Below are 130373 nucleotides of genomic sequence, written 5' to 3'. Positions count from 1 at the left end.
CCTGGGGGTATCAAATGATTCCTGCAGAGCCTGGAAAGAGCAGCACAGGAAAAGCAGCGTGGACCTCCCTGCCACGAAAATGCTGCCCTCAGCTCCTGGGGGCTCCCAGGGCACAGCAGGACCAGGTGGAGGCCTTCACTGCCCCTTCTCCTTTAGCATCCACATCCAGGCAGCTGCTGAGCTCTCTCCAAGGTCCCTCCTGCTCCCTGGAATCAGCACTCAGAGCTTCCCTCCTGCTCCAGCAGTGCCAGCGAGCTCCCACACGAGGACCAGCACACTCTCCACGCCCTCAGGCAAGACCCCATCCCCTGGGACAGCCGGGCTGGCCAGGACTGCCCTGCCCTCCCTCCCTGCCTGCGAAAAGGTGTGGAAGGAGGGGATGGAGCAGGGAGGAAACGAGAGCAAACCCTTGCGCCCCAGACTTCAAAGTCCTCGTCAGCAGGAGCCTTCGGAACAGTTTAAGTACAAAATGAATTGTTTTAATATTTAATCAGCCTATAATAGGCCCGGGGATCCCAGCGGAGATGGTTTGCAGCTGAAAGGATGTCCAGAGCGAGTATCCCCCCTCCAGAAGGGACAGCGGTGCTGCAGGAGCCCTGGGACATGGGGAGGGACAGTGACAGGGCCAGCTGCCCTGGATGTCACACAGCACCTGGGACCAGCTGCCACCCACTCACCTGCGAGTGCTGAGGGCTTGGAGAGCCACAGCCCTCAATCCTCACCCTGCAGCGGGATGATTTCATTCTCTGGCGAGCTCAGAATAAATTCCAGCCAGCTCCCCCTGCTCCGTAATGCCCATCCCGAAGGGTTAGCGCCCCTCAGCCCCTGCTCTCCCCCTTCCCAGTGGGGCTGTGGGGGCACCCAGCCACGGAAAGGGCACAGTCCCAAACGCTGGCACTACCCAGGCTGGGGAGAAGCCCTCGGCCCTTGGGAATTGGGGTTCTTGGATGTGCAGGGATACAAACCAGAAGTGGCTCAGCTCAGCCGTTCCCCTCCAGCATCGCTGCTCGGCTCCACAGGCCGGGAGCTGGAGCTGGGATCCCAGAGCCTCTTCCCCACAATCCTGGGGCACATCCCAGCCCCAGCCCCATTCCCACCTCGGACATGGGGTGATGATTTTAAACTAAAAGAGGGTCGGATTATATCAAATATGAGGAAGAAGTATTTTTACAATGAAGGTGGGGAGGCCCAGGCACGGAGGTTTCCCAGAGCAGCTGTGGCTGCCCCTGGATCCCTGGAAGTTTCCAAGGCCAGGCTGGATGGGGCTGGGAGCAGCCTGGGGTAGTGGAAGGTGTCTCTGCCCATGGAATGAGATGATCTTGAATGTCATTCCCAACCCAACGCATTCCATGATTCCCTGACGCCGGGCTCCTGCCCAGCGCACGCAGGTGGATGTTGGGAGGAGGGAAGGAGCCTGCCCTGGGATCAGCTTTGGTGCCTTTGTCCTTGGCACAGGGGCAGGTTATCTCCCTAGGCTGGCAACGGGGATCCCTGTGGGACTGCAGACACCGCGGGCAGGGGAATCAGGGAGCGGCCGAGGGCAGCAGCAGCTCCAGAGGCACCGGAGACGCCCCTGTGTGACCCCACAGCGCGCATGGCTCCAGTGGGGATTCCCCCCAGAAGGACACAGCGCGCCCAAACTGCAGCAGAACAAACCAACCCCAGCCTTTCCCAGCCTTCACCAGGGGGACACCCCAAAAAAGCCCTTTCCCAGGGTGGGGTGTCCCCCCCGTGCTGCTTTTGGGGGGAAATCCCCGGAGTTACCCCCCTGTGGGGCAGCCGGGCTCAGCACAGCCAGTCCGGAGGATGTTCTGAGAAGGATCCTGGGGAAAAATAAATCAGCTTAAGCCCATTATCCATCAGGGCTGTGCTTCCATTAGAGAGCCCTCTGCCCAGAAGCTGCCGGAGCCTCCAGGCTCTCGGGTTACTGCAGCTGAGCTCCCGGGACCCCGCTGGATGCAATAAATAACCCGGTGGGTGCTGCGGCGTGGGACTGCGACCATTAAACGTACCCAGTTATTTTTACAGGGACTCTTGGAGGAAGGAGGAGGGGGAAGAAAAGGAAAGGCCTGAGCTGTCCTCTCAGCAGAGGAGTGGAGCGAGGGCTTCATCACCTTCCTACCAGCACCATCTTCTGGCCAACGCCAGCCCCGGGCCACGGCTGCGCCCGTGGAATCCCGGAATGTTTTATTGGGAAAGAACTTTAGGATCATCGAGTCCAACGGGTCCCGCAGCACTGCCGAAGCCACCCCTGCCCCGTGTTCCCAAGAGCCACATCCACAGAGCTTTTAACTCCCTCCAGGGCACACCTGGCTTTATCCACGGCAGGGGCAGGGCTGCGATTGACTCTTCCCGTTGGAGCCCCTGCTCTGGCTCTGGGACACGACCTGCAGCATTCCTGTCTCTGCAGCCCTGCTCATGCCTGCTCCTGCTTTGGAGAGTGCAAGGAAAGGTCTTTGCACTCCAACAGAAACGAAGGAAGGGGTGTGATCCATCCCCCCTGAGGCTGCAGGGCACCGGGAATGAGCTGCAGTGGGATTGGATGTCCCACCTTGTGAGGAAAGGAAGGAATTCCTCCCTGGGAGGGTGGGCAGGCCCTGGCACAGGGTGCCCAGAGCAGCTGGGGCTGCCCCTGGATCCCTGGCAGTGCCCAAGGCCAGGCTGGACATTGGGGCTTGGAGCAGGCTGGGACAGTGGAATAGGATGAGCTTTAAGGTCCCTTCCAATCCAAACCATGGTGAAAATCCCCAATGCCTAAAGAAAGGGAAAGCCCGGACACAAATGATGTACAAAGCCCGGTGCTGTGTGCTGGTTTGGCCCGTGTGGGAGGGGCCCTACCCCCACCACCCCAGAGGGCTCTTAGACCATCCTGCAGCCTCGCTGGCCCCTCCAGTCCGGTGCCACCACCGCCAGCAGTTGGCCCGGGGAGTGGCTTTCTCCTTGTGCAGGAGCAGCAATCCCAACATTTCCAAGGAGGGAGAGAGGAGGAAGGCACGAGGAGCTGGAGCTGCTGGCCCACCCTCCCCACGGAGCCCGTGGGGCCCTGGCCAGCACACACAGAGCCACGGGGAGCTGCGGCCAGGCCGTGCCGATGGCCCCGTGTCGCTGCTGATGGCCCCGTGTCCCTGCCGATGGCCCCGTGTCCCTGCTGAAGGACAGCAGGATGCGAGCGGCCGGCGCCTGGGGCACGAGTTAAACGTCCTGGAGAGTGAATTCCGCACGGCCCTTCCCTCCACGCAGTTCAGTGACACATCAAAGCCCAGATAAGCCTTGCAGACTGTTGCCCTCTCCGGGGGGCTCGGGGTGATTGATCTCCCTCCAGCTCTGGCCTCTGCATTTCTGGCCCATCACGTGGCCAGGGCCCATGGGGATGCTTCTGCTCCTGCTCCTTCTCTCTCTGCTGCCCATCCTTCGCCCCAGTTCTTCCATGGATGCCCAGCTGCTCCTAGAAGCAGACCAGGATGTTCAGCATTGCCACTGGACACTGTGGCCACGGCATCCGTGCTCCTCATCCACACTTGGCCCTCACGTGGACTTGTTCCAGGCTGTGACACCAAGAAATAAACAGCAATTCCTGTCGCAAATTCCAAACCTGCACCATCTGGTCTCGTGTTGGTGGCGCAGCTCTCCCAGGTGACAGAGCTGTCCCCTCTCAGAGGCAGGGCCAGGTCCCAGCAAGCAATGGCAGCTCCCACCAGCTCCTCTGGAAGTGTGGGTCATGGAATATGGAATGGTTTGGGTTGGAAGAGATCTTAAAGCTCATCCAGTCCCACCCACTGCTGGGGCCAGGGACACCTCCCACTGTCCCAGGCTGCTCCCAGCCCCAATGTCCAGCCTGGCCTTGGGCACTGCCAGGGATCCAGGGGCAGCCCCAGCTGCTCTGGGCACCCTGTGCCAGGGCCTGCCCTCCCTCCCAGCCAGGAATTCCTTCCAAATATCCCATCCATCCCTGCTCTCCTTCAGCTTAAGGCTGTTCTCCCTCATCACTCCATGCCCTCAGGGCAAATCCCTCTCCAGCCTTCTGGAGGCGAAATCAAGGGAAAAGTCCTTGATTTCACCTGCACCAACCTTTGAGGTAAGAGGGAAAACAGGAGCTGATCCAGCAAAGACAACAGGTAACAGTTTTTTCCCCCTTAACTGGGACAACTGACCTGGAGCAGATTCCTGTTCCATACAGGACAATCCCAAGTGATATTCCAGATGCTGACCCTGCTTGAGCAGGGAGGTTGGACCAGAGGACCCGCTGTGGTCCCTTCCAAGCTGACCCATTCCGTGATGCTGTGGCAGCTGCCCGGAGGGTGCAGGGGCAGCTCTCCAGGTCTGTCCTCCCACTGCCCCTTCCTGACCCTCCCACAGCCCTGCAGCATCCTTGCCACGAGCAGCTGGAGTCTCCCCTGTCCCACTGGAAGCCTGGTGCCAGCTCTGCTCCCATGCCATTGGGATGATGGGCAAACAGATTCCTGGCATCCAGCCCCACGGAGCCAGCACTGCCCTTCTCTGTGCCACAGGAATTATCTGGAATCCAGGCAGGATTTGAGCATGGCATTGCTGGAGATGTCTCCTTTAACCCTGGGGGCTGCTGGCAGAGGGGGTTCCTGGGCAGGGAGCTCTTTCTCAGCCTCTCTGTGCTGCAGGGCAGGAGGTTAATTAGGTAGCAGGGTAATGAGGAGTCATTAAATCTGCCTGCACCGTGCTGTCAGCATAACAAGGGCAGCCCAGGAAGGTTAAAGCCGGGATTCTCCTTTTCCCTTTGCCTTCAATTAACCTTTCCATGTTTTTGCAACACTCCGGGCCCCAGAGATGGGGTCTGGGTGTTCTGGTAATTAGCAGAACACAGAAACAAACTTTTCTTTGAAGTCACCGGCAGGAGCCTCTTGGCTTCCAGCTTAAAATAAACAGGAGGACCCAGCGTTCCCTTTAAACACCGCCACTGTCCCACCCGAGTTTGGGGGGGAATGGGGTTTATTTGGAATTGTTACTCTACTTTTGCTTTCCCCTCCTCAAGTGGGAAGTGCTGGGGGCTCATCTCAGCCCCCACCAGTGAGACCCCTTTACTGGAGTGTCACAGCTGGGACAGAGTTCCCTAAAACCGGAGGGGAATTATCCCACCACCTTCTCCTGCACCCCTGGAAATGCTGGTCAATCCAGCTGCCGCATTTGTGGGGTCTCCACGGGGCAACTCGGGGCCAGGAGATTCAGAGCTCCCACTAATCAGCAAGAGGAGTCGGGATCCTAATTTAGGTCTCTAAATAAAGATGTGCATGATGAATGTATCCCTGGGATATTCGGGGGTAGCAGGCACATCCCGGGAGGCCGGACACGAACGCTCTGAGTGATCCGAGGAGGATTCTGGTCAGCCCAGTGTGGCTGGGATGATGGCTGAGGTGGTACCAGCCTGCACAGGGTTGGGAACCAGCCCTTGGCTGCAGGATTCGCTTCCCCTCCTGCTGGATTTTGCCTGACCTGGAGCAGAGAGCACCTCCCTGCGGGATCTTGCAGCCTCCACGGACTGCAGGAGGTTCTCCCTCCGGAGCAAACTGCCCCAGGGCAGACAAACCGCACGCCCACCTCTGTCAGGCTGCACCTGCCGCGGGAAAAGCTTGGAATGCGAAGGTTTATGGAGCAGCTGGATGCAGCCTCTGGAGGCTGGGACATCTCCAGCTCAGTGGGGATAGGAAGGAGATGGAGGAATCCCTGCTGGAGGGTCTGGTAGAGCTGGGGGTGGGGAGAGGCGGTGGAGTAGGAGCCTTCCAGGATTCCCTGGTGGAGGATTTCCTACAGGTGAGGAGGAGCAGAGCTGACTGATGGGGAAGGACACAGCAGAGTCGGGAGAGCTCCAGCATCAGCATCCGAGGGTTCCTCAGGCTGGGGAGCAGCATCTGCAGCCAGGCACGAGTTTGGGTCAAGGTTAAAGACGGGCTTTGGGGATTAAACTCCAAGTTCAGGTGCAGAAGGGGCTCTGTGAGGGTGCTCTGCTTGCCAGACACCACAGGCTGGTGCCAAACCCCACAAACACCAGGCCTTTTCCTCCCTGTGCCGAAGCTCCTGGCTCAGTGAGGGAAGCGTTTGCTCCGGCAGATCTTTACCAGAGCACCAAGACATCTCCTTCCACTTCCCTGCTCTCTGCTGGTGCTCCTTCCTCCCCTCGTTTTGCCCCTCTGACAGACGGGTGGTGAGACTCTCAGGACATCCCAGCTCTCTGAACGAGGTCTTTCCTTCCAGGGCTTCCCCACGAGTGTTTTCAGGGTGTTTTCACTGGTGGAGAGACACCTCAGCATGGAGGAACCTCCCACGGCAGGTGGGTGGCATCCCGTGGTGGGGGGATGGAACTGGATGACCCTTAAGGTTCCTTCCAACCCCAACCATCCCATGATGTGTTCAGCAGGTAACAGAGGACATCAGCTCCTGCCCACGTGCTGCTTTCCCTTCCTAAATCCCAGAGGAGCTCTGTGGGTGACAAATGAGGAGTCTCCACAAGGAAATCCTTGTCCTCGTCCGTCCGTGGCAGCAGAACCACCTTGCAGAGCTGCTGTGTGCAGGAGCCCACAAAGCTCCCCAGAAACCAACATTTAATAAAATGGAATATTGGGAGCGTTTTTATGACAAAACCCTCTAAAACCTCTCCTGCTTAATTAGTGGAGCAGGGAGAGGCTTCCCAAACCCCTGTCCTTAACTCCCCATCCCGAGGGATTGGCCGTGGTGGGGTGGCAGTGTCCAGTCACATGTGGTGCTTGTGACCCAGCGGCTCTGCAGGGACGTGCAGCCCTCACAGAGGGCCCAGTGTCCCCTCACAGAGCCCCTTTGAGGCTCCTCACATGGCCCAGTCAGCCCTAACACGCGTGACTGCCTCTGTCCCCAGGCCATCCTTGATTTACAAGGCAACTCCTCTTTTCCGTGTTTTTTTCTTCCCTCTGTCAGTGTCACTGCAGCTCCACTCCAGCGGGATGCAAACCCCCCCTGAGCCCCTCTGTCCCCCCGTGTCACCTGACCCTCCCTGGGCTCTGGGAGCCAGCTCCACACTGTCCCCCAGCACACCCCCTCCAGACGGGAATCCTGGAATATCCTGAGTTGGGAGGGACCCCAAAGATCATGGATTCAACTCGTGTCCCTGCCCAGACACCCCAACAACCCCACCCTGGGCATCCCTGGCAGCGCTGTCCCAACGCTCCTGGAGCTCTGGCAGCCTTGGGGCCGTGCCCATTCCCTGGGGAGCCTGGGCAGTGCCCAGCACCCTCTGGGGGAAGAACCTTTCCTGATATCCAACCTAACCCTGCCCTGACACAGCTCCAGCCATTCCCTGGGGCCTGTCCCTGCTCACAGGGAGCAGAGATCGGAGCTGCCCCTCAGGAGGAGGTTCCAGGCCCCGATGAGGTCTGCCCTCTTCTCCAGTCGCCTCAGCCACCTCTCATTTGGCTTCCCCTCCATCCCTCACCATCTCTTAGGCCTCCTTTGGATGCTCTCCAACAGATTTATGGCGGAGGATTTGCCCCCCATTCCGGGTGGAATCCCCGTCCCCGTCAGGAGTGGGACGCACAGGGTCACTCTGGAGGCCTGGAGGTTCATGGCATTAAACCCAGGGCTGGAGCTGCTGAGGGCACGAAGGTCCCCTGGGGCTCGGAGATGGGATGGTTCCCGTGGATGGATGGGTTTTTAGCTGATGGTTCCTTTCCAAAGTCAGCTCTGCCCACGTGCTCTAAGTGCTCTTCCCACCTCTCGGGATTCCCTTGGAGCAGCCAGGGAATTAAAGATGGGACAATTCTTGTCTTCCTCAAACTTTTCTGGGGACACTGAACTCAACACCCAATGCCTGTCCCAGAGACTGTCCCAGGCTCTGGTGGGGCTGCCAACCTTCAGGGCTCTCACCATCAGTTAGGGACATCCTCTGGCACGATTCCAGTGCTCCTAAAGCATTTTCCATCCTTCATTTAATTGTCTTGGGGATGGCCCCCATGGGCAGAGCTCTAAAATTCATCTGGTTCATTCCAAGCCTCCTCCTTATCCCTGCTGGAGGTGCCACTGCAAAACTCATCAAAAAAGGCTCAGATCCTCTTTAGGCGGTGGGGACTTGCAGGGACAGGGATTCCTCAGTTTTCTTGGATGGCATCCATGATTTCCTCTTCCCGCAGGGCCCAGGCTCAGGGGTGAGTTTGAACTCAGCAGTGCCCAGTTGTGATTAAATTCTGGTTTTTCCTGGCTCGTCCCTGAGCCGGCCACTAAATTATGGAAGTGATCTGGCAAATCCCTGAGAGAAGGCAGCCTGGAGCTCCTTGCTGGGCCTTTGGGAGCCTCCTTCCCCAGGGACGACCAAAGCCCAGGCCACGGGAAGGACGGGTCCTCTCCCAGGTGCCGGGGAGGTGATCCCCACTGGTGTTTTCCTCTGCTGTCATTCCCCTTTTCCCGCTGCCAAGGAGGCATTTTCCGCTTTCCCCATTCCCAGCTATCTCTGCTGAGCAGCAAGGGGGTGCCATGGGTGAATATGGGGAATCTCAGCAGTCCTGCCCTGCCCAGAACTTTGAAGACTCTAAATTCCACACTGTTTATCCAACCCGTCTCCCTCTGTCTTTCCTCATTCCCATTTCCTGGAAAGGTCAATGGCACTTGAAGCCGTCGGTGGCTCTTGGAGGAGAGGCCATTAATCTCTCCATAATTATCTGCAATCATTTCAGGAGCAATAACCCGTTTGTCCAGGCTTTTCTCAGAAGCTTGTTAAGCAGAAGGAGGGAATGGAAGGTGGGAGACACTGGGAAATAATCCAGGGGAGTCTTCTGGGCCCTGTGGCTGTGGGAGCTCCGGCGCCGGCGCGGTCCTGCCAAAGCCACCGAGGATCTGCCCCAGCTCATCCTCCCCTCTCCACTTCCCACACTGGAAAGCTTTGGAGATCTCCCCAGATCTTTGTGGGTTTCACATGAAGTGTCTGGATCTACTCCTGTACTCACAGCGCTTGGATTCACTTCAATTCCCATTTTTTAGGAAGTTTGGCCCTGAATTCAAAATATTCACAGTTCTGGAGCTGAGCTACTTCATTTAAAGTAGATTTCCCAAAAGAAACAAAGGTAATAATCAGCATTCAGACATTAAAAACCCCAAACCCACTCCCATTTTCTATCAGTTCGTAACAACATTTTTTACAGACACAAGTGTGTATAAGCAAAGGATTAATTAAAGGTTGTAACAATTACACAGGCCAGGGGAGTTTGCTCAGCTCTAGCAAGGTCAGGTTCAAACCTCACTGATGCCTTAGGTCTTTTCGACCTTAACAATCCTGTGAGCCCATGATTTCAACCCTGTTCCCGCCAAGGCCGGGATCAACATCCTCCCACAGCGCTGGTTTCGACATCTCTGGAAGGCGGAGATGCCCTCGGTCCCTGTGACATCCTTATGGCTCCTGCACCCCCAGGGACACGGCGAGCCCAGCCTCTGATGTTTTGCCATCGGGGCCATCCGAAGGCAACGAGCGGCTCATCACAAGCCCCAGTTTATCCGACGCCGAGCAGGAGCCCCAGGCACGGCCACGGGACAGAACATGCGAGCTCTGGGCAGCAGCAGCAGCAGCTGTCCCCTGTCCCCTTTCCCCTGTCCCCCGTCCCCTGTCTCCCGTCCCCCATCCCCTGTCCCCTGTCCCCCATCCCCCATCCCCTGTCCCCTGTCCCCTGTCCCCTTTTCCCTGTCCCCCGTCCCCTGTCCCCCGTCCCCTGTCCCCTGTCTCTCTGTCCCCTTTCCCCCGTCCCCTGTCCCCTTTCCCCTGTCCCCCGTCCCCTGTCCCCTGTCCCTCTGTCCCCTTTCCCCCGTCCCCTGTCCCCTTTCCCCTGTCCCCTATCCCCTGTCCCCATTCCCCTGTCCCCCGTCCCCTGTCCCCTGTCCCCTTTCCCGTATCCCCTGCCCCTTTCCCCTGTCCCCATTCCCCTGTCCCCCGTCCCCTTTCCCCTGTCCCCCTGTCCCCCTGTCCCCCTTTTCCCCGTCCCCTGTCCCCCGTCCCCCGTCCCCCGTCCCCCATCCCCTTTCCCCTGTCCCCTGTCCCCTGTCCCCTTTCCCCTGTCCCCCGTCCCCTGTCTCCCGTCCCCCATCCCCTGTCCCCTGTCCCCCATCCCCCATCCCCTGTCCCCTGTCCCCTTTTCCCTGTCCCCCGTCCCCTGTCCCCTGTCCCTCTGTCCCCTTTCCCCCGTCCCCTGTCCCCTTTCCCCTGTCCCCTTTCCCCTGTCCCCATTCCCCTGTCCCCTGTCCCCTGTCCCCTTTCCCCTGTCCCCCTGTCCCCCGTCCCCCGTCCCCTGTCCCCTTTCCCCTGTCCCCTGTCCCCTTTCCCGTGTCCCCCGTCCCCCTGTCCCCCTTTTCCCCGTCCCCTGTCCCCTGTCCCCCGTCCCCCGTCCCCTGTCCCCTGTCCCTCCCGCTGGCCCGGAGCTCCCCGTGCCGCCCAGGCGGGGCCGTGAACGCCCCGTCCCTCTCCAAACAACTCCGGAGAACTCCAAGGAACTTGACTTCACTCGGCCCCGGCTGATAAGAAAGTTATGAGCAGAAAAACTTCAAGTGCGGGGTCAGCGCGGGCTCGTGGGAACAGCAGGGATCTGGCTCCGCTTCCCGAGGCACCCGCTCCTCCAGGGAAGGGAAAGTCCCGTGCGCCCGAACAATCCCGTTCCTGCGCTCACCCGTCCCGGCTGGAGGGAGGGGATGTAGCTGCAGACACTGAAATAATCCCCATTTCCCAGCTCCTTGCGCAGGAGAACATTCACGGCTTGGTGGGATCCAGCCTGGAGCTGCTGGAGGTTTCACAGTGGGGGATCCAGGGAGTTTACCTGGAATTCCTCTTGGCCTGACACAGGGCAGGGTGGGGATGAGGGGCAGCAAAATGGGAGGGATGGGGGTTTTCATCCCACTGCTTCCAAGTTCTCCCCAGCCACTGGGGCATTTCTCCTGACTCGTCTGAAGGGCATCTCTGAGACTTCAGACTCAATTCTCCATGAGGAAGGAAAGGAACAGAGGGCAGGGTGTGAGCTGGCACCACCTCTGGCTCTCTTCACTCCTCGTTGCTGCTCTGCTGGGTTGCTCCAGGAGTTAAAACCGGGGAATATCAGCCTGGAGGGGGGAAAGGAGAAGCTCAGAGATCAGAGCTTGATGCGAATGAAAATATTTTCAGCGGAAAAGCACCACTGGAAAGGTGCCAGAGCTGTTCTCCAGCACTCCAGCCCCCTCTAGCATAAGGGGCAGGGCGAGGGGAATGCTGGCAGCAGGATTTAAGGAATATGACCAGAAATGCAGGCACAATCTTCTATTTATTTATTTTAAGTGATGCCAGCGGAGGTGTCGGGCTGGGAGGCAGTTTTAGAGCATTCCACATCAGCATTTCCAGTGCCCCAGAACTAAATCCAAGCCTTCCCAGAGGATGCCTGAACAGAAATACACCCAGCACTTCAGTCAGAGGATACCAGGCCTCCCAAAAGCAGCAGGGTTTGCCAGCTGACAACCCTGGAAAAACATCTTCCCGAAGGATTTTTCCCTGCAGGTCCCCAGCAGTCTCTTCTCCGTAATGTTTCACCTGTTTGAATTCCCGAGGGACCATCTCCGAGTTTTCCTGTTCAGGTGCCAGAGGAGAGGCTCTGTCTGTGATGCTCCCAGGAATATTCCCTCCTCCTGCTGTCCCACAGCCCCCTCCCTGTATTTGGGATAACACAGACTCACACCTGCAGACCGGGACTCCTCCGGCTGAACTGAAATGGGGTCTGGGGCCGGGCTGGGTGTCCAGGGCCATAAAGACCAATTAGTGCCCTAATTAGTGCCATAATTAGGTCAATTATTGGGGGGGCTGGGAGGCATCTCCACCCTCTCTTGGGCACATCCTAGGGCACACAGCTGCATTCCCTCTGCCATGGGGTGAGCACCCAGATGTTGGGGGGGGTAGGGTGAACCTCCCAGTGATTCTTCCAGAGGTTGCTCTGCTCGGTGACCACACCTGTAAATCGGATTCCTCTCAATCCCCACACCCCAAACCGGAGCCCAGCTGAGCCTCTGTGGGGCAGTCCCACACTTGTCCCACACCTGCAGGTTAAACCTTGTGACTCCGGCTGGGAGCAGCAGTGATTTTCCATCACCAATCCTTGTCTGGCAAAGCTGTTCCAGTGGCTTGGACTACCAATCTATCAGCGTGTTCCCACAGCGGCAAGGCCATGAGGGATGGATTCCCTGAGCTGTGGCTCTCTCCAGACCTCAGGGATCTCTGAGCTCCCCTGGAAGCTGCTTTCCTGCTGTGACACAAATCACGGGATTTGGCATCACTTTGGGGTTTCATTCTCATCGCTGGAGCGACTCAACACCAGCCTTGCACCCCAATGTGTGTCAGGGCCGCTCTGGCTGGACAAGGTTGGGTTTTCCTGGGGGTCTCCGAGGGGTTGGAGCCATCCTTTGTCTCTGGCAGAACAGAGAGGGCCATTCATGCCCTGTCCCGTGCAGAAATGTGACTGGCCCAGAATAGGCTGCAGGACCCTGCCAGGGGTCGGGGAGGGGGGCCCGGCAGGCCCCAAATTCCTCTGTTTTGGGAGGAGAGCCAAGGAAAGGCTGCAGCCCCTCCCGGAGGGGTTAAAGGGTGGTTAAAGCCATGCCGTGGATTCTGCCCTGGGCAGAGGAGCCCTTTGAGGGGCTGCTTCCTGCTCTGCCCAGGCAAGGACTGAGCCGAGGGGACGGGGCCAGGGCACCTCCTGGGGCCCCTCAAAGCCTCCAGCCGGGAATGGACTTGTTTGCTCCCACCTGAGCCAGAGCAGGAGTCCAGCCCCAGAGTCCCAGGGATGCACCAAGGGGCAGAAATGATCCACTGAGCTCCAGAGTCAACTCTGGGACACAGATTTCAAGGTGGAGACACCTCTGAGTGTCACTGGCCATAAAGGGGGCACCAGCTGAGTGCTCCAAGCACGGCCAGGGATGGGCGGTGTCCCTCCAGCCCAGCCCACCAAACCTGGCTTTTCCTGCGTGTCCTTCCCACCAAACCTGGCTTTTCCTGAGTGTCCTTCCCACCAAACCTGGCTTTTCCTGCATGTGCTTCCCACCAAACCTGGCTTTTCCTGCGTGTCCTTCCCACCAAACCTGGCTTTTCCTGAGTGTCCTTCCCACCAAACCTGGCTTTTCCTGCGTGTCCTTCCCACCAAACCCGGCTTTTCCTGCGTGTCCTTCCCACCAAACCTGGCTTTTCCTGCATGTGCTTCCCACCAAACCCGGCTTTTCCTGCATGTGCTTCCCACCAAACCCGGCTTTTCCTGCGTGTCCTTCCCACCAAACCCGGCTTTTCCTGCGTGTCCTTCCCACCAAACCTGGCTTTTCCTGAGTATCCTTCCCGCCAAACCTGGCTTTTCCTGCATGTGCTTCCCACCAAACCCGGCTTTTCCTGCGTGTCCTTCCCACCAAACCCGGCTTTTCCTGCATGTGCTTCCCACCAAACCCGGCTTTTCCTGCATGTCCTTCCCACCAAACCTGGCTTTTCCTGCATGTGCTTCCCACCAAACCTGGCTTTTCCTGAGTATCCTTCCCGCCAAACCTGGCTTTTCCTGCATGTGCTTCCCACCAAACCCGGCTTTTCCTGCGTGTCCTTCCCACCAAACCCGGCTTTTCCTGCGTGTCCTTCCCACCAAACCTGGCTTTTCCTGCATGTGCTTCCCACCAAACCTGGCTTTGCCTGAGTATCCTTCCTACCAAACCTGGCTTTTCCTGCATGTGCTTCCCACCAAACCTGGCTTTGCCTGAGTGTCCTTCCCCACAGGCTCCTCACTCCAAAGTGAGATGGGCAAGGATGACTGAGCTGGAGAACGGAAAGCAGAATATCTGAGTCTAAAACATATCCAAAGAGAAGGAGAAATGTGATCCTCAGGACCTCATAAAAATCCTTCTGCTCCAAAGAAGCATAAAGTGACTGTTCAAATAAAATATTCAACTTTAAAATGAGAACAACAAAATCACCTCCCTCAGCACCTGGGTTGGTTCTGGTACCTTGGCTGGAGGAAGGAGCTGCTGGGGCCGTGTCTGTCCCTGGGTGATCCCAACCTGATCTACAGGGCCAAGGCTGGGAAACCACAGAGAGACGGGAGGGTGGCAGATCCCTGAGTTGCCTCCACTTTGGGATGAAGAGGGAAGAGCCTGAATGAGGTTTTGTTCTCCTCTTGGCTCTGATCAACAAGGGCAGGAGTAAATGAAGACATAATTTTCCATGGATTGCCCACAGCTTTAATTCACTGAATATTCACGGAATCATGGAAATGACTCAGAGGAGAGACACAGACCTTCTGCTTTCACACAAAGAAGGAAGAAAGCACCCAAACAACCAATACAGATGATTTCTACCCTATTTCCAAACCTTGACCTCTGAGGAAAGCCAGGCTGGTCCAGTTCTCATCAGCAACTTTGAACAAATCTTGAGATGAGAGGATCCCGTCACTCACACAGCAGACGGTGCCACCCCCTGTCCAGCTCTATTTGTTTATTATTTTCACTCCTTCCCAGAGCTATCCCGTGTTCCTCCTGCTTTTCCCTCCTCCATCCCCATCCCACCCTCAGCCATTGGTCGCAGGGGCTGTGCTGGGGGAGCCCTGGGGTGTCCTATAAAACCTCCCACTGCAGGAGGCACGGGAGGAAGGAGCATTCCCCGCAGCCCCAGCCCCCACACAAAAGCCACCTCCAGGATCCAAACCTCTGCAGATCTCCCAGGACATGCCCAGCATCCCGGAGCTGTGAGGGGGAAGGAACAGCTCCCAGGAGCACCCAAATTCCATGGTCACCAGGAAGGTAACGACTCCAGCAGAAAGCTCTGCAGTTCTGTGCATTCATCTGCAAACAAAACGATTTCTTGTGCCAGGGTGAGTTTTTTGCAGGGTTTACAGCCCCCTCTGGGGAAGGCCTTGAAGGGACCACGGTGCTTGGACAAAGTCCAGGATGTGGGCAGGGAGAGGAGAAACCCAGCACAGCTCTGGTGGAAACTCCTTCTTCTCCTGGAGCAGGCTGGGCTCAGGGCAGGGAGCAGCGGGATGTGCTGCTGTCACCTCTCGCCCTCCTCTCCTCCATCCGCAGAGATTTTGCTGCAATATTTATCCACAGAAAAGCTGTGTTTGGTGTCTGGAGAGATGAGTGTGGCAAGGTGGAGGTGCTCTGGAAGGGAGGGAGAGGAGGAGGAGGAGGAGGATGGAGGGAGAGGCTGCCGGAGGTGAGGGTGCTGCCCTGGGCTCTCCTGGGCTCCCAGGGAAGAGGGATCCCCAGCCCACACACGGCACCTTTTGGGCAGGATCAGGCTCTGTAGGGCTGTGGTGACAGTTTTCAGTCTTGTTTTCTCTCTGGGAGTCACTCCCCGAGGTCCGTGTCAGGATTCCAGCGGGCTCAGCTGCGATTTGGGCTCGGCACAGTTAAAATCCCTGCTGGGATGGGTGAGAGCAATTCTCCGACAGCAGCAGCTCGGCCGGGCAGGTGGGATGGGGATGGTCCCTCCAGGCACAAGATCACCTCCCTGAAGGATCAGCGACACAAGCAGAGCTCAGAGGACCTGGGGTTAAGCCGTGCTGGGATTGGTTTCCCATCTCAGCAAGTTCTTGATGCTCCCGTGCCTCAGTTTCCCTCAGCTGAGGAAGGGCTGTGCTTCCAACACTCCAAGATGGGAAGAGCAAGGAGTAAATGGGCAGCTGGACAGGAGAAAATTGTGTTTCTCTTTGCCTAAATTTCGGATTTAGTAAAAGATTTGATGAAGTTTAAGGCAAGATGGGGAGAAAGGCGAGATGGGGTTTTGCTTCTCCGGTGCTTCGCAGCTGCGCCGCAGAGCGGCCGGGCAGGAGTCGTGTCCTGTGATCCTCCCTCACATGAGCTCCTCTGCCAAGCCCCAGGGCTTTGATGCTTCTGCATTTGTCTTTCCCAGAGCTCTGAGGTCAGGCTGGGCAGATAAAACAGCCCAGGGCTGTGGGGGGCTCTGGGCGCCACTGACGGGGGTGCTCTGGCAGCCTCTGCCAGTGCCAGCGCTGTCCTCCAGCCACAGCTGGTCCCTGTGAGCCCCCAGGGACCTCAGGCAGGAATTCTGAGCTGGATCTGCCCTCTCCTGAGAGCTGCAACCCTGTGGGCACGGCGGGGAGGAGAGGTCAGGACAGCCCGGGGGACCCTTGTCCCTGCTGCGGCCGGGGGGACAAGGGGGCGGGGGAGTTGAGTAAGGCTGAAATCCCTGGAACGGGTCAGAGCAGGGATTTGTGTCCAGCTTTGTGATCCTTTGGGGTATTTATCCATTCTCTCCCTCCCTTTCTTCCCCCCTTCCCAGCCCAGCCCAGGCACTTCCACCGAGCCCGAGCCCCGGGGGACGCAGCGCTGTGTCCGCAGGAGCTGCGGGCGGAGCTGGGGGCTCCTGGCTGGCCTGGCCACCTCTCCCCGGGCTGGGAGCTGTGCTGGGCCCGGGTTTCCCCTTGCCATGGGCAGGGAGAACCCTGCTACAGCCCGGGGTGGATGGTCCTGGGATCAGATCCCGGGATGCAGCAGGTTTGGGATCGGATCCCGGGATGCAGCGGGTGTGGGATCGGATCCCGGGACGCAGCGGGTTTGGGATAGGATCCCGGGATGCAGCGGGTGTGGGATCGGATCCCGGGATGCAGCGGGTGTGGGATCAGATCCCTCCCAGCTCTGCCTGGAGGAGTCAGAGCAGAGCTCGAGTCCCCAGTCCCCATCAGGCTCCCTGATCCCTGCCTCACTTGCTCCTCTGGAGCATGGAAACCCCCGGGACTCTCGCAAAGGCTCCGGTTCCCAGTCCAGCAATGGCTTCTGCCTTCAGAGCTGGGAAGTTTCACAGTTTGACAAAAGCGCTCCCCACTCACTCCAGCCAGGATCCCCCGGACTTATCCCTGTCTGAGGAACAGACTGGAGCTCGCTGCCCTCTCCCACTCCTTCTCCGGGCTCATTTCCAAGCCTGGATCATCCAGAAACCTCTTCCTCAAACCCACAGCCCCCAGGCCGGTGCCACCGCCACCCTCAGCCTTCTCCAGGCTCCTCCTGCCTGGAAGCGCCGTCAGAGCCGAGCCAAGCAAACCCACCCCGGGCATATTTATTGGTGTTCCAGCCCTGGAGAGCTTTTCCTGTGCCAGCAGCCAGGGCTGGAAAGAGCCCCGGGAGATTTATACCCCTGAGCACGGAGCCGAGTGGGCACGGGGGATGTGGGGAGGAAGGGGTGCAGTTAATGGGGATGGGGATGGGGAAGGAGGGGCTGAGCTGCTGCGCATAAATCGGGGTGAGATGTCAGGTATCAATACGGCATTGCTGGAAAAAGCCCTGCAGTGTTTTCCCATCAGGGCTCCCTGCAGGACTGTGCTGAGTCTTCCCTCGGCAGGGGCAGCCCCTGGGACCGGCTCCAGTTTCCCCATGGAACGAACTGGAAAAGTCCTGCTGGTTCTGTGGACCCCGAGGTGGGACTGCAGAACTGCCCAGATGTGCCCCAAAACTGCATCCTCAACCTGCCAGGAACGAAATGACCCAAAACGAAACCCTACAACTCTCTGACAGGAGGGGACAGCTGGGGAGGTCGGGGTCTGCTCCCAGGGAACAGGGACAGGAGGAGAGGGAACGGCCTCAGGCTGGGCCAGGGGAAGCTCAGGGTGGACAGCAGCAGGAATTTCCTCATGGAAAGGGTTGTCAGGGTTTGGCAGGGGCTGCCCAAGGAGGTTTGGAGTGCCCATCCCTGGAGGTGTCCAAGGAGGTGGCACTCAGACCTCTGGGCTGGGGACAAGGTGGGCATCGGGCACAGCTTGGACTCGATGATCCTGGAAGGCTTTTCCAATGTTAATGATTCTGGGATTCTGAGATTCTAAGTGAGGAGAGGGATGGGCAGAGGAGGAGATTGGGATTGGCCACAGGAGCAGGAGGTGCAGTCACCGTCCAGCACTCTCCGAGCACAGGCAGGTGCCCTCAGGGGCAGGGCCTGTCAGAGGCACAAGGGGCCGTTTGTTCTCCTTCCAGTTTGTTCCACTGAGCTGTTTAAATTTAGCAGCACTAATTCCCCCCTCAGGGTCAGCAGCTCTGACCTGATGGGATCCGATCTGGCATCGTTTCTGTGTGCTGGGATGATGGAGCTCTCCAGCAACTCAGAAATAGAATTGAACCATAACACAGAGTACCCCAGGTTGGAAGGGACCCACAGGGATCATCCAGCCCAGCTCCTGGCCCTGCCCAGACGCCACAACAACCCCACCCTGGGCATCCCTGGCAGCGCTGTCCCAACGCTCCTGGAGCTCTGGCAGCCTCGGGGCCGTGCCCATTCCCTGGGGAGCCTGGGCAGTGCCCAGCACCCTCTGGGGGAAGAACCTTTCCTGATATCCAACCTAAACTCCCCTGGCACAGCTCCAGCCGTTCCCTGGGGCCTGTCCCTGCTCACAGGGAGCAGAGATCGGAGCTGCCCCTCAGGAGGAGGTTCCAGGCCCCAGCGAGGTCTGCCCTCAGCCTCCTCCTTTCCCGGCTGAACAACTTTTCTACTCTCTGATTTCCCATCCCTCCTTCTCTGCTAAACAATGTCTCTCCCTGCTCCCTTTCTCCCCTGGCAGATCCCTGCAAGGCCCCAGGGACATTCCACAAGCACCATGAGGACTCCTGCCCCCCGCTGCTCAGCGGGACCAATCCCAGCTCCCACCGCTCTGGCCGTTTTCCTCATCTGCCTCTTCTCAGGGACACACAGCCAGACCCCACGGGCCTTCCAGGAGAGCCCCGTGCCCCTCGAGGTGCTCAGCCAGGAGCAGGCCTACAGCCTGGTCCAGCCCGGCCTCTTCCGGGGCGTCCCGCTGTCCAACCTCTCGGAGAGCAGCCCCGGCAGCGTCCCCTCGGAGCCGCCGCTGCTGCCCGTGTGCACCAAGCCCGCGGACATCCGCCACGTCTTCAAGTACATCAACACCATCGTGTCCTGCACCATCTTCGTCGTGGGCATCATCGGCAACTCCACGCTGCTGCGCATCATCTACAAGAACAAGTGCATGAGAAACGGGCCCAACGTCCTCATCGCCAGCCTGGCGCTGGGCGACCTGCTCTACATCCTCATCGCGCTGCCCATCAACGTCTACAAGGTGGGGTCCGCGTGGCACGGCTGGGGTGGGGCTCTTGGATGAGCTGTGGCCACCCCTGGATCCCTGGAAGTGTCTGAGGCCGGGCTGGATGGGGCTGGGAGCAGCTTGGGACAGTGGAAGGTGTCCCTGTGAAACCCCTCTGGCATTCCATGATTTGCGCTGCTGCTGAGGCTGAAGGAAAGAGCTGGAAAGGTTCTGGGGTAACCCCAGGAAGGGCCCCAGGGGTCAGGGGACAGAAAGGGACAGAATTCAGGCTCATTCTTGTCCTCATGAATGAGTGGCCTGGATCTCTCCAGCCTTCAGGACATGTTGTCCCCACCTCTGCTTGTCACAGCTGAACGTGGGGCTGCAGAGCCTGGGCTCTGTCAGGAACGTGAGCGTGCTCAGGGTCTGGAAAAGGCTCAGGACACATGGCTTTGGGGCTGTCCAGGCTGGATTTTGGCTGTGTCAGAGCATGACTTTCATTCTCCCTTTGAAAACAACCCAAAGTAGCCCCGTGTGGAGTTTAGGACTCAGATCCATTCCAAACCCCCCAGGGTCTGGAGTCAGGAGCTGGTGTCTGGACCATCCTTCATCTCTGTGTCCAGTCAGGGAAACCAAAGTTTCCCAGTGCCAACAAACCACGGGAGAGTGCCCACGGCACCTTCCCAGTGGTGGGAACCTCTGAGAGCTCCCCCTGCTCTCCGTGGGCTCCCCACACATTCCCAAAGCAGCCTGGTAACCTGTGGTTCCTCCCCAGCTCCTGGCCAAGGACTGGCCCTTCGGAGTGCAGGTCTGCAAGCTGGTGCCCTTCATCCAGAAAGCCTCCGTGGGCATCACGGTGCTCAGCCTCTGTGCCCTCAGCATCGACAGGTGAGACACGACAGCCACGCCTGCCCTGCCCAGCCTGCCTTGTCCCTTTGCTGCCACCCAAGGCAGAGCCAGGAGCGCGTTGCCAGGCCAGTGCCAAGATGGGGACAGGCTGCTCTCGCGTGGAGCTGAAATCCAGCAGGAGCTCTCCGGTGACAGAGTAGAAATCCTGCTGGGAAAGGCTGAGGGAGGATAGTGGTGTGGGTGGGGTGCTGGGAAGGGTGGCAAGGCTGGCCAAGGACAGCCCCCATCCCATCCCATCCCATCCCATCCCATCCCATCCCATCCCATCCCATCCCATCCCATCCCATCCCATCCATCCAGCCCCTGCTTCCCGTTCCACTCAAGAAGGTCCAGAGGTGGAGGAGGAAGGTGTGAGGGAAAGGACCTTTGGGGATAGCGCTAATCTGTTCCTTCTCCTCCCCTCCCTGGCTGCTCTTCCCGTCCCATTCCCACCCTTGGGCAGGTACCGGGCAGTGGCGTCCTGGAGCCGGATCCAGGGCATTGGGATCCCCATGTGGAAGGCCGTGGAGGTGCTGCTGATCTGGGCAGTGGCCATCGTGCTGGCAGTGCCCGAGGCCATCGCCTTCGACATGGTGGAGCTGAGCTACTGGGAGCAGCACCTGTGGGTGTGCATGCTGGCCTCGGAGCAGAAATCCCGCTTCATGAGGGTACGTGTGCATCCCAGTCCCAACCCCAATCCCAACCCCAATCCCGCTTCATGAGGGTACGTGTGCATCCCAATCCCAATCCCAACTCCAATCCTGCTTTATGAGGGTACCTGTGCATCTCAATCCCAACCTCAATCCCAACCCCAATCCCGCTTCATGAGGGTATGTACCCTTCCCAATCCCGCTCCATGAGGGTACATGCACATCCCACCCCACAGCCATGCAGGGAACAGGGATCCCACCAGCTGGGGATCGTCCCTGCTTGGTTACAGGGATAAATCCTTCTGGAGAGGGCTCTGGCCTCAGGAGAGCAGAGTCAGGCCAAGCCCAGCATTGTGGTGACGCGGGGTGGAGTTGTGCGGAACGTGGGGCCAGAGAACAGGAAACTCTGCCATGCTCCACCACCCACCTCAGCTCATGAGGCATCTCAGGAGGCTTCAGAACCTCCCACGCTGTCTCAGCAGGCCAAAGAGCAGCACCTTTTACTGGGGTGTCAATTTTCATTGTGAGCAAGGGAGTGAAGACCTTTATCCGTCGGGATTATCCCACTGTGCCAAACCAAGGAGCTCCTCCAAGAGTGATGACGGGACAGAGGTTCCGTGGGCACAGTGGTGCTTGGGCAAAGGTTGAACTGGATGGTCTTGGAGGTCTTTTCCAGCCTTGATGATTCCATGATTGTGTAATTCTGTAATTTTATAATTCTCTATAAACCAGCCTTTACATCTTTAGGTCAGACCCGTGCACCGGCCTTGGGGGAGGACAATCCCCAGAGCTCTTAGGGCAGGAGTGTGACACTGCCACACATCCTGAGTGTCTGTACAGGCAGCACCAGCCCCAGCTCATGCCCTGGTTCCCCCTCGTGCCCTTTCCCCCTTTCCAGCTGCGCTCCCTTTCCCTGCAGTTCTACCAGGATGTGAAGGACTGGTGGCTTTTTGGCTTCTATTTCTGCCTGCCCTTGGTGTGCACAGGCATCTTCTACACCCTCATGTCCTGTGAGATGCTGAGCAAGAGGAATGGGATGAGGATCGCTCTGAACGACCACATGAAACGGGTGAGAGAACCAGGGAGGAATCCCGGGATTCCCAAGGAGGAGGGAGAGCTGCTGGAGGGGGGGTCACTCCCATCCCTGGGAAGGACGAGCTGGCAAAGCCTCGCAGCGGATCTTGGCATGTTGGTGCAGGGATTAAACCAGGGAGAAGGGCCTTCAGCTCCGTGATCTCCAGCCTTGGGAATGACCCCAAACCCTTCTGGCCACAGCCCAGCTCTGTTAAAGCTCTCCTGGTCATTATGTCTGCCCACACCAAACTGGACCGAAGGCTGGATGTGCCAAATCCCAGACAAGGGGCGCAGGGAAGAGTTCATTGTCCCCTCCCACGCTTTGGGAATGATTCCCTGAGGAACAGCAGCCGCTTGCCTCCGTAACAGTGCGAGGGGCGGAGGGAGGAGGCCCCATGTCCCAGGGAACACCGTCCCAGCCGAGCCCCCAGCAGCGATGGTGGGGAGGGGTCCGGCCCACGTGGAGCTGCTGCTGCCCTTTCCCTCTCTGCAGCCTGGACCCGATGATGCCGGGCTCCAGGAGCAACCCGGGCTGGTGGAAGATGTCCCTGCCTGTGGCGGCAGGAGACGAGCTTTGAGGTCCCTTCCAACCCAAACCATGATTCCATGATTTGGGACCTGCTCCCCAGTGCTCATCTTCCCCCTTCCCTGTCTGGCAGCGCCGGGAGGTGGCCAAGACCGTGTTCTGCCTGGTGGTGATCTTCGCGCTCTGCTGGCTGCCCCTGCACCTCAGCCGCATCCTCAAGAAGACCATCTACGACCAGATGGACCCCAACCGCTGCGAGCTGCTCAGGTAGAGGCCCCACAGCTGGCACCGGCCTGGGGGAGCCCCAGCTGGACCAGCACAGGCTCTGCTGGGCTCAGAGCAGGTGGGGGAGCCGCCTTCCAACTCCTGCTTTCAGTAATTCCTCACCCAGACGGCGTGGCCCTCCTGAAGGGCACAGAGAGGGTGGGGGGACATGAGAAGGGTTAAATTGAAGTTTGGAATGTCTCTGTGAAGCTGGAGGTTCAGGAGGTCTCCTGGGCACAGGAACACTCCCAGCAGGGCTGAGGGCTCCACACTTTGTGCCAGGAGGGAGGTGTCCATCTCCCTCCCCTCCCACCTTTCCAGCCAAAATCCAGCCCAGGCCAGGGGCTGCTGCTGTGCTGGGGTTTGGGAACATCGGGAGCACCAGGAGAAATCAGTGTTCTTGGCTTCCGCAGGGAATGCTCCTCACAAGGAAAAGTGGTTTTTCTTAGGCAAGGATGGATTTGTGCTCATCTCTGCTCTCAGTCACTGCTCCTCCACAGACGCAGGATCCCAGGCCAGGCAGCTTGGAAATTCCCTCTGTTCTCTGTGAACTTCTCACACATCTGTTCTCTCCCTTCCCACCTCAGTTTCCTCCTGGTGATGGATTATTTCGGGATCAACATGGCCTCCCTCAACTCCTGCATCAACCCCGTGGCTCTGTACTTCGTCAGCCGGAAATTCAAGAACTGCTTCCAGGTAGGAATGACCCCTCCAGAGCTCCTGGCTGTGGTCACCAGGCCCAGGGGGACAAGCTGATCTTATTCCTCATCCCAAATTTTCCCCGTTAGGTACCTCTCTTCCCAGCTCCGAGTACACGAGAGCTCAGTGCCCTGCTAGGGGGAGGCTTTTGCCAGAGCAGGATTTAGGACAAGCCAAAAACTCCCTGTCATTCTGGAACAGGAACATCCCCACAAAGCATCAGACCAGGGGCTGCTCCAAACTTTGAGCCCAAGAAGTTGGTAGATAATTTCCAGGAGTAGTGAAGCCCTGAGAAAGAAAGGGAAGGAGATGGGATGGTTTGGGATGGGATGGAGTGGGATTTGAGCCCAGCTAAGCACCACCTGTATTTTCTGTCCCCCAATGATGAGAACACACAACTACAAAAAATGCCCCAAATTTCAGTATCCTCATTTCCCATCCACACCAGCCCTACTCTGGAAAACCCGCACCCAGCAGAGCTGCAGGCCAGCAAGGCTCAGCAATTCCCAGCCTGGCACTGTGCGGGGACAGCTGCCGGCACGAATTTGGGAATATTTCCTCCTCTTTCCCCGTATCCCACACGTGTGACCTCTCCCCCCTCATGTCTCCCCAGTCGTGCCTGTGCTGCTGGTGCCAGCGGCCGGCCCTGAGCATCACCCCCACCGATGAGAAGGGATCTGTCGGGAAGTGGAAAGCCACGGGCCAGGAGCTGGGGCTGGACCGGAGCAGCTCCCGCCTGAGCAACAAGTACAGCTCTTCCTAAACCCCTGTCGCTGTGGAGGACAAGGCACAGGGCCAGGACAGCAGGACCCCTCCGATCCCACCCCAGGCTTTTCCTGGCTGGGCCTGAATCAGCTTTGCCTTCGTGTCCTACCCCACCTGGAAGGAGCTGGAGCATTTCCCCGGGCCCAGCTCCGACCCCAGCCCCTGATCCCAGCGACTGCCTCTGCAGGAGAGGGAAGGGGATTCAGATCCTCACAGGATTCTTCATTTCCAGCAGGAAAACCAAGGGACTTCTGGCCATTTGCCTCGGGGTGGAAGGTGGGGATGTGTGTGGGAAGGGAAGGAAGGCTGGTGTGGTCACTTCGAGATGGGTGTGGGGTGAGGAGGAGAGGGAGAGCGACAATTCCCAGCTGTAAAAGCCAACCAAAGCTTGGATAAATCCCTGTGAGGGACAGAGACGTGCTCGTGGTCACGGGGAGGTGGGAAAGGCAGTGGAGAAGGTCCGATCTCAGCTGGGAGAGCCACTAGATCCAACCAAAATATGAGAAAGAGCTTCCTCAGATTTATTATTGGCAATAATTCATTCCCCAGGTGATTTTCCAGCAATTTTCAAGGCCAGGTTGGACAAAGCTTGGAGCAACCTGGGATAGTGGAAGGTGTCCCTGCCACGGCAAGGGTGCCGTGAGAGGGAGTGAAGGTCCCTCCCAACCCAAACCAGTCTGTGATTCCAATCCATGTGATTCCATGTGACTGTGAATCCATGTGGTTCCATTCCAACAGTCATTCTTGCCAAAACTTTCAGAAAAACTACAGAAAAAGTTGTATTTACCAAGTTTTTGATCATTTTTTGTTGGTTTTTCCGGCTCTCTTTTCCCTCTCTTTTCCTTCTTTCCCCCTCCTACCTTGTCATGGAAAAAAATGGAGAGAGGAAAAGGGGAGAAGAGACAAGACCTGCAATTAAAACATTTTCCAGGTGTCGGGGTGGATTTTTTAGCTTAACTTGCACTGAAATGTAAATGTTTTGCAAATAAATCATAAAGACAAATGGGTTTCAAGGAAAACAGAGACTGAGGAATATCAAGACCAGCCCATTTTCCATAAATTTCCCAATCTGTGGAGCAATCTGTGTCCATGTTCTATGACCTTCCATCCCTGTGCTGAGCAGGACACAGTGTCAGCTCTGCAGCATCTAAATTAATAAACTTTATTATTAAAGAAAATACATTTTGCATCGAAGTCATAAAAAAAAACCAACCAAAAAAAAATCTTCCCTTGGACACAGGGAATTCAACACACAGAGGTTACACATCCATGGACATCCCAAAGGCTACTGCATCTCCTCCTCCTTCTGTGCCCTGAACTCCTTCATGCTCCTCTGAAACAAGAGCAAAGGACAAATGTCACCAACATGTCCCTGAGTGACTTGTGGAGCACAGAGCCACCCCCCTGCTGTGCTGGGACTCCTCTGCCCGGAGCCTGGGAAGCTCTGCCAGAGCTCCAGGTGCCTTTGGAAGTGACTGGGGGAAAGGGAGCCAGGCCACGCCATGGATCAGGCAGAGCCTGTCCCAAAAAACTCCCAGGTTCTCCTGCCAAAGGTGTCTCCAACACAAGCTCAGCCTCCCCTCTCTGGGATCAAGGGCCAGAACAGACCCAGAGCCCCTCAGGAATGGCCCAAGGGCCAGAACAGACCCGGAGCCCCTCAGGAATGGCCCAAGGGCCAGAACAGACCCAGAGCCCCCCAGGAATGTCTCACCTCAAAGGTGTTGAGCACGTGTTGGCAAACTCCCATCAGGTCGTTCAGCCCTTTCCTGAACGGCTCCACAGCAGGAAGGGTCCCTTTGGGAAAAGGCAGGAAAAGATGGATTAGGGACATGGGAGGTGGCTTCCCAAGGGCAGTACTCACCTCCCCAGGTGTGTGCCACCTCCCCAGCCCCACAGCTCGGGGTGCCAGGGCTGCTCCCAGCCAGCCCAGGTGCCTGGAGGCAGAGCTGCTGGAGCAGAATTCTGTGAGCAGCCTGTGAGGCTCAGCACAGGGGCTCAGCACTGCAGTGCCTGGCAGAGGGCAGGGGAAAGGGCTCTTCTTTATTTAATGGACTCCTGGTAGGAAGCTGGCCTGAGAACAGGGCCCCAGACATGGAGGGACAGCCCCAGCCTCACCTCTGGTCTGGATCCTGAAGTTGATCTTGCTTTCTGAGGGGTGGGTGATGCAGTAGCCACAGAACTCCACGTCAGGGCTGTGGGAGGGCAGAGAGGAGAGGGAGCGGTGAAACCCAGGCAAGCCACGGCACATCCCGGGGAAGTCAGAGGCTTGGGGCACCCCACACCTGCTGGGGCTCTGGATATTTCTAGAATGACTGAGGGGAGAGATGTGCTGAGGGGAAACTCCCTGTGTGAGGGGAAACTCCCTGTGTGACCTTATTCCCTCACACCCATCTCGCCTGAACTGAGCTGGAGCTCTGCAGGGCAAAGACACAGCTGGCACCGTGCTGGCACCACAGCAGAGCAGTGCCAGCCCTGCAGATCCAAACGTGGGATCCTGGGTGCTTGGGATTCTCCCTGTAACCCAACCTGCTGCTGCTCTGCTGGGTGGAAGAGGCTGAGTGGTCCAGGGCACTGGAGGAGTTCCCAAGGCGTTGCAGGGCCTCTCCCTCCAGCTGAGCTGGGTGCTGGAGCTTTGGCCCCCAGCAGGAAGAGCCCCTGTCCTGGCCAGCAGCTTCTTTTGTGTTGTCACAGTGATTTATCAGAGGGACCTTAAAGCCCATCTCATTCCACCCCTGCCATGGGCAGGGACACCTTCCACTGTCCCAGGCTGCTCCAAGCCCCGTCCAACCCAGCCCGGGACACTGCCAGGGATGGGGAATCCACAGCAAGTGGAGTCCATGACCCAGTTACTCCTCCAGCAGCTCAGGAAGGACTGAAAGCCCTGGGCTGAGCTTAACTGGGGCTCCTGGGCAGGGGAGGGTGTGGGTGGAGGCTCAGGAGAGGCTGGTCAGGCCCTTTAGGGGCTGCTGGTGCTCTCAAGGTCCTGACACAGCACAGAGAAAAGGAGGAGCAGCAGGTGGGTTCCATGTCTGACACAAAGGCTCGAAGGGCGTGCACAGAGGGGATTTGGGGTCGTCTGCCTCATCCCAGCGACAGCTGAGGCGTGGATCAGGAAGGAGAAGGTCAGAGCAGGGCATGGAGGTCCCTCAGAGGCCACACTCACTTCTTCATGACCATGTAGCGCAGGGAGTTGCCCAGGGTGTGATCCTCGTCGTGCAGCACAAACGTGACACAATTCCCGTCCGTCCCATCCGCCTGGATCTGTCACCAGCGGGAAGAGAAGAGCAGCTGTAACCTCCCTGGAGTCAGGGACACCTGAAGGGTGAGGGTCTGCTCCTGTGCTCAGCTTCCCAGAGTAACTGGGAAGTCTGGCTGAGCCACCTCTGGGGCTGCTGTGGGACCAAAACACCTTCAGACAAGAGGGAAAGCTCCAGAATTCCACCTAGTTTTAAACCAGCTTAGTCCTGACCTCCACCTGCTGGTGCTCCCCACAGGATGACCTCGAAACCCTGAACTCCACTAAACTGAGCTAAAAGCTTCCTTGCTGTCCTCAGCCTCATTCCCTGCAGACCACGGACACCGTGGCCACTCCATGCCAGGGAAAGCCCCGCGGTGTCCCGGGGTGGGCTGGGGGTGACACCTGAGGGGTTTAGATGCAGCAACAGAGGGAAAGCCCGGTGGGATGGAGCACCAGGGTGGGAGCACAGGGATCCGGGCTGTTTCCCACTGCCGGCATGAGGCACCAGCCCCGGGATGTGGCCAAGGGCGACCTGCAGAGCGGGGTGTCCCTTGGAGCCATCCCGACTCGGTTTGTGCTGATGCTGATGCTGATGCCACCCCACCCCGCGGGACGGTGCCCGACCGCTAAGCCAGGCTTGGGAGTGACGGAATCACGGAATCATTTAGGTTGGAAAAGCCCCCCAAGACCACCGAGTCCAACCATTCCCCAGCACTACCGGGCCACCCTAACCCCTGTCCCCAGGCGCCACATCCACGCGGCTTTTAAACCCCTCCAGGGGTGGGCACTCCGCCCCTGCCCCGGGCAGCTGTGCCAGGGCTGGACAGCCCTTTCCACGAAGGAATTTCCCCTGATACCCCCTCTCACCCTCCCGGGGCACAACGTGAGGCTGCTTCTCCCCGGGAGCAGAGCCCGGGCCCTCCGCTCCACCTCCTGTCAGGGAGCGAGCGGCGTCCCCCCGTTCCCGCTGCCGTTCCCGATCCCATCCCCAGTCCCGATCCCCCGTGCCCCCTCACGGTTTCCAGCGCGGGCCCGCCGCCGGTGCCGGCCATGGCTGCGCTCGGGCCCCGCCGCTCCGGGGCTCCCGGCGGCCCCGCGGCCGGAAACGCGTCGGGGCCGGGCCGGGCCGGGCGGGGCCGCAGCGGGGCCGGGGGGCCCGGGAGCGCCGGTGAGCGCGGGGGGCTCGGGGGGCCCCGGGGCGGCCGCGGGGCCCGGGCTGGGCGGTGGGGATGGGGGTGGGTGTGGGGGTCTGGCCGGGCACAGCTCCGGCCCCGGCCCCGGCCCCCGGAGGCGCTGCCGGCGGGAGGAGGCCGCGCTCGGCACCGGGAGCGGGGTGGGAGCGGGGACGGGCCCGGGGGACACAGCGGGGCTGCTGGGGGTTACTGGGGTGTTACTGGTGTGTTATTAGTGTGTTACTGGGATGTTACAGCCGTGTTACTGGTGTGTTATTGCCGTGTTACTGGGGTGTTATTAGTGTGTTACTGGGGTGTTACTGATGTGTTACTGGTGCGTTATTAATGTCTTACTGGGGTGTTACTGGTGTGTTATTAGTGTGTTACTGGTGTATTACTGGTGTGTTATTAGTGTGTTACTGGTGTGTTATTGCCATGTTACTGATGTGTTATTAGTGTGTTACTGGTGTGTTATTGATGTATTATTGCCATGTTACTGATGTGTTATTGCCGTGTTACTGGTGTGTTACTGGTGCGTTATTAGTGTCTTACTGGGGTGTTACTGGTTTGTTATTAGTGTGTTACTGGTGTGTTAGTGTGTTACTGGTGTGTTATTAGTGTGTTACTGGTGTGTTATTGCCGTGTTACTGGTGTGTTATTACTGTGTTACTGGTGTGTTATTGCCGTGTTACTGGTGTGTTATTACTGTGTTACTGGCCTATTACTGGGGTGTTACCGATGTATTCCCGCCGTGTTATTGAGGTGCTGCTGGTGTGCTACTGGTGTGTTACTGGTGTGCTACTGGTGTGTTACTGGCGTGTCTGGGAGTGGACGGTGTCGGGGAGGATGTAGCACTGCGTGGTTTAATTAGTTAATTCATTCATTCATCACGGGGGTGCGGGGAGGCTGTAGGGGGATGGGCTCTGCTCCCGGCGAGCAGTGACAGGATGGCAGGATGTAGCTGTGCCGGGGAGCTTTAGGTGGGATATTGGGAACATTCTGGCCTGGGAAGGGCTGTCCAGCCCTGGCACAGCTGCCCGGGGCAGGGGCGGAGTGCCCGTCCCTGGAGGGGTTTAAAAGCCGCGTGGATGTGGCACTTGGGGACAGGGGTTGGGTGGCCTCGGCAGTGCTGGGGAATGGTTGGACTCGATGGTCTTGGGGGGCTTTTCCAACCTTCACAATTCCCTGATTCCATGCTTTGGGGTGCACGTGTTCCCTCTCTAGAGAGCTGCTGACCTCATCACCGTCGTGTTCTGTGTCCTTGCCCCCCTCCAAACCCTGTAATGCTGCTTCCAGGAAGGGTGATGGGTCTGGAAGACCACGTGGATTAATTTCCTTGGTGATGCACTGGGGGAACCTGATAAACTCTGTGATCTTGAAGCTGAACTTGAGATGAGCTGGAGCACGAATGTCACAATTCTCAGGCTCAAAATGAACAGGAGAACCCCAGGGCTTCACGTTGGAATATTCTGTAATGAAATAATGATTTTTCCAGCTGCCCAGCAGAGGTTAAAGGGAAGCCTGGGCTGCTTTCTGCTGAGCTCACCCTGCTCAAACGATCTCTTTATTGCAGCAGTTTGCAACTCGCTGGGTTGCAACACCTCCCCTTGTTGGGTGCTTAAACAGCAGCGTGGTGCCCTTTGCTTTCTGTAAGGATTTCTGGAAGCACAGGCAGGGACCTCCTCAGTGGCACTGAGCTGCGAATCTTCTGGGCCGCAAGAGCCACTGGAAAACAGTAAATCATCCTTACAGGAGTTTTAAACATTGTGTTGGAGACTGAGCCTGTGTTTCTGGTGTTGCTTAAGAGGTTTTTCTGTGCCTTTTTTCTGTGCCCTAGTATTGGGAAGGAATTGTTCCCTGGGAGGGTGGGCAGGCCCTGGCACAGGGTGCCCAGAGCAGCTGGGGCTGCCCCTGGATCCCTGGCAGTGCCCAAGGTCAGGCTGGACATTGGGGCTGGGAGCAGCCTGGGACAGTGGGAGGTGTCCCTGCCCATGGCAGGGGTGGCACTGGATGGGCTTCAGGGTCCCTCTAACCCAAACCCTTCTGTGTTTCCAGGATCCTTCAGTTAAATCCCCAGAGGGACCTCAGACAGCAGCTCGTGCATCTCGCAGTGTCTTTTTGGAAGGTTTGATCTCGGCTGCTTCCAGCTGTGTAATATTGTAAGTTTAGATAGCAAACAGCTCTGCAAAGGGGTTGATTTAAGTGGGTTTCACTCCTGACTCCTGTAACTGCTGAGGAGGGACGTTCTCCAGCAGTTTAACAGCTTTGTGTTACTAACACGACTGGTACAGGGCTGCTCAGGGACAAAACCGCTCCTTGCTAATCTCTTTTACTTCCTTTAACCCGCTCTGCTCAGAGCTGGGGCTGGTGTTCCTGCAGAGCACGGGGCTCCTGTGTCCTGACTACAGCGAGGGCCAGGAATTTGGGGAGTTAGGAGTGTGAACTTGGGGAGCAGAGGGCTGTGAATGTGGGGAGTTGAGGTCTGAATTTGGGGAGACGAGGGCTGTGAATCCAGGGAGGTGAGAGCCATGAACTCCGGGAGTTGAGGACTGTGGGATCCTGCAGTGGCAGCCAGTGTCTCCTCCGTGCTGCTGCTGAAGCATCCTCTGGGGTGGGAGCTCTGTGAATATCCGGTATTGGAAGCACAGAGACTTGAGGGAATGGTCTAAAGCCCTTCCCAGTGCTCGGTGTGAGGCTGCGATTGTTCTGCTCGATTGTTCTGCTTGGGGAACCAGCCCTGAGGTTAGCTGGTCCTTGCAGGGCAGGGGGAAGCTTTGGGGAGGTGTTTTCTGGTACGGCTGCTCCTTTCTGTTGCTGCTGGGTGACTGCAGGAGCAGGCACTGGATTGCTCAAGAGGCTTAGTGGTGGTTGTGATTCCAGGCCGTGCCCTGGTGTTGCTCCACAGGCCTGGGGCAGCCCTGGGCTAGCCAAAGCCTCTGTGTCCAGTGGATCTGGAGGGCCAGGAGGGTGCAGGGAATTCCCTGGGGATAGTTAGCTTATGATATTATTTAAGACAGGAGCATTTCGACCTGAAAATGATCCAAACGGGAGATTACTCAGAGCTGAAACATGAGGGAATAAGCAATTCCTTGGAAGCTTCCTGCAGGAGCCACCACCTCCACCTGAAGAGCAGCCAAGGCAGAAACCAGACCCAGCAAGTTTATGAGGATGAAAGAAAACTAAACTGTGGATAAGTCCCACTAAATGCAGCTCACAGAAGGTCAACCCCAACAGCCAGAGCAGCTGTGGCTGCCCCTGGATCCCTGGCAGTGTCCAAGGCGGGGTTGGACAGGGCTTGGAGCAGCCTGGGACAGTGGAAGGTGTCCCTGCCATGGGGATGGTCTTGAGGGCCCTCCCAACCCAAACCATTCCATGGTTCTGTTCCCTTGGCAGTGCTGCCAGCTGGGTGTGTGGAGTCTGTCCTGTGGATAAATCCATGGCTTTCTCCTTTTCCCCTCCAATGCCAGGCTCAGACCTGTGGGAGGTTTGGAGGTGCCCTGGTTGGTGCTGGCTGAGCCTGGGTCTGTGGAGCTCAGAGTGCCCAGGTGAGCCCTGCTGGGACCTCCCTTCACGTTAATCCAGGAGAGATCCCTAATTCCCATCAGGCAGTGCCCAGGGGGATGGAAAGTCTGGCTGGGCACGGCCTGTGCTCGGATCCAGAAGCTCAACCAGTGCTCCTGCTCTGTGGCTGTCCCCAGAGGTGTCCTGGGGCATTTGGGACAGGTCTGTGATCTTTCCAGATGCTTCGAGGCACAGAACAGAGCAGGCGGTAAACAGGGCCTAAGTGCAAAGTGAAAAATGAGATTTTTGGGTTTTGCAGGGTCCAAAGTTGTCCTAAGCCCTTCCTAAGCAGAAAAGAGGCTTATGGATGTGTGGGATGAGCGGGGCAGCTGTCGCAGCTGGGCTCTGGCATGTGCTCCATGTGTTAGATCTGGCCCTGGCAGTAGATTAATGTGCTGATACTTGAGCTGATTAAGAGCGTCCCTGTCTGTGGCAGCAGGGATGTTCCTCCAGCTCTGGAGACCAATGGAGCCCCACAGTTTGGGTTTGGGTTGGAAGGGAGCTTAGAGCTCATCCAGTTCCAACCCCGACACCTCCCACTGTCCCAGGCTGCTCCAAGCCCCAATGTCCAGCCTGGCCTCGGACACTGCCAGGGATCCAGGGGCAGCCCCAGCTGTTCTGGGCACCCTGTGTGCTTCACCGCCCTCCCAGGAACAGTTTCTTCCGTATATCCGCCCTGAATTTCCTTCTTTCAGTTGGAAGCTGTTCTGCCTTGTCCTGTCACTGCAGTTCCTGATGCAGAGTCCATCTCCTGCTTCCTTGTCCGCCCCTCCAGGCACTGGAAGGGGCTCTGAGGTGTCCACCCAACCTTCTCTCGTCCTTCCCAGCTCTCTGTGCCCTGGCCAGGTGGATCCACGTGCAGCTGAGGATAAAGGATCCGTTTGCAGAGGTTCTGCCTGCTTTGAGCTGGGCGGATCATGAGCTTTTACAGCAATCCTGAGGGAACACACCCTGGGAGCGTCTGGATCATGGAAGGGAATGTTCTGGTGGGACTGAGCTCGGGGCAGTGATTTTGGGGCAGTCTGGGAGCAGTCAGAGCCCTGGGCTGTGTCACAGCTGTGTCACCAGCACTTCCTTTGTGCTCCAGAGCTGGGCACGGGCAGCTTTGCCAGGAATGAGCAAGGAAGAACTTAAAGGTCAGCTGAAGAGCAAAACAGAAGGGCACTAACAGGTAGAAATCCAGGTGGGAACAAGGCAGGGGGAGTTCTCGGTGGGATCACCGAGTGCAGGGCACGGTGGTGATAAAAACCCCTCCTTCTAGAGGGTTTGGTGTCGTCCTGAGCAGAACCTAAAAGGAGAAATGAGAGAACTTTGTGGTCGTGGAGTCCTGTCTGAGTCCTGGCCATGTCCTTGTCCCTGTGCCAGGGGTCACCCTGCAGGTTCCTGTTGCAGGGGTCACCCTGCAGGTCCCCGTGCCAGGGGCCACCCTGCAGGTCCCGGTGCCACCCTACAGGTCCTTGTGCCACCCTGCAGGTCCCTGTGCCACCCTGCAGGTCCTGGTGCCACCCTACAGGTCCCAGTGCCAGGGGCCACCCTGCAGGTCCCGGTGCCACCCTGCAGGTCCCGGTGCCACCCTGCAGGTCCCCGTGCCACCCTGCAGGTCCCGGTGCCACCCTACAGGTCCCGGTGCCACCCTGCAGGTCCCTGTGCCACCCTGCAGGTCCCGGTGCCACCCTGCAGGTCCCCATGCCCAGCTCCTGAGCTGAGCCCTGTTGTGTCCCCCAGCAGGAGAGGAGCCATGGCCATCCTGTTCGCTCTCGTGGCCAGGGGCACCACCATCCTGGCCAAGCACGCCTGGTGTGGAGGGAACTTCCTGGAGGTGACGGAGCAGATCCTGGCCAAAATCCCGTCCGAGAACAACAAACTGACCTATTCCCATGGCAAGTGAGTGAGCCTCTCCTTTGGGTCTGGGGGACACTGCTGGGGATGCACGAGGACAGCAATAACCTGAGTGTGTCTGGGGGTTTTTCTGTAGTTCTGGATTTTTTTTCCATCCAAATTCCCGTTTGGTGGAATGTGCCTTTTGTCCCCCAGAGCTTTGCAGCATCACCAGGATTTGAGTTCAGCTCCAGCAGCAGCACAAGGCAGTTGGTACAAAATCAAGTTCCCTCTTTTTATGCAATTCCAAAGTGGGCTGGAGGGTGCCCAGCTGTGGAATCTTTGGAGTTTGGCTCATGGGAGCTTTCCCTGGATTTTCTGAGGCTTGAACATGGCCTTAGGTAAAACTGTCACCCAGCTTGGGCTGCGTGTGGATCCCGGGGCCTGTGAGACAAGCTGTGCTCACAGATCACGTGGGGTCATCCTGAGCTGCCCCAAAGCCACTCTGCAGGACAGAGGGGTTTTTCCTGGGATTTTTCCAGCTCTCTGAACCCTTGGTCAGTGTTGGTAGGACAGGGATAAGCTCCTTCATCACCTGGGACTTCCTGCACGTGGGAAGCGGGTGAGTCAACAGGAACAAACTAAAAAAGCCACGGAAAAAAACAAATTTAGAGGTGCTGGAGCCCATTCCAGCTCTTTTTTTGGAATTGGCAGCATGGCTGGATCCTCTCTGGTGCCCAAGCTGTTGTGTCAGAGCTGTTCTGAGGATGCAGGAGATGGGAATGGGCTTCCCACGTCCTCCCCTGCCTCGGGAGCACAGGCAGTCCCTGTGGGAGATGTTCTGGAGGCAGTGCCTGCCCTGGAGTCAGACACACCTTGGGTGCTGCAGCTCTTCTCTGCTGCTGGGATTTCCTTTCAGTGAAAGGAAAGGACTTTGCCTTGAGTGCTGTCAGCCAACTGCAGAGCTGAGTTTGAGGAGAGCTGGAGTGCATTTTTAGAGGTAACTGGGCAGAATGTGAGGGTTGTGAAGCTCAGTGAGCACCTGGAGTTGTTCCTCCTGTCTGGAGTCTCCCAGGGATCCTCTGCCTCACCAGGGTCCCAGCCCATAGGCTGGAAAACTCCCTGGATTCCATCCAAGGTCGTTTACCCTGTTCTGAAACAGGAAAAACTTGAGTTACTTTGAACTCCTGAAATTCATTTGAGGAGTTCCTTTTCTTTTTAAGAAGAACCTCTGTGTCTTTTGTATAAATCTCCAGAGAAAAGGAGCCCTCTGGCACCAGGAATTCTTGGGGTTGCTCTCTCTCTGCTGTTGGGATCCTTCTTGGACTCTCTGAGGAGTCTCCAAGGTGGTACCAGACCAGTTTCACCTCCCTCCTTCCAGGAGACTTGTACGATTTTGGAACTTTTTTATGGGAACAGACCTTCAGGGCAGAAGCCTGTGCCAGGGTAGGTGACACAGGGTAGATCCACACCTGGACATTTACCTGGCACATGTTGGCACCTGTGCCAGCTCCGTAGGAAAACTGGGATTTTCTCTTCCCAGCCCCCAAAGGCCCCAGAGGCAGCAGTGGCTCCTGGAAAATGAGTCCTGTGGCAGCTTGCAATGACCTTTTGTTCCTTCAATTCCCTGCAGTTACCTGTTCCACTACATCTGCCAGGACAGGATCATTTACCTGTGCATCACAGATGATGTGAGTATTTGGGGCACTGCTGGGCCCGGGCAGGCTCTGGGGAGTTTGGGAATTTTGGGATCTATTGAGGGCTGATCTGAGGTGCCTTGTGTCCCACCGGAGCTGCTCTAACCTCAGTGACAGCTTTGAACTCAGCCTGGAGCTCCAGTCAGAGCCGTGGCATGGTTTGGGTTGGGAGGGACCTTAAAAATCATCCCACTCCAACCCCAGCCACGGGCAGGGACCTTCCCCTGCTGTGGATGGTGAGTTTTGGGGTGAAGTCCTTGGCGTTGCCCAGTTTCTCTCTCCGTGTGCTGGGTTGGTGGCGCAGAGGCCATTCCAGCTGCCAGTGGGATTTGCCTGGTGCTCCTGAGCTCTGGGGGTGCTGAAGGAGAAGCTCCGCTGAGAGCAGCAGTGCAGCTGGGCCAGCCAGAGCCGGTGTCACAGCCAGCCAGAGCTGGCAGCTGCAGCCCCTCCAGCCCTGTGGGACTCCTGGCATTCCCTGCTCTCCGTTCCCAGGACTTTGAGCGCTCCAGAGCCTTCACGTTCCTGAACGAGATCAAGAAGCGCTTCCAGACCACGTACGGCTCCCGCGCGCAGACCGCCCTGCCCTACGCCATGAACAGCGAGTTCTCCTCCGTGCTGGCTGCACAGCTGGTGAGCCCCCAGGCCGCTCCCTGCCAGCCCAGCTTGCCCCAGCAATCCTCCTGGCCTTGGCTGGGGGGGGTTTGAGATGAGATTAAAGCCAGGATGCCCTGGGAATGGTGGGGCCTGTCCCTGCCCTGTGCCTGTGGGGTGGGAGGCTCTCGGTACTCTGCTGTTCTCCAGGGAGGGCTTGGCTGTTTTCCTGCTGATCCCACGGGAAGGGCCAGCTTTGGGGGTGTCAGGTGCAGAAGGAGGGGGACAGCCAAGGAGTTCTGGGAGACTCCCAGCTGTCCCAGTTGTGTGGTGGGTGCAGGGTGAGGCCAGCGCTCTGAGGGAGGATTTGCACCTGCGCTGCTGCTGCCTGGAGTTTGCACTGGAATTTGGGACTGTGAAGGGGGTGTGAAGCAGGGAGGGTCATGGGAGTTCATTCCAGGAGCTGCTCCTTGGCTTCCACAGCAGAGGGAGAGCGAGGAACAGTAATGCCAGTGTGTAAGGAATGGGATTAACTTCCTGTGTGAGGGGAAGGAGCTTTTCCTCTCCAGCCTTTGATACGTGGGGACTGAAACTACCCACAGTGCTGACTCAGCACTTGATAAGATGTTCAGGGCTGGAATAAGCTGGAATTGCCTTATCAGAAAAGCCAGGCTGTCTTTGAAGCCATGGGGCTGATACTGCTCTAAAATCCCAGCCTTTCCATCCCCCCCAGCACAGCAGGAGCTGCCTGCCCGAGCTTTTCCACATTGCTGGGATCCCAGTGTCAGTTGGGTGCTGGCAGAGCCCTTCCCTCCCTGATTCCATGGGATGTGAGGGCTGACATTCCCAGGGGGACAGGAGCAGGGATGGTTCTCCAGGAGGTTCCTGTGTGAAGCTGAGGGGGAGGCAGAGATCCAGCCCCAGCTCAGGTGCAGCACTCGGATAATCCTGCAAAGGGAGGCTGTGCTTCCAGTAAAACCAGTGCCCAGCTTTGGCAGTGGCCAGTCTGAAACCTCCTGGGAATCTCCCCCTGAGGAGGAGGAGGAGGAGGAGGAGGAGCCGCTGGATTTGGTGCTGTCACCATGAGTGTGAGTGCCCAGCTGGAGGTGGCAGTGTCAGACTGGCTGCCTGTGCTGTCAGGGATGCAAACTGAGCCTTATCCAGGAGAAAATCAGGATTTCAGCAGCCCTGTGGGTGGTCATGGAGCAGTGACTTAAAATCCATGCAGGAATAGCAGAGCTCAGCTCCCTGATGCTGCCTGGGCCTTGGGTTCTGCCAGCGCTGAGGCTCCTCTAAGCTGGCATTGGCTCGTGCTGCTCTCACCCACCCCGAGCTGTGCAGTCACCAAAGGATCCCCGGGATCCCCAGGCTGGGAGGAGCAGTCTGAGAGAGATCCCTGTCCCTTGGGAAGGGAGTTGAGGGGGAGGGATGACAGGAGCAGTGCTCGGGATAACACCAGAGGGGCTGGGAGCAGCAGAGCTGTCAGTGGGTGCTCAGCTGACCCAGGAGGTGGCAGGGGAGAGCTCTGGGATGGCTCCAGGACGGGGGATGGCTCCTGGCTGCTCCATTCCTTTGGGGAGGGCAGTCAGGCCACTCACACTGGCCACCTGCAACGTCTGATGTGGCATTCCCAAACTGTTGGTTTGCTGAGGGTCCTGTCTTCCCTGGCTCCTGGTTTGCTGAGGGTCCTGTCTTCCCTGGCTCCTGGTTTGCTGAGGGTCCTGTTTTCACTGGATCCTGGTTTGTTGAGGGTCCTTTTTTCACTGGATCCTGGTTTGTTGAGGGTCCTGTTTTCACTGATGCTTGGTTTTTGAGGATCCCCGTTTCCCTGCCTCCTGGTTTTTGAGGGTCCTGTTTTCTCTGCCCGTTCTCTGTTGCAGAAATACCACTCGGAGAGCAGAGGCCCAGACCAGGTGGCAGAGACACAAGCCCAGATTGACGAACTCAAAGGGATCATGGTCCGGAACATCGGTACTGCTTCCCTTGGGAAATGCTCTCTGCAGCTTCCTTTATTTTGGGTTTGGCTGTTGACAAGTCTGACCACTCAAAATAGAGAATTAGATCTGGAATTGACCGAAATTCAGCCCTAAATGCAGCCTGTGGGATGTGAGGCTGTTCCCTAAGTCCCAGCTTATCCCGGGAAGGCTGGGAACTGCAGCCAGGAGCTCCTGGCTTGGGGTTGGGTGTTGGGAGCAGCTTTTGGCACTGGGATTTCACCTTCAGAGCTGGATCTTTGTCTCTTTTCTCCAGACCTCGTGGCACAAAGAGGAGAGAAGCTGGAGCTGCTGATTGATAAAACAGAGAATCTCGTGGATTCGGTGAGTGTGGGGAGATCCTGGAAGTTGTGTTACTGCTCCACAGGGAGCAGGGAGGTGGGGACAGCACCTGGAGACACTTACAGGGACACAGAAGCATCGAGACTTGCAGGGAATCCTTCCCCCTCCTTTGAGCTGTTTCCCAGCTGCATCCATCCCAGTTTGGAGAAGATCCAGCTCCCCCTTGCTCCTGGTGCCACAGCCAGCCAAGGGTGACACATTCCTGTCCTCATCCTGTGTGCCCACTTCCCCACTCATTATCTGCAGCGATAGGAGAGATAAAACCACGGTTACACTTCCTGGCAGCCTGGCCTGAAGGCAGCTGGGTGCACATAAACTGGAAAATGTGCATCTGTGGAGCTGTTCTGATCCCAGCAGGGAAAGTGTGGCTGATTTAAAATTTTAAAAGCTTGAGTTGTTGCATCTAAATAATCTTTAAAGACTCTGGAGCTTCTTGGAGTGTTTCTGCGGAAGTGCAGACTTAAAAAAACCCCAAATTAATGTAATTCTGCAGCACTGTTATCTGGTAAAGTGCTGTGCACTCTGGAAGCTTTTTGTCTTTCCTTTGGGAATCCCCTGCCCTGGCTCAGCATCCCCTCTGCAGCATCCTGGCCTGGTGCCCAGCTCCTGTGGCATCCAATCCTCAGGCTGGGACAGTGCCAGGAGCTCCTGTGTGGGGATCCAAACATCTCACGGCTGTCAGGAAGCCCTCCTGCTTTGGAGGGGCAGCAGAGATGCCTGGAGTTACCCAGCAGGAAGGGTCCTGCAGCCCCCAGGTGTTGAAACCTTCCCCCCTCCTCAGGTGGTGGCAGGAGTGAAAGCTCAGGGAGAGCTTTAGGGGAAGGGACTGGAATTCCTTCAGCAGCTGGGCTGAGTTCCTGGAGGAGCTGTCCCAGGGAGTGCTGGCTTTTGGAAACCACAGGGAGAGGAAGGATGGAATATCCTGCAGTGGGAGTGTCCCACAGCCCAGCAGGGAGCGACCCAGGAGACCCAGGGCTGACGTTGCCCACCTTGGGAATGGGCTCCAGGGCAGAACTGCAGCTCACAGGGATGTGGTTCCTGTGCTGCAGCCTCGTGGAGGGAGGTTTGTAGGAGAATTGGCACATCCCAGCTGGCGTGGCTGCTTGCATGGGTAGTGCCTCCTGCCCTGAGCTGTGTGGGGAACGTGTGGGAATGGCTGCACTGACCCAGCCTGGGGGGCATTTGGGGTCATTCGGTGCCCAAACCCTGTTTTGAATGAGTGGAATTGCAGGGAACAGAGAGGAGACACAGAATGGGACCAGCACGAGCTCTCCATAACAGGGTGCCCAGAGCAGCTGGGGCTGCCCCTGAATCCCAAGGCCAGGTTGGACAAGGCTTGGAACACCCTGGGACAGTGGGAGGTGGCCCTGTCCACGGCAGGGGTGGCACTGGATGGGCTTTAGGTCCCTTCCAACCCAACCCATCCTGGGATTTTCCTTGTTTTCTCTTGCAGTCAGTCACTTTCAAAACCACCAGCAGGAACCTTGCCCGAGCCATGTGTATGAAGAACCTCAAGCTCACCATCGTCATCATCATCGTGTCCATTGTAAGTGTGGAGCACAGGAGCCTGGAGCTGCTGAGCCCCTGGGAACACCGAGCCCACGCTGTTATCCTGGGATCTGGGGGGGCAGAACCAGGGCAAGGAGTGTCCTGATGGGCCTGTGTGAGGAGAGGGGGAAGGCTCTGGGAAATCAGTACTGCAGTACTGAGGGGCTGGGGGGGCTCAGCCTGGAGGAGAGGAGGCTCAGGGGGGACCTTCTCGCTCTCCAAGCACCTCGAGGAGGTCGTGGTGAGGTGGGGTTGGCCTCTTCTCGCAGGCAGCTGCAGAAATGGGCTCAGATTGCATCAGGGGGGTTCGGGTTGGATGTTAGGAAAAATTCCCTTACAGAGAGGTTAAACCCAGCTGGGGTCACTGTGGAGGTGTTCAGAAAACGAGTGGCTGTGGCACTTTGGGACATGGTGGGATTTGATCAAAGGTTGGGCTCGGTGATCCTGGAGGTCTTTTCCAACCTTTGTGACCCTCTGAGAGGAGATGGGAGCACTGAGTCCATGAGCTGCCCCTGCTCGCCCCAGCAGCAGCTGAGGTGCCCTGCTCAAGCTGGGGTGGCTTCTTAGCCCCCAGTCCTGGTGGGATCTTGTTCTGTGACTCAGAAGTGGCTTTTTTGGTGTGACAGTTCCCCTCCAGCTGTAAGGACTGTGGATGGGGCAAGGGGAGGGGGCTGGAGGGCAGCTGCAGGGTCAGGGTGGGTGGGAAGCCCTTTGTCACCTCCTGCATGGGGCCAGTTCTCAGCTGCAGCGATGTGGAGGGACAGGAGGGTGGTACTTTCCTCGAGGCTCTGACAATCCGGGGTTTCCAGGCGTGTGCTGCGGGCACTTGGTGAGTGCTGGAATCCCTAATTCCCTCCAGCATTCCCGTTCTCCCTGCCAGGTGATCCTGTACATCATCCTGTCGGCCGTGTGCGGTGGGCTGGCCTGGCCCAGCTGTGTGCAGAAGTAACTGGAGCTGGTGCTGGGCACTCGGAGATGAGGCAGAGTGAGAAGAAGGAACCTCCAGAGAAACTCCCACCTGTCACCACCTCCCACCTCCCACCCCTCCAGGACTTCAGACTTTTTGCCTTATCACCCAGACAGCCCCAGCTGGTCGCTGCTCCTGCAGCTGTGACCTCAAGAGTGGGCTGGGTTAATTACTTGAAAGGATTTTTGCGTTCCTTTTGCTGTCCCAATGCCACCCTTCCGGAGGGTTCCGTGCATGCCGGCCCCGTGTCCGTGTGGCTTCGCACCTGGATGGGGACAGGAGTGGCTGCAGCCGTCCCACCTGGGATGGAGCTGTCCCACAGAGGTGGTTCGGGGTGGGCTGAGCCAAACTAACGGGGACAGGCGGGTCTGGGGTGCCACATCTGGCCACTTGTGGCTCTCGGTGCTGCTCCACGGGGCGGTCACGGTGTCACCCTGGTACAACAAATGGGGTCTGGGCTTTGTGCACTCACAGGTGGAGGTGCTGCTGCTGGGGACGTCTCCCTGTTCCTGGAGGTGATCCTGCAGGCAGGAGGAGGCTGTGGGGTCACCTCAGTGTGTGCAATGGCTGCCTCTTCATCCTCACTTCTTCCTCATCTCCCCCCTGATGGCTGAACGGACACAGGAAAGGAGACGGTTGCACAGTTCAGGATCTGCTTTCTCACAGATGATTTCTCCTGCTCCTCTTCGGAGGGTGGACTGCAATGAATAGAATTCTGTCACTGGCTATGGTGAATTTGGGGCCAGTCTGGCTTGCTGAGGTGTCAGAGAGCTGCTGCTTGTGCTTCTCCTGGAAGGTGTGCACTGGAACTGGAGGGCATTGGTGGCTGGTGACTTTCTCCAGGGTCTGAGGGAAAAGGGCTCTGCCAGAGGATGTGGTAACGTTCTCCTCTGGAAGGATTTCAAACCAAACCCAAGGCTGGTAACCAAATGCAGGCTCAGGGGCTCTGTTTCTGTCCCAGCTGCACATCTCCATCCCCAGCCAGGCCTGGCTGAGGGAGCCGGAGCTGCTGGGGCCTGGGCAAGGGCTGGTGGCACTTCTGTGCTGGAGCTGAGGGGCTCCTTTCCCAGGGAAGAAACGGAAACACCCTTCAGGTGGGAAGGAATCTGCTTTTGGCCCAGGGAGGTCGAGGGATGGAAGGAGAGGCTTCTGGTGCCTGAGCTGGAGCACGAGGTCAGTGCTGCAGGGTCCTGGTGACACTGGCAGGGTGGGGATGTGGCTCTGCTGCTCCTCCACGTGTGACACTGACCATGGAGCTTCCCAGCAGGGCCCAGGGGAAGAGTTCTCCTGTGAACAGTGGCTCCTTTGGGTTGGGCTCCTGCTGGGCTGAAGTCTCACCAAGGGTGATGGGACCTTGATACCCACAAAGTGCCAGTGGCCACTGACACCTGCTTCTCTTTCTGTTCTGAATGTAAAGCTTGGAGAGCCCTCCCTGCAGCCCCTGCTCCTGCAGCCCCAGGTCCAGCTGTGCATGTTTTAGGGATCGTGCTGTTACCACGTTCATTTGGATGATTTCTTGTCTTACGTACCAATAATTTTTAAAGAAAATCCTTCCTTTCCTTCTCGAGGATGCACTGAGGCATTAGTGTAAAAACATGACCTTGATTTCAATAAAATTCCTGTACAGAGAGCAGAGTTCCTTAGTTCTGTGGGAAACCTACCTTGGGAATGCCCAGTGCTGATGCAGGGGTAGTTTTGGAAGCAGGCTCATGCATTGGGATGAGGGAGTTGGATTTCCTGCTGGACTTGCAGGAACTGTTGGAGTTGTTGATTGTTACCTCAGTTTGAGGAAAAGCTGCATTCTAATGGTATCAGCCAGGGCTGGGGGTGAGAGAGAATATTGGGAGCTGAAGGGAGATCACTTGGTGTGAGATCAGCTTAGAAAAATGAAAGGGTAAAGTTCAATTACAGCTCCCGAGTTTGATGGTTCTGACAGGGCTGTGCTCAGGGCTCCCTCCTGAGGTGGGACAGCCTCTCCCAAGTACCTGTCAGCATCAGGTTTGTACTGAAAGCGCTGGGAATCAGAATCCAACCTCAGCACCTTCCTGCTGCTCTGCTCAGCCTGGAACTGGATCCAGGTCTGCCATCTCCACAGCCATCCAGGCTGGGAAACAATGGAAACAACCCCACCCGCCTGAGAGGCTTTAACTGAGACATAACCTTCAACTATTCAACATTTTACCCTTTCAGGAAGTTGCTGTTGTTTACCTGCTGTTAAATGTCCACAAAAGAGCAGCAGCTCTTGACTCAGGTGACCGCAGAGAAAGGCATACCTGGAAAATCCCCTTTGGAATGCAGAGCACAGGAAGGGCAACAGGAGAACCCTCCATGCAGAAATCAAACTGATGGTGCTGGTGGTTCACCCTTCAGTGCCCTGGGAAGATCAGTGTGAGCAGGGTCCAGCTGTGGCAGCAGGGAGAAGTTCTGCATGAGGGAAGAGCCTCAACAGGGCAGGGCTGGGACCCCACTGAGCTTTACCAGGGTGGGAGAAGCCTCTCTGTAACCTCAGCTGTGTCTGACCCTGTGGAGGGGAGGGGGTTACAGCCAGGGACTGAGCAGCAGCTCCAGCTGAGGCCCCTTCTGTGCCCTGTGACTGCTGCTGGTGCCAGCCCTGCCCTGGCACTGTCCTGGGAGGGGCTGTGGTGACACAGGGACACGCCAGCACTGTGGTCCCAACTGTCTCTTCCTCTTTTCCTGGATCACAAGTGATCTCTGCAGGGCAGGAACTTCCCCTGTGCTGCTTCCTGGCTTTGGTCCTGCCCAGGCCACGTGTGGATGGCTCAGAAATGGCACACACCGAGTGCTGTGCATTTTTAATTTACTAGCACCGACCTTGTCCTTCTGATCTCTGAGGAATTAAAGGTGACTCTCACTCCTTGCTTCCTACCAGGCTTTATTGGAGCCCTGTTTACCCTTGCAGAGCTCTTTTCTGTCAGGAAAAGCCTCGTTCACAGCACAAAACTCACCGCTGGAATAAAGCAGATCTACTTCAGCACCATAACATTTTATTAAACTACACTATCAAAGTCACATTGATGGCAGGGAGAACATTGCTATCAGTGCATGTTTCCTGGACTAAGACTGTACTTGTAGCATCCAGCACTTGCTGAGGAAAAGGACACTGGAACAGAATCCTTAAGAGACAGTAGAAAACTTCTACAAAAGTCAGGGCAGTTGGGAACCAGCTGAGAGCTCCAACACTTCAAGACAAAGCTGTCAGGGAGGGTGATTTTTAAAAAGTTTACTCTTAAGAGGTGTTGAACTCGCTCAGCTGAGGTAAGAAGGTGCTGGTGCCCAGCAGTTTGTAACTGGCATCCCTGTCCCTGCCTGTTCACACCCCACACAAATATTGTGTACTGCTCCCTGTGACCTGTGCTGACACCTGGCTACAACTGCTCAAAGTGTTCTACAGTTATAAAAACCTGCTGCAGGCAGCTCTAGACCAAACAATAAAAAGTAGCAGAAATACATTCTATACAGAAGTAAAAAAAAAACCAAAACCAAACCAAACCCAGTCGAGTTCCAGACAAATATTAGAGTACATCAGGTCGGGTTTAAAAAGTCTCAATTCTAACACCTATGTCACTATTTCTACTCTCCACGAGCTCTGCCACAGCACCAGCTCAGAGCTGCTTCTGGCACAGAGGACACCCCCAGCCTGTGCAGCACCCTGGGAAGGGATGGTGGCAGACCTTCCCCAGGGCTGCAGGCAGGGTGTGGATGAAATAAGGCTTCTTCTGTCTTCCTGGGAAGACTCAGGGTTCAGCAGAGTGAGGAGCTGTCTGTCCCAGCCCCGGCTCCTGGCAGAGCAGAGGGGAGGTGCTTGGTGTGGAGAGCACAGGACGAGGGATATGTACAGCAGTCTGCAGGGACAGGGGCTCAGGGCCCTTCCCAGTGAGGTCATGCCCAGCCAGCTGGGATCTGCTCCACCGAGGTGTTTCGGGGTGTCAGTAGCACCCATCCTTCCAGGAGTCGTCCTCGGGGGCCTGGGGGGTCTGTGCTGCCTGGAGGAACCTGGGGGAGACAAAACAACACATCAGAGACAGCTCCAGGCAAAGCCCAGGCACCTGGGGGGACAAAACAACACATCAGGGACAGCTCCAGGCAAAGCCCTGTGGTGCACACAGGTTTGGGGTTTGGGTCACCAACATCTCCCTGCCCTGGGTGAAGTGCTGCTGTCACACCCTGAGCACCAGCAGCACCAGTCAGGCACTTTAGGGAAATTCAGTGACTGTTAGAGGATGCTTAAACACGAATATCTGCCAAATTAACACTGTTGTGACTTCAGCCCATGACTGAGTCCAAGAGAAATATCTTTCCATGCAAAAATAACTGAGCACATGAAAAATAATCAGGTATGTAGAGAACTGATATAAATTAAGAGATTAAAATTTCCCTTTTTCATGTCTTTAAAGTAAGTAGATACATTTCACTGTAAGGCTCCAACGGGACATTAAAGATCAACAAGCACTGGTTGCTTCTCCGTCTGATATCAGTCGTATCGTAATAATAAGTCTGAATCAATTTCATTTCTCTCCCTCCTGAAAGTCTGAATTGTAGCATAACAGCTGTAAAAAACCAGCAGCAAGAAAAACAAATTTCAGTTTTGGGACACCCCTCCCTCTGCTGTGCTTTCACCCTGCTGGATGGAGTTCTGAAGGATAAAGAGCTCCACTCACCTCCTGGACGGGGGCGTTGCCTTTCCCTTGGGCGCGGCCACCCCTCCCGCGGCCGGCCGTGCTTTCAGGGCAGAGCCTTTGGCCACAGTGACCATGGTGGTGCTTCTGGAAGTGCAACTGCTGCTGGGAGAGCCCGTGTGGAGCTGCGGCTTCCGGACCCCGGGCACAGGAGCCGTGTAGCTGCAGGGCTTCCCCACCTGCCTCCCGGACAGCAGGGAGCTGCTTCCCGAGGCCGCCTTCCCGGGCTGGCGCCCCGTGAGCGGGGACTGCCCGGCCCCCGAGGAATACCTGAGCTTGCTGGGAGTCAGACCTGCAGGGAACGCCACAGCGCTGTCAGCGCCCTGCAGGCCCTCGGAGGCTGCTTAAGGGGACGAATGGGGCGTGTGGCCGGCGTGGCACTGACCTGCTGACCGCTGCTGAGTCCTGGGAATGCGGCTGCTGGGCACCTGCAGGTCGGACTCCAGGCTGCGGCTGCTCCGCACGGCCTCGAGCGCGCGCAGGCTGCTCCGCGCCAGGTTGGGCATGCTGTGCCTCAGCTCCTCTGAAAGCAAACACAGCCTCAGCCTCCTGCTGCTGCTGTAAGGCTCTCTTGAAAAACCCGTGCACTTAACAGCAGAGCAGTCTGCACCTAGTTCTTAGCTTCCAGGAAACAGCAGTGCTTTTGAAATCACAGGATATGGAGGTTCGAAGAGACCTTCAAGATCATCCCATCAACCCAGCGCCGCCATAATCACCCCTAAGCCACATCCCCAGGCGCCACATCCAGAGACGGTGACTCCACCACCTCCCAACTCATTCCAAGGCCTGACCACTTCTGTAGGGAAACAATTGCTTCTAACAGCTAACCTGGACCTCCCCTGGTGCAACTTGAGGACATTTCCTCTTGTTCTTTCACCTGGGACATGGCAGAAGAGATCAACCCCCACGTGGCTCCAACCTCCTGTCAGGAGATGTAGAGACAAGTAAGGTCTGCTCTGAGCCTGCTCTTCTCCTGACTAAACAATTCTAGCTCCCTCAGCGTGGTGCTCCAGCCCCTTCCCTGGACACGCTCCAACCTTCAATGTCCTTTCTGTAGTGAGGAGCCCAGAACTGGACACAGCACTTGGGCTGTGCCCAGCACAGGGGACAATCCCTGCCCGAATCCTGCAGCCACACTATTCTCGATCCAGGCCCTGCCGCCCTTGGCCTTGCCCACCTGAGCCCGTGCTGGCTCATACCCAGCACCGCCAGGTCCCTTCCTGCCGAGCAGCACTGCAGGCACTCTGCCCGCAGCCTGGAGCGCTGCGGGGGGATCCGTGTGTGCCAGAACCCTTTCCCTGGCTCAGCCCGGCCCTCACCTTCGCTGTTGGCGTACTTGAGGCGCTCCTGCATGGGGCTCTGCACGGCCCTGCGCGGGGCGCGCAGCCGCGACGCCGAGGCCCGGCCGAGATCCGCGGCCGCCGAGGGGGACTGGCAGCGCGGGGAGCTCAGCGGGGACGGCGAGTAGCGGTGGGCGCTGCGGAAGGACAGCGAGCAGTCGCAGTCGTCCTCGTCCTCCAGGCTGTAGGTGTCGAACTCCTGGTCGCTGTAGGTGCCGCGGCGCAGCGAGTGCAGGGACGCGCTGGAGCTGCGCCGGGACACCGAGGCTGAGCTGGAGGCGCAGTCCTGGCGCAGGCCTGGGGACACGGGGGACACGGGCAGCACGAATTCCAACAGCACGTTCCAAATCCCAAAGCAGGGCTTTGGCAGGGATTTGTTTTGCGTTGGAAGGAGAGTCAGGTTAACACCTGTCCTCCCCGGAATCCATCAGCTGGGACAGCGTCACCTGCATCAGCACTGGTTAATTACGACGCAATTAACATTTGGGGGGCCTGCAGTGCTCCCTAATCCCACCTGAGACTGAGAACCATACACTGCCATCGAGCTCCAGCAGCTTAAGTAGCGATGGGAGTCTCATTTACAGGGTAAACCTTTTAGTTTAATTAATTCTGCACCCACCAGCATTTCAAAGGTGGAAACAAAGATTTGAAGTCTGCCTCCCACGAACACACACCTGCCTTGCACTGGCACCTGGGTCATTTACAGCTCCTCCCCAGCCTATGCCTTTATTGAAGCTTTCCTGCCTGACAAAATACAAGCAAGAAAAAAAACCCCAAACCAAATAAAACCACCCAAAAATCCCCCACCCTCCAAAACAAACAAACAAACCAAACTTACTCTCTTCCTGCAGCCGTGCCATGACCTGGACGTCGGTGAGGTCCTGCAGTTTGTACCCCATGGAGATGGAGTCGTCCGAGGTGCTCAGCTCGCTGTCCACCGAGGACTGGGAGCTCAGGGCCGAGTGCATGCTCAGGTACCCTGCGGGAGAGGAACACAAAGCCAGTCAGACTCCCACAAACCACCAGGAGCAGCAGGGATCTCTCCTGGGAATTCAGCAGTGCGGCCAGGAGCTTCAGGATAGCTGTGAGAAACATGGAAGAATTTAGAAATGACAGAGCTCAGTTTTTAACCCACAGCTTTCAGGTATTTTTCAAACAAGGAAGTTGAGGCTGACAGGCAGGAAGCAGCTTGGTCAGGGCCCGTGTAAGAAATTCAGTTTACACCTGGACTTCACACCTGTGTTTTCCATGTCAGCAGTTGCTTCTCTTCCAAGCTGGCTGAAGAAATAATGTTGGGAACCTGCTGCTGTTTCCTGCCTGGCTGGATTTGATCACAGTTTGAAAGGGCTGCTCAGTTTTGCTGGGAAATGGTTTATTTTAACATCACTGTTGAGTATTCAGGAGGTGCCCTGCCTTCAAACCTTCTCAGAACAGGGCAGGAAAACTGTGAGCTTCAGGATGCTTAAATAACACAGTGACAGAAGTGTGGCTGTAATTAAAGGTGCATCTGTCTGTGTGTTGCACAAATACACACTCAAAGTCAAGGTATTCCACAATAAAATCCCATTTCTTTCCTCCTGGTGTCAGGAAAAGACTGCAAGAGTTGAAATAAATCCATCCTGAGCAGGGCTTGCACCTGTAGGATGTGGTGTAATGAACAAGAACAGGTTTCCTGCTGTAATTAACACTGCCTTCAATACCAATTAAAAATCCAGATGGACCTTGAGATCAGCTTTTTGAAAGGCAAAACCCCCAATCCAACTTTTTTTTAGTTTGGTTGTTGCATTTCAAATTGCAGGTCTAGGTAAAAATAGCTGAGGAGGGGAAAAAACTGCTCCTTCTTCCATCAGTAGAGCGGAGCTGATGATGGTTTCCGAACAGAAACCACATCTGGGTTTTGTCAAAAGGGGTTGGTTTGGTTTTCAAGGGAAGTCACTGTTTAACATTTTCCATTTGAAGGGTAGGAGAGCTGTTTTTTCTTAGAAATAAAATAAGTTTTGAGTCAGTCAGGTTGACAGGAAACTTTAAACTCGTGTTAGCACTTGCACAAGTCACAAAAAGAGGCACCTGAGATGAAGTGAACTCTCATTTTGCTCTGAAAGGACAGAGCCTGTCCTGGCCCTGCTCTTGCACCCAGCACATTTTCAGAGTGAACCTTCCAGAAGCCACAGACACTTTGGTTTGACTCATCAGGAGGTGTTTCTGGGTGAAGAGATGCTCAGACACCTGGACTGCCCCCCAACCTCATATGAAAAACAAGAAATTGCCTTAGAGATGTTTCCCTGCAGAGCTCAGCTTGCAAAAATCCTCAGTCCTACGTGCATCCTTTTGTTTGCAAAACAGAGATAAGTGTTAATTCCTATTAATAGCAGAAAATCAGACCTCAAAAACAAACCTGCACCTGTGAAAACATCCACAGGCAACCCTTTTTCTTTTTTTAGAAGGGAAAAAAAGTTCATTTCACATCAAGTTTGAAGGCAGAGACTGTTAAACATGCTTTGTGTTTTGAAACATGCAAAGCAGGGTTTAGCAATTTCCACACAAAACAAACAAGTAAGGAAGAGTCCTTTGATAGCAGAGCCAGGAGGCAAAGCATTTATGCTGGGAAACAGCAGGAACTGCACCAAGGGTAACAAATGAAGCTCTGGGAAGGGTGTTCCTGGCTCCTGAGGCAGCAGGGAGGCTGCAGGCCAAAGCATTTTGGAGGAGCTTCATTATCAGGCTGTAACAAGAGTTGTGGCTGAGCTGCCTCAGGTAGGGAATCTTAATCTTCCTCCAAGCACAATTAAGGCTAAATGAAAACTTCTGTTATTTTGTTTTAGCTGCCCACTCAGGCAATTGCAGGGTTTGCCCTGGAGATTTTGGCAGCCCTACATTAATCAATGTTCCCAAGAGAAGCCTTCCCCAAAAACCTGAATCCAAGTAACTTGATAAAGATCACATCTACACATACAACACTATTTGCCAGCAATATATTTTTGCCCCAACAGCGGTTTTCTATTTTAAGCCACTTAAAATTAGTACAATTTATAAATATATAGAAAGTAGAGAAACCCAAACCAAGAAGTAACTACAGGACATTTAGAATGCAAGGAGATTTTCTGCCACACAAACGAAACCTGGCTGAGCAAGGGAGCAAACCAAAAGGGGAAAACACCACGAGTGGCCATGCCAACCTTTTCCTCTGCCAATTCCTAACCCTCCTTGCATTTTAAACACCCCACTGCTGCAGTGCCGTGCCATACCTGAGCTGCCACAGGTTAGTAGTGCTTTGTTAGTCGATTTGAGGTGCCCAGGAGAGTTTAGTGCATTGCTACAGGAGCCTGCCTCGGAATTCAAGTTATGTGCGCTGGGAGATGCCAGGGGGCTGCAATACAGGTTTTTCCATCTACTGGCTAGAAGGAAAAATACAAAAAAGCCACAAAGGTTAGCAAATTATTGTGGAAACAGAGAGCAAGATAAAGAACAAGATACAGAGGTATCAAACAGGATTAAATGCTGTAGCAGAGGTACTTCTGGGTGGTGCCAGTGCCATGCTGCAGGGAGCAAAGCAGTGCCCAGTCCCCCACTCGTGTCCTTCAACTGCTTTTGTCCCTTCTGAAGAATTCCAAGAGTAACTCCTGACAAACTTGGCTTTAAAAAAGCCAAAAATTTCACAGAGTTCCATCTGGGATTCCCAGAGGACTGTTTTCATCAGTATCTACCACTTCTACACCCCTTCACTTTACAGAGCTCACCGAACTTTATGTTACATGTGTGTTATTCTGAATTTTTATGATGGAATCAAGACAGTATTAAACCTCAGAAACTCTGCCATTAGATTAAAGGAAAGCAATCTAATATAAAAACCAACTCTTTGCATTAAATTCCTTCAGCTCACACACTCACATGTTCATCAAGGAACCAAAATAAGGCAGGTGGCAAAGCCATGCCTACTGGAGGTGGAACGAGCAGCTACAACACTGAGGAAATTACTCACACTGTGATCTGGAGATACTCAAGGGGCTGCTGAACTGCCCCCAGAACTCAGTTCTCCCTACTGTGAGAATATCAGCTAAGAAAATAACGAAGATTCACCAAATTAGTAAGTTTTCTTTTTTTATTTCTCCCACAAATTTTACCAGGTCAGACTAAGTACAACTAAAGCCTGATACATTTCAGAGAGAAAAGAGGCAATCAAATAGACTTCATTCAAAATTTTAAGCACAGATGGTTTATGAAAGCAAATGAAGTTTGTTCTCAAAGTATATTTGGTTATCTCCAATCAGGAATGCCAAGGTTAAACTCAAGAGAAGCCTGAGATCTCAAGCAGTGCCAAACACTGTTAGAATGAAAACTAAAACAACCCAAACCAACCCCCAGAGCAGTGACCTCAGACTCCAAACCACAGGGGCCAAACTGCTGGCTGAACTGAAAGCAGAATCCCTGCATCCCCATGGAGACAAACCCAGGCACCACAAACCCTCAGACAGCAACGTGGGGACCCAGCTGGGCTTGGATTTCCAGCAGTTCAGGGATATCCCTGAGCTTCCAAACACTGATTCTCTCAGAAGTGTCACTTGTTCAAACACAGCTGTTGGGTCTGGAGGTTCCTGAGTCCAACTGGACAGAGGAGACTGCAGCACCTCTCTGCAAGAAACCTGCAGCAAATCCTGACCAGGAGAGTTGGATGACAGGGAATCTAGAGAAGGTAAAAATTAATTACTGATTCATTTCCCGCCCCTCGGTGTCCTGGCTGTCAGGATTCCAGCCCATTTTCCACAAACCTGGAAGCCATTTGAACTGACAAAGGCAGGATATGCACCAGGTGCTCTGCAGGTGATGCAGGACAGAGGGAGGAACAGCATAAACTCATTTTTGTCCTGTGAACTGCATCTGTTCTGAGAGCTCTCCCACACCGCAAGCCAAGGTGGAAAAGCAAACCCCCGAAGCCAGGCCCCAGAACAGTGCCTGTGGTCAGAGACATCACCACAGCATGCATAGCACTCCAGGTTTTCACTTCAGGCAGGTGAAACCAGGGATTTCCCCCTCAGGATTAACACAGCCCACAGCCACCAGGAAGTGCTTCTAGGGGATGATAAACTGGAAGAAAAACCTGGTTTCCAAGTGACACCATTTCTTTAAGTTTAGTGTTTCATTGTTGTAAGCTTTGAGCAGCAGACAACTTTTTCACCCAGGCAATAGCAGCTGGTAAGATTCAGGAGGAATATCCATAAGGATATCCAGAGGAGCAAGGATCACCACTGGAACACTCAGCACCAGGAGTTCTGATCTAGAAAGCTGCAGTAACAGTTTTCCATGGTTCTCTCCCCACTCCCCAGCAGCACATTTTTTTCCTCTACATATTTCCTACATTAAAAAATGTTTAAATATTAACAAAAGTTAAAAATTCAAGAGCCTGACAACACTAAGCTGGATTTCCCTGCTTCGACTGAGGATTGAAAGGGACCCCACAGCAGTGAGGCTACAGCTGCCCTACCTTGGTCCAGCCTGTTGATGAGGGTCCTGCAGGCAGCCTCAATCTCGGGGCTGGGATTATCCAGCACCTGCCGGCACCATTTCAGAGGAGAGGCTGTTTTCTCATCCATGGATTTCCTTGGAGACACATAGAGCCTTTGGAAGGATTCAAAGGAGACAGGAAGAAATGCTCATTAATTCAAAGCATACAGCTACGGAAGCAGCATTTGCCAGAGCGTAGCCATCAGTAACCAACAGTTACCCAAATTAAAAAATTCAAGTTTAAATTGCGTATTATGGCTCGGAAAGAAAACGTACTGCCACCACAGGAAAATTCAATGGCTTCACAGAGAAAGCCACAGGCTCTGCAAAGCAAGCTGCCAGCCTGGGCTGTTGCACCACTGCTGGAAACGAAGGTGTTGGAATACTCACCTGTCTCTCCCTCCACTCCCCTCCTCCAGAACACCCCACCCTCAGAGGCAGGGAGGGTGGGAGCTGCTCCCAACTGGAGCTGCGGGGTGATCTCCTTCCAGGAGCTGCAGGTTTTGTTTAAAACCCTCTGTTCCACCTGTTCAGCACTGCAGGCACAGCTGCGTCCTCACGGGAGCTCTGAGCCACCCAAAGGTGCGTTCCCAGATTCCAGCAATAAAGCCCTTCCTTGGAGGATTTAGACATTCCCAGACAGGTAGGAAGTGTGGCTGTAGCTCATCTTCCTTGGAATGCCAGATAAGGTCTCCTCCAGCCTGAGTGGTTGGCAGATCTCTGACACCTCCATTGCTTTGCATGGACAGCCAGGATTAGCCTTATGGATAGACAGAGTTAATCATCTTAAACCCCTGGATTATTTACAAGGGATTGGGTGTAAAGCAGCATCTTCACCCTATTTCCAAAGCAGAACATTTCTCTGAAGAAAGGTCAAAGCTGGAAGAGCCTTTGCTATAAAAGCACCTCAAGTATTTTATTGACACATCCCACATCTGTACTTTTTATTCTTAAAAACAAAAAGCAGTTCCCTATTTTTTAACGTTTTTGCTGTTCAGCAACACATTCAAAACTTGTAAGGGGAAAGAAAAATCAGTCCTTTGTACATCCAAAAGTGAAACTGTTTTTAATTCTTGCACATCACCTGGAGAACACCCTGGTGCAGAGGGCAGTGAGACCTCGACCTAGACCTGGAACTTGATGGTCTTTAAGGTCGCCCCCAGCCCAAATCCTTCTGGGACTCTGTGATCTGTGGGCATCAAGTTTGCCTCTCGGGTCCCCCCTCTCCCGAGGCTCTGCTGAGCTGCTGGCACAGCCTTCAGCTGCTCCCTCTGCACCAAGAAAATGCCCAGCAGCAGCTTCAGGAGCTCTTCCATGCACACAAGTGCTGCTTTCCCACCAGCACCTTCCCCCTCCTGGTGCTGCTTCACCTCATGGACTGCTGGTGGGTGACAGAACCCTCCTGGGCACCAGCAAACCACTACAGCCACAGCTGAGCATTTATGGTGTTCCCAAGACCTCGCTGATGTATCCAGAGGATTGCATCTTCATCAGGCCACAATCCAGTATTTAGGCACAAAGTGACAATGAGGATGGAGTTAAGATTTCAAGGAATGTCTGCCTGTGCTTCAGTTGCCTCCTCCTCTCTCTCCCAACTTCTGCCACTCCTGCAGCAAGGTACACCGAGCCCTTCTGCTCCAGTTACTCCTTCACTCCCTGCCAGATCATATCCAACCCATAAAATACTGATTTCCACAACAAAACTGATGTAAATCAGCAGGAATGTCGGTCATTATCCCATTCATTCCTGAAAACCCAGGTTTAAAACATACAGAAACACACTGTGGGACTCTCAGCTGTCAGGTGTCCTGTCTGTAACAGCAACATCTGGCCAAGACAGAACACAAACAGCTGGGATATTTAAAATATCGTACAGGTCTGCCTGACCTACTGCCCTGGCTCTTGTCCTGGATCCAGGCAGGGATAGTATGGAATGCAGAAAGCAAGACTCTGCAGACATGGCAGTTTTGGGGCTATGAGAGGGAGCATCTCTGCATGCACCAGCTCTCAAAACACTGTTTATCATCCAGGGAAGGCCATTATTCCCTCTTTTTTGCCTCCTGACTTCCCAGCCCTGCCTCTGGCCAGAGCCATATTTGCAGGGAACAGACTCAGCCTCTTTAGTCACATCTCATACAGATGCTTTTCCACACCAAGCTTTACACAAATCCACATGCAAATAAAAAAACAAATCCAAAGGCTAGTTTGTTATTGACAAAATAAATGCTGAGGAATGAAAGCAAATATTCCTGGCTCTCCAAAGGCACCTTTTAGGGAAGGCCCCCCCAGCGAATCTTGCTGCGTTTCTGCATGGATAAATGAGCACTGCAAGCACTCAGATCCAATCAGGCACAGGAAGCAAAGTGCTCCCTCTCCCTGGGTCTATTTTACAGTTCAGACCACAAAAGGAGCAGTAAAACCATCACACAAAAAAGAGGCCAACAGCCTCCTTAGGGCAGGTCAGGCTGCTCCTCACATATTCCAGGTTCAGGGAGAGAATCCTGCTCTGCTCCAGAAGTTGTTCTGCCCAGCTCCTCCCATGCTCCTCACCCTGCTTCCACCCAGGACTATCCCAGCTGAGAGAGGCAACACTTGTTTGCTTGCCAGAACCATTCCCACATGGAGCAGAGCTGTGGAGTCCTCTGGACTCTGCCAGAGGACTCTGATTTTTTTCTGCTGACAAGTCCATCGGCAAGAGAAGCTCTCACAATTTCCCCAAACCCAATTAAGTGAACACAACACAATTCCTCAGAGCACTGACAGGCAACTTATAAAAAAAAAGGAATTGTGGTTTGATTGCACAGCATCAGGGCTCCCATTTTCCTCGTGCAGGAGCTTGGGAAAGGGCTCAGCATCCTGACTTCCCCAAAGGCGCTGGCACAGCATTGACTGCTGAACTAAAAGCACCACACACAAATATGTGGATGTGAATATTTTTCTGGACATGACATTAAGAGCCAGAAGTCACCTTTTCCTAGACTCAGGAAAGCCCAGTGACCAGTGTCACCCACCAGAGGCTGAGTTAACCCAGCCTCACATCCAGGGAGCTGAAACAGCCTTTCCTCGGAAAAATGGGGGTGTGAAAAGCTAAAAACTCTTGGCTTTGTTTAAAAACACACAGAATTTTTCTTTCTGGTAGTTTCAGCCTCCAAAGCTGTTTGATTTGCCAGGTTAACTGAATCCCATAAGCACTGGAAAAGCAGGACCCATCCCAGAGTCAGGCAAACCCGAACAAAGCCTGATCAAGACCAAGCCTTACCCTGCAGTTTGTTCCACCAGCTCAGCAGTTTGGGTGCTCTCTTTAAATGTCTCTGAATGTTTCCTTTTGTCAAATTGCAAATGAAAATCGGTTATTTAGATAGTTACAAGGCCTCATACAAAATGCACAAAGTAAACATTTGGGCAAATATTCCCAGTTTGATGTATTGAGGGTTTGTTGTATAAATTATTAAATAGGAATGAGATTTTCTTCAGCTTCTGAGGGGAAACCCTTAGATAAAGTATCTTTAGTTTCTGCTTACTAGTGTTTGTGTTTACTCTGTAAAACAGAGTATTTTGTGACAAACACCTCTGGTAAATACCCAGTGCCATGAGCACAATGGGAGATTTTTCTTTCATTAAGTTGTAGCCACTCACAAATAAATCTGTGACACTCTCTGCACTTTATTCTGACATAATCCAGCACACTAAAAACAGGGATTCTTCCACAGATACTGTTTTCCTTTTGGAATCAATGCCACAGAAGGATTTACAGGAATTAATGGCCACTGTTGTTGGATTTTGAAATTCCAGCTTTTAACAAACCCAAACCCAAGGAACGTAGGAAATACAGCAACTTTCTCAACTTGCACAGTGCACTGAGAAAAAGCATCCTCACAGCTGAATAACAGATCAGAGCGGCTCTAAGAGCACAAGCCTGAGAATTTTAGATCCTGCTCATGCAGAGTATTTGCAGCAGACATCTGTAAATCGTAAGAGCAGAATTCAGGCTGCAGAAGACTCTAGAACCAGTGCATTAGGGAATTAAACTGAGCGGAAAGCGAAGCCCATTTCTGAAGACACAGGCTTGGTTTATTATCCATCTTCCAAAGCACTTGGCACCAGTGTCTGCAGCAGCTCCAAAAATGGCAAACACTGCACTGATTTTCAGGGCTTTGAGTTATACACAACAGGGCAAGGAGAAGGAGACCTCAAGTAGCTGAAAGTGTTTAGAACAATTCAGGTTTATAAGATACACCTCCTTCAAGTGCTAAAAGGCAGCTGAATTCCTCTCTAAAGCATGTATTTCAAACAGGGAATACATTAATTTTCCTTTCCCTTACACATGAGACTTCAGAAAGCTGATTTTCAGATTTAGTACTCTGCTTCTGCTGGGCTAATCTCAAATCTAAACACTCCTGCTGAACAGAAATCCCAACACAGACAAGACTGGGGTAGAAAGCCACAATGAAGCAATATTATCCAGGTTCTGAAATGACAGAAACACAAAAGGAAAAAATGGGAAAAATCCTGTGGAGAACACTCCACACAAAACATTCTGCTGTTAGCCCAAGTAGAGGCCTGAGCTTTATTCCTAAGAAACTGCAAAGAGAGGAAGAAAAATGACACTGCAAAGACACTTTCTCATGTCTATTTAGGGACTAATCCTGCTGAACAAACACCAAAATCAGTCCCCCAGTCAGAGCAGCTCTAAAGCTCACATGAAGTTAATCTCCCGACCCGGCCAACAGCCCATACAACGATCAAAAGGCGCCTGGGGGAGCAGCTCCAGAGCGGTGCTGTGTGCTCCCAGCATCTGCAGCAATCCCGCAGCAGCAGGAGCAGGCTGTTCCCCACCTCTGGCACCCACACTGAGCCATTTCCCTGCCCACCCCTCATTTTACCGAAATGGGACCAACAGGAGCCGCAGCCTCAGCGCTTCCCGAGGCCTTGGACACTCACAGGCTCTGCCATCAGAAGCAGTTCCCCCTCACAGGCTGTGCTCTGCACGCAGTGTCACCACCAGGCTGCCTTTCGGATGGCTCTGCCACGGAGGGGGGAGCTGGTGACACTCCCACAGAGCTGCACTGGGGTTCTGAAGGAGCTCCTGCACCCAGAGATTGTCCCAGCAGGGCAGATGTCACCCAGCCCGTGGCCATGGCCATCTGCAGCCAGCACAAACAGGTAAGGCGCTCCTCAAATCAGTCAGGAAAGGTTTGGAGAAGTCACTCACTTGTGGTAAAAACACCTCACAAAATGACCAGTCTGAGAAAATAAGACTCTGGAAATTGCTGTTTCTAAGTCATGCAGATCTTGTCAGCAGCATCCTGTCACAAGGAGAGATCACAGGGGAAACTATGCCATGGGCTGTGAAGGGTATAAATTGATTACACAGAGACAGTCTGTAAGTTAAGTTCTCCCCCAAATTAGAGGCACGAGGTATGGTTCCTGGATTTTGTGCAGCGTCACATCCTCACTTGGTGGAACTTCTCCAGAATTTCTTTACCCATCTCTGATAGCACAAGCAGCAATGATGTCCTCCAGCATGTGGAATTAAAAGTCTCAAACACGAAAATAGAAGGTCACTGGACACAGAGCTAAGGCTGAAAAATCACACTGCCAGGAAGCTCCTACACTGTCATTCCTTAGAGCAAACCACACTCCTTCTCCCCACAGACACTAATCCAAGGGCACCCCACTTGCTGTGCTGAGCACGGATTCAGGCAGGAGACAACACCGCTGAGGTGAAGACAGCATGACCCAGTTTCAGCTGAGAGAGAAACTTTTGGGAATGAGAGCAGCAACACAGGGATTCACCTGAGTGCCAGGGATTCCCTCTCCTCCTCACCCCATGGAACAACACAAGAATGACAAACACTGGGGAACACAACCAATGCGATGCTGGCAGGTTTGTTCCCTGGATAAGAGGGAATTTGGGTAACAGCCTTCCCAAAACAGCTCAGGAGCTGCCCTGTGCTGGAGTCCAAGGTGAGCATCACTGAGCTCCTCAGTGCCAGAGCCCAGTTCCATGTGATTGGTCTCCAGGATATTTACAATTTTGAGCAGCTATTTGAGAAAGGGACCTGAGGGAGCAGCCAGAGGCCAGGCAGCCCAGGGCAGAGTTACAGCTGCTGTGAGTGGGCACTGCCTCGGGTTTCACACAGCTCGCTCACTACAAACAACTCCAAAACACAACTTCAGACCTGCTGAACCAGGGGGAGCTGCACAGAGACTTCTGCAAGTTCCAGCTGAATAAAGCCAGTAATTTCAAAATACAGCAGGAATTGAGACTCCACCTGCAGAGAACAGCAAGAAACCCTCTGCCCACTCCACCCTTCTTCCAGGGAAGAAGGATGTACAGTATTTTTAAAAAGGATTGCAAATACACAATACAGTCAGCTATTCACTTTGGATTTGTGCAATCCAGGCAGGACAAAATTCCCATCGGCAAAGCCACCTTATTAGAGCTGACCCTAAATTCAGAGAGAATTAAGGGGGTGTTGTTGGCTTTTTTGGTTTGTTTTAAGAAAACCCTCCCTCCCCTCCAAGCAGTTTCCTGGTTCTTGCTGTGGGAATGCACAAACACCTGCACGTGGGATGTGTTTATGCAGGCAGTTTGGGATATCTGGCAATAAGCACAGGCAGGCACTATTGACTGTACACAGGATTCATTCCCCACTTTCAGAACAAGCTCTAGAACAAGAAGCCACCACTAAAAACAGCTTCCTGTTTCAGCAGGTTTGTTTGACAAGAGGAAAAGGGAACAGATGGAAGAGATGCAGCACAATCAAAGATAATTTACGGTAACAGCACTTGCACAAGTGCTCTGGATCACCACCCTCTCATCCAGCTCCTCAGGGGCCTCTCTGTCATAGGTTACCCTGTTCCAACCAAATCTGGCAGGAAAACAGAGGAAACAAATCCACAAGGATCCTACAAGGTGTAGAGTGAAGGGTACCTGGGAAAGAAGGACCTTACCAGCCACCAGCTGAGGGAAAGGTTAAAGAACAGAACTCCAGGGCACAGAATCTCTCCTGATTTCACTGGGCAGCAGCCCCTGCCTGGGTAAATCTCAGCCTCCGAGACTCAACAGAATTTGAAGAATCTCCCCTGTCACAGGCTATATAAATATGAATATAAACCTGGCTGCTTCCATTAACATAGAAATAATAAAGCCAGTCTTCCATATGCAACTTGGTAAATATATTCCTTTATTTGTAAGAAATCTGCTCAAAATGCTGTTTAGGTATATTGAACAGTGATCAAGTTAGAACCAGGATTTGGGTTTTAAAAGTACACTTGCAAAGAAAAAAAAAAAATCATGTTTTAAATATAACCTCAAATTCAGGCTGGAGCTGATGCCATGACCTCATTGAGCTCCACTCCATTAACAAAAACTTTACCTTCCCTTCTAACAGCTAATGAATGTCTGGAGCTGAAGGTTTGGTTTGTGTTCAGCAGCCCTGTCCTTGCTGTCAGATTAATCTGCCTACACAAATTTGAAACCCAATTTGCAGAGCCCTGAGGCTTTTCCTCCCAAGTCTTACAAATTAACAACTCTGGCTAAAATCTCAAGTCTCAGTTATTGCAGGAGCTGGAATCAGCCTCAAACTTTACATCTCCCTTGCCCTTCCAAAGGTTGTTAATCTGTTGATTTATAAAACAAGTTTTAAACAAGGCTGGTGGTGGAGGCGAGAGTTCCAGAGAGTCGGGTCAGTTAAGGATTACATCATTGATCTGGTTCAGTTCATGTCTGAACAAAAGAGGTGCTTAACTGGAAAGAAACAGCCTTCAGGAACTGGGAATGGTTTGTCTCCTCAGGTCCTACCAAAACCCACAAATTCCAGACGGTCTGGGGATTCTTATGGACAAAATTCTAATTTAAATATGGTATTTGACAGTTGTGTGCAAGGTTTAAAAGCTCCATTATTCATTCATCTGCATGTGCTATATATAACTGAACTTAGGGGGAAAGGAAGCTCCTGTGCTTGCTGCAGCAGTGGCTGGAAGGAAAGGGGAAAAACAGGGCCTACAGGTAAACTTATTTTTTAAAACATAATGGTCTGGCACAATGGACATAAAAATAAGAACAGTCACTAACAAGAACTGCATTCTTGCTGCTAAAAATCAAAGTCCTGTACAGAAGTCAGTTTACAGCTTTAAAAGGAATTGCTCAGCTAAGCACAGAAAAGTCCCTCTCCCCCCGAGCCTGGGGATACCTACCAGCAATCCTCCTCTTCGGGGCAATTTTCCAGTTCTAACACTTTGACTTCATCCAGATCCGCGTTACTCGGAAGCCCCTCTAGCTCTGCACGCTTTTCACTGGGATTCTGTTCATGGATTCCAGCTGGGGCGTGCATCCCTGCCATGAGCAGGCTGCCCAGCAGCTCCGAGCTGTCACTTGGATCCACAGGTGAGGGACACCGGCCCTCGCCAGGGCCCTGCCCCCCGTCGGGAGACACCTCCTCGGGGGCACTGTTGCAGCTGTATTGCACCTGGGCATCGAGGGCTCTTTTGAAGCAGTTGTTCTCTCCTTCCTCCTGCCTCATTTTGCTCAGCTGGCTGTGCAGGCCCGCCATGATCTGCAGCTCCTGCTTGTCGGCGATGGCGTTGATGCTGTTGTTGATCTCCATCCCGTTGAGGCCGGGCTCGTGGTTATCCACCCCGGCACGGATGTCCCCCGGCACATTTGTCCCCAGCATGCTCCTGCTGCTCCTGCTCCTGGCGTGCTGATTGTCCAGCTCCAGCCTCCTGACCAGCTCCCGCAGCTTCCGCACCTCCGGGCCCACGTCCTCCTCCGGCTCCGTGCCGGGGCCCATGGCCGAGTGCTCGGGGGCGTCTCTGCCTAGGGCAGGCTCCAGAGCGGGATCCTGCTGGATGAGCGGGGCATTCCCGGGCACCACCATCCTCCACAGCGCCCGCTTCCACTGCAAGGCATGCAAAACACAGCAAAGATCCACAAGGATGCACAAGACTTTTAGGCAAATGGAATTAAGACACCAAAAATCCTGGCCTTTATAAGCATCAGCTAATTACATTGGAGTGGAAGGTGAGTGAATTTCATCCAAATCCAAAAGGAACAACTGAAGTTAGGATTAGACATTGCAAAGCCCACAAATTCCTCTTTTTGAACGGCAAGGATGCGCACCTGTTCTGCTATAAATGAGTGTAATAAAAGGAAGCTGATTTAATCCCCCACAATAGTTTAGTTTCCATCTGTTTACCAACAAAATACTTGAGAAAAGCACTGACTGAGCAAAGTCAGGAAACATCATTAACGAGGTGCTGACGTCAGACAACAACAGTGTCAAGAAAATGGTGAAAACATCCTTTGTTCATTACCAGGCTTATCCTGGAAAAGCAGAAAAAACTTGGAAAAATTTCTGTATCACCTTATACCAAAGTAACAACAGGAACTGCAGTTACTGCGGTACGTGAAAATAAGCTTAAACAATGTTTTTACTGGTGTATTTTCCTGTTACAACTGAAAGGAGAGGGGTGCAAACAGCAAAAAAGAAAAAATTTTAAAATATATCCCAACGTAAGATTACATATTCCACTAAGTTTTAGAAAATGAAGCCATCCCTCTGCTTTTTCCTTAGCTGAGCAAGGCAGAGCGTGCAGCTCACTGTCACTCAGGCAGCTCTGAACTGCACAAGGCACTCAGGCTTCCCAAAAAACCATAAAGTGCATTTCACACCAGTTTTACAACGTGAGCAAACACTGCTTTTCCCATCCACTTGATTTACCCGAGTTTTCAGTTTCATTGGGCATGTTCATTTCCAAACCGCCTCGTCACTGAAAACCCCTAATACTGAAAATCCCCTAATTAATGGTCCATGGAGCAGTAAAATGGATTAAAAGTCAGAAATCCTCTCTATTTTGCAGAAGGAGGGGAAATAGACTGAGGGAAGAGGGAGTGAGTCAACACAGCCAAGTGAAGGTTTAAAAATTGATGCACTTGTTACAACTGCAATCAAACCCTGACTTTTTGTGGCTGTGGATGTTCTTCCCCCTCCCTTTGCTGCCTAAAAATGTCCTCTGTTTTTAAGTGCCACTGGGCAAAGGAAACCACAAAAATTAAGTGTCACACATAGCAAGGTTACAAACAGACACCCCCACAGGTACCTCAGCATATCCCTATTATTTAGGCACTTGTCCCAGCAATAGCTGGGTATGTTTCTTTAAAAATACCGTTTTGTTGGGGTTTTTTTACCTGATTTTTTTTTATTATTTTGGTCCTCCATCTGCAAGATATAAATTTTCAGCTTCCCCTTGAGTTAGTAGGAAATACAAACAGCTCTTAAGAAGAGCTGTGAGTGAACAGAGCACGCTTTCCACTCATATTCCAAAGCCATGCCTGTAAGCAGCACTGCTGAAGGCATATTTTGCCTTGGGAAAAGGAAATGTAGTGTGGAGTTACCAAGCAATGTCATTCCCACCCATGTGCCAGCTTCAAAAAGCTCCTTGCATGGATTCCCACTCCTACAAACCCATCCGATCCTCGTCGGGTAACGGCACAGTGCGATTCTCAAAGAGATCTCGGAGTAAGGGAACAGTGTGATTTCCAGAGGTATCCCAGAGCTCAGGAACTCTCAGGATGCACCAGTGGGCAGTTCAAGGCGTTCCACTGTCCAAGCAAAACAGTGGCTCAAGGAGGGGAATTAAGGAGACGGGTCACCCAAAAATTGGTTCCTTTCCAAGGGTGAGGAGCTGGGAAAAAACCTCACGTGAGGGGGAAGAGCAGCTGAACAGCGCTCAGTCTTTCCCCACAACCACCAAGTCTGAAAACCACCCCAAAAAACCTCCAGCAAAGACATGCGGGGGAAGAGACACAAACCCGCAAAAGTTCATTTCATTGTGTAAGGGGGGAAGAAATAAAACACGTTTGGAAGAAGGCAAAAAGGCGGCAGCCGTGAGCGGGCCGGAGACAATAATTCGGAGTTTGCCGAGCAGACATCCGGGTGTCTCACGGAGGGTAACGGTCCCGCTCACCCCGCGGGCCGCGCTGCCCACGGGGCTTTGAGGGCCGGGGGGCTGCGAAGGCTCTGACGGGGGCGTGGGGGGCTCTGAGAGCTGGAGGCGCTGTGAAGGATGGGGAAAGGGACGGTAAAGAGGCTGGAGGGGCTGTGATGGGGTTGGGGGGGGGTGTCTGAGGGGCAGTGATGGCCATGGAGCTGTGAGGGGCTTGTGCGGCTGCAGGCTCTGGGGAGGCTTTGAGGGGCTGGGGGGGGATCTGGGAACCAGGGGGGAGGCTGTGGGGGGCTCTGATGGCCATGGGGCTGCGACGGCCAGGGTGAGGCTATGAGGGGGTGGTTCTGAGCGGCAGTGATGGCCATGGGGCTGTGAGAGAGCTGCGGGGGCTGTGATGGCCATGAGGGCTGTGAGAGGGCTCTCAGAGGCCGGGGGGCTGTGATGGCCGGGGGGCTGAGGGGGCTCTGAGGAGCTCCGAGAACCGGGGGGGGGGGTGCGCGGGGTGAGGCAAGGGACGGGCTGAGGGTCTGTGGGGGGCTCTGGTGGCCACGATGGGGGTGCGCGCTGTGCGGCACCGGCGGACGCGACCCCCGCGGGGGGCACGGGCGCGGCCGGTCCGCACCGAGCGCGGCAGCGCCGAGCGCGGCGGGCACCCTCCCCCCTCGGACGGTACCTGGATGGATGGATGGATGGATGGATGGACAGACGGACGGACAGGCGGATGGCGGTCGGTCGGAGGGCGGGCGCCCGCCCGGTCGGTGCCGGTGCCGCCTTTCTCCGGCGGCTCAGCCCGGCCCGCGAACGGCGGGAGGCGCCGCCCCCGCCCCTGTGTGGGGAACGGGGGATGGGGGCGCTGCGCCTGCGCGGGCCGGGCTCGGGCGGCGGCGGGCGGGGGGCGGCCCGGGGAGGGACCCGGGGGAGCCCCGCGTGAGGGGAGAAGGGGCGTGAGGGGAAAAAGGGGTGAGTGAGGGGAAGGGGGTGGTTGGGAGGGGAGAAGGGGGATGACTGAGGGGAAAAGGGGGGAGTGGTGGTGGGAAGGAGGTGAGTGAGGAGGAAAAGGGGTGAATGAGGGGAGTGGGGATCAATGCGGGGGGAAGAGGGGTGAGTGGTGGGAAAAGGTTTAAAAGGGGGAAAAGGGAGTGAGAGGGAATGGGGTAAGTGATGGCAGAAAGGAGGTAAGTGAGGGGAAAAGGGGCAAGTGAAGGGGACAGGCCAAGGTGGGGGGAAAGAGGCGAGTGAGGAGGAAAGAGGGGAGTTAGAGGGGAATGGAATGGGCAAAGGAGGAAAGAGAGAATTAGAGGGAAATGGAGCAGGTGAGGGAGGAAAGGGGGTAAGTGAGGGGGAAAGGAGTGAGTGAGAGGGTGTAAGAGGGAGGAAAGGGAAGGAGGGAGAAAGGTTAGGAAGGGAGGGGAAAGGGAGAAGGGAGAGAGGGAGAAGGGCAAATGAGAGGAAAAGGGCTGAGTAGGGAAGGGATGAGTGAGGGGAGGAAAGGGTCTCTCCCTGTGCATTGATCTGGAAAAATGCACAAAATACGGCTTATCTGGGATCTCCTAAAGCTCCGGCGAGTGTTACGTCTCTTCAGGACAGTTTTATCAGGCAACAATAAAACTAGCACCATTCTTTGACATCCTCCCCTCAGATGTGCGTGCTGGACCCAAACACCCTCTGGCACCTCCTGATAAGAAGCGTTGGATGTTTGGCAGTCACCAAGGCCACGTGCTATGAGCAGAATCTCGTTTTTGTACCAGTTGGCCTGAACAGCACATCCAGCACTCACCCTCCTCAAGGTCTGCCCTGGTTTCAGCTGGGCTAGAGTTGATTTTGTCACTCTGTTGTTCGTTTTCAGATGCTCTGGGAAGGGTTGGTCTGTGTAGAAGACAGGCTTTCCAAAAGCAGAGTTCCTTGTGCCACCATGGGAGCTGCAGTGCCAGGATGGGTTTGCCTCCACCTCTGCTCAGTCACCACCAGCACATTTCATAGCCTTTATATATACGTGTATTTATTTAATTAATTTCACATGAAATAACCTGGTCAAGATTTGTCCCCACAAGCAGCAGAATCCCAAGAGAAATAAGATCTTTCTGTGAAAGAAAATGCATGACCTCATCCATCATGTAGGAAAAAAAATCTGTCTGCAGGTGACCCTTCTCCACAAATACCAGGAAGATTCACCTCTTTGAATAATTCATTTGGGTTTTTTTCGTGGGGGGTAGGTCAGCAATTCTTCAAAGCTCAGGCCAGTACAAATTATAAAGCATAACATTTTTATAATAGCTGCAGGTTCCTTTTGGGTGATACATGTCTTTAAGGGAGAAAACCCCCTCCTGTCAGGGAGCTGTGCAGAGCCAGGAGGTCGCCGGTGAGCTGCTCTCAAACATGGCCCAGGGGGGAATCAGGACTCCCTTTTCCTCAGGTAATCACAGGAGTTTAGGACAAGCAGACTGAAATCTCTGCAGAGCGTCAGCCTGTGGCTTTGCCAAGCCCTTTGCTGAGCCCAGCCCTGCTTTGAGCACACCCTGTCTGCGTGGTGCTGCTGCTCCTCTCCCTCATTGCCTCGTCCTCCAGCTAAGCCTTTGGAGACTTCAGGGATGGGCCACGGATGGAGGAGCACAGGTGACACAGCCCCTGAGCTCAGAGGGCACGGCAGGAGCGGGTGATGCAGGGGGAGAGGGACACACAAGCTGAGGCTGTTTATGGGAGCTGTTACGGAGGTGGGACAGTTCCTGCAGGACAGCCAGAGCTGAGGGGACACCGTGCAGAACCCAGACAAATCCAGCTCCCCATGAGGCCATGGACACTTCAGGAGCTCTGCAATCAGGGAATACATCATTGCTGCAGAAGATCATCTCAAAGTGCGCTGTGGCACAGGCCCTTCTGCTTTGGCACTTGAAACCATCCCCCTTTGACCGTGCTGGAACAAGCCCTGGCTGTACCAGTCCTTCCTACTGCTGGAACTGGTCCCAGTAAGGAACTTGTGGATGTGGTTTTCACCAGTTCTTGGCTGTGAGGGTGGGCAGGCCCTGGCACAGGGTGCCCAGAGCAGCTGGGGCTGCCCCTGGATCCCTGGACGTGTCCAAGGCCAGGCTGGATGGAGCTTGGAGCAGCCTGGGACAGTGGGAGGTGTCCCTGCCCATGAACTTTAGAATACATGAATTTTTAACTCCTTCCAACCCAAAGCATTCAGGGAGTCTATGGTTCTATGATTCCTAATGCTTCCCATGAGGAAACAGTAAGTCTGGACATTGTTAAGGCACCTGACTTTCAGGTTTCACTATTCAGCATTCCCAACCTGTCAGCTCTGAGTTAAGGGCTAAAATGATACAATTCTGATTTTACTGAGTGCAGCATCTGCTGGAAGTTCAATGCTGTTGGTAAGCATTTGGGCTGTGAATAATTCACAGCAATGCAAGGTCTGGGCAAAGCCCTGGTGAGGGGGGAATTGGGATTTCAGCTGAGCAGAGCTCTTTGTCAGGAGAGGGAACGGAGATGTCCCTGCTCTGGCACAGGACACCTGCCCTCAGAGCCCGAGTTAAACACCAGGTGAAGGACACCGTTATCTCCCCAAACAGGCAGCAGCCACAAGTGCTGCTGCAGCATCCTCAGGGAAGAGGCAGGAACGGGAATTAAAGCTGACACACAATTAGAATAGAGCTTGCAAGTGCTCCTGGAATCCTGGGGAAAGCAAATGGAAATCAGGCAGAAGCTATTTCTAGGCTGAATTTGGGGGTGAAAGAAGCAGAAATAGGCTTTTGCTAAGGACTAAATTCAAACCCTCCCAAGAATCCAGATTTAGTGTTTAAGGCTCCCAGTGCCTGTGTGCCAGCTCACACAGCCTGGCTGCACAAGGGAAAGAAATACAAACAGCATCAGGAGAGACTCGTGGCAATGAGCTGGGGAAAACCTGAGGAGCTGTGCCTGACTCCCAGCTCCGGGAGCACTCGGAATCTTCATGCAGCTCAGGCCAGGCTGGGGGGCTCAGCACCTCTGGAAAAGGTTATCTTTGAGGATGAGGCCGCCTTATCGCCTTCCCATCGCGCTTGTCTGGTGCGGGTGACAGCACCGAGCAGCGGGTGCTGAACTCATTCACGGCCACGGGGCAGCGGGAGGGAAAAGAACTCGAGGGAAGCGGGAGCAGGAATTCTGCGATCTTAGCCGGGCAGGAGCTGCTGCATCCGCAGGCGTGCTGCCGGCACGGGCTGCCTCCCCAGCTCCGCAGGACCCTGCAAGCACACAAAGAGCGGCTGAGCAGGGCCGGGCCCACCTGGAATGCGGCGCTGGAGGTCGGTGGAGCCGGCAGCGTGCGGGGCTGGGCACAGCCTCACAGTCACATCGCATCACCAGGTACAGGGAGCAGCGAGGCAGGAGCTCCGTTCCCTGCTCCTGCTGCTCCTCTGTGCCGGGAGCAGCGGGGGGACACGAGGGCTCCCAGCCCCAGCACAGCAGCTCTGCTGGCTGCCATGGTGCCTCCCGCTACTCCCAGATAATCAGACAAAACCAAACCGCGTCCAACCCGCTCCTGTCGATCTGTTGGAATGTACAACCCTCCTCTTCCCAAAGGTTTTCACCTCAAAGGATCTTTAGGTAAAGGAGTAGCTGCAGCTGCCGCCGAGGAGCTGCCTCGTGTCAGGGGAATGTCACCGCCAGGGTCAGCCCAGGACACAGGGAGGAACCTTCAGCTGCCTTCCACGAGGCCTCTCCACCTCTGAGGGACATTTCTGTCATCACTCAAGCCAGCCTCTGCCTGCCAGCCCCGGGAAGCCACCACAGCCTGTTTGTCACCGAGATTGTGGCTCCAACCGACACCCCCGGGACAGCTCGAGCGAGTTTCCAGCTAATGCTGCAGCGAGGTCACTGCTTCCCACTGACCACCCCAGGAAGATTCCTGCCCGGTCACCCAGGAAACGTGAGGGTTAAATGCCCTTCACCATGAGCTCTCACCCAGCCATCCCCCTGGGAACAGCTTTGGAAAGGGGCCCTGGACACCCACCTAGAAGAGCTTCTCGTAGCACTTGTCACAGTGGACAATGTCCCGGTGGATGAATATTTTATCCAGGAGATCTCCCATTGCTTTGTGGCAAATTCCACACTGCCAAAGGGAAAACAAGGAGGTTGGACAGTGACCAAAGCCCCATGCGGTGACAACAGAAGGGAGGGGGCAGAGGAACAGTCTCTGCATCGTTTTATTAAGGGGTGAGGATGTGACCTTTGAGGCTGCACTTTCCTACAACAGACAAATGTCCCTGCAAGCCTCTTCCTCCCACACTCGCCATCCCTCCTTCTCCCACCTTCCTCACATCCCCACCGACATTCCTTGGAAACCCTGTGGGGTTTGAGGATTCAGCCACCTCCACTAGAGCACAAAGACCACAAAGCAGCAAGTCTGCCCCAAGGACGGTGGGGCAAGGACACGAGGGTGTTCTGAGGGTGCTGCCAATAATAAAGAATTCTCCTTGGTCTAATATTTATTCAAGGACCTGGAAATCTTCTGAGGACACCTGTGACTGCCTGACTGTTTTTGTCCTGGTGTGAGGCAAGGATTTGGCACAGCCCACATATATCACTCTGAAAGCCTGAGGATGGAATTTGCAGGAAGATCCCTGCAGTTCCCCGCAGCACAGCAGCACTGGGGCTTACCCTGAAGCAGTACTCGTGGCAGTGGATGTTCAGGTGCTCGATGATGATCTTGGGACAGTCCCGGATCTCCCGGCTGCAGTAACTGCACAGGGGCTCACTGGACCTGGGAAGAGCAGGGGAGGGGTTCCTCTGTGATGCTCTGGTTCCAGTCCCAGCACTGGTGCCACGGGTTTTTCCCAGCCATCAGCGCTGCTCTCCATGAGCAACCTGCTCCCACACGTGTGACTGTGCAGTGACAGAGCGGAGGGACTGTGCTGTCCCAGGGATGCAGAGACCCCAGCAGTGGGGCAGGACAGATCTCAGAACCTTACAATCATGGAATCATGGAATGGTTTGGGTTGGAAGGGACCTTAAAGGTCATCCAGTCTCACCCCCTGCCATGGGGCACCTCCCACTGTTCCAGGTTGCTCCAAGCCCCAGTGTCCAGCCTGGCCTTGGGCACTGCCAGGGATCCAGGGGCAGCCCCAGCTGCTCTGGGCACCCTGTGCCAGGGCCTGCCCACCCTCCCAGGGAACAATTCCTTCCCAATATCCCATCTAACCCTTCCCTCGGTCAGTGAGAAGCCATTCCCTGTGTCCTGTCACTCCAGGCCCTTGGAAATAATCCCTTTCTGTTTTTCTTGCGGGCTCCCTTCAGGCACTGGAAGGCCACAGTTAGGTCACCCCAAATGTTCTCAGCTCCAGGCTGAACAACCCCAATTCTCTCAGCCTTTCCTCATAGGAGAGGTGCTCCATCCCTCTGATCACCTTGGTGGCCTGCTCTGGACTCTGACTTGGAGTCAATGTCACTGTATTTGCATTTATTGTGCTGCTGTTCCACTACACACACACCAGTGCCCTCAAAAAGCAAGCCCTTAAAATCATTTCTGATTAAGAATTTGATGAACCCCCCCAAGGCAGCCCCACCCTGTCCTACCTGTGCAGGGGAGCACTGGACAGGTAACTATGGTGGCTGTAGCTGCTTCTCTCCTGGTCACTCAAATCCACAAGGCTGCCACTGTGGAAGGAAGGAGGTATCAGCACTGGACAGTGATATGTGGGAAGAGAATCTCGGATGGAATCATTAACCCAGTGATTTGGAATATCCCAGCTACCTGTTCCTCGGGGAGAAGGTCCTCAAAGTGCCTTCCCAGGACACAAAGAGGAACCTTTAAGTATCCCCAGATAGGCCTCTCCAGGTAAAACTCCCCTGGCCTCACCAGGGCCCTCGTGTTTACACCTGGCCCCTACAAACAGCAGCTTTTCACTGCTAGAACTCGGAATCCTGCACAGTTATGCAGGAAAAGGCATGGAGCACATCCCTGGCCTCACCCAGCTGAGTGTTCCCTCTCTGCCTGGGTTTCCTGGATATTTGGCTTATCTTTGGCTGCTGACAGCAGCTCTGCTGAGCTCTGGGACAGGCTGGAGATTTACAGTGTGTAATCAGCTCCCCCAGGGATGCCAGCACAGCGCTGAGGGCGGATAATGCCAGCACGGAGCATCGAACTGGTGTGAACTGGTGCCACATCACTGTGAGGATGATGTGCATGGGGCCAAATTCTGCTCTTGTCACACTGGGGCCAGTCTGGAGCAGCTTCACTTGAGCAGAGCACAAAGGACTTGAAAAGCTTGAAAAGGGTGTAATTTAACTTCTTAAGACTCACATAATGAAGTTTTTCCAGAGAGAGCCCTCACCCCCACATTTTCCTCACGCATTCCAGTCGTGCCAAACCTGCAGGGACCAAGCCACTCCAGGAGGAGCTTCCCTGTCCCCTGGGAGCAGGGGGACACGGGTCCTCCTGTCACCACCACAGCGGCAGGAGCCGGCAGGACCCCGCAGAGCAAACTGTGCCCTCCCGATAACCCCCTGGGGCAGAGGAGCTCCAGCTGCTCCATCCTGGTGGGATGTGTGAGGAGGCTCGGGCTGGGCTCTGCACGCGTGTGTGACACACGGCTGTGACACCCGGCTGTGACACCCGGCTGTGACACACGGCTGTGACACACGGCTGTGACACCCGGCTGTGACACCCGGCTGTGACACAGGGTGTCCCCAACGCTCCGTACCTGCCGTAGCGTGGGGAGGCTGCAAAGCCGCCGGTGTTCACGTACTCCTTCACAAAGAGGATTCCTCTCCTAGGAAAACAGAGAGCATTTCCATGAGAAAAGAGCGGCTTCGGCTCGGGAGAGCCGGGCAGGGACCGCGTGTGCCCCCGGACACGGAACGCGTGCGGGAGAGGCTCGGAGCGGGATGCTGTTGTTCCGAATAAATCCTGGATATCGAGCATTGTTGCTAAATAACAACTCCTCTAATTACCCCACCAAAACAAATCGAGTTAATTGGAAAGAATGGGATGGATAATGTAACCCTTTCATCCAGTTATGCGCTGGTTGGAAGGATAAGTCTGTGCCAGCTCCCGCCAGGATTAGGCGCACAATGGGCATGGAGAGAGCTCCCGGCTCCCCCGGCACCACCAAGCCCTGTGGCACAGCGCTGCTTCCAGGGGCTGTTCTGCCACTGGAATGCCTCCAGCGTTTTCAGCCAGTGAAAACTGCCGCTGGTATGGTTTGGGATGGTTTTACCTCCCTTGCATATTCCTGCCTCTCTACAAGCCCAGCTCAGAATTCCATGTCCCACCCGGGTGCAGCCCTGGGCAGGCCGAGGGGAGCCCTGTGCCCGCAGCCCTGACAGGAACTAATCAGCCTTTTTCCATGGTGCATTTCCACTGCTGCCTAAAAGCTGGGATTAATCCTCCCTTCTTACACTAAGCCCTGTCATGGCTGAGGAAAGAAACCTCTCTTTTTTTCCTTAAACTGAGCACGGGCTCTTTTTATGTCATGGAATCACAGAAACATTAACGTTGAAAAAGACTTTTAAGATCATCAAATCCAACCATCAATTAACACCACCACCATGGTCGCCACCAAAGCACATTCCCAAGTGTCACATCCACACGTTTTCTGAACACTCCCAGGGACGGTGACTCCACCACCAGCCTCAACTTCCCCTGGCCCAGCCTGAGGCCGTTCCCTCTCCTCCTGTCCCTGTTCCCTGCGAGCAGAGCCCGACCCCCCCGGCTGCCCCCTCCTGTCAGGGACTTGTGCAGAGCCACAAGGTCCCCCCTGAGCCTCCTTTGCTCCAGCCTGAGCCCCTTCCCAGCTCCCTCAGGAATTCTCCAGCCCCTTCCCAGCTCCATTCCCTTTCCTGGACACGCTCCAGCCCCTCAGGGTCTGCCTTGTCCTGAGGGGCCCAGAACTGACCCCAGGATTCCATGTGGGACCTCACCAGTGCCCAGCACAGGGGGACATTCCCTGCCCTGACCCTGCTGGCCACACTGGGTGACACCAGGCAGGTGCCAAAGCTGGAATTCCTCACCAAGCAGGATGGCCCCGTGCCAGCCCCATCCTGCAGCGAGGGGATTGTGCCCGCTTGGATCTTTACCCGGCAGTGCTGGAGTCAGGCTGGTACACAGAGCTGTGCTGGGAGCTGGAGAGCCTCTCACTGGAACTGGAGAGGAGCCTGTGGAGAGAGGGAGAAGTCTGTGAGCCATGGCAGGATCCAAACTGGCAGCCAGGGGAAGAGCGGCTGCCGCTGCTGGGAGGGCAGATGGATAGCAGAGCCCTTTGCCAGCCCTTATCATGGACCAAACCAGTCCCTTTGTCCTTCTACACCTGCCACAGGACAGGACTGCTTCCCTGGAGAAGGGATTTGGGAAAGTCTCACTTGTAGGGCCATGAGAGGGAAGACCCAACGAGATCTTCCAATGAGGATGGGGTGAGTGAGCCACAGAGGCCGAATGGGAGCAGCCACAGGGAGAAAAGCCACAGGAGGAATTGCAGGAGATGGGGATGGGGACGTTCCCAAAGCAAACGGAACTGGCCCCAGCTGATCTGAAGGAAGAATGCAACAAAACTACGGAAAACAGCTCTGTCCATCTGCTCTGCAATGAGGCTGACCTTTCCTGGAGCCAGTCCAAGGCTACCCAAGGATCTTGTGCCTCCTCTTCACCCCTACAGCCTACTCCTTGTTACAGAGCCAGCCCTGCACTGGTGGCTCCATGGAGCGTCAGACTGCACTTGGATGGGCTGGCACTGCCAGGAGGGACTGCAGGGAGCCCAGGATAGTGGCATTCCATACTGGGTACCTCCTGCCCCTTCCAGCAGCCTTGTTCTGGGAGCAGATCCGTCATTTAACCATTGATCTTCTGGGGACATTCTCTCTTTGCTGTGATCTCTGTTTTTCCTGTAGCAAAGGCCAATTCCTGGCCAGGAACCAGCTCCCCATTCTCCTGTCCCTCTCTTCTGGCCTCCCACACAGTGAAAAATCTCCAGAGGTTTTCCTGGATGTATCCCAGAGCCTGTGCTAGGCAGCTTTAGCTGGGAATGGTTGAAGAGTTGCTCTGTGCCTCTGGATCATGCATCCACTCCCTGGAAACCAACGCTCCCTCTGTCAGCTCTTGGCTCTGCCTGCTGGCTTCTCTTCCATAGATTCTGGGCAGTTTCCCTCAGAGCCCTCGTGCCTCCCCGTTTACCTGGAGCTGTTATGGTTTAAGCTGTCCATGTAGAACGGCACCCTGTGGCTTCTCTGGGACATGGATATGGTGGGATCTCTGGGAAGGGACTCGTGGCTGGGGAGAGGAAGTGGAACAGTCTCAAGCTCGGAGTCTGGGCACGTGAGGGATCCTCAGAAGGGGTGGGAATCTCGGCTGGGATCTCCCTGCTGGGCACTGACCCCTCCCACTCCATGGCCATGGAGTGCTCCCATCCAGGGAATCAGCAAACGGATCAGGACATCTGCATCCTGAGTAAATGTGGCAGCAGGGAGCTCCTTGGTTTGGCAAGTTGGGATCTCAGCCCTGGACTCACCGTGCCGCTGGGGGGCTGAAGTCCCCGTGTCCCCTGGCACTGTCGTACCAGCTGCTCCTGGGGCTGCTGCTCCCGGAATAAACGCTCCCTTTGGGATCCGGGCTGGGCCTGCTGAGGACAAACAAAGCCCTGAGCGTGTGGCAGCAGGAGTCTCCAGAGTGCCCACACTGGGCTCACAGTGCAGCAGGAGTCTCCGGAGTGCCCACACTGGGCTCACAGTGCAGCAGGAGCCTCCGGAGTGCCCACACTGGGCTCACAGTGCAGCAGGAGCCTCCGGAGTGCCCACACTGGGCTCACAGTGCAGCAGGAGCCTCCGGAGTGCCCACACTGGGCTCACAGTGCAGCAGGAGTCTCCAGAGTGCCCACACTGGGCTCACAGTGCAGCAGGAGCCTCCGGAGTGCCCACACTGGGCTCACAGTGCAGCAGAAGCCTCCGGAGTGCCCACACTGGGCTCACAGTGCAGCAGGAGCCTCCGGAGTGCCCACACTGGGCTCACAGTGCAGCAGGAGTCTCCAGAGTGCCCACACTGGGCTCACAGTGCAGCAGGAGTCTCCAGAGTGCCCACACTGGGCTCACAGTGCAGCAGGAGCCTCCGGAGTGCCCACACTGGGCTCACAGTGCAGCAGAAGCCTCCGGAGTGCCCACACTGGGCTCACAGTCAGTGCCGTGCTTCTGTCACCACCAAGCCCCAGCACAGCTGCCCAGGGCAGCAGTGGAATCCCTGGCCCTGCAAGTGTTCAGAAAACACGTGGATGTGGCACTTGAGGCTTGGTGGTGACCTTGTGACAGCACTAGATTGACAGCAGGTGATCACAGAGGCCTTTCCCAGCCGTGAGGACTCCACGATTCCATGGTGCATCCCCCCAGTGCTCTGCCCATTTTCCCTGTGCCCATTTTGTACTCCAAAGCCAGGAGAGCAGGCTCCAAACCCAACACTTGAGCAAAGCCAAACCATTCCCAAACAGATTGTCCAGAGCAGCTGTGGCTGCCCCTGGATCCCTGGCAGTGCCCAAGGCCAGGCTGGACATTGGGGCTGGGAGCAGCCTGGGACAGTGGAAGATGTCCCTGCCATGGCAGGGGTGGAACTGGATGGACTTTAAGGTCCCTTCCACCCAAACCAGTCCAGGACTCCATGATTCTAAGAAATGGCCAAGGAGGATCCCAAGGTGTAAATCCCGAGGCCTAGAGCTGCTCCTGGTGATGTAGGAATGCCTTCCCCAAAGTTAGTCATATTGTACTAGTCCAGGTGCTCCATCCTGGGACAGGCCTGGTTCTATGATTTAATCCTCTTGTCCCCTCTGGGAACAAAATCCTGCTCTCACTCCTTTTCCCAGTGATTGTACAAGCTGGAGTGGGGTTTCTAGCAGATATTTCCATGCCATGACAGCTTTCCCTGTCTCTGCATCCTAAACCCCTCATCCCCAAATCCTGACCTCCTGGTGCTGAACACCTGGCTGTCCACGTAGGCCGGAATCCTGTGGCTGGGCACGGAGCCTCCGAAGGGTTGGCGGTCCTGGAACAGGGACACGGGGGGCTGGGACTCCTGGGCACTGGGGACACTCTCCTGGGAGCTGAAGTCAGACCTGCTGAAGAATTAAAACCAGTTTGACCATAAAGCCAATGGGTGCCTTTGCTCTGAGCAGCTCACACGACGGTTCAGGGTCTGCCGAGGGTGGGTCCTGCCTCTTCCTACAGGGAACAGGGAGAACTGGGACACCCTGTTGTTAATCGAACCATAGGATCATGGAATTGTGGAATCCCAGAATGGTTTGGGTTGGGAGGGACCTTAAAGTCCATCCCATTCCACCCCTGCTGTGGGCAGGGACACCTTCCACTGTCCCAGGCTGCTCCCAGCCCCAATGTCCAGCCTGGCCTTGGGCACTGCCAGGGATCCAGGGGCAGCCCCAGCTGCTCTGGGCACCCTGTGCCAGGGCCTCACCACCCTCCCAGGGAAGGATTCCTTCCCAGTATTCCTGTGGTCAGTGGCATTGGATTGGCACATTTCCTGGGTCCAGCCCTTCAGCCAGGAGTGTTTCAAGGAGCAAAGGATGAGGGTGAGCGAGCCACTGATGGCACAAACAGGGATGTCCCCACCGTACCTGGCTGGCACCGGGGCGGGCTCGCTGTGCCTGCAGCCCCCTGGGCTCTCACGGGGACTGTCTGTGCTGGGAAGGGTTTGTTCCTCATAGTCCAGAGTGATCCTGGTGGGGAGGACAGAGCTGTCAGGAGCTCTGGCACCTCTGTCTGACCCCATCCACTGTGGGGGCAAATGCAGGGACACCGTGACTGTCACAGGATCAGTGTCAGGAGGCTTTAGGTTGGGAGGGACCTTAAAGCCCATCCCATCCCACCCCTGCCATGGCAGGGACACCTCCCACTGTCCCAGCCTGCTCCAAACCCCAATGTCCAGCCTGGCCTTGGGCACTGCCAGGGATCCAGGGGCAGCCCCAGCTGCTCTGGGCACCCTGTGCCAGGGCCTGCCCACCCTCCCAGGCAACAATTCCTTCCCAAAATCCCATCCAGCCCTGCCCTCTGGCACTGGGAAGCCATTCCCTGGGTCCTGTCCCTCCATGCCTTGTCCCCAGTCCCTCTCCAGCTCTCCTGGAGCCCCTTCAGGCCCTGCCAGGGGCTCTGAGGTGTCCCTGTGTCCTTCCCTTCTCCAGGTGAGCACCCCCAGCCCTCCCAGCGTGGCTCCAGAGCAGAGGAGCACCTCCCAGCCCTCAGAGCAGCTCTGTGGCCTCTTCTGGAGTCGCCCCAGCAGCTCTACGTCCTTCTGATGCTGAGCTGCAGCAATCCCTGGGGGAGCTCCCTGCAGTGCTGTGCTCCAGGGGGAAAGGTGGCACTGGCAGAGCCTGTATTGGTTTCTGAATTCCTTGAGCCAAGAAATGAGCATCTGGGTGCCTTTGGACAGGCTGGGAAGGAGAACTGGAGGTGTGTGAGGGAGTGTCCTGGTGCCCCAGCTCCGCACCTGGCCCCACGTGGGTCAGACTCGTTTGCCTGTGGAATGTCTGGAGCTGGGATGCTGCTTCCTCCAGGAACAGAGCTGGACCTGCCAAGACATGAGACCTTTACAGTTTGTCTCTCCTTAGAGACCCTCTGCTCCCAAGTTTAAAGTCGAGGAAGCGACTCCTGGCAGCCCAGCTGGACAGGGTTTGATGGCTCCAGCTAAGGAGGATAATTTCTCCCAGGTTTTCCTATAAAACCACGGTAAAAGATTCATCCAGGAGAAGCAGCACTAGAATCAGGCCCAAAAAGGCCTCAGGTTACACTGGAGGAGGTTTAGGTTGGATATTGGGAAAACTTTCTTCATGGAAAGGGTTGTCAAGGCCTGGCAATGTTCAGGGAATGTGTGGATGCAGTGCCTGAGGACAGGGACTAGCGCTGAACATGGTGGTGGTGCTGGCTGATGCTTGGACTTGATCCGAGAGGTCTTTTCCAACCTTAACAACTCCGTGATTCTATGAGAAGGAGAACCTGAGAGAATATTTATCAGCAGGGGGGAAGATGCCCAAGGAATGACCCCTCATCCCACAGGAGAAGGCGGGGGGGGGATTGCCCCATTCCTTACCCAGGCTCAGCAGGATCCTCCAGCCTGGGGGGCTCCGGGTGGGTGTCACGGCCAGGGAGTCCTTGGCCCCTCTCAGTGAGGCTGGCTGAGTCCAAAAACCTAAACCAGACATCCACAATCGGGAAAATCCATGCTGGGATGGGCAGACACCCATTCCCTGCAGAGGAGCAGGCCGGGAGCAGGAGCCAGTGTGGCCAGAGCCATTCCAAACCTCCCAGACCATCATCCCCAAACCTCCCAGACCACCAACCTAAAACCTCCCAGACCATCATCCCCAAACCTCCCAGACCATCATCCCCAAACCTCCCAGACCATCATCCCCAAACCTCCCAGACCATCATCCCCAAACCTCCCAGACCACCAGCCCCCAAACCTCCCAGACCATCATCCCTAAACCTCCCAGACCACCAGCCCCCAAACCTCCCAGACCACCAACCCCAAACCTCCCAGACCACCAACCCCAAACCTCCCAGACCACCAACCTAAAACCTCCCAGACCATCATCCCCAAACCTCCCAGACCACCAGCCCCCAAACCTCCCAGACCACCAGCCCCAAACCTCCCAGACCATCATCCCCAAACCTCCCAGACCACCAACCCCAAACCTCCCAGACCACCAACCCCAAACCTCCCAGACCACCAACCCCAAACCTCCCAGACCATCATCCCCAAACCTCCCAGACCACCAGTCCCAAACCTCCCAGACTCCCCAGTCCTCACCTTGTGTCATGCCAGTAGGGCTGGTGCTGGGCTGGGCCCTCGGGTTTCGTGGAGCTGCTCCTCTCCTCATAGCCCAGGACAGACCTGGCAAGCAGAGCAAGGCCCATGACATCCCTAAAAACTGGCACCTGGATCCTGGCACTGCTCTGCTCACCAGGTGCCAGCCTGCCCTGGGACTTTTCTCTAGAACATGACACAGTCCCTGTATTCCAGCTGCTTCCAGCTCCCTGCTGCTGCTCCAGCATCCCTGGATTTTCAGGGGATTAAGAGGGAGTGACTGAACCCCACTGAGAACACAAGAGGAGGAAAAATCTGGAGTGCTTGGCTGGTCTCAAAGGAGATGGAGAGGGATACAACACAAAGATCCTGGTTTATTTAAACCTCAGTTGTCTCCATCTGTGGGATAAAAGCTGGAGAAGGAGCCTCTTTCTGTGCCCGCCCATTCGGGTTTCCCTTGATCCTCAGGATTATTCCTACATCCACTAAATTCACCCTATTCTTACCTTTTAAAGGAATATTCTGTGTCCTCGATGTGCACAGGGCTTCTCTCAGTGGGAGGAAAGGGGACATCGGGCTGCAAGTGAGACCTGGCAAAAAAGGGGGAATTCAGAGCTTCCAAAGGCTTCCAGGGGATTTGTATGGAGCAGCAGCACTGCACTTTGTATCAGCCCAGGAAACACAAAGGAATTGTCTCAGAGAACTGATTTTCCTTCAGAAAAACCCATTTTCCATCTCTAACCGAGAGGAGGAGAGGCTGCTGGTGGAACTGAGGAGGTTACTGGGACCCGATTCCCACACATCTCTGTGCAGGAATTCCCTGTCCTGTCCCAGGATGGAGCACCTGGACAAAGCACAACATGAGCAACTTCGGGGAAGACATTCCTGCATCGCCAGCAGCAGCTCCAGGCCTCAGGATCCTCCTCACCTCAGCGCAGAGGGCTGAATTCATTCCATAGAATCCAGGAATCATGGAATGGTTTGGCTTGGAAGCACCTTGAAGCCCCTCCAGTCCCACCCCCTGCCATGGGCAGGGACACCTCCCACCACTCCAGGTTGCTCCAGGCCCTGTCCAACCTGGCCCCGAAATCTGCTCACCTCAAGGCCTTTGATGGGCCAGTGCATGGAAATGAATCCCAAAACAATGGACAAGGGAGGGGAGCAGCTCCAGGGAGATCCCAGTGTTTGCTGCCAACAGCAGCAATTCCCTCCCGACCCTGCACCTCTGGCAATGTCACGGGAGAAAAGGCTCTAAACTCCTGTGGGGTGGAGGCACTAAAGGCAATGCTGAAGCTGCTGGGTCTGCTCCCACAATCCCAGAGGTTGGAAAAACCCTCCGGGATCGAGTCCAAGCTGTGCCCGATGCCCACCTTGTCCCCAGCCCAGAGCTCTGAGTGCCACCTCCAGTCCTTCCTTGGACACCTCCAGGGATGGGCACTCCAAACCTCCCTGGGCAGCCCCTTCCAGGGCCTGCCACCCTTTCCATGGAGAAATTCCTCCTGAATTCCCAGGCTGCTTGTCTGGGATGAAGTTGTGTAACAGTGAACAGAAGGATGCAGTTCCCCCTTTCACCCACGCAGGATTTTCCATTTCCGGTTGTTGCCCGGTTTGAATTCTAATCCCAGCCCTGCTCTGGACAAGTTGCTTCTTCCCAGCCCAGCTGGAAGCAGAGGTGCCAGCCCCAGGCCCTGAGCAGGGTCCCACCTGCTGTCACCCTGGCAGGGAGAGGGCTCGGACTGGCGGAGCAGCTCCTCCGGAGCATCCCCAGGTCTGTCCCAGGAACCAGAGCCGGACCTGCAGGGAGAAGGGGGATGGGATGGTCCCAGCAGGAAGCTCAGCAGGTGGAGAACACCAAGAAGCGTAAACATCAACCATGAGCTTTTCCTGGCTCCAATGGAACATCTTTTCCTCCCTCCTGCTTAGCTCTGGAAATTTCCTGAAGGACTGAGCTCCAAATCCAACCAACTCGTCCTTGTGTGAGGAAAGCAGCTGGGAGATCCCAGGCCTTTTGAGCCCACCCCCCTTTTCAAGGGCTGCTCCCAGAACTCGTCTGCAGGGCAGTGCCAGGTCAGAACACCCCCCACTCTAAAATGAAGGGGAAAAAGGGAATTTCCCACTTACTCGGGTGGGTAAAACCCATTCTTGGCTTCTGTGTGCTCAGGAAAACTGGAAAAGAGAGACACAGCTTGAGGAATGCTCTGCAGTGACTTTCCCGAGCATCTCACAAAGGACAGAGCAGTTCTACAAAGCCCAGATGCAATGGGTTTTTCCGTCAGGAAACATCCATTCCCAGATTCCAGCCAGCTCCAGAGCAGCATTTCATGGACTGTGCAGTGCCCAGGTCAGGAACTCCACAGGAACTCTACCTTCCATTCGTGGAAGCCCCGGTGGCCCTGGGGGCCTGCTCATCCCATGGCAACACCTCAGGCTTTTCCTTCAGAGCTTTGTCCCTAGAATAAGGGAAATCCCAGTGAAAATGGGGCCCGTCAGCATTTGTAGGGTATCATCCCAGAAAATCTGCTGATATTTAGTTGGGTGGGGAACAAAACGGGGTTAATCTCTCTATCAGGCCAAGCAGGGCCACATTCCCGAGCCCAGTGGGCAGATCAGGGATCATGGAACCATGGACCAACATCAGCAGGAGCCACCACCTGCCAAGGGCCAGCACAGCCCCTGGAGGTGGGACACTTGCAGGGAATGGCAGTGGGAGGCAAATGGAGCAGCAAAATGAAGTGAAATGTGGGGAGTGGAGTGTTCAGGGAGCGAGGCAGGGAGGAGAATCCCAGGGGAGTGAGGGAAGAGAGGAGAGCTCTGCCAGGCTGCAGCTCTGCCAGCAGATGATGCTCTGGGAGTGCAGCCCAGCCCGGGGCACACCAGGAGCTGCTGCTCCCGAGAGAATCCAGGGTCAGGCCTCGGTGCAGCAGCACGGATCAGCCCCTGCCCGTTCCTTACCCATCCCCAGGCTGGGACACCGCTTCCAAGGAGAATTTCCCATTCGGGGCCTGTCTGTCCTCACCATTCCTGCAGGGAAAACAGTGGGAGCATGAGGGAGGGGGAGGAGGAGCCGGGAGCTGCACAGGAAGGTGTTGGAAGTGAGCTATGAGCAGGGCAGGAATGAGGGAGAATCATCGGAGGAGCCCATGGAAGGGGCTGGATTTGGATTCCCAGCACAGAATGTTCCCTCCCGGACGCTTTTGCCCCTTCCCTGGATTCCCTGCGTGGTGTTTGCTGTTCTGTGCTGCTCCGTGTCCTGGAGGATTTCGTGTCTGCAGGGAATCCCCCCAGGCAGAGCTGCTGCTGCAGGGCCTCCAGACCCACCTGATTTCAGCAGGAGTGGAGATTTCCCCCGAGGTTTCACTCGGGGATGGGGATGTTTGGCTCCTGCTGCCTGGTTTGGGGCTGTGAGAGAGGACAAAGGACAAAGCTGTCATTCCTGGTCAAACCAGCTCCAACTGCAGCTGCCCAATGTGCCCTGCATGGAATGGGACTGGAGAAGGTGGGAATGAATCATCACTCTTCTCAATCCATTCACTGACAAAGTCCTCTTATCAGAAGCAAGTTTTAAATTAAAAGCACTGATTTTGCCAGGAATTGCCACTTTCTGCAGTGAAACACCAACAGAAGCACCAGGACAAGGGCAGCAGCCAAAGTGCTGTTTGCAGTGAGAACTATTCCACCTTTTTTATACTCCAGGCATGGATTCAGTCAAAAACATCGGAAAACAACTGAAAATTATTCCCTTGCACCTGTTTGGCAAGAAAGAGTTCAGCTGGATGGGGCCTGGAGCAACCTGGGATAGTGGAAGGTGTCCCTGCCCACAGAGGGTGGCACTGGATGGGCTTTAAATCCAGGGGCAGCCACAGCTTCTCTGGGAAGTCTCCTCTGCCAACCCTCCACGTGTGGCTGTGTTTGGACAGCCAATAAATGCACTTATCCCCAAGCTGGTGAAGCCCTGGAACCAGGCATCCCACCCCAAGGAACGGATACCTGCTGCTGTCCGGTGAAATCCTGGATGAACCCGGCACAGCTGGACTCCTCCTCTGCTGTCCTTCCTCCTCTTCTATCTCAATTCTTTCCACAGCGAAAAAGAGACAAATGTCACATGGTTTCCTCTTTCCTGTAGCTTTCCAGGCAGTTTATCCCCATTTTCCCCCACCCTGTTTCCCCTGGAGCAGGAATTTCCTGCTCCTCCTGCTCCCTGTGCTCCTGCTGAGCATCCCAAGGGACTGAACACAGCCAGGCATTTTTGCTCACACAGCATCAGGTGAGTTCTTGGATTCCAGAGGGAGCCCTGGGCTCCTTTCCCCATCCCACTGACAGCCTGAGGAGGGAGATGCCTGAGGAGCATCCTCCTGGAGCAGCTGCCCGGGAAACAGGATGGCTGTGACTGAGTCTCTGCAGTTTCAGCTTGCCCATAACCCAAAGCACCATCAGGATTGTATTCCCAGCGTTTCCAACACTGTTTCTCCCAGAACAACCCCAGCGGGATCCAACCCCCAGCATCCCTTTTCGAGGAATTGTTCTTCCTCTGCCGTGAAACTCCCGGGATCTGCTGTCCCAGCCTGGCACAGGCACCCAGCCCCAGCAGTGCTTCCCGAGCTCCAGCTCCTACCTCTTGGCAAACAGGGGTGGGAATTCCTGGGTCGGGCTGCTGTGGAGGAAGGATTAAGGAGCAGTCAAAAGATTGGAGGGAAGGACTCGCCTTGGGCAGGGGCAGAGCCCGCCAGGACCCTGCCCCACGTGTGCAAGGTCCCGTCACCCCGTGGGCTGAGCTGAGACCGGGGTCTCACACCTGGGCAAATTCCCAATGAAATAACACAACAAAACTGCAGAGAGCAGCTTAAGAACTGAGGCTGAAAACTGGGCTCTGCATCGCCTCAGGGAATTAGGGACTCCCACAGTTTTTCTTTTCCGGAAATTCCATCCCTCTTAATAAGGAAGGCTTGGAGGATTTCCCCAGCTCTGCAGACACCTGCAGGTATCATGGAATGGTTTGGGTTGGAAGGACCTTAAAGATCTTCCTGCCCTACCCCCTGCCCTGGGCAGGGACACCTCCCACTGTCCCAGGCTGCTCCCAGCCCCAATGTCCAGCCTGGCCTTGGGCACTGCCAGGGATCCAGGGGCAGCCCCAGCTGCTCTGGGCACCCTGTGCCAGGGCCTGCCCACCCTCCCAGGGAACAATTCCTGCCCAATCTCCCATCCAGCCCTGCCCTCTGGCACTGGGAAGCCATTCCCTGTGTCCTGTCCCTCCATGCCTTGTCCCCAGTCCCTCTGCAGCTCTCCTGGAGCCCCTTTAGGCTCTGGAAGGGGCTCTGAGCTCTCCCTGGATCCTTCTCCAGGTGAGCACCCGCAGCTCTCCCAACCTTTCCTTGTAGGGGAGGAGCTCCAGCCCTGGGAGCATCTTTGCGGCCTATCCTCGGCTGCTGTGTTGGAGAGGTTCCCTTCCCGTGTGCCCCCTTGAGCAGCCCTTCCCTGGCTCCTGTGCCATCCCCACCCCCTGGACACTCACCCGTTGCTCTTCTTGGCCGCGGACAGGACGTAGGCGCGCTCGCGGCCGGCCGAGCGCCGCAGGACGTTGTTGGCAGCCTCCGTCCTGGAAGGGAGGGAGGGAAGGGGTCACATCCTGCTCATCCCAATACTCCCTGCTGGCTGGAGCCTTGGACAGGCTGGGGCTAACCCTGACAGAGCTCCTGTGCTCTGGGGAGCAGATTTCATGGAATGGTTGAGGTTGGAAAAGACCTTTAAGGTGATCCAGTCCAGCCATCAACCAGCACCATGGTCACCACTGAGCCATGGCCTCAAGTGCCACAGCCACAGGATGGGGACTCCACCACCGCCCTGGGCAGCTGTGCCAGGGCTGGACAATCCATTGCAGACCTGGACTGGTGCAATATTGGGTTCCATGCACAGAAAAACGGGACATGGGCTCTGTGGCTGACACACTCCATGGAGTGTCTGCACCGGCCTTGGTACCACCCACTGTCCCAAGGGAGAGGGCAAATCCCTGGAAGGGCCTGGGACACTGCCAGGGATCCAGGGGCAGCCCCAGCTGCTCCGGGCACCCTGTGCCAGGGCCTCACACCCTCCCAGGGAAGGATTCCTTCCCAATATCCCATCCAGCCCTGCCCTCTGGCACTGGGAAGCCATTCCCTGTGTCCTGTCCCTCCATGCCTTGGCCCCAGTCCCTCTCCAGCTCTTTAGTGGTTGGAGCCCATTGGACAGTGACCAAGATTTCCTTTGTACAAATCTTGTGGCTGAGGAAAAGGGTCCTCAGAAACCCCATGAGATGCAACGAGGCTGCAGCCAGAGAGAGCAGACCTGTTGCTGTCCCTGTCCTGTGCCCCATCCCTGGCAGTGCCCAAGGGTTGGACACTGGGGCTTGGAGCACCCTGAGATAGTGGGAGGTGTCTCTGCCCATGGCAGGGGTGGGGCTGGATGAGCTTTGAGGTCTCTTCCACCCAACCATTCCAGGATGATTCCCGATAGGAGAAGGACAGCCCTGCCTGGATCTGGCGTCGGGTGCCAGTCCTGGAGTGATCCCGGCTCCGAGGGCACCCACAGGGGGGGAGCTGGGCTCCTCCCTCCCGGCTGTTTGTGCATCTCCATCCTTCCCCATGGACACGGGGCAGCCCGTGGATTCCACGGCCCTTCCCAGCTGCCGGGTTAATTGGGCCGCGCTGTCAGGCTGCATCACGTCAGGATTTTAATGACGCTTTGTCGGCAGTGCGGTGGCCCGTGGGCAGAGCCAGGCTCGGAGCAGCGAGAGCTGTGATTGTCCTTGGATTGCCACCAGCCCTGCTCCATGCCCGCATCCACCAACCCCCCAGGATGGAGCAGCCTGGCTGGGGCGAGGCCCCTTGTGACTGTCCCTGCAGCAGCACGGAGCCACCTCCAGGCCTCACCTCTTCTTATGCTCATCCGGGGAAAAAGGCACATCCTCCTCATCGCCATCCACGGATTTCTGCCGGACGTTGTACGGAGCCCTGCCATGGGGAGGGAGGGAAGGGAGAGCCGGGGTCAGGGAATTGCTGCCGTGGCTGGGGCAGAGGCAGCAGGAACACAAGTGAATCCAAGGGAATGGTTCAGACCCTGGGAAACACCTGCATTTCCCAGTGGGGTACACGTGTCCCTGTAGGATTTTTTTCCTTAGTCCAGGGGTTAAGCCCAGAGACCCCAACCCCATTTCGGATCAGAGCCACAGGCTGGGACATGAAAAGCTGGGCAGGGAATGCCCACAGTGCTGTTCTGCCAAGGGATCCCCCTTTCCCCAGGCTTCAGGAATGCTCCAAACCCAGCTCTCAGGCTGCACCCTCCATTCCTGGCTGGTGATAAAATCCCCTCCCTACAAAGGCCACTATCAGTTCCAGGAGCATCTCCTGGCCCACAGAGCCCTGGGAACCACTGGAGTTTCTGGTGGAAGCTCTGGAAGCTCCAGGAGGAGCTCCAGGAGGAACCGCTCCCTTCGCACACTCACAGCTTCTTGTAGTCCTCTGTGGTCATCCTGTATCCGGAGGGGGAGCGGCTCTGTCCCTTCAGGAACGTGCTGAGGGGACACAAACCACACCTGGGAATGTGACCTTCCATCCCTCCCCTCCTCTTGCCCCAGGGGAGCTCCACAGGAAGGGGGAAAACAGGGTCACCCCAAATATCCCCACTGTGATTGCAGGGAATGCTGTCCAATTCAAGGGCAGCATTTGCCTCCTTTTTAGGATTTAGGGCTGGGATTTGGGGTCTGCTTTGCTTCCCCACGGCCACTGGGAGTCGTTGGAGCCAATATGGACACACCCTTCTGTGGGATGGAGCTGCTCCATCCCGGGATCAGCGAGGGGGAAGGGAGGAGACACCTTGGGGCATCATCCTTCTTCCCAGGGGGAAAATGGGGTTACAAAGGGTTTCACTTGAGATGCTACAGAGCCCCTACAGAATCCCAGGAGGGTTTGGGTGGGAAGGGACCTTAAAGGTCACCCCATCCCACCCCCTGCCATGGGCAGGGACACCTTCCACTATCCCAGGGTGCTCCAACCTGTCCTGGAACACTCCCAGGGATGGGGCACAACTTCTCTGGGCCCCTGCTCAGATCAGAGCCACGCTTAGATCTGACTTGTTAGAACCAAATGTAAGTGCCTTGCACAAGACAGGTTGAAAAACCCCCACAAAAATCCCACTAAACCCATCAAAATTTAGTGTTCCAGCTTTGCAAGGTTTCCCTGGGATTTTCCCTCCCAAATTAACCCCAAGCCCATGGGTGCTTTCAGAGCCAGCTGTGGAGAGGAAAACACGGAGTTTGATGCCTCGTCTTTTCCTGTGTCTGTAAAATGGACAGCAACGTCTTCCAGCATTTTGTAAGGATTTAGGGGAGCTCTGGAAGCCCATGAGCACCAGCCAAAGCAAGAGGAGGGCTGGAAATGAGGGTGTGAAATCTCCTTTCATGAAGGGGGAGGAGGAGGAGCAGCAGGAGGAGGCACACACGTACTTTTTCTGTGCTTGATTGGGAGGTGAAGAATCCGTCACGGACGAGCTCTTATCGATGGTCCTGGTGAACACCCCCCTGGGGAGGGAAGGGGCATCTTAAATTTTGGGTTGGAAAACGTTTGGAGCAAAGTTCAAACCACCGGTGAAACAGCAGGACTGGCTCTTCACCCTGAGCATCGGGATGTTCCCAGCCAGTAGAACCTGAGAGGGAATCTTTTTCCTGCTCATTGCTCCTGATCCAGTTCTCCTCCCCCTGCAGCCCAAATCTCTCCCACTCCACACCCACCTGATGAGGTATCCGGACTGGGGCTTGGAGGCAGAGGACCTGTGCCAAGAACAGACATCAGTAAGTTAAAAACCACGGGAAAAACAACAGCAGCAGCACCAGGACTGAAGGGGAATGTCCACGTGGATGTCAAATCAAAAATCCAGCTAAGCAGGCCTGGAGGGATCCCACAGCTGGATTGACCCTGGAGGGATGTTTTAAAATCAATAATCGACAGAACAAGCTCTATGAAAGGTTTTTTATAGAAAAAGTGAATTTTAGAGCGAGCCAATTAAAATTAGCCCTGCTGGCAGTGTTCTCTGGCTCCAGATTAACTCCCCAGGTTGGTGGCACGGAAGGGGGAAATCAGAGGTGATAGAGATCCCAATTATTTTATCACTGGAGAACAGCAGCTCCACTCCAACTCCTCTGAGGGAGCATTCCCAGGAAGGGAGCACAGCGTGGCTCCTCTGGAGAGCACTGTCTGACAAGCAGTGGGAAGAGCTGGCACAGGGAAAGGGAAGCAGGAAAGGACTCACAGGAGAGGGCAGAGCTCTCACACAGGGCCAGGCCCTTCCCAAGAGTTTGATATTTCAGGATATTCCTACAAACTCCTGAGTTCCTGGAGACCCCTCGTGCTCTGAGCCAAATTCAGCCCCAGCCAGGGCTCCCCCTGCCCCGAGCTTGGAGCACCGAGGGGTTGCAGCAGCACAGGAGCTGGTGCCCCATCCCAGCCTTGTGGGATCACGGGCTCATCATTCCCCTGGATTAAAGACACCCGTCCATCCCGCTGCACCCCTCAGGAGCCAATCCATGCTCCCCCCAAGGTGAGACATTGTTGTGAGCAGGGCTGAGGAGGGGACACACCGAGAGCTTGCACCGACCCCCGGAGCCAGCACAGCAGGGAAGGAGCGGGATGGGCCCCTGGAATTACCTGTCCTGCTGGGGAGCAGCGGGTTTGGGGGCCGGGGATCCCCCACCAGCCTGTCCAGACCTGAGGGAACAGGAAACACAAGGACCTGGTTAACTGAGGAACTTGCTGAACATGGCTGTGATGGGTTTGGAGAGAGAGGGAAGAGAAGATGGATTTGGGATTGGGTTTGTTTCCAAGGAAAGAGGAGCTGGAGCAGACTGTGTTCCCTGGCACAGGGCCCCGTGTGACATCCAGGAGCTGTTTGATCTCCTGCCTCTTCCACCCTGAACTCCCTCCCACCCAGGCCTGCCCTGAGTTTGTCACTCTGAGATGCTGAAGCACAATCTGGCTCCACAAAACTTTGGAGCTCTCCTGTACTTCCAACCTGTTGGTGCTGCTGAATTCCCAGCTCCAGGAGAAGACATTTGCCCAAGCCTCTTCCCACCCTGCATTTATCAGAAACAAACAGGAGCAGCAGTTCCTTTGGCAGTGGCACCACGGGGACCCCAAAACCTGTCCCAGCACATCCTGTGCAGCTGGAGACCGGAGTGCCCAGAGAACCCAGAGCTCCAGGAGCGTTTGGACAATGCCCTCGGGCACAGGGTAGGATTGCCGAGGTGTCTGTGCAGGGCCAGGGGGTGGATAAGTGATCCGGGTTCCTTCCAGCTCAGGGAGTTCTGATGAGGGAAAGGGAAGGAGAAGGGAATGTTCCTGTGGCCACACTTACTGGGGGCTGCTCTTCTCCTCGTCCGAGTCAGAGTTGTGGTGCTGGATCCAGCTCTTGTCCCCTCGCAGCGTGGTGCGAACCTTCATCTGCCGGATGATCCTGCGGCGATCCTCGTCCGTGGGCGGGATCAGCCCTCCTGGGAGAGCAGGGAGAGGGAGGGAAGGACGCACGGATCAGCGGGGCAGAAGGGATCTATCCCAGCATGGAGCTCTCTCCTCTCTCTCAGAGACCCCGACACTGGGTGGGACTTTCACCAGCTCTGATGGAGGATGGAGACGTGGCCATCCAGACCTCAGGATCAGCTTATCCCTCTGAACCACAGAGGGTCAGGCAGTGTTTTCACACCTGAGTGAAACAGCTCCCTGGTGGCCTGTCCCAGCAGGGACATTCCAGCGCATCCAACTGGGCAGAGGAAACAGAGGAAAACAGGAATTACCTTTGGTGACACCCAGGGACATCATGGTCTCAGCAGCACCTTCCCCTTCTGCGACTGCTCCAAGCCAAGAAGCCCTGGAAGAAATGGAAAAGGGGATAAACAAAATATGAGTTGTGGTATAAAACCTTGGCAGGTGTGTGGGGAGGAGAGCACAGCCACGGTGCCCAGAGGATGGGGAGACTCTGTCCTTGTACCACAGCTGGGATTGCTCCTCACCCATGAACCTGCAGCATCAAGGACAGGGAAAATCAAATCCAGCCATGCCAGAGGTGATTTTCCAGCTCGGGGAGGAAAGTGGTGCAGGAGATCTTGCAAAAGTGCCCAGAGCTACTCAGGTGGGCCAGACCTTCTGGAGTCTACAGAACTCCGAGGTTCCTGGAACATCCTTGGGATTTGTGTCAAGTGGGATGAGAAGGAGCCAGGTTAATTCAGCACCTGGGTATGTTTGTCAGAAATGGTTCTGTTCTGTTTTCACTCCTAATTTTTTCATGGAAGCTGCGGGATGAGCTTTTGTTTTGGAGGAGAAAATCAGGCATTGAACCCCAGAATGGTTTGGGTTGGATGGGACCTTAAATCTCATCCAGTTCCAAACCCTTCCACGGCAGGGACACCTTCCAGCTTTTACCACCCCCAGTCTTCCCTTGCCAAAACCCTCTCTTGGATTCTGGAATGACTCTGCCAGCCAGTAATGAAAGGCCCAACCCTATTTGGGAGAACCTAAAATTAGGTTGTTCTTTCCTGCTGGTGGGCCTGTCCCTGCAGTATTCCTGGGAAGCCACACGCCCGGGAGGAATGCTGGGTGCTGATCTCACGGCATTGCTGCTTGGCAAAGCCTTCTCCCCTGCCTTGTCTCAGCCAGGGATCTGCCCACTGCTCATCCCCTCCTCTTCCCATCCGATCCCAAACAATTCCCCAAGGCTCCCCTCCCTCTGCAAGCATTCCCAAGCATTGCACCCATCCCTGTGCAATCCGAACACACAACAGCCAGCTGGTATTCCAATATTCCTTCTGATATTTGGAATCATCTGTGATTCATGGTCCAGCTCATGTCTGTGGTACAACAAACCCCTCATCCTGCGTGCTGGATAAATGCAACTGGTGCTCAGCTTCGGATACCAGCCTCTGGGATGGAGCACTGGGATCAGGCAGCAGGAGATCTGTAGAAATGGTTCATTCCCACTGACAAAGCATCCACCATGAGCCACCCAGCACAAGAAATAAACATCCTGTCTGCACAGGAGCAAAATCCTGTCAGAGCATATCCTGAGACTGCACCCTTCCAATGGAGCTGCTGCCTGAATCCAGGTAACTAACCCCAAATCCCTGTTTCCAAAGGCATGGAGCACCAGCCAGACAACACACACAGGCTGTTCCCACCTCTGGGAAGCCCTGGGGCTCATGGGCAGCTTTGCTGAGAGCCAGAGATGCCCTGGTTTGGGGTCAAGCCCGGCTGCAGCAGGAAGGGCACGGTGCTCCCACTGAGGACACTCCGGAGCTCCTCGTCCCTGAGGAAAGCCATTCCAAGCTATTTAATGAGGAAAGCGATTCCAGGCTATTTAATGAGGAAAAGGGAGCTGGAACCTTGTTTGGATGCCAATGTTCAGGTGCTCTGGGGCAGAGCCCAGCTCGGCTCTCCCTCCGCACGCTCGGGGCTCCGTGGGGTCCCTGCCCTGTCTCGGCCTTTCCGTGCCCTGGAGTTTTAAAGCAGCTCCAACACCACAAACTTCTCTCTTGTGCCCAGCAGGGAGCGATCCCTATGGATCACAGCCCGTGGGATGAACGAGGGAGTGCCCAAGGCTACGGAGCTGCCGTGGCCCTGGAGGGGGTGAGCTGTCCCTGCCCTCTCATCCCATCCCCTGAGGAGAGCAGGCACAGCCACACCAACCCTTCCCTAATAAATTCTTCAAGTGCCTGAAATCAGCAGCCCATTCCTTAATTGGGAAGGATCCTGCTTTCCATGGAAAGCGCTTAAGGAGCTGTAATTACCCTGCAGGAGATGAAACATTTGCTGCTCCTTCAAAGCTGACGGGAGCTCCTCTTCCCTGCCAGCCACCCTCCTTTTTGATGGCTCAACTGGGACTTTTAAATGTTAATAACAAGCTTTCAGCCTGCTGCTTGTAGGGCACTCGGGGTAATGGCCCCTTTGTGCCTAATAGCACCTTGCTCTCTGTGTGTTTTGGGGATGAGCTGGATCCCACGTTGGACCCAGTTCTGAGGACTGAAGGAATGCCCAGGGAAAGGGAAGCGGAGCTGCTTTGATCCCATAAATCCAGCTTTCCTGGGAGCACCGCGAGAGCCTTCAGAGTCCTGAACTGTCCCCGCAGCCAGGCCAGCCACTGAGTCCAGCTTCCAGCACTCCTGCTCCCAGGGTTTTGCTTCCTGGCCCTGGGATGGGCTGTCCCAAGCTCCACAGCTCCACTCTCCCTTTTCCATGCTGATCCCTCATCCTGCACAGCGATGCTCTGCACCTGCAAAGGCTCTCCCAGGGGGACCCTTTTGGGACAGGAACCCCCAGGTCCCACTGCTGCAGTCCCTTGGTGGCACTGGAGGACCTTGAAGGTCCCTTCCAACCTCGATGACTCTGTGATTCCTGGACAAGGAGTAAAACTCTGGGTGCCTCACCCAAAGGTCATCCACAGATACCAACTTGTGCCCTCACCAGGGTTATTTCCCTCAGCCCAAAGCCCATGTGGGATCTGAAGGGATCTGAAGTGATCCTGTCCTGTGTGTGATGATCCAGGCCCTGCGGTGATCCCGTCCTGCCCATGGTGATCCAGGCCCCGTGGGGATCCTGTCCTGCCCACGGTGATCCAGGCCCCGTGGGGATCCTGTCCTGCCCACGGTGATCCAGGCCTCGCGGTGATCCCGTCCTGCCCACGGGGATCCCGTCCTGCCCACGGGGATCCCATTCTGCCATGATCCAAGTCCCACCCAAGGTGATCCAGCAGCAGCTCCAGGCTCTGCTCCCGCTGGCTGAGCCCGTGCCAGAGCTCTCCATGGAGCTCTCCGTGCTCCCCCTGCCCCTGGCCACCAGCACAGAACTCGTTTCCCCCAGGAGCTGGGCACTAATGGAGGACTTGGCCGGTGACCCGAAGGCCCTCGGCTGCAAACAGGACCCAGGGCAGTCATGCGGAAAAATCTCCTGGTTTGAGGATAATTGATGCCTGTTCTGACCTTCACAAGCCTCAAATTAAAATGTATTTAAAGCTTGCAAGAGGTCTGAACCTCCTTCCTTGGAGCCTCCTAAAGCCTGCTGAGAGTTTTGGCCTCCAGCCCTCCCTCCAGACCAGGTCCCCGCTCCCGTGTGGAAGGTGGGGATTTGATGTGACCCTCAGCAGCTCGAGCCCAGCTTCTGGAAACACACGGGAAGGAGAGCAGGGCGAAAGGCTTTTCCTTTTTCCTTTAGCACACATTTCCTGCCCCAGCAGCAGTTTCCCAGCTGCGGGATGGCTGATCCAGACCACAGCACTGCCTCCCGGCAGGGCACAGAGTCGAATTTCCCTGCACCAGCCAGAGCACACAATGCAAACCTTGTCCCTGCTCTGCTGCCACCTGACACCTGATCTGCTGAGAAGGGACAGCACCGAGCTGGAACGAACCCTGCCAGACCCACGCTAACCCCTGCCAGACCCACGCTAACCCCTGCCACCATCCCGCTCCAGGCAGCTCCTGCTGGAGCAGCACCTGGGCCCAGTGCTGTGACATTGTTAAGCCAGCATTCTTAAAACTGGATTTAGTTCACCTTTGAACTCTGACTTAAAACCCATCCCGTTCCTGGGAAGAGTGGGCACTCCTCTCCCGCTGCCTGCCCTTGGGGACACAAGGGGCAGTGGGAATTTCACCTCAGGTTCCACACTGGGGACTCACAGCCTGCACCTGAGGATCTCATCCCAGCTCCTGCACACAGGAGGCTCCGTGCTTGGAGGGGGAGGTTCTGAGGGAGCCTCTGGAAGTCCAGACCCACAGCCTGGATCCCTGGCACAGGGTGTCTCTGGATCCCTGGAAGTGTCCCAGGCCAGGTTGGACGGAGCTTGGAGCAGCCTGGGGCAGTGGGAGGTGTCCCTGCCCATGGCAGGGGTGGCACTGGATGGGCTTCAAGGTCCTTCCCACCCAAACCATTCCGGGATTCCATGGTTTTAGACAGTGCTCAGCTGCTCTGAAGGACAGGGCAGGATTTTTATTCCTGCCTTTCCCATTTTCCAAGCAGTGACTACTGAACGCTGATGCTGTTCCATGCACACTTGGGGATATTTAAGAAGCACCAGGAGATTTCTAAAGTCAAGCTGTGAACAGTCAGGAATTCAATAACTGAAACAGTCCAGGCAAACCTTAAATCCACCCTTCTGGACTTGTCCAACACAGCAGCTCATGGCTGCCTGGTTCACGAGCCACAGAAGCCCTCACAATCCCAGAATCCCTGAGGCTGGAAAAACCCTCCAGGATTGAGTCCAAGCTGTGCCCGATGCCCACCTTGTTCCCAGCCCAGAGCTCTGAGTGCCACCTCCAGGCCTTCCTTGGACACCTCCAGGGATGGGCACTCCAAACCTCCCTGGGCAGCCCCTTCCAGGGCCTGCCACCCTTTCCATGGAGAAATTCCTGCTGCTGTCCATCCTGAAGCTCTGTCCTGAGCCTGTGTCCCATGACCCCATTTGTGGCTGCAGCAGAGCCTGAGGGCTGTGCAGGAGCTCTGAGGAGCCTCATTCCAGCACCACATTCCCTTGGGATCTCATCTCCATGACCTGAGGGCACTGAACATCTCTTTTTCCCTGAACAGGGGGCAAAGGAGTGAAATCCTGCAGCTGGAGTGGGAAAATCCTGCCCGAACCTCACAGGGGCAACACAGACACGTTCCAGCCGTGCTCCAGACAACGCCTGGAAAGCTGCAAATGCACAATTAGAATTTCCTTTCATTCACTCCCAACCACACATCCCACAAAAAAAAAATCAAATCCAGATAAAGCTGGCACAGCCTTGTGCCATTGAAGTCAGGGAAGCGTGGCATAAACTTCACGAGAGCAGCGCACAGACCTGCCCATCCCAAGGGATCATCCTGGGGCTCTGCCGTGCTGGGAGCCGCCAGCAGGACCACCCCCAGCACAAAAACTCACTCCTGCTACTGCCAAAATCTCGAAATGAATTTTCACCATGCTGGGCGTGCAGTTTCATTGCTCTAATTACATGGAATTAATTCCTAATTGCTCAGCTAATTTCTGGGTTTGAAAGGAAGGATGTGCAAGACGTTCACCACACCCACACACCGCTGACCTTGAGCCTTGATGTCCCAAAGATGAAAGGAAAAAGGAAGGAAAAATGGGGTTTGTGTCAAAGGTGGAGCTTTGTGTTTGTGTCACTGACCCACAGAGAGAGCAGGACAAAAGCTCACTGGAGCCTCATGACATCACAGAGACACCACAAGGTCTTGCCAAGAAAACACAACTTTTTTGTAAAAGAAAACTAAAATCAGCCACTTGTGGAAATTGGGACTTCCACTTAAGTCCTGATCATTTTTTGGGACGAAATGTACTGAATCGTTGGTTGGATGGATAAAACAAACCAGGTTTATAACAAAACAAATAAAATATCCTAAATAAAACATCCTGATCCAGCTGAGGAGGGAGGACATCCCTGCTTGCCAACCTGCCCAGGTGAACCCAGCTCGTCCTCCTGCGAGGGGCCTGTCCTGGAGCAGAGGGTGGGACAGGGAAACAGGGATGACATTCCCTGGGCTCGGATGAAGCAAGGACAGGGAGGTGCTCGCTCCTCTGTGCCAGCTTTGCCACTCCTTCCCAGGGTGCTGATTTCACACTAATTCAGGGAGAAACAAAACAAGGCAGAGCAGGAGAGGGAGAAATCTCTGCCTGCACCCCCCGTGTCCCACAGAAGTCCTGGGAAGGAGGGGCTGGAGAGGCAAAAAGAGCTGGAGCTCCCCACAAACCTCTCCAGAGGTTGTCAAGGGTCACAGGCTTGAATTTTTCCTGGTCTCTGCCCACACCCAGACCTGTCCCAGGCAGGTCACTGCCGTGCCCCGTGGAAATCCAGAGGGGAAAGGATTTTAGGAGGACGTGGGGCAGTGGGCAGGGAGGGAATTTGAGATCAGACAGGTGCAGAGAAGCCCCAGAGCCAAACCTCAGCCTCACTCCCGTTCCTGTAGGAAACCCATCCCATCCCTGCAGCACCCACAGCACGCCAGATCCACCGCACTTGGATCCAAGGCACCCCCGCCAAGCTCCACTTCCCCGAGGAGGAGGAGGATTTAGGTGTCCCTCGGGGTGTCCCCCCTCAGGACAGCACAGCCCTCCTGTTCCTCGCCCTGCCGGGCAGGGGAGCGGGTGCAGCACCCCCAGCTCGGCGCTGCCCGGCCCGGCCCTACCTGCGGCGGCTCCCCGGGCGCGGCTCCCGATGCGCGGCTCTCCCGGCACGGCTGTGGCACAGCTGAGCCCTTACCTGCCGAGAGGGCTGGCTCCGGGAAGCCAAGCCTTGTTTTGAGGAGGAGACTTGGGTGTGTTTCGCCCTTCAGGGGAATCAAACAGGTTTCTCCATTCGGCGGCACGGGCTCCCCTCCCTGTAGGCTCTGCTCTGCATTCCTGGCATTCTCCAGCGGATGCCACGGTCCCCGGCCCTGTGGGCCACTGGCACAGCCCAGAGCAGCCCCCCAGCTCTCACCCCATGGAGTTTCTCCTCAGGGCAAGCACTGCCAGGGCTTGGCCGCCGGGAAGGGGCAGCAGGGCCCGCGCTGCTGCTCGGCTGCTCCGGAGGCTCGGAGCCGCTTTAGGGCCGTGGTACCCAGGGAGCATCAGGGAGCGGGGCTGTAATTAGCGCTCGACACTGATTGTCTGCTTCGAACTCATTAACGGGGCCCACAGATGCCATAATCACCCAGGAAATTGCCGGGCATTCCGCTCTTCCTCAGTTTATTTCCCTTTCTAATTGCGCCGGTCACCGCACGGCCCCCGAGGCCCGGCTGTGGTGACAGCCTGGCACAGCCAGACCCTGGGACACGCTTTTTGCCACTTCCTAAAGACTGGCAGCTGGGGATGTGTGCTTAGAGCTGTCCTGAGGAGCCAGGGCTTCAGCCTGGCACTGCCATGGGAGGGTGACAACCGGATAATCGTGGAATGGTTTGGGTTGGGAGAACCTTAAAGCCCATCCAGTGCCACCCCTGCCATGGCAGGGACACCTCCCACTGTCCCAGCCTGCTCCAAACCCCAATGTCCAGCCTGGCCTTGGGCACTGCCAGGGATCCAGGGACAACCCCAGCTGCTCTGGGCACCCTGTGCCAGGGCCTGCCCACCCTCCCAGGGAACAATTCCTTCCCAATCTCCCATCCATCCCTGCCCTCTGGCAGTGGGAAGCCATTCCCTGTGTCCTGTCCCTCCATGCCTTGTCCCCAGTCCCTCTGCAGCTCTCCTGGAGCCACTTTAGGCCCTGGAAGGGGCTCTGAGGTGTCCCTGTGTCCTTCCCTTCTCCAGGTGAACATTCCCAGCTCTCCCAGCCTGGCTCCAGAGGGGCTCCAGCCCTGGAGCAGCTCCGGGGCCTCCTCCAGCCCTGGAGGTGACAAAGCCCCAACCAAGCACCTGCCAGGACCCCCTCCCCTCCTCTGCACCCACTAGGACCCCCTTTCTCCTGCTCCATGATCCAGGCACAAGTAATGCTGACCCTACAGAAGCTGGAAAGAAAAGCTCCTGCTGTCTCCCCCCGGATCTGCTGGGCAAATATCCCATCCCATCCCACCCCAGCCCATCCCCTCCCAAGCGGGATGTGCTCGAACAGGGCCGATAACCCAGCCCTGGCTCCCAGCAGCACAGCGGGGATGACATCAGGGATTTTCAGGCATTAACGCGTTACTCCAGCCCCAGATCTCCCTCTCGATCTCCTCAGGCTCAGCAGCAGCAGCCGGGCTCAGCTGAGCTTTGCTCCGCGGCTGCCGCTGATCCCGGCTGAGATAAGCCGGGATATTCAGAGCCGCGCCCTGAGCTGCCGGCGGCTCGGGGTGTCCAGCTCAGGGAAACCGGAGTTGTTTAAAGCAGGCTGTAAGAACGCAGCCCAGACCCTTCCTGAGAGAGCATCCTCTGCTCCAGGGCTCCAGCTGACGGTGCAGCTTTATTTTCAGTAAGCCCTGAGTCATGCCAGGCTTCGCTGAAGGTTTGTCCGGGTTCTTCCCCGAAACAGCAATGACTAACAACCCGGCCTGGCCAGCCCTGCAGGTACAAGAGGTCCTCGAGCACGAGAGGGCCACCCAGGGACTCGGGGCTCTGTTTTTCCCCAGTGGGAACACACTGTTCCACGCTGAAGGTTCAAGAAAAAGGATCTGTTATGAACACCTTGATATCAAACACTGAGGGAAATGGATGAGGAGCTCCCGCAGCAACACCCCCGGGTCGGTGGTGGTTTAGGAGATGCATCCCCACAGCGTGGGCAGCAGGAAAAGGGGGGATTCTGCCCTTCTGATCAGGTGAGAGCCCACCTGCAGAGCTGCCCCAGCCCTGGGGCCCAGCACAGGGAGGGCCTGGAGAGAGGCCAGAGGAGGCTCCAGGATGAGCAGAGGGATGGAGCAGCTCTGCTGGGAGGAAAGGCTGCGAGAGCTGGGATTGTTCAGCCTAGAGAGGAGAAGCTTTGGGGTGACCTCAGTGTGGCCTTGCAGGGCCTGAAGGAGCTGGCAGCTTCTACCAGAGACTCGGGGATAAAGACTCCGGATTTCTGTTCACAGTGGGAGTAAAATACTGACCAGTTAAATACTGACAGACTCAGGGTGCTCCAGGAAAAGGCACCAGCCTCGGTCTCCCTGGCAGGAGCAGCCTCACCTGGAGCAGCACAGGTGCCCTGCACACCTTTGGGGCAAACACGAGTGTGCCAAAATCAACAAAAGAAATCTTTTCTATTCATCTGACCTGAGCAGAATCCAAGGGGGAATTTTTCCATTTTCCCACTGAATCTGTTAAAACCAAGTGGTTCTGGCTTGAACCCCCACCCTGCAGGCCTGGCCCCCTCCTGAGCCACGAGCCAAGGTTCAGGTAAAGCTGTGCCTGAGCGCAGCCCCGAGCAGGAGCGAGGTCCTGTCTGCCATCCCAACCCCACAGCTTCTCCAGGGTCACTCACACACTCCTGCAGCACGGGAGAGCAGGAAAAATGAGCCTTTTCCCCCTGCTCCAGGTAAAAACATTATTGTTATAAAATAAATTTCAGCCTGGAGTATCTGACTTTACCAGGAGATGGATTTTCATGGAATCCCCTCTCCAAGAAAAGCACACAGGCCCCTGTCTCGTGAAGCTGGCACTGACTGATCCTTGTTCTGCTGCTGTTCTGCCTCCCTTCCCTCCTCAGCGCTGCAGAGCGGAGCAGCTGGGATCAGTGAGACGTGGGAATGCCATCCCACGAGGATGCTGCAGCCACAGAAACTGCTCCCTGGCTGCAGGGGATGCCTGCCAGGGACGGGCTCACAGGACCTGGAGCACTGGGGTTAAAAAAATCATTTCAAAGAAGCAGCAGAAGTGCCCTGGGTAGCGCCTCGCTGCCACTTCCAGCACAGCTGGGTGCAAGGAACCTGCTCCACCCTGGAAATCCAAGCAGACAATTTTATGGGACGGGGATTTCACCAAATCATTCCTGTGGCGGCGGTGACTCCAGCAGAGACACCCTCAGCAGCCCCGCCTGTGTTTGAACAGCTCCTGCAACATCCTTTAACATTTTTTTAGTGTTTTCTAGCTGTGAGAAATCCACCAACCCCACTCCAGAGCACGGAGCTGCTCCGGAACATTTCCTGCTTTCCCGATACCACTTTCTCCAGCCCCTCCCTGGTGCTGAAGGGGGAGGGCAGGTGAGTAACCCGTCAGTCCGTGGGCTTTGCAGAGGTGCCACCAACCCCAAGCCCAGCTGAGTCCCAGCAGAGCTGCGGTGAGTAGCAGGGTGTAAAACCACTACACCCACCTGTTACGAGGGAATCAAACTGGTTTTTCATGAGGTGTCATTCCAGAGCTCTGCCAGAACGCCAGACCTCACCTTCCTAATAGCAGGTAGCAGCTCAGAATTGTCTATCCCAAACTATTCCCTGCTGGAATACAACGATCTCCCCGTGGCCACGGACACACCTGCACACTCCTGGAGCTCAGGAGTGCCAGCACTGACACGAAAGGTTGCTGTCAGCAGAGGCCGTGGCCGAGTGCCAGCCGGGGCAGGGACACCGCGGTGCCACCAGGAACACCCCAAACGCGCTCTGGCGCAAGCAGGGAGATGCTGGTTTATCCTCAGCAGCTCTGCAGGCTCCCTGCAGGCTCTGAGGCAAACAAGCTGCTCTTCCCCCTGCCCTGACAGGGCCCAGGTTGCACCACTCTCCCCCCCGCCCCGTGGGCCTGGCACCGGCCCGCGGCTTGCACAAGCAGCAGCGAAACTCGGGAGAGAATTCTCCCCGGGAAGCAGAGGCCGGCCCGTCCTGCCGTGGCTGGGAGGTGTGGGAATGTCCTGGTGCTCCCTGGCATCAGCACATTTGGGTAACAGCATGCACTGGGGTAGGAGCCACCCCTTCCTCAGCTTCCCAAAACGCTGGTTTGAGCCCTGCAGCGTGTCCTGGATCCCTGTGTCTGGAGACCCCACAGCAGGGTGCAGATGTTGCACTCCTCCCAAACCTCACTGACTCTCGGAATGGTTTGGGTTGGAAGGGACCTTAAAGCCCATCTTGTTCCACCCCATGGGCAGGGACACCTCCCACTACCCCAGGTTGCTCCCAGCCCTGTCCAGCCTGGTCTGGGACACCTCCTGCACGCCCAGCTCGGGCTGGACTGCAGTGCCCTCTGTGCCTTTTCTCTCCCTGGACGTGCAGGGTCATTTCTGACCTGCTTTTATCCATTCTTCCTCTTACCTATTGCTGGTAATTACACACAAGCCACCCTTTTTCCTCTCTGGAGGTGTGTCTGGACCAGAGCTTCCCCCACACTCCAAGGGCAAGACTGAAAGGAATTCCTTGGACAATTCCCTTTGCAGTCTCTGTAAGAGGGGAAATGGGGGTTTGGTTACCTTAACTCCACCTAGAAAAGCACTTTTAATCCTCTTTCGCTTCCCTCCCTCTCCTTTCTCCAGGATAAGCACCAGCAGATCTCTCTTCATCTCTCCCACTGCCAAAACCAGTCTCAGGTCAGCAAAATCAGGAGCTGCAGCAAGGAAAAGCCAGGAAAGCAGAGAGGGAGATAAGGAGTTTGATGAGAGTGCTCCAGGGAACTCTTTGAAGTCCTCGGGAGCTCCTGTGGAGTGTTACTGACAGGCTGCACCTGCATTTGATCCTGGATGTTTGGAAGGAAAGTTTGATAGTGGCAATTCTGCTTCACAGCCTCTGCTCGCTGAGACACACAGAATGCGGACTGGGGGCCACAAAAATCCCAGACTGGTTTGGGTGGAAGGGACCTTAAAGTCCATCCCATCTCACCCCTGCCATGGCAGGGACACCTCCCACTGTCCCAGGCTGCTCCCAGCCCCAATGTCCAGCCTGGCCTGGGACACTGCCAGGGATCCAGGGGCAGCCCCAGCTGCTCTGGGCACCCTGTGCCAGGGCCTGCCCACCCTCCCAGCCAGGAATTCCTTCCCAATATCCCATCTGACCCCTCCCTGTGTCCTGCCTCTCCATCCCTTGTGAATTGTCTCTCTCCATGTTTCCAGTTTGCTCCTTCAGGCCCTGCAAGGCCACACTGAGCTCACCCCAAAGCTTCTCCTCTCCAGGCTGAACAATCCCAGTTCCCTCAGCCTTTCCTCCCAGCAGAGCTGCTCCATCCCTCTGCTCATCCTGGAGCCTCCTCTGGCCTCTCTCCAGCAGCTCCAGGCCCTCCCTGTGCTGAAGAGGTGGCACAACAAAAATATCCAGGCAGGACACAACAGAAGGATCTTCTCAGCTGCCCCAAACCACCCAGGATGGGATTTCTGCTTATTAGAACTGGGAAACGAGTTGAGAGGAGGGGGCTGGAGCAGGGCTGGAAGAGGCCGTGGATCCAGCAAGGTCCCTGCTGTGCTGTGGCTGGGACGGAGGCACAGCAACACTCCCTGGTTACCTGTGCTCGGGAACCAGCAACGCTCAGAGCCACAGGAGAGCTGGCAGCTCCTGATCCCACCGGGAGAGCCGCCCCGGCCCGGGGGGACACAGCCCTTCCCTCAGTGCCAGCCCGGGAATTGGGGACTGTCCCCATCCTGGGGGGGACACAGCCCTTCCCTCAGTGCCAGCCCAGGAATTGGGGACTGTCCCCATCCCGGGGGGAACACAGCCTTTCCCTCAGTGCCAGCCCGGGAATTGGGGACTGTCCCCATCCTGGGGGGGACACAGCCCTTCCCTCAGTGCCACCTGGGGAATTGGGGACTGTCCCCATCCCGGGGGGAACACAGCCCTTCCCTCAGTGCCAGCCCGGGAATTGGGGACTGTCCCCATCCCGGGGGGAACACAGCCCTTCCCTCAGTGCCACCTGGGGAATTGGGGACTGTCCCCATCCCGGGGGGACACAGCCCTTCCCTCAGTGCCAGCCCGGGAATTGGGGACTGTCCCCATCCCGGGGGGGACACAGCCCTTCCCTCAGTGCCACCTGGGGAATTGGGGACTGTCCCCATCCCGGGGGGACACAGCCCTTCCCTCAGTGCCAGCCCAGGAATTGGGAACTGTCCCCATCCCGGGGGGAACACAGCCCTTCCCTCAGTGCCAGCCCGGGAACTGGGGACTGTCCCCATCCCGGCTGTGACACAGCCCTTCCCTCAGTGCCAACCCGGGAACTGGGGACTGTCCCCATCCCGGCTGTTACACAGCCCTTCCCTCAGTGCCAACCCGGGAATTGGGGACTGTCCCCATCCCAGCAAACCTCTGGATCCCTTCCCGTGTGAGGGAACCCCACTGCCCTGCTGTGATCCTGCTGACTGCAGCTTCCAGGACCTCCTGCTCCGGGAGCACCCACACCCCTCACCCTGCCAGGCTCCAAGGACAGGGAGAGGAGTGACCCTGCCCTGGAACTGTGTCCGAGCACAGACACGGCCCTTTTGGGGTGGATCGGAGCTGCCAGGCGGGTCCAGCTGCGAAATGCCATCTAGAGGGCAAAAGGCATTCAGCGATTTACCTCCTGCTCGGCTTCGGGTAATCCTGAACCCTCCCACTTCCACCCGACCCTATTCCCTCCCAGCAGGCCGGGGGACTGACCAGTGCCAACCAGCATGGCCCGAGCAACTGGCCAGTACTCACTTCAAGATCAAGCAAGGCCGAGGTTGGTAAAAACAGCTGTCAACCAGCAGGTAAGAATTCCCAGGAAAAAAAGCCCAACGTAAAACTTCCCAGAAAACAGAAGTTAAAATAAAGCCCATTTAATGGGACTCAAGCAGCACACTGAGCTCACAGGTGGATCCCTGGAAGTGTCCCAGGCCAGGTTAGACGGGGCTTGGAGCAGCCTGGGACAGTAGAAGGTGTCCATGGGGGTGGAATGGGATGAGCTTTAAGGTCCCTCCCAACTCAAACCATCCCGGGATTCCCTAATTCTGCGACTGAGGCACTTCCCATCCTTCTGAAATCTGGAACACCAGAAGTCCCAGGGAGCCAGGAATTTGCACGGGGGGAAACTCCAGCTCGAACCTAAACTCCTCCTTTGAAGCCAAAGCAGAACTGCAGTGCTTAGAAAGATGAGAGGGCAAAGAACATTTAACAGACAAGCCACAGGAAACAGCTCGGGGACCATCGCTTTGTACCCATTTCCTTGTGGGAAAGAGGCTTTTTCACGGACTAAATGGTCAAAGAAATCCCCATGAGCAGCACGAACAGGGCAGGGAGGAGGAGCTCGGTGCTGTAGGATCCTCCAAGCACTGCAGACCTTGTGGGAAGGGAGCTGTGGTGAGACAGTGCTGGGGCTGCTGGCAGGCAGCTCCCAAAGATCTCTGCCCCCAACAGGGAATCACTAAAATCCTGTTTGTGCTGAGAGTGGGATCTGCCCTTTCAGAGATGGGACACAAGGCTGGGAAGCCATCTCTGTGGGATTTATTTGGGTTCTTTTGGGACAGAAATAAACCCTGCATGGACAAAGGAACACGCTCCTCATGGGGTCCTTCTGCTGCCTCAGTGAGAAGCCGAATCACCCCCTAATCACAGAAGGAAAACCAAAGGAGCTGCAATGAGTTAAGAGAAGGTGGCAGAACTCCTTTTTGGCACGGGGCTCTCTTGTGGAGAGCAAAGCCAAAGCCCAGAGGGGAGCCAGCCATGGGAAGTGTTTGTTACCCAGCCCACAGCTCTGAGAAGGGGTGGCTGCTGTCACCAGAGCAACAAAACACGGGACAAGGGTGGGGAGAGGAGAGCAGGAATGCTGGTGTGCCTGCCTGGGATTGAAGAGGGCACAGCAGGGTGTTTATTCACAGCCCAGAGAGTTCAGCAGCTGTTTCCAAACAGAAGTCACATCCAAGAAACAAACTCTTAGCACAGCTCCCACATGAGGGAATGGCGAGACGGAGGAGGAGGAGAAATTTCAGGACAACTCCAAATTCCTGGGAATTGGTGCCATTTGCTCCACGTTGAGCTGTCAGTAGTGATGGGAATGAAGCAGGAGAAGCTCCAGGCAGGGCTGTCAGGCCCGGGCCCGGCGCAGGCCGGGGTAGCTCTGCACTGTCCTGGCGATGGCCTCGTCCAGGCTCACCACGGGGCTGTAGCCCATGGCCCTCTTGGCCCTCTCACAGCTGTAGTAGTGGAAGGTCCCAGCCAGGGCCACCCTCATGGGCGTGAAGGTGGCCTTGATGGTCACCAGGGGCCTGAGCAGGGCCAGCAGCAGGGACAGCAGCAGGGCCAGGTAATAGGCCAGCCAGTAGGGAATGTGGTACTTGGGAGGGTCGTAGTCCAGGCCGGTCAGGATCCGGGACATGAACGTCCAGAAAGGAATTGGTTCGTCATTGGTGATGTGAAAGGCCTGGAAGAGAGGGAGAGGAGAAGCCAGGAGTTAAAGCCATGGTGGATTTCCCAGGTCTGGCTCTGTGATGGCCCATCTCATGCTCCTGCACAGGACATGACCCCACTGTCCTGACAAACTGCTTTGCACTGCCCACCTCTGTGTGAAGAGGAGGGAATCCCTGCTTTTCCAAGCAAACCAGCTACTTCCAGCACTTCAGAGGCCAGGATTCCTCAGAAGTGTCACCCAAACTGATGCCACAGCACAGACCCAACAGGTTAAAACACCCCAGAGCGCCCAGAGCAGGACCACAAAAAGCTGGAAAAGTTCCTCCTGTTCTGAAGTGCATCCTAAAGGCTCCTGTGTTCCCATGTGTGCCTCGTGGCTCCCCCAGCTCTGCCTGGATTGCCCCTCACAAGGAGTTTCACAGCAGGAAATTAAGGATATCCATCCAGCTCAGCCCAGGTGGCCACCACAGATGGAAAACCTGGAGCTCCCCTCTCCCGCAGGACGGATGCCTGGGACACTCAGGAACCAGCAGAGGCTGGGGATCCCTTCCCTGCCCTCCCCTCCCCTCCCTCCTCACCTTGCCACACAGGGCAGAGCCTTTGTGCAGCTTCTCTGCAGCCAGGATGTGCCCATGGACCACGTTCTCCACGTAGGTGAAATCCACCAGGTTCTTCCCATCCCTGCACACAAAAAGGAAGTTCAGCCCCAAGACAAGCCGGGCTGAAAACGCGCTCGTGGCAAAAGGGAGGACTTTCACCCAGGATAAACTCATCCCAAGTGTTCCTCTCCTTCTCGCGCTGCCTGGTGCTGCCATTCCAGGCCATACCCTGGCAGAGGGTGGGACTACCCTCAGTTATTTTGGAGAAGGGAGGGTTGCTCTTGTCCCAGCTCCCAGCAAAGCTGCCATTCCTGCAGCAGCACCGTTTTTAAACCTCCCAAGCTGCCAAGAGTCTGGGAGCTGCAGACCCTGCAGGTCTGGGGATCAGCAGCGATCCACGGAAGCAGAACAGAGGCAGAGAGGTGACAAGCACAGAGAGTGTCACTTAAGGACAAACTTCCAACCAGGAATTGCTGGGCTCAAGGAATTCTGACTCCCCCAAGAAGCCACCTTCGGCCTCAGCTGGATCAGGTTTAACTCACTGTGTGAGATCTATTTCTACACAGGCCCAGAAAATTAATCTGCTTATCACTTTCCAGAGTCCAGCCAATCAGAGAATCATGGAATGGTTTGGGCTGGAAGGGAGCTTAGAGCTCATCTTGTTGCACCACTGGGATTTCAGAGCAAGGAAGAGTTTCAGTTGCTGGGCTCTGAAATTCCAGGGCTCCACTGGAAGCTCTAAGGCTCAGTAAGAAGGCAAATGCCTCTGATCTCATAATCAGAAATATTACAATACTTCTAGCATTTCATACTTCATAGGGATTTTAATTGCCAGAACCTCAAGTACCACAAGTGCGTATTAATTAAATTAACAGCAAGTTAATTATGATAAAATCTGAGCTTCCTCATATTAACAGCACAGCTCTTCAGACAGCTCAAGCCATGCCAGCCTTCCTCATGGATATTCCTTTGGCATTATGGACACTCACCATGGCACGGAATGAGCCCCTAACACAGGATTTTTAAGGGAAAAAAGGGGTTCGAAAGTGACAAATAAAAGAAACAACACAAGTGATTTCCTTTTGTTCCCTTCCAGAAGGGCTTTGTAGATCCAGCACTGATTCTGCCCCAGCTCTGCAATGCCTGGGCCTTGCTCACCCAATGATGAACTTCATTTTGCCACTCCGAGCTGCCTGGACGAGGATGGGAACCAGCTGAGGGTCTCTGGGACCGAATATTCCATGGGGACGGATTGCAGTGGTGAAGAAATTGTTGTCTGGGTCATTGGCACTGAGCACCTCCTGCAGGGAAAGAGGAGGACAAAGTCAGGAAGGAAAATGGAGCTCAGCAACACATCCCAAGACCATCCTTAAAGGGGCTGGGGGCTCCCCATCTCCTTGGGAAGGAACCTGTGGAAGGATTATTATCCCCTCCTGTCTTTCCAGGTGATCCTTCCTTCCTTCCCGTCTCTTTGCCACTTCTCCTTGAGAAGAAAACCAGACAAAAAGCAGTATTTATGGCTGAGCACTCAACGAATTGACAAAGGAAGGGAAGGCTTTGCCAGAGGAGCTTTCCAAGCTCCTTCACCCCGTGAACTCCTTGTGCACAGCTGGAGCAAAGGAGGACACTCAGGAATTCCATCTCTGTCCCTCCCAGCAGCCATTCCCAGCCCAGCCCCCCCGGATCTGCCTCAGGAGAGGGTGATCCCATCTCCCTGGCAGCTCCAGCAGCACATTCAGCAATTCTGGAGGAGATTTCATTCTCCTGGGAGCTCCTAAACAACATGTTCTGCTCATTTCCAACAGCTGCTGGAATTTCTGTGGAGGAGGCACAGACAAAAGCCCTCGGAATCCTTTCAGTTTCCCCCAAAACAAAGCCATAATCACCAGCATTTGGGCTACCCTTGATTGCTGCTCCTCAGCTTCCCCTTTACCAGTTCCTGCAAAGTGCTGGTGAAGGAACAGATGTTTTCACAATTAAAATTAATTAAGCTCTTTTGGAGGAAAATCCTTCAAGGCTCTCACACCGTCAGCAGCAGCGTGGAAGGGACTCTCAATCCTGCTGGCACAAAAAGCACGGATTCTTCCCACAACTGAAATGCAAGCCATGGGAGAAGGATCCCAAAAAGCTCTGCTCCTTTGATTGAAAGCACTGTTATCCCACATTTAACCCACAGATGCTGCAGCAGCAAGAACAGGAGCCAGAGCAGGTGCTGCTGCTGTGCAAGTGTCCAAAGCTGTGAGCTCTCAGATGTCTGGAGATCTTTTTGAACATTAATATTTTCAGGAATGGCCTGCGCCCCTCTCAGCTCAGGCCACGCTCCCACCTCATCTCCTTGTTCACATTCCCAACTCTAAACTCAGGCTGCACATCAAGGAAAGAAGCAGAGGAGACAAAAAACTCCCCCCAGCTGCTCTTAAACCAAAGCTGTGGCAGGTAAGGACTGGGATTATCCCACAGCTCTTCCATGGCAGTGACACCTCTGGCAGCCCTGGAACCACCTCTGTGGCGTCACACTGGATTGCATTCAGCCTCTCTGGCAATTCGTGCCACAGCTCGATTTTATTCTCTTTTTATTAAGTGACTACATCAAAAAGTAACAATTTAACCATTGCCAAATACCTTCTCCTGCAGGATCTTGGTTTCTGTGTAGTAATCAATAGGTTTCTGTGCATAGGGGAGATCTTCTGAGCCATTTTTTATGTCTGTGCCCTCAAAAACGACGCTGGCACTGCTGGTTAACACCAATTTCTGCAGGAGACGGGAGAAAACCGGTGGTTAAAGCCTAAAATAAAAGGGTCGTTATTTACAAAGGGTGAGTAAAGATAATAATGATAATCATGGTAATAATGATATTTAAGCAACTGATCTTACAGAAAATAAGCTGAGTCTAGCAGAAGATGAACAGAAACTGCAGGTAAGAGAATTCCCCTTTTAAATTCATTCTGTCCCACCATTTAGTGCTACCTGAAGGAGATTAAAACATTCCAGCAAACACCCAAGGCAGTCAATCCAGGGGCACCTTCTCCAGGAAATCCAGAGGCCTGGAGCACCCAACACCCAGTGTTTTTAACAAAGATTTGCTCATCTTGACAGTAACAGGTCACAGTAGGTTAAACCAAAAAAACAAACCTTGGATGTTTTTGTGGGATGATTTAAATGAAATGGATCAAATAAATAAATGTAAAATAAATGAGATAAATGAAAATTGATGGGATATCCAGATAACCTAAGGAGAAAATGTAACCTTCAATTCCAGGCTGCTGGACAGCAGCCTGGCTTCCTCAGGCTCTTTCTTTTGTGGGCAGTTCACTTCCTAAACCCAACGACACCGAGATTATGGCACAAGGGTGTTCCTCCTCATTGCACAGCAAGGAACATTCCCACTGCTGGAACAGCCATCTCCAGGGCTATCCCCTTGGGAAAGCAGGAAAAAGCCACTTGTGAGGTGCTCCTCTTGCAGGGTGACTCCCAGGTGGGGGGACATTTTCATGGCTTTTTAATGGACATCCCAGTGTGGCTTCCTGTGGCAAACAGGGATTGAGTTCACGCTAAGCAGGGGACCCACAGAGTCCCTCCTGCACTGGTTTTGATGGAATAAAGTGGGAATTCATTATCTCAGAGCCCTTTGTCCCCTCTCAAACGAGGCTGGCACCAGCCTGCGATGGTGACAAAGTCCAGCAGCCTCTCCCAGCCTCCCTGGGCCCTTCCAGCCTCGCCTCACCTGCACTCCAGCTTCTCTGCAGGCCTCAATGACTGCCTTGGTTCCCGTGAAGTTCACCCTGTAGAAGAGCTCCCTGTTGTCACTGGCAGGGGCTGGCGATGCACAGTGGAACACCACGGCCACGCCGCGCAGGGCTGGCAGCAGAGCCTGCAGGAAACAGTGGGGACACGGCACTGGGGCACAGGGAAAATCCCTGCGGGAGCCCCGAGTGCTGAGAGGATTCCTCTGCCTGCTTTTAGGGGTTCTGACCCCCCCGGACAGCCCTGCTTTAGCTTCAAACCTTGGAAAAAATCACCGACGGTCAGAGAAGAACTAGGAAATGCAGTGGTGGGAATGAGGTGATAGACGACGATGGGAGATTGGCACAGGGTGAAAAATTCAGAGGTTTTGGGCTTCTCTTTGTAGTAAATAGATAAGAGTAAAAAATACCAAAATGGAGGATTGTTGTTGTTCTCTAAACCTTCTTCTCCTTCTTCTACTACTCCATATTCTGCAGTAAAAGTAGTTTGGATTGATTAGATAGAAAATTCCACAGTTCCTGCCCGTGTTACTGAAGAATTGGTAGGAAAGTGAAAATAATGTACGTTTTTAGTAACTATTGGTTAAAATATCTTTAAAAGGCCATGTAAATCTTGATAATTAGACTCACTCCTACTTCTCCTCCTTCCATGCTGTACCTGGGTCACGCTAGTGGCTCTGTTCCTCTGATAAGACTTAATAAACAACTATCTGGAAGCATTGAAACTAAAGTGAAGTCTCAGTTTATCTTTGAAACTCCTTGCAAGGACTTTCAGTAAATTCTCTCCCACCAGAGGGACTTGATTTACAGCATGGTAAAGTGTCAATCACCAGGAGGGAAAGAAACCAGCTCTTCTCTTCATGGGCACAGCTGCATTTCAAGTCATGGTCCCTCTGTAAAGGTGGGCAGCAGGAGTGGGGTTGGCACCCAGGATCTCCACAATGTCCTGGCCCCACTGCACGCCACATCCTCTCTTCCTTCCAGAGAGATGCTGGGAGCTTCCCCCGAGCTGGAGGCTGTCCAGGCTGAGCTCCCTGCAATTCCCAGGTGCAGGCACGAGGCTCAGGACTACCTGGAGTTGGGGCTCTGAGGAAGCAGCAGGCTCCAAGCTCCCCATGGCACGGGCTGAGTGCAGGGGACTGCCCCAAAGTCATCTCCCACATGGCTCACGCAGGCCTTGCCCAGGGCTCCCCCTCCTCCTGCCCCGGCTGTTGGGAATATGGGCTGTGCCTTTCTCATGGAGCTGAGGAGAGCTGGGAGAGCCCCTGCAATTAGCGCAGGGGCTGTAATTACCCTGTGAATCTCAGCTAACAGCAATGCACAGCATTAGCACGAACCAGTGCCGTTCTTTTCAGCTTCCAGCAGAAGCCAGACATCTGAGACCAGATCTGCTCCCTTCAGAGGCTTCCAAGGAAAAGTGCTGGGGATACACCACAGGGAAGGGTTGGGGGGACACATCTGCATCCCCTCTGACAACCTGGGCAGGGCCTCCGGGGGTTCCAGTGCTTCAGGCAAGGCTCAGTGCTCGCACAAACACCCTCCCCAGCCTCTCAGCAAAGCTCCTCCTAACGCCCCCCAGGATGCCCCTGTCCTCCGTGCCCCCAGGCCACACTGCTGGCTCATGGAGAGGTTGTTGTCCACCAGGACCCCAGCAGGTCATCCCCAGCCTGTCCTGGTGCCCAGGGTTGTTCCTCCCCAGGTGCAAGACCTGCCTGTGCCCTTCCCTCACCTCCTTGTCACACAGGTCTCCCAGGAAGAAGGTCACCTGGTCACTCTCAAACCTCTTGTGGATGTCGAAGACGTTGACGCTGTAGCCCTTGGCCAGCAGCTGCTCCACCATGTGCTGCCCCAGGAACCCCGAGCCCCCGATCACGGTGCAGCTCCTGCCAGCTCCAGCCTGCAGGGACAGGGGACAGCTCCTCAACAGGCAGGGACACACCAGCAAGCTGACCTGAACCTCCCTGGATCTCAACGAGCTGGAATTCTGCTCAACTACTCAGCAGCTGCACTGGAGGAGTTTGAATTGGGCCATCAAAGCTCGGTGCTGTCACAGGGAGTTCTGAGTGCAGACACTCTGGTTGGATTTTGGAAGGGGAAATCCTCATCCTCACAACCAAGAGGCTCAGGGAGGAGGGAAGGGAAAGAGGATTGGCCCCCACAAACTCTGCCTGGATGGTGAAGCAAACAGAATTTGAAGGGAGCTGGCAAGAAAGATGAAGAGAGGCTGTTTACGACAGCATGCAGGGACAGGACACAGGGAATGGCTTGCACTGCCCAAGGGCAGGGTTAGGTGGGATACTGGGATGGAATTCCCCCCTGGGAGGGTGGGCAGGCCCTGGCACAGGGTGCCCAGAGCAGCTGTGGCTGCCCCTGGATCCCTGGCAGTGTCCAGGGCCGGGCTGGAGCAGCCTGGGACAGTGGGAGGTGTTCCTGCCATGGCAGGGGTGGCACTGGATGAGCTTTAAGGTCCCTCCCAGCCCAGACCACTCTGGGATGATTCTGGGATGTGTTTCAGCCTCCTGGCACTGCTAATGCAGAGTATTAAAACCATCACCACTCTCAGAACCTGTGACACTCAGAGCCAAGAAAGCAACCAGGTAAAGGCAGGAACTAATTCTCAGTCATTAGTTCTTCCTTCCTTCTTCTTTAAGCTCTGTAAATCAATGACTGGAGTTACTAATTAACAGACTTCAGCCTGGCCACTCATCTGACTGGACTGAGACCAAAGGCCTCACTGCCAGCACAGAACAGCCAGGCCCTGAGTGTGAGGGAGCTTTTCCACAAAGAATGCTCTGTGCTGGCTGGGAACAGTTTCACTCCTGGTTGTAACACAGCCCCCACCTCTGCAGGGATCCCTGAGGGAGCCTGCACCCCCCGAGCCACACAAAGACAGCCATTGTCCACAAGCTTTGCAGGGCACATCCTTAAGCAAAGGTTCTGCTGCCAAGTTATCCACAGGAGAAATCCGAGCAGTTCCCTGAGCTACATCAAAGCACAACCTGTTATTTAGGATGGGCCATGCAAAGGGGAGTCTGATCGGGGTCTGGAGCACAAATCCTGCGAGGAGCAGCTGGGAAGGGGCTCAGCCTGGAGCAAAGGAGGCTCAGGGGGGACCTTGTGGCTCTGCACAAGTCCCTGACAGGAGGGGGCAGCCGGGGGGGTCGGGCTCTGCTCGCAGGGAACAGGGACAGGAGGAGAGGGAACGGCCTCAGGCTGGGCCAGGGGAGGGGCAGGGGGATATTGGGAACATTTCTTCACTGGAAGAGTGGCCAAGCCCTGGCAGGGGCTGCCCAGGGAGCTCTGGAGGCCCCATCCCTGGAAGTGTTCCGAAAACGAGCGCACGTGGCCCTTTGGGATGCGGTGTGGTGAAGATGGAGGGATTCAGCCCGAGGGGGGACAGCTGCTGAGGGGACAGAAACTGTTCCAGCCTCTCCTCAAAAGGCAGCTGCTCCCTTCCACTGCCCCTTTCCCTCGTCTTCCCCTGTACCCTTTCCCACCGGGTCCCTTCCACCCCAAAGGTGGAATTCCCCAGCATTCCCTGATCCCAGGGCACTCTCCAGGAACCAGGAGCACCCAAACTGCTCCGAGATGTGCCTGAAGTGAAGTTTTACGGCAGCAGAATGCTGCCCTCTGCCTCTGAACCTCAGAGCACTGCCGAGGCTTCAGAGGAATCACAGAACCCCTGGTTTGGGTTGGGAGGGACCTTAAAGCTCATTTTATTCCACCCCCTCCAGCCCAGGTTGCTCCAAGCCCCGTCCAACCTGGCCTTGGGCACTCGCAGGGATGGAGCAGCCACAATTATATATAACTTTATAATAAACTCTCCATGATTCGATATTGCACAGGATAATATTTATAGCAAGCCAAGCTACACATGCCCACATCGATTTTAAAGTAACCTATCCAAATTTTACCTTGGAAAAATCAGCTTTTCTCCCCAGAATGTTCATTAATGCGGGGTCAACCTCGTGTCTTCCCTAGTGATGTGCAGAATGTTTATGAATTTGTTTCTGCAAGACAAATCTTCCCAAAGCACCACGTCAGGCCCCAACTCACCGCTCTGAGGCGCGTGGCCATGGCTCGGGTGAGGCACTATCCGCCAGAGTCCTTGAAAAAAGGGAGAAAATTGTTTTATTCCCAATGAAATAACACATTTCCAGTTAGAGAAATCAAGGTTTGAAGCCAGTATGCTAAAGAAGGATGAGGAGAGGGAGTGAATTCTCCCTGTTCTTCCAAACCAAATCAGCAAGTGCAGGTGTTGGCCTGGCTCTCTTTACTGTTCTGAAAGCCCTTTGAAATTCCAAGGAAAAAGCCAAGAAGAGGCGGGATTGGTGCCTGTCCACCTGGAACACGGAGCTGGTTTCAAAGCAGGGGCACAGGGCGATCCCCCCTCCAGCTGTTCCCTCTTCCACCCCCCTATCCCTTAACACCTCATCCCTCTCCCAAACGCAGTTTACGAACTACTGCATCTCCAGCTCCCCCCCAGCTCTTTCAGCCCCATCCCAGAGCCCCCTCACAGTCCCCAGGACCCTCCCCACGGCCCCAGGACCTCCTCCACTGCTTCCAGCTCCTTCCCAGTGCCTTTCCACATTCCCCCAGGACCCTGTCCACGGACCCTAGGCCTTCTCCCACAGCCCAGAGACCGCGCCCCGCTGCTCCCAGCACCTTTGCACAGCTGCCAGGACCCTCCCGGGCCCCTCTCGCCGCCGCCGCCGCCCTCAGTGAGCCCCGCCCACCCTCCGGCCACGCCCCCTGCCCGCTCTCCACCAATCAGCGCCGCGCCTCCCTCCAGACCCCGCCCACTCCCCCAATTCCCGCCTCTTTCCCTGGGGCGAGCATCGCGCCAGCCCGCTCCCGCTCGCTGATTGGTCCAACGCCCCCTCCCTCCCGCCAATCGCGTTGAAGGAAGGAGGAGATTTTTTTCCCACGCGGTCATTCACCCCTTGGCTCCGCCCTCACGGCAGCCAATGGGAGCGCGCGTTGCCATGGCAGCGGCGTGGGGGCGGCAGCCAATGGGAGGGCGCGATATTGAGGCTGGCCGGAGTGAAGGCGGCGGCATGGTGAGGGCGCTGAGGGCGGGCCTGAGGGGCTCGGGAGCGGGGAGGGAGGGTGGAAAGGCTGTCAGGGGGCGGCGAGGGCGCTGAGGGGACTCAGAAGCTCTGAGGGGGCTGCGAGGGGGCTCGGAAACTCTGGGGTTGTGAGGGGGCTGAGGGGCAGTGAGGAGGCTGAGCCCCGCCGGTGCCCCCGCCCTGAGCCCCCCTTGTACCGTGCCGAGGCCTCCGGCTGTAAGAAGTCGTCGCTGGGAGCTGCGTCCCAGAGGAAGAAGGCGAGTCCCAAGCTGGAGCTGCCGGAGGAGCAGCAGCGGGAGATCCGCGAGGCCTTCGAGCTCTTCGACGCCGACGGCAGCGGCAGCATCGATGTCAAGGAGCTGAAGGTCGGGGTTTCCCTGGAAGCACAGAGTGACCGAGGTTGTAAGAGAACAGGGCCGTGAATGCCAAAATAACCTTAAACAGCACAGGAGTTTCCTGGGTTTCTCCCCTCCTCCCTCCAGCATAAAACCTGGGGGGCAAAAAGCACATTTTTCTCTTGATTTGCAGCTCTTTACTGCTCTTATCCAGAGTGTGTAGGGCCAGGCTGCCCCAAAATTCATGGGTGATTCTGTGCTTTCAGTCCCGACTCCTTCTCTGTTCATAAAACATCAAAAAAAGGGGTTGTGCACATTAAAAAGGTGTGGGGGGGGGGGTTTCTCCCCTTGTCTTGGAGAGGATTTAATGCTTCTTTATTATTGTTATTCCTGTTGTTGCTGTTGTTATTATTGTTGTTATTAAAATTATCCCGGCTGTGGAATCCACCAATGTTCCTCATTTTCATCCTTTTGTTCATTGCCAAACCCTTCTGATCCCTCCCCAGCCCAGCCCTTGGGGGAGAACAGTCATCAATAAATTAGGACTGACTTTGCTGCCAGAATTTCTCCTTCCCATTCTTCACCTGGATGTCCCAGATGCTCCCCGAGGCCCCAGGGAGGAGATCTGGTTTCAAACCTGCTGCTTGGCCCTTTACCAAAGGAGGAAAACATTTCCCCACCGAGATTTTAGCACCAGAACGAAAAACAAACCTCTTCAAATTCCCTGTGCTTGACCAGCTTGAGATGGTGAGAGTGTGTGTAGGGAATTCCTGGGTTAGCTGGAGGACAATTCCAGAATGGGAATGTTTATATCCCTGGTTCCTGTGTCCCTTGAGTGCAGAGCAGAGCAGCCCCTGTTTTCCTGGAGCCACGGAACATTTGGCCACGATGGGGCAGGAAGTTCACCCCTTCCCCCCTCTCCCGTGGTTCTGTTGATGGTTTTGTAGGGTTTATAACTCATTTTGTCCTTCCAGGTGGCCATGAGGGCCCTGGGGTTTGAACCTAAGAAAGAAGAGATCAAGAAAATGATCTCAGACATGGATAAGGAAGGGACAGGAAAAATCGGCTTCCATGACTTCCTGGCAGTGATGACACAGAGAATGGTATGGATGTTTTACAGGTCCAAACAAAGGGAATTCTGAAGTGGCTGAGGACCTTTTATCTCATTAAAGGGAGATTAAAGCACTGCTTTAATCCTAACAATTAAACATGTCAAAGTCGGGGTAGTCCCTGTCCTGGACTCTCTCATTTTTCAGGGGAAAGTTAAAATCATGATACCATGAACAAGTTTCTTTGACAACCAGAGGGGATTTTTGTGTTTGAAAAAAGGGGAAAAGGTTCTGCTCCCAGATGGAAACCAGCTCTGAGCTGCAGGAAGCTGTTGGAGTGTTGATGTCTGGCACGGGGGTGTTTTCTTTCCTTGAATTCTAATTTACAGATTAAATTTCTGCTTTGAAAAATATTTCTAAAAACCCAGATATTTAATAGCAGAACATCCTGATGGTGAAATCCCAAAGACACCTGGATAGCCAGGATGGAAAAAAATCCCTGAAAGCCTGAAATTCTGGAATTATGGCTGTGTCTCTGTTTCCTCTCAGCTTTTATGTGTAATTCCTGCTGGCTGGGCTCCTCTGGGTTTGTTCCCAAGGGTTTCTCAGTCCATCAAATCAGTTATAACTTTATTTTGAGTGCCACCTACAACACAACCACTCCTTTCTTACCTTAAACTCGTTCCTTCTTCCTTAAGGCTGAAAAAGATTCCAAAGAGGAGATTCTCAAAGCTTTCAAACTCTTTGATGATGATGAAACTGGAAAAATCTCTTACAAAAACCTCAAACGTGTGGCCAAAGAATTGGGGGAGAACCTCACAGATGAAGAGCTGCAGGTTTGGACCTGGTGTTTGGGGGATCTTTATGCTGAGGCTGGGAGGGAAATCCTCTCTGTGGTGGTAGGAAGGGAGGAATTCCTGGCAGTCTGGGGGTTTGGAGGTCAAGGATGGGTTGAGCCCATGTGTGGATGTAGGAATGGGATCCTCAAATTGCAGTTTTGTGGAGTTGCAGGGATGTGAAAGGAATGACTCTGCTCCAAGCCCTTGGTTTCCCCCAGGACATTTCCTGGAGTATTTCCTGCTCAGGTTTCTGTGTAAATACACCCAGCAAAGCAGATTGTAGGAAATCCGAGGTTGAGCCACCACTGTCCCCTCCAGCACAGCTAATAAAGAGTGGCTCTAACTCTGAATGAAGCCAACAGTTCCTGATGAAAGCCCCAGCTGACTGCTGACCCCAAATCTCTTGCAGGAGATGATTGACGAGGCGGATTGGGATGGGGACGGGGAAGTGAGCGAGCAGGAATTCCTGAGGATCATGAAGAAAACCAGCCTTTACTGAAGCCCAGGGGGATTCATTCCTTGGCACTTGTGTGTATTCCTTGGGTGGGGGCCTCCCTTTTGTAGTGTCTTGGTTTCTTTGGAGGCAGCAGAAAATGCAGGTCAGTTCTGTTGGAAGCTTTTTGTTTAGAAGTTTTAAAGGTGTTTGGGAGCAGTTTGCACCACCCTGTTTACAGACAGGAGGTGGCTGCTGATTGTGATGTTTACACTGCTTTAAATACACAAATCACATTCGTGTGACCAAATCTAGGTCCTTTTCTGACTAACAAAATAGGTCAGAATGGTTCTAGTTGGGTCAAGAGATGACTCAAAACCAGACAGTGTAAATCTGTTTGGGGTTTATGTCTTGGTTTGGGCCCTACAGTGAACTCTTTTTATGATTTATTTGCAGGGACCAGCTTTTTAGAACCTGTTTTATGGGGATTATCCCTTCCCCCCCCTTTTTTAGGGCATTCTTTAAACTCAAACCAAAAATAAACTGCTGTAACTTACCTTGTGGTCAGTTCACATGGCTGGAGGAATCTTTGCAGAAGGACATGCCCAGTGCTGTGCTGGGAGCTCTGTGTGCTCGCAGGGATGCTCAGAGGCTGCACATGGGGTTGGATTTCAAATAAAGTGTCTTATTTTAAGAGTTCTGGAAAGAGTTTAGATCCCCACTTTGCCAAAAGAAAGATGTGGCCAGGCTGGAGAGGATCCAGAGAAAGGCCACAGAGATGAGCCAAAGCCTGGGGAGCTCCCAGGTGAGGAAAGGCTGAGAGAAGTGAGGTTGTTCAGCCTTGGGAAAATGAGAATTAGGGGAGACCTTGTCATCATGTTTGGTATTTGAAGGGTGGCTGCAAAGGAGGTGGAAACTCCCTTTTCATGAGGAAAAGACAAGGAATAATGGGTACAGGGTATTCCTGGGGAGGTTCTGAATGGGCACCAGAGGACTTTGCACAGTGAGAAGAGCAGCTTTTGGAAGGGGTGGATTCCCCACGTTGGGACACTTGAGGGCTCATCAGGACAGGCTGCTGGGCCATCTTGTCCAGACAGCATTTTTACCAAGAAAGGTTGGACCAGCTGGGCCTTGAGGTCCTTCCAACCTGGAATTCCCTGGTTCTACTCATGCAGGAGAACAAGGTCACCTCTTCCCACCAGAGCTGGCTGGGGCCACGAGGTTGGTGCTGCTGCTCTCACCGATGTCACATTCCTGCTCCAGTCTGGGTCCTGACAGATCCCAGCAAAACAGGGGGGGTTGGTGCTGGGGGTTTCCTCCTGTGTCATTTTCCCGGCTGACCCGGAGGGAAAGGCAGAGACAGAAGCACAATTCAGGATCCAGTAGAAGCATCAGGTTTTATTTGGTAGCAGAACTGGGTTCCTTCCTCTGGCCACAATTCAGTGCTCTGAGGGAGGGGCGTGGGGAGCAGCTGAATCTGAGCCCTGGCTCCTGCCTGGCCTAAAGCTGAGGGAGGGCAGGGCTGGATGGGATATTGGGATGGAATTCCTTCCCTGGGAGGGTGGGCAGGCCCTGGCACAGGGTGCCCAGAGCAGCTGGGGCTGCCCCTGGATCCCTGGCAGTGCCCAAGGCCAGGCTGGACATTGGGGCTGGGAGTAGCCTGGGACAGTGGGAGGTGTCCCTGCCCGTGGGCAGAGATTGGAACTGGATGAGCTTTAAGGTCCCTCCCAACCCAAACCATTCCACGATTCCATGCCAGCTCCCAGCCCAACTCCCTCCAGTTTGTGACGTGTCCTTGGCAGAACACCACAGCTCCAGGATTCCCCCTCCTCAGCAGCCAGCAGAGGTCTGGGGGCAGAGCTGCTGAGTGCCATTTTCCTGCTGCTGTGTGAAAGGAGAAGGGCGTTATCCGTGCAAGGGGAGCTGGATGCCCTTGGGCCCTTCAGGCCAGCTGGAGCACTTCTCGGACCATTTTCCCGACGCCGTCGTGGATGTCGTGGATGGGGGCGTTGCACATGAAGGCGCTGGTGGTCACCAGCCGGTTCCTGGCGTCCACGTGGACCTCGGTGACCTGGCTGTTCACGTGTCTGCAGCCCAGCTCCTTCATGGCCTCAGCAGTCTTGGCATAGGGCCACCTGCAAGGGAGCAGGGAATAAAAACCTGCAGTGGGGAGCGTGTCCCACACACAGTGGTTTGGTGAGAGCCCGGAGTGCAGAGTCTGTGGTCACTGCACAAAATCTGCTCAGTGGGAGCCCAATCTTTTCCTGCCCGAGGAGTTTCTCCAGGACTATACAACAGGAAAACATCCTGTTCAAATGAGTTAAAAATCTGAAGTAAAGCCAAAATAAAACCTGAAGTTCCACTATGGGTGTTCTTCTACCCAATTCTGCCCACTCCAGTGTTCCTGTTTATAGAATCCCAGGATGGTTTGGGTGAAAAGAGACCTTAAAGCTCATCCCATTCCACCCCTGCCATGGGCAGGGACACCTTCCACTATCCTAGGTTGGCCCAAGCCCTGTCCAACCTGGCCTTGGACACTTCCAGAGATCCAGGGGCAGCCACAGGTTCCCTGGACAACAATTAGATTTAGGTTTGGGGTGGGGATTTTTCACCAACTTCCTACAAGTTGGTGATAAAACTCCTTCCTAGCAAAAGCCATCACATTCCCTGGCCTGCCCTTGGGAGGATCCAGCCACAGCTTCCCTGGAGGATGGAAGAGTTTCACTCCCTCCCTCTCTTAACACCCCGAGCCTTGTGCAGCCACCCTGCTCCTGCCTTGGATCTGCTTAACTTGGAGTCAGCAAAGGTTCTTCCTACCCTGGGTCAGTGAGGCATCAGGGAGGCAAATATTTAACTCAAAATAATAAATCCATTTAAATTAGTTTAAAATAAAGTGTCTTATCTGAAGCCATCAGAGCTGTGGAAACAAGTCACAAAAATGCAAACAGATCTGGTGTTGGACCATTCCTTCTGCTCTGCTGAGAAAGGATTAAATGAGGCTTCCAGAGCTTCTGCTTTTCCCTGCTAAGTCCCCAAAGGGGCCAGAGTTCCTGAAGGCCTCACTGGAGGCAGCAGAGCCGAGTTCTCAGAGATAATGTTCAGCCAACAGCAGGCCAGGACCCCTGGCCAGGCTGCTGGGGACTTTGGGGGGCCCTGGTGGGATTGCCATCAAGCCCCGGGTCACTCACTGCTCACACTCCGTGTCGTGCCCCACGGTCACCTCGCAGCCTGGGAAGATTTTGGCTGCCAGCACTGGGGAGATGCAGCACAGCCCGATGGGTTTGTGGGCAGCGTGGAAGGCCCGCAGGACGTCCTCCACCTCCTTGGAGATGCTGCAGTTCTTGCCCTGGGTGGCCCAAGTGCTCAGGTTTTTTGCCACCCCGAAGCCGCCTGAGGAAAGAGAAGCAGTTTAGGCTGGAGATTATACCCAGGGCGGGATTTTTGCCGGGTGGAATGTCAAGGTGGGTTGGGTGGATGGCAGCATTTGTCCAGGGTCAATAAAAGAACTAAAACCTGAGATCCTGAACCTTTGGGAGCTGAGACATCCAAGCGCCTCCCTTGCTTCCCCAGCGAACGGAAGCAGCACGGCCTCGATGCTCCAGTGGGAGCTGTGCTCCACCCACAGCTCTCTCCTGGGTTATTGTGGAACACAGACACATTTTCCTTTGCCTCAATCCTCACTCCAAGCCTCGTCCATCCCCACTGGAACACCCCAGCGGCCGAGCTTTCCACTCCTGAGCCCTGGGCTCTCCCAGAGAGGAGGAAGGGTGCTGCTGAGGGGAGGGATGGTTTTCCATCCAGTGAAAACACAGCTCTGGACAACTCGGTTTGCAGTCCTGTCCTCCTGGGATCAGCTTGGCTTTGCCACGTCCTCATCTAACTCCAAACTGGCGTGGCAGTGCCAGCAGGGACGGAACACAGCTCTGCTCCCGAGCCCTGCTTCCAGCCTGTGCCTCTCATTCCAGACTTATGGAATATCTAAGCTGTGGACAGGCAGACCCCACACATCCTACCTGGAATGATGAGGGCATCCAGCCCCTTGACATCCAGCGTAGCCAGGTCCTTGATGTTGCCTCTGGCTATCCTGGCGCTTTCCACCAGGACATTGCGCTGCTCCGGCGTCGGCTGCCCCTTTGCGTGGTCCACCACGTGCATCTGGGGGATGTTGGGAGCATAAACCTCTGCCTGGAGGGAGGGGATAGGGCTGTTATCCTTCAGGAATGATGGACAAACGTGGCAAGGGCACAGGGAGTGAGTGGGAATGCTGAGGGGCTTTCTTGGGAAAGAGCTGGGAGGGAGGGAAGGAAACCTTTAGTAGTTTGTGCCCAGAACAGCTTGTTTGGGGTCTGAAGATTCCATCCATATCCCAACCAATCCCTCTTGCCAGGTGACCACCCAGAGACAGGACTTGGGCTTTCCTCTCCCCACCTCCTGTTTTCCCAAAGCCAGAGTGGTTTTTCTCTGGAAAACGCTTCCCCTTCCTTCAGCACTTTCAAGCTCACGTGCGGAAATTATGAGGGGAGGGTGAGATTTTGGGACTGTGCCACCTGTGCAGTGCTGGGCCCCACGATTGAAGAGGGATCTCAGGAACACCGAGGTGTCCCGGGGAGGGGGACGGGGCAGGAAGGAATGTCCCGTGAGAGCAGCCGAGGGCTCCGGAATTATCTACGTGGGAGACAAGGAGGCTGAAGGGCAACCTAGTGGCAGCTTCCTGTGGAGAGGGAGGTGCTGAGCTCTCCCCCCTTCCAGCTGAAATATCCCGTTCCGTGCTGCTCTGTTTGCTTGGAAAAGGAGGGATTGGGATGACGCCCGAGGTTCCTCCACTAGAGGCCCCTGCCGCTCCAGGGATGAGAGCGGGATGGGCTCCGAGCCTGCTGGACTGGGACACGGCAGGAGGGACGCGGCTGCAGCAGCTCCGGGAGAGGAAGAGGCAAAATTAAGCCCAGTGGAGAAAACCTCCGGACAAGGCTCATCCCGGAGCCCGACAGAGAGGGCAGGGCTGGAATGGTTTGGAACTGGGCGGGCTGGCACATGCGGGTCACCCCTGTGCCTCTGTGCTCCACAGAGCAATTCCCACTGCCAGGGGAACGGATCCGACCCAGACACGCGGGTGCTTCACAGCTGAGTGTGATATTCCAGGGGTTTCCCTCCTTCCTTTCCCAGTCTCGTTGAGCGGCTCTCCTGACTCTCCGGGCAGCTGCACCTTTTTTACTCCTCCTCAAGTTCAACTCACGAACCCTTTTCTGTTCTCTCATCCCTGGCAGTGCCCAAGGCCAGGCTGGACGGGGCTTGGAGCACCCTGGGATAGTGGAAAGTGTCCCTGCCCGTGGCAGGGGTGGAGTGGAGGAGCTTTAAAGTCCTTCCCAACCCAAACCGTTCTGGGATTCTCCGATTCTATTTTCACTCCTACCCTCTGAGGTTTTGAAAAGATGAATTTCAAACAGCCCAAGCTGTCTTTTAAACAGAAACAGCAGGAGCGAGAAGGCAAAAGCGGAGAGAGAAAGCATTCAGGAAAGTCTCTTGGAGAGTTTGGATGCAGAGCCCCACGCCAATCCAACAGCCCAGCTGAGCAGGGATTTCCCCACACCATCCCCAACACTCCAGGCATCGCTGCTTGGCTCTTGAGGAGTTTGTCTCAGAGACGAGGAGGGGAGAGGCTGCGGAGCAGAGCCGGCACAAGGCGCCGGAGCGGGATCCTCTTACCTGTGCCCCCTCCCGGCTCAGGTGCACCAGCACGGCCGAAGCCTCGTGGACCTCGCTGCCATCGAACACCCCGCAGCCAGCCAGCACCACGGCCACCCGCTTGGCCATGGTGTCCCGGGAGCAGCGGGGTTCCCCGGAGAGCCCCGCGCCGCTGTGAGCTCCGCTCGCCGCCTGCAGCCCTTTATAGCCGCAGCCCTCCCCCAGGAGCAGGTGGGGCCGGCAGGCTTGGGCTGGGGTTTCTTGCTGGCAAGGAGGTTTTATTTCCAGTTCCACAGGCAGGGCGTGTAAATATTATTTGTTTCCTCAACTGGCTGCTCCCTTACAGATCTCCTTCCCAGCACGCTGTCTCCAGAGCAGCCCCAGCTGACGTGCTCTGCCCAACAGAGCAGCTGTGTTTTCCCTCCTCAGCTGTTGATTTTCCATTCTAGCTCAGGCTAAAGCACCGAAACCTTTGCACAGGAGATGGTGTTGAAGGGAGCCTGCCCGGAGCCAGGATTCCAGCCAGTGCGTTCCCCCTGCTTTAAACCCTGCACTGCACAGGCTGCTTTGGACTTTTAACACCAACACTTCCCTTTCTGATCCTGAGTGTTCCTTCCCTCAGATCCCATCTCCCAAAAGTGGATATTTCACACTTCGCTGTAGTCGTTTGCACCCTAAGTTTAGAAATTAATAAAGTCATGCAGTTGGAAGGGACCCACAAGGATCCACAAAGTCCAGCTCCTGGCCCTGCACAGGGCACCCCAACAACCCCACCCTGTGCCTGCGAAAGCGCCCAAACACTTCTTGGTGTCTGGCATAACGGCATTCCTCATCAACAGCACCACCTCTCCATTTATTTAATTCCAGGGAAGTGGTGCCAGGAGCTGGTGGAGCCCTGAGCTCTGGAGGGGCCCCTGGCAGCCGGACTCAGTGTCCGGAGCTCGTTCCTCCCACCCCGGCTCTGCTCACACGGAGATGATCCTGTACCCCTCTGTTTCAGTCCGGCCTTGGTGGAGGCTGAGAGAACAGAAAACTCCCACAACATGGCCAAGGGGTGTTTTTCAGGGGTTATTTATAAGACATGCTCCTTGGGGCTCTGTCATTTTTGGGAGAGCCATGAAGCACATCCTGTGGGTAACGGACTCGTGGCTTGGCAGGGTGGTTGGTCAGGGCAGGCCTGAGGAGGAGGCTCGCTGCTGCTGCTGCTGCTTGTGACTTCATTTATGGCACGTTTCTCCCCAAATGAGGGATTTCAGGCACCCAGCTGCTACCTGGACAAGCAGGAACAAGAAACACGTGAGCGGCCTTGCAGTCCCACTAATCCAACCCAGGCTGTGCCCCTCAGTTATTTTCACTGCCCAGAACAGGAATTAAACTGAGATATGCATGAAAAGCACCCAAAGCTTTTCTCCTGCTGTTTGTTTCGCTATCTAAGGAACCCTAGCTATGCTTTAGGGCTGTATTATTTCCTCTTGCATTCAAAAACAGTTGGGTGATGTTGCAACCTGGGCAGGTAATTTCTCCTTCCTGCAGCTGCTCCGGGACCAGTCCTGTCAGCGATGGGACAAAGTAGCCAGAGGCTGAGGATTTCCACAGCCTGCCTGCTGCCAACCACATCAGTTACCCCTGCCTGTCGTAAACTGGCTGGGCTGGTTCCCCTTCCTGGGATAATTGGTGCAACTGGACCAGCCAGGCTTGTTTCCTCCCTCTGGAAAAGCATCTGTCTGCATAGACACGAGAGCCCTAAAGGACTCTCTGCCCTGAAGAGATGCGTGATAAACGACATTTCTCAGCTGGGTTGTTCCAGCCTGGGGGGCCGTGTCTGCACACATCTGTAACCTGCACCAAGGTTCTAGCGAGGAGGGCAGGGAAGGGACCCTCTTCCTGAAGGGTGAGCACAGTTAAAGGTAACAGGAAAGTTTGGGAGCAGTGGCAGGGATCCAGCTGGATCCAGCTGCCATCGTGCTGCAGCTGGCTCGGGGAGCCAGAGGAGCAGGATCCTTTGGCAGCTCTGGGGTTGTTCTGGATGCTGTCACAGCTCCAACACGTCTTGGATGACCCCACAGGCCTGACTTGGAGCTCCAGCCAGTGCAGCTCCAAGCCCCATTCCCAGCAGCTTTCCTGTCCTCCAGCCCTGGCTGTGGAACAGGATTTATGGGGGAGCACAGAGCAGGATCTGCTGAGGGGAACAGCAGGAGCTCTGCAGAGCCATCCCTGGCCAGCCCAGCAATGTCAGGGCAAAGCTCTGCTCACTGTTCTGCACCTTTTATCTGGTCAGGAGAGTGGGAATTGCTTTAACTGGAGCTGGGTCCCTCATGGGAACCGTCTCTACGCTGGTCCTTCACCACAAACACAGCAACAGGGGGATCAAAGCTCTGTCAGCTCTCGGAGCAGTTCTCTGACAGCTCCCACCTGACCCATGGCCCAGCATGATCCCAAGGCCGGTGCCCACTGCCTCCTGCAGCCTCCCCTCCACCCATAAACACCTTTATGCCCTGACCACAGGTTTCCCGTGGGAAGCAGCAGGAAGCTGTCCCAGCTCCTTCATGTCCCCTTTGGGATACAACCCTGGCAGTGTCTGACACTCTCTCCTGACCTGGAAAGGCAGCAAGGCTCCTCTGTGCGGGCTGAGCTGGATGTGGAGTGACAGACGGACAGAAGCCACCTTGAAGGGAATGGCACTGAGTCTGCCCTGGGTTTGCCCAGCTCAGGGGGCTGGTGCCAGGCATTCAGAGCTGTGACAGGGACAAACAGCAGGCCCGTGGCCAGTGTGAGGAGAAACAACTGGTCCCCAAGGAGCTGCTGGGCTTGCAGAGCACTTGTTTGCTCCAGCAAGGTGGATGCTTGCAAAAACCTTCGTTTTAACCAGTGTGATTTCCTCACTGGCAGCAGCAAAAAAGGCACTAACAGCAATAAACCCTCAGCCTTATTTTTTCAAGTGTCTTTTTTAACAAGGGTTAATCAACAGTAAAATTAAGAGGCCCCTGGAGGGAGCTACCAGCAGCCCACGCTGACTCACAGCCCCGAATTTACTGCAGCCAGAGCTTCATTTGCATTTCCTCCCGCATGCTGCGAGCAGCGGGAACAGAAGAGGTTTGTAGGGAAAAGGGGTGGAGAGCAGGGAGGACCGGCGGCAGCGGCGATGGTTTGGTTATAAAGAGCATGGGAGGAAGGAGCGGCAGCAGTGCAGCCCTGGCCGGGGCTCCAGCGCGCAGGGATGGGCGGCAGCGGGGCTGAGTCACTGCATTCCTGCATCGGGCTCCTGGGCATTTCCGCAGGTAGGGATCCCTCCTGGCACGGGACACGGGCTTGGCAAGAGCTTTCCGGGACACCCCCCTTTTCCAGGGGGGCTAAAGCACTGTTTATTCGCAGCCTTCTCTGCCTGGGTAAAGCTTTTCGATCCAGAGATCCCTGCGCCGACTTCAGGAGCCAACAAAATATTTGTGTTGGCTTCCAAGGGCTGGCCTGAAGTTCTGTACTCGTTCCACGCTGGGTGGGAAGCAAATCCAAACTTTTTCATAGTCACTGTAGTAAATCATCTTGATTTGGATGCGGTTTCCTGCCCTTTCCTTTTCCAGCCCTTCTCCCCGCCGCTCTGGTTTCTGTGTTCACTCCCTTTCACTTGCTCCTTCTCTGTGTTCCGTCTTCCCGGATTTTTCGGCCGGTTTTCCGTCGGCACAGGGCTGGAGGGATCATCTGCAGGGTGTGTGTGTCTGTCTGCCTTTTGTGTAGCTGGAGCTGTGGATTTTTACCTTTTTCTGGCAACAGGGGAGCACTTCCAAACTCTTCCACACAATCCCAGAAGGGTTTGTGTTGGAGGGGACCTTAAAGATGATCCCACCTTCCCCTCGAGCTGGCTGCTCCAAGCCCCGTCCAACCTGACCTTGGTGGGATGGGGCATCCCCAACCTCTCTGGGCAACCTCAGATGATTAATTCCACGTTTTTTCAAACCAGGCACCCAGAAAGAAGCAAGACTCTGGGCACAAACCGAGTTCCACTCCACCAGCCCCTTAGGCTTTCCTGTTTGCAGATCTTGCACTGTTATTTTTCCTCTGTCCCCTGCTCTGTTCATGCTGATTCTCTCCTGGGTTTTGGGCCGAGTTTACCAGCTCTTTGTGCTTCCCCCCTCCGTGTCCCACAGGATCTCTCTTGCTGGCCGTGCACTTCTACAGCTCCTGCAGAGCCGCCCCTCTGATCCCCAGCACCGCTCTCGGCATCCTGCTGCTGATTTTGTCGGCTCTTCTGGCCTATGCAGGTAAGATCTGGGGCTGGCCAGGCCCAAAGCCTCCCTCCCACAGCTTTGCACGTCCAGGTCTGCTTTGCCAACGGGATACAGACCACGGCAGCCTCACTGGACCACTCATCCCTTCTCCCAGAGGAATGTGCTGTCCAGAGCAGCTGGGGCTGCCCCTGGATCCCTGGCAGTGCCCAAGGCCAGGCTGGACATTGGGGCTGGGAGCAGCCTGGGACAGTGGAAGGTGTCCCTGCCCGTGGCAGGGGTGGCACTGGATGGGCTTTGAGGTCGTCCCAACCCATTCCATGGCACAGCAAATTTTTCCTCTATAGGCAAGAAAAGAAATCAACGTTTGTTTCAAACAAATGCTCTACCAGGATCTCGGAGTTTTAACACACTTGAGTACATGATTTCTCTCCCAGGCTTTCTGAGAGTGCTTCCAGCATCCATGGTTGAAATGCCTGTGGGTAAATGCCAAGAGACAATGACTGCTTATCTGAGAGAAAACAATCACTGCCTAGAGCAAAATCCACACTTCCTAGAATGAATGTTGAATTATTTATCCTTTATAACTCGTAGCAATGAGAACATCAAATCCCAGAATCACCAAATCACAGCAGTGTTCAGGCTGGAAAAGACCTTAAAGATCCTCAAGTCCAACCATCAGCCAGCGCTGCCACCATGGTCACCACTAAGCCATGTCCTCCAGTGCCACATCCATGTGGTTTCTGAACACTTCCAGGGATGGGGACTCCGCCACTGCCCTGGGCAGCTGTGCCAGGGCTGGACAACTCTTTCCATGAAGAATTTTCCCCTCATATTCAATCTAAACCTCCCCTGGCACAACTTGAGGCCATTTCCTCTTGTCTTGTTGCTTGTTCCCTGGGAGAAGAGCCTGACCCCTCACTACAACCTCCTTCCAGGTAGCTGCAGAGTGTGGTTTTCTCCAGGATGAATCCATCATCAGGCAGGACCTGTGCTGATCCTGGCTCCATAATGATCCTGCTTCCCACTTTCCTGACTCCCACTTCCCACATCCCACTGTCTGAAATCACAGCCCTGTCTCCATTTGCTCCCCAGGGATCCGGAGAAGCCTCAGGAATGCCTCCCTGCTGGTGTCCCTGTGCCTGACCCTCTCTGCGTTCTGGTGTGGCTACGGAGTGATCCTCGTCCTGGCAGGGCAGGGAGCGCTGGCCGAGCCGGGGGATTCCCGCGATGCCCTGCTGCCAGGCCTGGCCACCTTCACCCTGGCACTGCTCCTGGTGGCCGTGGTGGGCTTCCTCTGCGGAGAGCCCGTCCTGGCCCTGCTGGCTGCCGCCGTGTCCCTGGCCAGTGCCCACGAGGTGGCCCTGCACTACAGCTCCTCGCTCGGCCCCTCGGCTGTGGCTTGCGGGCACCTCGTTGTCTGCTTGGTCGGAGGCTACTTTGCTCTGGGGAGGATCCTCTACCTCCTGACCAAAGGGAAAGTTGCCCTCCCTGGCACGGATCTCGCCAAGAAAAAGGCCCAGGAGCAGAGCCGGGGCAGGGCTGGTGGCACCAATCCCTTTGTAGCCCCCGGGCTGCTCCTGAACATGCTGTCAGCCAGTGTCTTCTGCTGCAGGCTCCTGGGGGTCACCCACAGACTCTTCCTGGGCCACGTGCCCTGGCTGTGGGCAGCTGGCACCTACCAGATTGGCATCTGTGTGTTGTCCTACCGTGCAATGGACGTTCTCACGGCCACAGCCTTTGGCTTCACTTCCATCCTCCAGTTCGCTGCAGGTTACTGCCTCCTGTACCCCACCTGGCAGCCAGAGGAGCCATCTTTCCCTACCCCGTTCCTGGTGGTTTTCTCCATTCTTTTTGCTGTCTTGGCTCTTTTTCTCTCCCTTCAGAGCCCTGTGGATGGCCTGTACTTGCTGGTTTTTGTCACCTACTGCATTGCCTTGGCTTGCAGCCCCAGGGGCTTTTTTGCAGGTGGCCCCCAAGGCGTGGCAGTGGCCATTTTTGTGGCCTCAGCCTTGGTGGCTCTGATTCACCTGTACAATGTGAGGGCGAGGGCCAAGATCCCCACAGGGAAGGGCGCTGTGAGGGCCCTCCTTGCTCGCAGCAGCCTCCTGAAGCTCCGGGAAGGGCCGGACCTTCACGCTCCCTACCTGGGCTATTCCAAGTATGCAGATGCAGAAGTCCTTGCCTATGCCTGCAGTGTCCTGGCTTCTTTTGCTCTAACAACCCCAGGAGACCCCCAGGCTCCCCTTGCCACCGTTGTCATTCCATGGGTGGTGGTAGCTGGTGGGATCCTGAAGCTTCTTGGCGGCTCCGTGGCCTTTGCCCGGGGTAAAACCCTGGAGAGCAGCGCCTTCATCCTCTACGCTGTCATGTGGATCATCTGGGGCCTGACAAGGTATGGTGGCCTCTATGGCACCACCAGAAGCTTCCACGCAGCCGTGGGCATCGCTGCCTTCATGCTCTTCAACAGCTTCGTTGTCTTCTGCTCGCTCTTCTTAAACATGGCCTGGTTCTTCTACTCCCTCACGTTCATGCTCATTGCTGTCAGCTTCCTGCTGGATGCCATCCACGCTCTTCCCACTGGATACGACATCGCTGCCACCCTCATCTTCGGGCTGGTCAGCTTTTACTGCTTCCTGGCTGCCCTTTCCAGCAGTACCTTTGAGGGCTGCTGCTTGCCCATGGGGGGGCCCGTGGTGCAGCTCAGCGGTGTCGGGGCAGGAGCGACCAAGTGCCTTCACCTGCCTGCCAGGAAAGCTTCCTCAGTCAAGAGAATTGCAGGTAAGGGAAAAACAGAGGGCAGGACGTGGGGATGGAGGGGAAATTCTGGGAGGTTTTGTAGCAGAACACTCTTAAAAGGACGTTATCCCAATCAGAGGATCACAGAATGGTTTGGGTGGGAAAGGACCTTAAAACCCATCTTGTTCTGTGGGCAGGGACACCTTCCACTAGACCAGGTTGCTCCAAGCCCCATCCAACCTGGCCTTGATGAGGAAACCAGGATAACATGGTGACATTTTGGTGAAGGGGGCCAAGTCACGGGGTCAGGAGCTGAGTGAAGCAGAGAATTCCCTGCTGTGTCTCCTGCACCATTTCCTTGTGTCCTCATCCAGTCTGAGATCCAGGAATCCTCCAAGCTGGGGCTGCCACCCAGAGCTTTGTACAGAGAAAGCAGAGCCGATGCTTGGTCCTTGCTCTCTCCACCTCTGGCCCAGAACCCCCCTAAATGCCAGATGTCCCCTTGGAGGAAAGCTGGGAAAATGGGAAAAGGAGAGGAGAGCACCGAATTGGCTGTGACAGGTCTGCCATGGGAATTACAGCCCTCACCTGTCACTCACGGGCTCGTGCCCTGTTCCCATGCCAACAGATATCCTGAGGAACGGCGGGACCTGTGGCATCCCCACGGACACCGTGTACGTGCTGGTGGCCGCCTGCAACCGGCCTGACGCCGTGGAGAAGGCTCACCGGTGAGTCCTGGCACCTGGGCTGGCCTCAGGAACATTCTAGAACTCAGAGCTGGTACTGAGTGCCGGCTACAGCACTTGCCTGCTGAGAGCAAGGCAGCTCAGCCTCGGTGGGAGCAGCAAGGTGGGGAGAAGATCCAGGTGAGGAAAGGAGGGAATTGAGCTGTGGTTGTGTTCTGGGATACTGAAGGCTGATGGAGCCGGGTAACTTGGACACCACAAGAAACCCAAACCAGTGGCAGGTGGGGTGGGGGGTTATTGTTCTTGTTTGCAGGTCCATGTTGTCACAGCAAAGCCCCTCTGGTGACAGCAGACTCTTGCTGTGAGCTGCTACCCCTCGTGTTGGTGGGGTTTCCTCAGAACCTGGGCCATTCGGATTTTTACCCACCATTACACGAGAAGTTAAAGCCTTGATTTGGAATAGACTGATTCCGTTCCTGATTGGGAATAGTCATTAATGTCCCTTTCCACCCAGTCAGTTGTTGAACAGTCCTCCTTTTACTCCAGACTGGTGACATGGGGCAGAGCCTGCACACCTTGTCTTAGCTCTACACCTCACCAAGAGTTTCCTTTCCTGGAAATTAAACCCCCTTCTTACTTCCAGCCTCATCTTTTCTTCCCTCTTTTCCAGGTCCAAGCGCCAGGCTCAGGATCGCCCCATGTCCCTCTGGATTTCCAGCCTAAAGCAACTGGAACCTGCCAGGCATTTGTTCACTCCCCTCCTCTGGGACTTCATGGAGGCTGCCTGGCCATCTCCCATTAGCTTGGTCATTCCCAGAGGTGAGGAAATGCTGTTAATTCCAAGGTCTTTGGAGAGCTCTGGGTTCAAAATTCCTAAAACTGTGAACCCCTGCAACACCACGTGTTCCACGGGGATATTCCTGGTAAGATCATCATGTTTGGACTGATGGACATCTCTAAGTGCTGTGTGACTCTGCTTGGTGCAGGTGAATGGGTGGATTTCCTGGGAATGAAGGACTCCGCCAAATACGTTGGAACCCCTCAGAGTGTGGCCATCCGCATCCCCGACTGCTCTGTCACCACACACCTCATCGACCTGGTGAGTCAGAGCACCTCAGCCCTGGTGACCAGTCCCCTTCTGTGAGAACAGGGAAGTCTGCAGGCAGCTGGGAGGGATTTTAGGGCAGCAAAGAGGGAAAAAGGAGAAACCACCAGGTCAGGAAACCAGGAAAATCCCATTAAC

The 130373-nt window shown here is 55.4% G+C and overlaps 9 protein-coding genes across 24 annotated transcripts in view; 4 read left to right on the top strand and 5 right to left on the bottom strand.

Annotated features, from left to right (window-relative positions):
- Window positions 1-14582: 14582 nt before the first annotated feature.
- LOC125333358 (endothelin receptor type B-like) lies at window positions 14583-25044 on the top strand. 2 transcript variants are annotated; one of them, XM_048319222.1, is made up of 8 exons: window positions 14583-14754; window positions 18522-19034; window positions 19774-19886; window positions 20350-20554; window positions 21456-21605; window positions 22270-22403; window positions 22988-23096; window positions 23713-25044. In XM_048319222.1, exons 1-8 carry the CDS (start codon window positions 14740-14742, stop codon window positions 23860-23862), a joined length of 1389 nt encoding a protein of 462 aa, XP_048175179.1. In that variant the 5' UTR covers window positions 14583-14739; the 3' UTR covers window positions 23863-25044. The 2 variants fall into 2 exon arrangements, with proteins under 2 accessions (XP_048175179.1, XP_048175180.1); XM_048319223.1 differs by having other exon boundaries at window positions 14583-14825.
- LOC125333360 (DNA-directed RNA polymerases I and III subunit RPAC2-like) lies at window positions 24363-28194 on the bottom strand. The gene is made up of 5 exons (XM_048319224.1): window positions 28119-28194; window positions 27028-27125; window positions 25980-26056; window positions 25576-25658; window positions 24363-25197 (listed from the first exon to the last, which is right to left on the bottom strand). The coding sequence occupies exons 1-5, from the start codon at window positions 28152-28154 to the stop codon at window positions 25150-25152; spliced, it is 342 nt and encodes a 113-aa protein (XP_048175181.1). The 5' UTR covers window positions 28155-28194; the 3' UTR covers window positions 24363-25149.
- A 41-nt stretch (window positions 28195-28235) lies between these two features.
- VAMP7 (vesicle associated membrane protein 7) lies at window positions 28236-42422 on the top strand. Of its 2 annotated transcripts, none has more exons than XM_048318759.1 (9): window positions 28236-28270; window positions 30330-30433; window positions 33564-33719; window positions 35287-35344; window positions 35843-35980; window positions 37822-37912; window positions 38192-38259; window positions 39731-39823; window positions 40706-42422. In XM_048318759.1, exons 3-9 carry the CDS (start codon window positions 33574-33576, stop codon window positions 40772-40774), a joined length of 663 nt encoding a protein of 220 aa, XP_048174716.1. In that variant the 5' UTR covers window positions 28236-28270; window positions 30330-30433; window positions 33564-33573; the 3' UTR covers window positions 40775-42422. The 2 variants fall into 2 exon arrangements, with proteins under 2 accessions (XP_048174716.1, XP_048174717.1); XM_048318760.1 differs by having other exon boundaries at window positions 33561-33719.
- A 1355-nt stretch (window positions 42423-43777) lies between these two features.
- On the bottom strand, window positions 43778-64102 carry LOC125333110 (SLAIN motif-containing protein-like). Of its 3 annotated transcripts, none has more exons than XM_048318755.1 (9): window positions 63955-64102; window positions 60531-61234; window positions 52309-52442; window positions 50075-50224; window positions 47668-47808; window positions 46809-47126; window positions 45875-46012; window positions 45472-45781; window positions 43778-44806 (listed from the first exon to the last, which is right to left on the bottom strand). In XM_048318755.1, exons 2-9 carry the CDS (start codon window positions 61211-61213, stop codon window positions 44740-44742), a joined length of 1941 nt encoding a protein of 646 aa, XP_048174712.1. In that variant the 5' UTR covers window positions 61214-61234; window positions 63955-64102; the 3' UTR covers window positions 43778-44739. The 3 variants fall into 3 exon arrangements, with proteins under 3 accessions (XP_048174712.1, XP_048174713.1, XP_048174714.1); XM_048318756.1 differs by having other exon boundaries at window positions 60531-61237; window positions 63962-64102; XM_048318757.1 differs by lacking the exon at window positions 50075-50224.
- Window positions 64103-65258: 1156 nt separating this feature from the next.
- Window positions 65259-95540, bottom strand: ZNF185 (zinc finger protein 185 with LIM domain). 8 transcript variants are annotated; one of them, XM_048319163.1, is made up of 30 exons: window positions 95519-95540; window positions 88856-88929; window positions 88420-88555; window positions 87714-87773; window positions 86801-86839; window positions 86516-86590; window positions 85517-85585; window positions 84945-85025; window positions 83552-83635; window positions 82655-82693; window positions 82030-82113; window positions 81361-81441; window positions 80995-81063; window positions 80409-80492; window positions 80164-80208; window positions 79747-79836; window positions 78549-78632; window positions 78046-78129; window positions 77326-77424; window positions 76726-76806; window positions 75857-75958; window positions 75191-75343; window positions 73757-73867; window positions 73423-73518; window positions 72333-72410; window positions 70958-71026; window positions 69831-69911; window positions 68916-69018; window positions 68269-68367; window positions 65259-67501 (listed from the first exon to the last, which is right to left on the bottom strand). In XM_048319163.1, the coding sequence occupies exons 1-29, from the start codon at window positions 95521-95523 to the stop codon at window positions 68269-68271; spliced, it is 2355 nt and encodes a 784-aa protein (XP_048175120.1). In that variant the 5' UTR covers window positions 95524-95540; the 3' UTR covers window positions 65259-67501. The 8 variants fall into 8 exon arrangements, with proteins under 8 accessions (XP_048175120.1, XP_048175121.1, XP_048175122.1 ...); XM_048319164.1 differs by having other exon boundaries at window positions 73757-73864; XM_048319165.1 differs by having other exon boundaries at window positions 75191-75340.
- Window positions 95541-102153: 6613 nt separating this feature from the next.
- NSDHL (NAD(P) dependent steroid dehydrogenase-like) lies at window positions 102154-112810 on the bottom strand. 5 transcript variants are annotated; one of them, XM_048319172.1, is made up of 9 exons: window positions 112744-112810; window positions 112135-112185; window positions 111993-112055; window positions 109808-109975; window positions 108060-108206; window positions 106958-107086; window positions 105494-105636; window positions 104315-104417; window positions 102154-103749 (listed from the first exon to the last, which is right to left on the bottom strand). In XM_048319172.1, the coding sequence occupies exons 2-9, from the start codon at window positions 112153-112155 to the stop codon at window positions 103414-103416; spliced, it is 1110 nt and encodes a 369-aa protein (XP_048175129.1). In that variant the 5' UTR covers window positions 112156-112185; window positions 112744-112810; the 3' UTR covers window positions 102154-103413. The 5 variants fall into 5 exon arrangements, with proteins under 5 accessions (XP_048175129.1, XP_048175131.1, XP_048175132.1 ...); XM_048319174.1 differs by having other exon boundaries at window positions 112694-112754; XM_048319175.1 differs by lacking the exon at window positions 111993-112055.
- Window positions 112811-113053: 243 nt separating this feature from the next.
- On the top strand, window positions 113054-115968 carry LOC125333391 (centrin-2-like). The gene is made up of 5 exons (XM_048319253.1): window positions 113054-113138; window positions 113354-113512; window positions 114457-114585; window positions 115230-115367; window positions 115780-115968. Exons 1-5 carry the CDS (start codon window positions 113064-113066, stop codon window positions 115867-115869), a joined length of 591 nt encoding a protein of 196 aa, XP_048175210.1. The 5' UTR covers window positions 113054-113063; the 3' UTR covers window positions 115870-115968.
- Window positions 115969-117499: 1531 nt separating this feature from the next.
- Window positions 117500-121679, bottom strand: LOC125333390 (putative glutamine amidotransferase-like class 1 domain-containing protein 3B, mitochondrial). The gene is made up of 4 exons (XM_048319252.1): window positions 121507-121679; window positions 119817-119988; window positions 118992-119193; window positions 117500-117938 (listed from the first exon to the last, which is right to left on the bottom strand). Exons 1-4 carry the CDS (start codon window positions 121612-121614, stop codon window positions 117746-117748), a joined length of 675 nt encoding a protein of 224 aa, XP_048175209.1. The 5' UTR covers window positions 121615-121679; the 3' UTR covers window positions 117500-117745.
- Window positions 121680-124569: 2890 nt separating this feature from the next.
- Window positions 124570-130373, top strand: part of LOC125333388 — a 9663-nt gene continuing 3859 nt past the window's right edge. The window contains exons 1-6 of the mRNA XM_048319251.1: window positions 124570-124763; window positions 125628-125741; window positions 126801-128486; window positions 129073-129172; window positions 129801-129949; window positions 130117-130229. Of these exons, the coding sequence (XP_048175208.1) occupies window positions 124703-124763; window positions 125628-125741; window positions 126801-128486; window positions 129073-129172; window positions 129801-129949; window positions 130117-130229 (2223 nt within the window). The 5' untranslated portion in view covers window positions 124570-124702. The remainder of the gene's footprint in view (window positions 124764-125627; window positions 125742-126800; window positions 128487-129072; window positions 129173-129800; window positions 129950-130116; window positions 130230-130373) is intronic.

This window comes from Corvus hawaiiensis, chromosome 14 (genome assembly GCF_020740725.1).
Source record: "Corvus hawaiiensis isolate bCorHaw1 chromosome 14, bCorHaw1.pri.cur, whole genome shotgun sequence".
Classification (NCBI taxonomy): domain Eukaryota; kingdom Metazoa; phylum Chordata; class Aves; order Passeriformes; family Corvidae; genus Corvus; species Corvus hawaiiensis.
This window is presented reverse-complemented; position numbering and strand designations above follow the sequence as displayed.

Excerpts from the sequence above, each read along its gene's own strand:
- ZNF185 (XM_048319168.1), bottom strand. Across the intron at positions 87,774-88,419 it reads GAGGAGAAGAGCAGCCCCCA|GTCTGGACAGGCTGGTGGGG; the intron begins GTAAGTGTGGCC and ends CTGTTCCCTCAG. Across the intron at positions 75,959-76,725 it reads TCTGACCCACGTGGGGCCAG|GATCACTCTGGACTATGAGG; the intron begins GTGCGGAGCTGG and ends CCTCCCCACCAG.
- LOC125333358 (XM_048319222.1), top strand. Across the intron at positions 20,555-21,455 it reads AGAAATCCCGCTTCATGAGG|TTCTACCAGGATGTGAAGGA; the intron begins GTACGTGTGCAT and ends CTTTCCCTGCAG. Across the intron at positions 23,097-23,712 it reads AATTCAAGAACTGCTTCCAG|TCGTGCCTGTGCTGCTGGTG; the intron begins GTAGGAATGACC and ends ATGTCTCCCCAG.
- LOC125333110 (XM_048318755.1), bottom strand. The coding sequence starts at position 61,213 with ATGGTGGTGCCCGGGAATGCCCCGCTCATCCAGCAGGATCCCGCTCTG. Across the intron at positions 46,013-46,808 it reads CAAGTACGCCAACAGCGAAG|AGGAGCTGAGGCACAGCATG; the intron begins GTGAGGGCCGGG and ends GTTTGCTTTCAG. Across the intron at positions 45,782-45,874 it reads GACTCAGCAGCGGTCAGCAG|GTCTGACTCCCAGCAAGCTC; the intron begins GTCAGTGCCACG and ends CGTTCCCTGCAG.
- VAMP7 (XM_048318759.1), top strand. The coding sequence starts at position 33,574 with ATGGCCATCCTGTTCGCTCTCGTGGCCAGGGGCACCACCATCCTGGCC. Across the intron at positions 33,720-35,286 it reads CTGACCTATTCCCATGGCAA|TTACCTGTTCCACTACATCT; the intron begins GTGAGTGAGCCT and ends AATTCCCTGCAG. Across the intron at positions 35,981-37,821 it reads CCGTGCTGGCTGCACAGCTG|AAATACCACTCGGAGAGCAG; the intron begins GTGAGCCCCCAG and ends TCTCTGTTGCAG.
- NSDHL (XM_048319172.1), bottom strand. The coding sequence starts at position 112,155 with ATGGCCACGCGCCTCAGAGCG. Across the intron at positions 105,637-106,957 it reads CCAAGATCCTGCAGGAGAAG|GAGGTGCTCAGTGCCAATGA; the intron begins GTATTTGGCAAT and ends CTTTCCCTGCAG. Across the intron at positions 103,750-104,314 it reads GCTCTGCCCTGTGTGGCAAG|GCCTTTCACATCACCAATGA; the intron begins GTGAGGAGGGAG and ends CCTCTCTTCCAG.
- LOC125333360 (XM_048319224.1), bottom strand. The coding sequence starts at position 28,154 with ATGGCCGGCACCGGCGGCGGGCCCGCGCTGGAAACC. Across the intron at positions 26,057-27,027 it reads CGCTACATGGTCATGAAGAA|CCCTGACGTGGAGTTCTGTG; the intron begins GTGAGTGTGGCC and ends GCCCTCCCACAG. Across the intron at positions 25,659-25,979 it reads CTTCAGGATCCAGACCAGAG|GGACCCTTCCTGCTGTGGAG; the intron begins GTGAGGCTGGGG and ends CTTTTCCCAAAG.
- LOC125333390 (XM_048319252.1), bottom strand. The coding sequence starts at position 121,614 with ATGGCCAAGCGGGTGGCCGTGGTGCTGGCTGGCTGCGGGGTGTTCGAT. Across the intron at positions 119,989-121,506 it reads TGAGCCGGGAGGGGGCACAG|GCAGAGGTTTATGCTCCCAA; the intron begins GTAAGAGGATCC and ends CCCTCCCTCCAG. Across the intron at positions 117,939-118,991 it reads CACGACACGGAGTGTGAGCA|GTGGCCCTATGCCAAGACTG; the intron begins GTGAGTGACCCG and ends GCTCCCTTGCAG.
- LOC125333391 (XM_048319253.1), top strand. The coding sequence starts at position 113,064 with ATGGCAGCGGCGTGGGGGCGGCAGCCAATGGGAGGGCGCGATATTGAG. Across the intron at positions 114,586-115,229 it reads CAGTGATGACACAGAGAATG|GCTGAAAAAGATTCCAAAGA; the intron begins GTATGGATGTTT and ends TTCTTCCTTAAG. Across the intron at positions 115,368-115,779 it reads TCACAGATGAAGAGCTGCAG|GAGATGATTGACGAGGCGGA; the intron begins GTTTGGACCTGG and ends AATCTCTTGCAG.